General features: G+C 44.3%; 7 protein-coding genes and 1 long non-coding RNA gene across 18 annotated transcripts in view; 4 read left to right on the forward strand and 4 right to left on the reverse strand.

Moving 5' to 3' along the window:
* Window positions 1-4,901: 4,901 nt before the first annotated feature.
* Window positions 4,902-20,297, reverse strand: LOC308664630 (uncharacterized protein). Of its 4 annotated transcripts, XM_081322035.1 has the most exons (9): window positions 20,266-20,297; window positions 19,036-19,467; window positions 18,540-18,651; window positions 18,345-18,412; window positions 17,872-18,138; window positions 16,142-16,246; window positions 9,374-9,503; window positions 6,396-8,201; window positions 4,902-5,814 (listed from the first exon to the last, which is right to left on the reverse strand). In XM_081322035.1, exons 2-9 carry the CDS (start codon window positions 19,453-19,455, stop codon window positions 5,699-5,701), a joined length of 3,024 nt encoding a protein of 1,007 aa, XP_081178161.1. In that variant the 5' UTR covers window positions 19,456-19,467; window positions 20,266-20,297; the 3' UTR covers window positions 4,902-5,698. The 4 variants fall into 4 exon arrangements, with proteins under 4 accessions (XP_081178161.1, XP_081178160.1, XP_081178162.1 ...); XM_081322034.1 differs by lacking the exon at window positions 20,266-20,297 and having other exon boundaries at window positions 19,036-20,236; XM_081322036.1 differs by lacking the exons at window positions 16,142-16,246; window positions 20,266-20,297 and having other exon boundaries at window positions 19,036-20,236.
* Window positions 20,298-25,433: 5,136 nt separating this feature from the next.
* Window positions 25,434-38,564, reverse strand: LOC308663309 (uncharacterized protein). Its single transcript, XM_081319627.1, has 6 exons — window positions 38,520-38,564; window positions 37,296-37,773; window positions 36,737-36,851; window positions 36,547-36,614; window positions 31,949-32,078; window positions 25,434-29,929 (listed from the first exon to the last, which is right to left on the reverse strand). The coding sequence occupies exons 2-6, from the start codon at window positions 37,713-37,715 to the stop codon at window positions 27,882-27,884; spliced, it is 2,781 nt and encodes a 926-aa protein (XP_081175753.1). The 5' UTR covers window positions 37,716-37,773; window positions 38,520-38,564; the 3' UTR covers window positions 25,434-27,881.
* A 3,106-nt stretch (window positions 38,565-41,670) lies between these two features.
* LOC308664642 (zinc finger protein 213-like) lies at window positions 41,671-54,153 on the forward strand. 3 transcript variants are annotated; one of them, XM_081322070.1, is made up of 7 exons: window positions 41,671-41,721; window positions 43,357-43,988; window positions 44,645-44,759; window positions 44,874-44,941; window positions 46,902-47,031; window positions 50,821-52,539; window positions 53,651-54,153. In XM_081322070.1, the coding sequence occupies exons 2-7, from the start codon at window positions 43,494-43,496 to the stop codon at window positions 53,803-53,805; spliced, it is 2,682 nt and encodes an 893-aa protein (XP_081178196.1). In that variant the 5' UTR covers window positions 41,671-41,721; window positions 43,357-43,493; the 3' UTR covers window positions 53,806-54,153. The 3 variants fall into 3 exon arrangements, with proteins under 3 accessions (XP_081178196.1, XP_081178198.1, XP_081178197.1); XM_081322072.1 differs by having other exon boundaries at window positions 50,821-51,038; XM_081322071.1 differs by lacking the exon at window positions 41,671-41,721 and having other exon boundaries at window positions 43,019-43,988.
* LOC308664641 (zinc finger protein with KRAB and SCAN domains 7-like) lies at window positions 48,315-66,288 on the reverse strand. Of its 4 annotated transcripts, XM_081322066.1 has the most exons (6): window positions 66,235-66,288; window positions 64,852-65,407; window positions 64,438-64,552; window positions 64,228-64,295; window positions 60,038-60,167; window positions 55,844-59,278 (listed from the first exon to the last, which is right to left on the reverse strand). In XM_081322066.1, exons 2-6 carry the CDS (start codon window positions 65,305-65,307, stop codon window positions 57,090-57,092), a joined length of 2,958 nt encoding a protein of 985 aa, XP_081178192.1. In that variant the 5' UTR covers window positions 65,308-65,407; window positions 66,235-66,288; the 3' UTR covers window positions 55,844-57,089. The 4 variants fall into 4 exon arrangements, with proteins under 4 accessions (XP_081178195.1, XP_081178192.1, XP_081178193.1 ...); XM_081322069.1 differs by lacking the exons at window positions 55,844-59,278; window positions 66,235-66,288 and adding an exon at window positions 48,315-48,541 and having other exon boundaries at window positions 64,852-66,203; XM_081322067.1 differs by lacking the exon at window positions 66,235-66,288 and having other exon boundaries at window positions 64,864-66,203.
* Window positions 66,289-80,448: 14,160 nt separating this feature from the next.
* On the forward strand, window positions 80,449-99,220 carry LOC308664656 (zinc finger protein 18-like). Its single transcript, XM_081322092.1, has 6 exons — window positions 80,449-80,496; window positions 80,760-81,353; window positions 81,616-81,703; window positions 81,832-81,899; window positions 82,417-82,546; window positions 95,451-99,220. Exons 2-6 carry the CDS (start codon window positions 80,937-80,939, stop codon window positions 96,425-96,427), a joined length of 1,680 nt encoding a protein of 559 aa, XP_081178218.1. The 5' UTR covers window positions 80,449-80,496; window positions 80,760-80,936; the 3' UTR covers window positions 96,428-99,220.
* A 4,633-nt stretch (window positions 99,221-103,853) lies between these two features.
* Window positions 103,854-140,846, forward strand: part of LOC308664639 (zinc finger protein 213-like) — a 37,893-nt gene continuing 900 nt past the window's right edge. Inside the window, exons 1-6 of one of the 2 annotated variants that reach the window (XM_081322063.1) lie at window positions 103,854-103,955; window positions 107,223-107,745; window positions 108,046-108,163; window positions 108,278-108,345; window positions 108,931-109,060; window positions 112,292-115,001. In XM_081322063.1, the coding sequence (XP_081178189.1) occupies window positions 107,284-107,745; window positions 108,046-108,163; window positions 108,278-108,345; window positions 108,931-109,060; window positions 112,292-114,780 (3,267 nt within the window). In that variant the 5' untranslated portion in view covers window positions 103,854-103,955; window positions 107,223-107,283 and the 3' untranslated portion in view covers window positions 114,781-115,001. Of the gene's footprint in view, window positions 103,956-107,222; window positions 107,746-108,045; window positions 108,164-108,277; window positions 108,346-108,930; window positions 109,061-112,291; window positions 115,002-140,846 lie in introns of those variants that run through there. The other variant, XM_081322064.1, reaches the window with a different exon arrangement.
* Window positions 119,257-128,686, forward strand: LOC308664667. Its single transcript, XR_014025718.1, has 3 exons — window positions 119,257-119,352; window positions 119,554-122,310; window positions 128,466-128,686. It is a non-coding gene; the product is annotated as an uncharacterized lncRNA (long non-coding RNA).
* The window catches only part of LOC308664645 (uncharacterized protein), a 16,408-nt gene continuing 4,456 nt past the window's right edge, over window positions 128,895-140,846 (reverse strand). Inside the window, exons 3-6 of one of the 2 annotated variants that reach the window (XM_081322076.1) lie at window positions 140,817-140,846; window positions 140,630-140,694; window positions 131,020-131,149; window positions 128,895-130,385 (exon numbers count right to left, since the gene is read on the reverse strand). The exon at window positions 140,817-140,846 is cut by the window's right edge and continues 85 nt beyond it. In XM_081322076.1, the coding sequence (XP_081178202.1) occupies window positions 128,902-130,385; window positions 131,020-131,149; window positions 140,630-140,694; window positions 140,817-140,846 (1,709 nt within the window). In that variant the 3' untranslated portion in view covers window positions 128,895-128,901. Of the gene's footprint in view, window positions 130,386-131,019; window positions 131,150-131,911; window positions 132,048-140,629; window positions 140,695-140,816 lie in introns of those variants that run through there. The other variant, XM_081322077.1, reaches the window with a different exon arrangement.

A 140,846-nucleotide genomic window follows, 5' to 3' on the forward strand; every position in this document is an offset into this window, starting at 1 on the left:
ATGGATTTTTCAGTATCATTTGAACTTGCTATCAGTTGAACCAGATACAAATATGTGTTCAAGTTGATCTTCCTGAACTGGAAACCACATTTGAGATTCCTTCAGTATCAAAGACATTTTTTTTATTGATCTGGCCCAAACAATTGTTTCATTTTCAAATGTGAAGTTTGAGAGAACATCACTTCTTATTTTAATTTGACTTAGAAAGAAAAGGACTGTCCAACCAAATGGGTTCTCTATTTCAGTGTTTTTCAACCACTGTTCCGAGGCACACTAGTGTGCCGCGAGATGTTGCCTGGTGTGCCGTGGGAAAAATTGAAAAGTAATTATAAAATACTTTCTTTGTGTTTATTTGATTCCTATTCAAGAGAATTACTTTATATATAGTCAATATAGGCACAGAGTTAAATTTTTTAACATTTTCTAATGGTGGAGTGCCTCATGATTTTTTTCATGAAACAAGTGTGCCTTTGCCCAAAAAAGGTTGAAAAACACTGCTCTATTTTGTCATTGTGGCCCTAAACTGTATTATTAGACCCCAGTCCGATATTACATATAAGGAATATGTCAAAGAAGTCACTGTCAGAAATGTGAAAGCTTGTAATCATGTATATGTATCTTTGTTTATGTGCAAGCAACTTTGTAGGTGCTTTATATTGGGAAATTAGTTATATAAAAGCAAATGTTTCATGCTTTAGGTACAGGTGATTGCTTATATGAAAAGAGCATGACTTTGATAACAACAAAAGAGTGGGAAGAAAGAAACAATGTTGATAATGAAGGTAGGAAAACAAGGGTTGGGGAAAGAAGATTCAGAATACAATAATTAGCTTCCACACGAATTTAAAGAAAATTTAGGGAATGATGAATTCCTAAAATTGTAAAAGAATAATTCAGGTAGAAGAGAAAAAGGATGGAATTAAAGGAAAATAAGTAAAGGTTATTCTTTTATAAATTGTATAAAATGTAACACCAATGAATTGTATCAAATGTAACACTAAGATGTGGGGCTATCTATTTCCTGCTTAGACAGAGAACTCACAAATGGTAATCAACAAAGTTCTTTTGAAATGTTAAAAAGGATAGGAACATCTCAAGGTTGCGAGTAAAACAAGATAGTGTAGCGAGGGATGTAAGGAAGTTGCTACAATAAGTCTTTTGGATGTAAAAGTTCAAAGAAGATCTTTTAGAAATGTAAATGACTTCAAAGACTAACTTAAGTTTCTTAGGGGGGCATGTATCGAGAAAAAAAAAGTATAAATGCCTAGTTTGAAACTTGCTCAGTGCGCTCTTTGAACCCAATCCAATTTGGGAAGGGTCTAAGAGGCTGCGTTTGCAAACGCTTGCTTTATTATTTTCAATTTCTTTTCAATAAATCTTTGTTTTTGTTAACCAGACTTGTCTTCGAGTTGTGAGTATCAAATTTTGGGTTTTTAAATCTCACAACTGTAACTTGCAAACCGTTCCGTTTTGTGGCAAAGCAATCCAGGACAAGCTGATCAGCAGAGCTTAGAGAGGACTCATTAACACAATTTTTGGGAAGGAAAGAAACAGAAGGACAGTTTAACATATTTTGGGTTTCCTTGAATATTAAGGATGTTCCTTACTCGTGTGTAAGTAACTGGAGCCATAGGGAAGAGAAAAGGAGGAAGTTCCAAAAATGGCATATCCCAAGAAAGAAAAGTTTACTTTTTGTTAGGGGTCTTAATGATGAAAAGGAAGAAGAGCCCAACATGAAATAATACTGAGTGAAATGATCCTGGAAAGGAACATTTTAATTGTGTCCTAAAGGTTGAGTTCACATCAAATGAAATGCTAATGAAATGAACCTAGCCTAGGATGTTGACTTTCTGTTTTTCAAGGTTTGCTTTTGAGGAACAGGATAACACAAAGGCAGCTCCACACAATTTGCCCTGATGCCCAACCATACGGGCAAAGAATGCACCTTTAAGATGATGACCTGGTTAACTCACTTTCCTAAGGCAGGTTGAACTGGGGAGGATCTGACCCTAGTTTTGTCTTTGTCTCCAAAGGAAACACAAAAGATTTGCAACTTATATATCAAAAATAATAATTTAAAAAACCCAAAGAAAGATCCAGAAAAACAGAGTGACTAATTTAACTGAGAATCCATTCCGAAAGGAAAAAAAATATCAAGAAGAAAATCTCATGAAAACACTAAGGTCAGGGAAGAAAGTGGAGGATCTTATTAGGTAGGTTGACTTCTCTGCACCGGGGGATATTCAGGAGAAGCCTCAATGAACTTCTGTCAAGAACTCAAGCTGCCATCCAATCATATAGGGCTAACACCCTAATGAATTAACCTAATGATCTTCTGACCCAGGGGCAGGCAACCTCGGCTCTTGACTCATGGACTGCAACTGCTGCTTGGTGGAGCAGTGGGCTAATGCCTCCTTAAGTAACTTCAACATCAGAGAGGAACTCGATCTACTCTTTGCCTTCCCCCCATTCTCATATTTTTGCAGGTTCATAAGTCACCATGCCTGGACGAACAATGACCCCAGCTTCAACTACCCTGAATCCAGTGTGCCTGCTTCATTACCATCACCAAGGTATGTTTAACACAGCAGCTCAACACAAGGACTCACGTGGAGCTGTGTCTACAGGAAAGACGGACATCTCACCTCCTGTATCATCTCCTCCTCAATGGAGTGATTCAGGTGGTAGCATTAGGTGTAATGTACCATCCCCTCCTCAAGAGCCTTGGTGGAGCAGTGGGCTAATGCCTCCTTAAGTAACACCAGCTGCCTGCAATTAGTGCAGGTTCGTATCCCACCAGGCTCAAGGTTGACTCAGCCTTCCATCCTTCTGAGGTAGGTAAAATGAGGACCCAGATTGTTGGGGGCAATAAGCTGACTTTGTAATAATGCGGCTTGGGGGGGGGGCAAAAGCCCTAATAAGCAGGCATATACATAGAATGAAGGCTATTGCTAAGCACATTGATTTGTGATTTAAAAAAAAACTCCCATAATTCCTGAGTCTGCTGTGCTGTGCTATGCTATGCTATGCTATGCTACGCTAAGCTAGGCTATGCTATGCTGACTCAGGAATTATGGGAGGTTTTTTTTAAAAAATCCCATTTATATCCCGCCTTCTCCGAAGACTCAGGGCGGCTTACTGACTCAGGAATTCTGGAAGTTGAAGTCCATGAAGTCCATGTAACCCTAACATAACCTTGTGATTCATGCAACTCCTATAAACAAGTTCCCCACATCTTAGCTTAATCCACAATTTTTCAAACATAGACCAATAAAGAGGCTTGGACTTCAACTCCCAGACTTGAAGATAGCCAAGTTTGAGAAACACCGGCATAATCGGGCACAGGGTGCAAATGCTGCGAAATCAGCCCCATTTACACTTTCGTCCCTGCAGCCTCTCCCTCTTGTGTCTGCCGGCAGAGGCCCTTTGCGGTTGGGGGGAAAGGTTGGAAAGCAGCACCCCAGTCCCGGTCCTCGCATACGTGGTCCCGACCTTGCACCCAGAGCCGGCAGGAGGAGTTCTGGCCAGTCTCCCCCTCCCCCAATACGCAGAGGCTCCCCCAGGAAATGGGAGAAACGCACCCTCCCTTCGGGTGACCCCCATTTCTCTCCTTGGCTCCATTCCGCCCCCTTGCCTGGCCCCTGCATGGAAAAGGGCGGCAAGGGAACATGGGATCCGGTCTCCCACCCCGGGGGAAGACTTGGCCCGTCTCCAGGATCGGCTCCAGCGCGGGACCTCTTTGCACGCCGCCCGCCACTCACGGAACTCGGGAGTTTCGTCAGCGTCCGCATCGCCGCAAGGCTTCCTGCGCCTCTCGCAAAAGCTTCAGCGTGCCACAACGGGGGAAGAAGGGAGATGGGGGAGATTTCTCTGGAGGATTTGAACTTGTTTCGTTCAAGAACAGCCGCCCTGACAGCTCCGCAGATTGGAGGAAACCTCAAGAGGCTAAATCCTGTCAGAAACGGCCAGGCGGTCAGAAAACGAGGACCAGGAGCCTCTCTATGGACACACAATTTGTGCTTTACAGTTGTTGCAAACTCTGGCCTGAAGTGGAGGAAGATGGGACACCAGGAAAATGGGGAGATTTCTAGTGATTTTTCTTTCTTTATTTCAATATATATACAGCTGCCTTTCTCAAATTCTTGGCTCTGGGGACCTAAGAATAATTGGAAAGACCGAGTGGCAGGTTGTGACCAAGAAATTAATCCTGAAAAAAAAATAAAGAAAACCAGTTCCAAAAAGAGAAAAAGCTCAAACTGGTGGATGTTGCAGAAATTTTACCTTATATAACAAAGATCCTTGGAGGACAAATGAAGAGGGGTGGGGAATGGTGCCTCATCTGTGACAGCAGAAAAAGTGGAATCGCAAAATGAAGGAGGGGAAAAAAATGAAAAGGAACATAAAGCTCAAATACTGAGGGGGAAAAAAGAAATTGTTTTATTCATGGGCTGAGTAGGGAATTCACCTCAGGAAATGTGACAAAGAAGTGTAAGAATTTAAAGCAAGGGGAAAATATTTAGATCATGAGTAAGCAGGAAAAAAATTAAAAAACAAAAACTGATTTTAGGTATAAGACTTGAAGATACTAGTTGAAAAGATTTGTTTGCATTTGGAGCTCACAATGTGTGTGGCGAGGGAGATTAATCATAATGAGTGAAAAACTAAATGGAGGGGAAGTGTTTAAAAAGCAGTTTTGAAAGAATGGAGTTAATTTTTTTTAGTTAGTTAAATTATTTTATTATCTTTATTCTTTTGTTCTTCAGTTTGAGGTGGAACCATTAATGAGCAATATTTGAATAAACATTTTCAACCCAGCAGGAGCCTCTGAAAGTCTAAAGTATGCCTCCCAATCAAAACTTTCAAACATATTGTGTCAATTTTTAAGACAACCAAGAGAAAGATAAGGTTACCGGTATGTTTATTTACCCACAGCATCAAATGTAGACTTTTTCTTAGCCCTTGTCACACCACAGAAAGGAAAATGAGCCCCAACGCTTGAGAAAAAAAATTCTTTTGCACATCTATTTCAGGGGCTTCTCATCATTCTGGCTCCTTTTTTGAGAGAGGAATTTTCATCCTGAAACTTTTCACATACGACATTGACTTCCATTTGATTATTGTCTTAACTTCATGAGAGTCCTTTGACCAAGAAAGTTTCCCTGATTCTGCATTCATACTGGTTGACTCAGGTCTCAGTTCTTCACAGAAGCAAGTTGGACTAGTTTATTGTATCTTAGAATAGAATAACAAGAGTTGGGACTTTGTAGGTCAGCTAGTCCAGGAGTCCCCAACCCCTGGTCTGTGGACTGGCACCGGTCTGCTGCATGTAAGCAACTGGGGTATGCAAACAAGTGAAGCCCCATCCGTGGGATGCAAGCAGCACATGAAACCATGCCCCCTCCAGTCCGTGGAGAAAGTCTCTCCATGGAACCGATCCCTGGTGCCCAAAAGGTTGGGGGCCACTGATCTAGTTCAACCCCCGCCCAAGCAGGAGACTCTACACCATTTCTGACAGATGGCTGTCCAGTCTCTTCTTGGAATCTTCCAGTGATGAAGCTCCCACAACTTCTGTAGGCAATCTGTTCCACTGGTTGATTGTTCTGTCAGAACATTTCTTATTTCTAGGCTGAATCTCTTCTTGATCCATTTCCATCCATTATTCTTTGGTCAGGAAGGACTGAAGTAATTTTTATTATTTTCATACTGTTTTATCTTGGTCCCCACAGATTTCCAAAGATCTTTCTTCTTCCTTGATCACTTGTAATGTCAGCACACTGGAGTTGTTTTCATTCTCATCCTCTTGAGTATCCCTAACTTGGGAACAAAAGAAAAACAAAAAAGGAAAGAATTGTAAGATTATGAAAAAGAAGGAAAGTTTAAACCATGGGAAGTGTCTGTGGATCAGTTGAATTTCTACCTGCGTATCTGCTATAGTGGCAGAAGGACTAATTGAGCTTTGTCTTCAAGAGATGCATTCAAGAAATGCAGTTCCTTCTGCTGCCTGAGGAAGCAGCACCTATTATAAATCTATCTCTCAAGAACCTTGATCAACCGGAAACTAGGATAAATGTAAACTTTTAAAAAATTGATGTTCAATAGTAACAGCCACTTTCAAATGGCAGTACTTTCAAAAATCCACTGTTCATAATTAGGAAATCAACTCTTTCTTACAAAGACTAGCATAAAGAGGGTTGGATACACTCAATTAAGCATAATTATTTAAAAGTTAACATAATTAAAACAGACACACCCTTGCATTTTTCCCCATTTGTTAATTCATCTCCCTGGTACCATCAGCTGTGAAGGTCAGACTTAAAACCATAGCTTCATTAGTTCAGAATACACCAATTTGAAATGCAAATTTAATCAAATCAAAACTTTGCATAGATTCTCACCCAAATGGATCTGTGTATGGGAAATTAGGTCATTTCTTGACGTGAAACTCTTTCCACACGCTTCACATTTATATTGCTTGTCCTCCGTGTGAATCCTTTTATGTCTCATAAGAGATGACTTTTGACAGAAACCCTTTTCACACTCCATGCATTTATATGGCTTCTCTTCTGTATGGATCCTTTTATGTCTCATAAGAGGTGCATTTTCACAGAAGCCCTTTCCACACTCCATGCATTTATATGGTTTATCGGCTGTGTGGATTCTTTTATGGGAAGTAAGATTACTGCTTTGAGTAAAAGTCTTTCCACATTCCATGCATTTATATGGCTTCTCCCCTGCATGGATTCTTTTATGGGAATTAAGATTACTACTAGTACTAAAACCCTTTCCGCACTCCAGGCAGTTATATGGTTTTTCCCCAGTGTGGATCCTTATATGTTTTCTAAGAGATGCATTTTCGGAAAAGCTCTTTCCACAGTCTGGGCATTTATAAGGTCTCTCCCCACTGTGCATCCTTTCATGGGAGGTAAGATTACCCTGTTGACTGAAGGCCTTTCCACACTTCGCACATTTATATGGCTTCTCTCCCGTGTGGATCCAGTTATGGGAAGTAAGTTGGCTGCTATTAGTGAAGCTCTTTCCACACTCCATGCATTTATATGGCTTTTCCCCCGCATGGATTCTTTTATGGGAATTAAGATTACTACTAGTACCAAAGCCTTTTCCACACTCAAAACAATTATATGGTTTTTCTCCTGTGTGGGTCCTTTTGTGCTTCGTAAGCGATGCATTTTCAGAGAAGCTCTTTCCACACTCTCGACATTTGTAAGGCCTCTCCCCACTGTGCATCCTTTCATGAGAAGTAAGATTACCCTGTTGGCTGAAGGCCTTTCCACACTCCACACATTGATATGGCTTCTCTCCTGTATGAATCCTTTTATGGGAAATAAGTACACTCTTTTTAGTAAAGTTCTTTCCACACTCCATGCATTTATATGGCTTCTCCCCTGTGTGGATCCTTCTATGGAACGTAAGGGAACCACACCTACTGAAACTCACTCCACACACACTACATTTATATGGCTTCTCCCCTGTGTGGATTCTTTTATGGGAAGTAAGATGACTGCTCTGAATGAAGGTCTTTCCACACTCTCTGCATTTATATGGCTTTTCCCCTGTGTGGATCCTTTCATGTTTCAGAAGAGATGCATTTTCACAGAAGCCCTTTCCACACCCACTGCATTTATATGGCTTTTCCCCTGTATGGATCCACTTATGGGAAATAAATTGACTGCTTCTTCTGAAACTCTTCCCACATTCCATACATTTATATGGCTTCTCTCCTGTGTGGATCCTTTTATGGATAGTAAGAGACCCATTTTCACAGAAGCTTTTCCCACAGTCCATGCATTTATATGGCTTCTCTCCTGGGTAAATATTTTTTTGAGATGTACCAGATCTATTTTTATGACAAAAACTCCAAGTCCAAGTGATTTTTTTCCCATTGTCCCTATACATATGATCTTCTCCTTTGGTTTGGATAGGATAGTGTTCATTTACATCTAACTCGTTATTGAATTGTCGTATATGTTTCTCAAAATATTTTTTCTTAATTTTCCCTTGTTGGGCAAGAAAGTCTCTCATCAGAGTCTCAATCGAAGATAAGCTTTCGTGTTTCCAATTCTTTAGTTGTTTTTTCTCATGGCTTTCTAGTTGCATTTGCATCGCAGGCTTCTGTGTGCTGTCTCCAGAGCTCACCATTTGGAATGGTTCCCCAGAATCTTTATTCTCCTCCCCATTATTACCTTCAAAGGAAAAGAGAAATGGCAATGAAAGCAGAGAAAAATATCGAATTATAAAAAGTCACACAGAATATAGAATAGGGCTGGAAGGGACCTTGGAAGTCTTCTTATCCTGTGGCAGGAACCTTAAGCCATTCTGGATACTGGCCCATTTCGCCCTTAATCCCAAGGCTCAGGATAAATTGGAAGAGCCTAAACATTACCTATCTCCTGTTTACAACACAGTCCTTTCAGCAGTTCCAAAAGAACACCCATTTGCACCATTCAGGTGACCCTGGGGGCCCAGATAAACTTCCAAGAGGCTCAACAACTCTCAGAGAGAGTGCTAACGATCAGATGACTGCAAGGAATACAAATCTTTTTATTCCCCACCATTCAGTCAGAAGCTTCTTGGATGAGAAATGAAATGTCTTCAAGGAAAAACAAAGAAAGTCCAGTTCCCTCTTGAAAAAGAACCTTTGGGACAACCATTACCTGGATGACTGAGAATCTCTCTAGATACCAAGAGCCTAAAGAAATGATAATCCTTCATAATATAGGTGTGATTTTTATTTATAGATTCATTTGCTGCCCATTTGTCAAGTGATGGAGTGGAACATCATCTAAACCCAAAGGTTAGTTTCTTACTGACATGCTGAAATAGAAGTGAAAACAAATCACCAGATGGGAAATGGTACAGAATTCAGCTAAGCCAGAAGCCACTGACCTTTTCCCTTCCTCGGAGAAGAAGTTTAAGTTAAGTTTAAGTTTATTGAATTTATATACCGCCCTTTTCCCATAGGACTCAGGGCGGTTTACAAGGAATTTAAAAACGTCAATACAATACAAAAGTTAAAAACAATTAAAAATAATTAAATTTGATCCCTGAAAAATATAAAACCCCCAATTAAAAACTCTCAGCCTGGGCCGGAAAGCTCAAAGAGCCAGGTCTTCAGGTCCCGGCGGAATGACCGAAGGTCGGGGGCAGTCCTAAGGTCCAGTTGGTTCCAAAGGGCAGGCGCACCCACTGAGAAGGCCCTCCCCCTGGGTGTTATCCGCTGGCAGTCTTATACCAGATCTTTTTACTTCTCCCTCACAAGAGATAATATATGGTTGGAGAGTTTTAATAAACAATATCTGATGGGACTTCAAAATGTATTCTTAATCTCTATGATAGGAGAATAGCAAACCCATACACAGAGAGGCCACATTCCTTTGATTTTCCAGCATGACTTCCCAATGCAGAACTTTTTGGTGAGCATCCAGCCGAGACCACTCCTCCTCGGAGAAATACACAGCCACCTCTTCATAGGACACTAGACCCTCCTGAACAAAGACAAAAAGAACAAAAAAGACCCAGGAAGATTTACAAGACCTGCCCTATTTTGTAGAAATTCCTAAAGCAAAGGTAACAAAGATTTTATCAACATAATATAGATTCTGCAGGATTTTTAATACCAATCTATTGCCTAGTTTCCTTCTGTATCTGTCAATCTGTCTGTCTGTCATCTATCTATCAACAAAGATGATTGGGGGACTGGAGGCTAAAATATATAGGGAACGGTTGCTGGAATTGGGTATGTGTAGTTTAACGAAGAGAAGGGTGAGGGGTGACGTGATAGCAGTGTTTCAATATCTCAGGGGCTGCCACAAAGAAGAGGGAGCCAAGCTATTCTCCAGAGCACCTGAAAGCAGGACAAGAAGCAACGGATGGAAACTAACCAAGGAGAGAAGCAACCTAGAACTAAGGAGAAACTTCCTGACAGTTAGAACAATTAACCAGTGGAACAACCTGCCTCCAGAAGTGGTGAATGCTCCAACACTGGAAGTTTTTAAGAAGACTGGCCAGCCACTTGTCTGAAATGGTATAGGGTTTCCTGCCTGAGCAGGGGGTTGGACTAGATGACCTCCAAGGTCCCTTCCAACTTCTTCTTCTTCTTCTTCTTCTTCTTCTTCTTCTTCTTCTTCTTCTTCTTCTTCTTCTTCTTCTTCTTATTATTATTATTATTATTATTATTATTATTATTATTATTATTATTATTATTATTATTATTATTATTATATCTATGTATGAATCCTGCTTTTACCTACCAGGACATAATAAAAATCATCTGGTCCTAAGCAGTTCTTAAAAGTAGTTAAATAGTCTCAGATGAATATCACATGGCATATTACACCATGCCATCATTTATTTTACACACACAAAAAAGCCAAAACGGAGAAATCATGTGTGAAAAAAGTACATTCTATGATTCAATAGAATGTAGAACCACCTTTAGCAGCAATAACCTGAAGTAGTAGTAATAATAATAATAATAATAATAATAATAATAATAATAATAATAATAATAATAATATAAGTTGGAAGGGACCTTGGAGGTCATGTAGTCCAACCCCCTGCTAAGGCAGGAAACCCTATACCATTTCAGACAAATGGCTGTCCAGTCTCTTCTTAAAAACTTCCAGCGTTGGAGCATTCACCACTTCTGGAGGCAGGTTGTTCCACTGGTTAATTGTTCTAACTGTCAGGAAGTTTCTCCTTAGTTCTAGGTTGCTTCTCTCCTTGACTAGTTTCCATCCATTGCTTCTTGTCCTGCTTTCAGGTGCTTTGGAGAATAGCTTGACTTCCTCTTCTTTGTGGCGGCCCCTGAGATATTGGAACACTACTATCATGTCACCCCTCACCCTTCTCTTCATTAAAATACACATACCCAATTCCAGCAACCGTTTCCTATATGTTTTAGCCTCCAGTCCCCCAATCATCTTTGTTGCTCTTCTCTGTACTCTTTCTAGAATCTCAACATCTTTTTTACATCGTGGTGACCAAAACTGGATGCAGTATTCCAGGTGTGGCCTTACCAAGGCATTGTAAAGTGGTATTAGTACTTCACGTGATCTTGATTCTATTCCTCTGTTAATACAGCCTAGCACTGTGTTGGCTTTTTTGGCAGCTGCAGCACACTGCTGGCTCATATTTAAGTGAGTGTCCACTAGGACTCCGAGATCCCTCTCAGTTACTACTACCGAGCAAGGTACTACCTATGCTATACCTGTGCATTTGATTTTTCCTGCCTAAATGCAGAACCTTACTTTTTTCACAATCGAATTTCATTTTGTTAGATAGTGCCCAGTGTTCGAGTCTGTCCAGATCCTCCTGTATCTTAAGCCTATCTTCTGGAGTATTGGCTATTCCTGCCAGCTTGGTGTCATCTGCAAATTTGATGAGTTCCCCATCTATCCCCTCATCCAAATCGTTGATGAAGATGTTGAAGAGCACTGGGCCCAGAACAGAGCCCTGGGGCACCCCACTACACACTTCCTTCCATGTAGATGCAGTTCCATTGAGGACCACACGCTGAGTACGGCCTGTCAGCCAGCTACGAATCCATCTGGTGGTGATGCTATCTAACCCACATTTTTCTATCTTATCAAGTAGTAGGTTGTGATCTACTTTATCAAATGCCTTACTGAAATCCAAGTAAATTAAATCTACAGCATTCCTCTGATCCACTAGTTTTGTCACTTGGTCAAAGAATGCAATAAGGCTTGTCTGGCACGATCTGTTTTTGACAAACCCATGTTGGCTTTTAGTGATAACTTTGTTCTCATCAAGGTGTTCGCTGATTTGTTGTTTGATTATCTTTTCCAGAATCTTCCCAGGTATTGAGGTCAGGCTGATAGGTCTGTAGTTTCCTGGATGTTTTTTTCCCTTTTTTGAAGATGGGAACTACATCAGCTCTCTTCCAGTCCTGTGGTAGTTCCCCAGTGCTCCAGGATCTTTGAAAAATATAGTTCAGTGGTTCTGAGATCACGTCTGCCAGTTCCTTGAGAACCTTGGGGTGTAATCCATCTGGTCCTGGTGATTTGAACTCGTCTAGGCTGGGCAGGTGCTCACTTACCATTTTCTTGCCTATCTTAACTTGTGTTTCTATTCTGTTTTTTATGGCACTGGTTTTGGTAAGTTGGACTGTTTTTTCCCTTTGTGTAAAGACAGATGCAAAAAACGAGTTAAATAGTTCTGCTTTCTCCCTGTTGCTTGTCACCTTCTTGCCACTTTCCCCCACTAATGGACCAATCATTTCCTTAACTTTTTTCTTGTTTCTTATATGTTGAAAGAAGCTTTTTTTGTTATTTTTCACTTTGGTCGCAAGCCTTAGTTCATTTTGAGCCTTAGCTTCCCTCACTTCATCTTTGCAGGCATGGGCTGTTTGGTGATATTCTGCCTTAGTTATGTGCCCCTCTTTCCACTTCCTATACTTGTCCTTTTTATCTTTCAGTTTATCAGAGTTCTTTATGCAGCCATGCTGTTTTCCTTTGAAAGCTGTTATTTTTCTTCTTTGTTGGTATTGTGCTAGAATGGACCTTTATTATCTCACTTTTCAAAATTTCCCAAGCTTCTTGAGTTGTTTTCCCCTTTAGGATTCTTATCCATGGAATTCTTCCCAAGGTCTCTCTAAGTTTATTGAAATTAGCTCTTTTAAAGTCCAAGACTCTAGTTTGGCTGCATTCTATTGCTTGTGCTTCCATAATGTTGAATTCCAATTATGAGACAATGCAGAATCAGGGACTAACTCAGGTGTGACCTGTCAACCCAAGGGTGGGACCGAAGGTCTGATGGCCTGAAGGATTGTAACTTTGGTTCAGGCTGAGGCAGAGCTCTCAAAGCTAAGTCCTCTGACCTATGTCCTACTTCCCCTTAGCTCGCAAGCAAGCAATTAAACAGCTGTGGTAAGCCGTTAGTATTTTTATCTTGACCCAGACATATGCATCCTGTTGTGTTCTTCCAAGGCTGACATTTATCACATGTATACTCCCTTTTGCTGACAACTCCTTTTCTTCTGTTGCTAATCTGTACTAGGCATATTTCACTTCTCTATATGATGTTACTTACATTACCATATATTATTCCTCCCTTCAATATTGCATGATCACTTCCCCCCAAGGTTCCTGTGGCTTTGACACTTTCTATCATTTCATCTCTGTTAGTGAGAATTAAATCCAATATGGCTAATCCCCTAGTTCCCTTCTCTACTTTTTGGGAGAGAAAGTTGTCTGCTAGGTTTGTCAGGAATCTGTTAGCTCTTCCACTTGGTGCAGAATTTGTCTCCCAGTTGATATCAGGGTAATTAAAGTCCCCCATTACTATTGTGATGCGCTTCCTACATACCTTAGTTAACTGACTAGCAAAAAGTTCATCTATTTCCTCTGTTTGGTTGGGCGGCCTATAGTATACACCTATGGCAATGTCATTTTTCCCCTTTTATATTGACCCAAATACATTCAAGTTTATAGTTTTCATCATTGTTGTGCTCTATTTCTGTAGAGATAAAGTTATTTCTTATATATAGAGCAACTCCACCTCCTCTTTTGTTTAGTCTATTTCTTTTAAATAATTTAAATCCCTCTAGCTGTGTGTTCCATTTGTGGGTTTCGTCCCACCATGTTTCTGTAATGGCAACAATATCATATCCGCCCTCATTTACCTGAATTTCTAGTTCACCCTGCTTACTGTTCATACTCTGCGCATTGGTGTACAGACATTTGAGTCCTTTATGACTGACCCTGTGTTTACTTGCTACATAACTTGTGTGGTGCCTAAGTTCCCCTATCTTCTTAGATTGCCAGATACAGTGATGTTCTGTATCAATTAACTCACTTTCCCCGTTGTTTAGTTTAAATATTCCTTCAGAAAAGCTGTGAATTTATTGCTAAGTAACTCAGTCCCTTTCTTGGATGGATGCAGACCATCTCTTTTGTACATTTTTTCATTGGACCAGCTACAGACATCGTGACTAATATAACCAAAGCCTTCTCCTTTACACCACTCCTTTAGCCACATATTAAATTCGGCTATACACTGGCCTTTTCCATTTTGCTCCTTATACACTGGTAAGACCTCTGAAAAAGTGAGCCTACAGCCTATTCTGCTGAGTTCTTGCCCCAAGTAATCATTTTCTGTATGACTTTATCAGTCTCTCACACCACAGTGGAGGAATTTTGGCCCACTCTTCTTTACAATACTGTTACAGTTCATTGAGGTTTATGAGCATCTGTTTCTGCACAGCTCTCTTGAGGTTCTGCCACAGCATTTCAATTTAGTTGAGGTCTGGACTTTAACTGGGCCATTGCAACACCTTGATTCTTTTTCAGCCATTCTGCTGTAGATTTGCTGGTGGACTTGCGATCGTTGTCCTGTTGCATGACCCAATGTCAACCAAGCTTTAGCTGTCAAATAGATGGCCTCCCATTTGACTCTAGAATACTTTGGCATACAGAGGAGTTCATAGGCAAGTCAATGACTGCAAGGCTGCAAAACAAGCCCAAATTTCTCTGAGCATTGCACGGTCTGACCTTGGGGTGAATTTGCTGAGATGTCCACTCCTGGGAAGATTGGCAAATGTCTTGAAAGTTTTATATTGATGAATAACCTCCCTCACTGTAGTATGATGGACTTTAAATTGTTTGGAAATAGCCTTACAACCCTTCCCAGATTGATGGGCAGCAACAATTTCTCTTCTAAGATAACTGCTGTTTTTGCTCTTTGGCATTTCGTTAACACATACCACAACACTGGAGACCAGCAAATTCATAAAGAGATAGTCAAGTGGGCAGTGTGACTATATGCCAAAGCACATAGAACACTGTTACCTTCCCACTAAAGTGGTATCTATTTATCTACTTGCATTTGCATGCTTTCAAACTGATATATTAGCAAGATACTTTCTAGAATTTCAGAAAAAGGCTTATGGTGTCTCCAGAAGGAACAATCTTGTCCATGCTCAACACCTTCATGAAAGTGCTGGGAAAACTTAGCCAGTTTTTTAAGTAGGGTTTCTTCAATATTTAGAGCCACACAATTCTATATTCTTCTCCTCGTTTATTATAAGGAAGCCATTACTACTAGTCTAAGCCATCACAGCTGAATGGGAGATAAGATAGTGGGGAAAATTTTGTGGAAAGGATAATTTTCAGGCTTTGCAAAGCTGGATTGTTTGGCCTTCAAATCCAGGCAACCCAAGGGTGGCACCGAAGGTCTGATGGCCTGAAGGATTGTAACTTTGGTTCAGGCTGAGGCAGAGCTCTCAAAGCTAAGGCCTCTGACCTATGTCCTACTTCCCCTTAGCTCGCAAGTAAGCAATTAAACAGCTGTGCTAAGCCGTTAGTATTTTTATCTTGACCCAGACATATGCATCCTGTTGTGTTCTTCCAAGGCTGACATTTATCACATGTATACTCCCTTTTGCTGACAACTCCTTTTCTTCTGTTGCTAATCTGTACTAGGCATATTTCACTTCTCTATATGATGTTACTTACATTACCATATTTTATTCCTCCCTTTGTGACACCTATAATATGACGAATGAATACCAGATGAATGTAACTGTATAAATGTATGTTGATTTGGACCTTTCGGGGTTCAGACTCTTTCATGCTAAGTGCACTTTGAACCTGCGCAAATAAACTTCCTACATTGAAGAGCTTGGCCTGGTCTCTGTTAATTTTTCTACTTCAATTCCACCTGGCCACCTTTATAGATTTTTAATAGTCTGCTTTATTTTTCAGTTTGATGCACTTATTTTTGTTCTCACTGGTGATAAAAAAGGCTTTTTAAAAATTGTAGTTATTTCTCAGCAATCTTGACCAATTTCAAACTAAAGAACAAAAAGGACTCTATTCAGTAGATGTACGGCTATAATAAAGTTATATATTAAATTATTATAAATTTTAATAGTAGAAAGAGTAACTAGAAAAATGATATTTAACAGCTAGCCTTTAAAAATATTTCCTAGTAATAATCTAAGAATAGAAATTTCGAACCACCAGATCCAAACAAACAACTTCAAAGAAAACTAAGCTGACTGATAGCAACTTAAATCTTCTATTCCCCTTTCCATTTGCTCAGGAAAACAAAAATAATCCAGACCGAACAAGAGGGACAACTGTAAGGAGAAAATGCTTTGTACATCACTTTCACTTCCTGAAAAAAAGGGAAGGCTCTCGACCGTGTTGTGCCTTTGCGGCTTCTGACCCGACGCAGATCCCGGCTCGCTCCTTGGTTCTCTGCGGACCTGCGGGAGATGAAGCGCTGGAGAAGGGGCCTAGAGAGCATTTGGAGGTCCAGTCGGTCCGAGTCTGACCGAACACAGTTAAGATCTTTTTCTAGATCTTATCTTGTGGCAATGGAGGTGGCGAAGCGTGCTCACTTCGCCACCCTCATTGCATCCGCAGATAACCGCCCAGCCGCCCTGTTTAGGGTGACCCGTTCCCTTTTAAATCAGGGGACGGGAGAGGACCCCTTGCAGGGACGGACCAAGGAGTTTAGTGAGTATCTGGTGGATAAAATCGCTCAGATTGAGGCTGGCTTGGACTCCGACTGGGCAATATCTGAAGAAGGGGAAACGATGGGTTTGGCCGATAATATTTGGGAAGAGTTTGATCCTGTGACTCCGGATGAAGTGGACAGGATCATGGGGAAATTAAGTGCCGCCACGTGTTTGTTGGACCCGTGTCCCTCCTGGCTGGTTTATGCGGCTCGGGAGGTTACACGAGGCTGGCTCCTGGCAGTTATCAATGCTTCCTTGAGTGAGGGGTGCTTCCCTGCCGCCTTGAAAGAGGCGGTGGTAAGGCCCCTCCTCAAGAAACCTGCCTTGGATCCAGCTATTTTAAATAACTTTCGTCCTGTCTCCAACCTTCGCTTCCTTGCGAAGGTTGTTGAGAGCGTGGTGGCACGGCAGCTCCCTTTGGTCCTGGAGGAAACTGAGTATCTGGATCCATACCAATCGGGTTTCAGGCTCGGGTACAGCACGGAGACGGCATTGGTCGCGCTGGTAGATGATCTCTGGCGGGCCCGAGACAGGGGTTATTCCTCTGTCCTGGTCCTTTTAGACCTCTCAGTGGCTTTTGATACCATCGACCATGGTATCTTGCTGCGACGTCTTGAGGGGCTGGGAGTGGGAGGCACCGTTTTATGGTGGTTCTCCTCCTACCTCTCGGGCCGTTCACAGACGGTGTTGGCAGGAGGGCAGGCCCCTTAGTTGTGGGGTGCCTCAGGGGTCGGTACTCTCTCCCCTCCTGTTCAACATCTATATGAAGCCGCTGGTTTCGGGGTGAGGTATCATCAATATGCTGATGATACCCAGCTTTTCATCTCCACCCCAACCAACCCAGCGATGCCCTCAATGTGATGTCCCGTTGCCTGGAAGCGGTACAGATTTGGATGGGGAAGAACAGGCTCTAGCTCAACCCGGCCAAGACTGAGTGGCTTTACGTACCGGCATCTCGACTTGTCCAAGAGGTTCCATCTTTGGTTATGGGAGGAGAGGTGTTACCTCCCGTAGATAGGGCACGCAATTTAGGCGTCCTCCTGGACTCACGACTGTTTTGAAGATCATATTGGAGTCGTGGCCAGGGGGGCATTTGCCCAGGTTCGCCTGGTGCGCCAGTTGCGCCCCTATCTGGACCGAGATGCCCTACGTACGGTCACTCATGCACTCGTTACCTCTCGGATAGATTACTGCAATGCTCTCTACATGGGGCTGCCCTTGAAGACCACCCGGAGGCTCCAGCTGGTGCAGAATGCGGCTGCACAGGTAGTGATGGGAGCATCCCGATACTCCCATATTACACCCCTCCTGCGTGAGCTGCATTGGTTACCGGTTGTCTTCCGGGTGAGATTTAAGGTGCTGGTACTTACCTTTAAAGCCCTACATGGCTTAGGCCCGGGATATTTGCAGGACCGTCTGCTGCCGGGGACGACTTCCCATCGCCCAGTGCACTCACACAGAGAGGGCCTCCTCAGGGTGCCGTCGGCTAGACAATGTCGGCTGGCAACCCCCAGGGGAGAGCCTTCTCTGTGGGAGCGCCAGCCCTGTGGAACCAACTCCCCCTTGAGCTCCGGATGGCCCCGGATCTCCGGTCCTTTCGCCGCGACCTCAAAACTTTCCTTTTTCATCAGGCTGACCTGGATTGACAACAGGTTTTTAAAATGTTTTAATTTTTAATTGTTTAGTTAATTTATTTTGGGGCTGTTTATTTAATTTCTTTTAACTTTTGTATTGTTGTTTTTATTGTTGTTAGTCGCCCTGAGTCGTTCGGGAGATACGGCGGCATATAAGTCCCAAAAATAAATAAATAAATAAATCTAAAAAAATAATTTTCCCCTCTTACTTGATTTGGAGGTTCAACCACTGTTTCATCTCCATCATAAAAAGCAGACAACTTCATTTGACTCTTCCCTGTAAGAGATACAGAATTTTAAAATATTTAACTAAAGGAATAGGATGAGATCTTCTATATGATAGAAGACATAAAGAAGATGAGACAGCTGGAATGTCTCTGGGTAACGGGAAGACCTTGGATTACCTCCTGAGATGTCCTGACTTGGATTTTCCTTAGGGATCCGGCTGAAAAGCACCTCCTGAGAAGGAGTTGATGGATTCCTTCTCTCACGATCTCTGATCTCCACCGCAAAGGACTTGAAATAGGAGGTAAGAGAAAAGAAGCAGAATTAATGGACATGCCACACCATGAAGTGGATTATTGTTCTCTGAACACAACAAGTCCCCAACATCAACAAGGAGGCAGTAAAGAAAGGAACTGCTATCCCAATTGATATCTAGTTTGTGTAATGAAACAACAGCAAGAAAACAAGCAAGCTCAGGAAGCACAAATGACTCATTTCAACCCTGAGCTACAAATATTCTTCTTTATTGGTAATTTATCTACTACAACAGATAATGGAACTATGTCCTTCATGAATTAGTGTGATATATCCACATTTTATGAGTGCAAGAGATGTCTGGAATGGAAAGAGAAATCAAACAATTTTTTATTCATTCCCAAGATGAAGTTCTCTCACCTGCAACTCATCCTGCTCCTTCTGCTCTTCCACCTGGCTCAAGAGGAAGCCTTCAGCCAGGGCCACCGCCTGGGAGCTGGTCTCTGCTCCACACTCTCGCACCCAGTTCTCCATCTCTGGGGAAAGAAGGACCAGCATCTGCTCCAAAACTAGCAGGTCCAGCATCTGCGCTTTCGTGTGTCTTTCTGGTCTCAGCCATTGTCTACAAAACTTGTAGAGTCGGCTGCAAAGTCCTCGGGGACCCTCAGCCTCCTGGTATTGGAGGCTCCTGAAGTTCCAGGGCTGAAATTCTGAACAGATTATGGCTTCCTTCTCCAAGATCTTCTGCCCAGTTCTTGCCCAGATCTTCTCACAGCACCTAGGCTGAGCAGCTGAAAGACCTTTTCCAGTTCTCTCACTTCCTAAAGGTTGTGTCTCCATTCTTTCTCTGTCCTGTAACACAACAACAAATGTGCCCAAGGAATCTTGTAGATCTGCAAATGCCTTTTCATTCATAGGACCATTTCTATAGCCACTGAAATAACCATAGAAGGAAATTCAGCTATCTTTTCTCAAGGGATAATTTTACATGCCAAGAAGTTCAAATGGCTTTCAGTTTCTATATGAGATGGAAAAGAAAATAAGCAAATAAACTCCAAGAATAAGAAAGCCGAGACTTTAACCATTGAACAAGTCATCTCTGCGGAAGGAAGTATTTTTCTAAACTGGAATAGGATTGCAATGGCGTTGAGCAAATAGATCCTTTTTTGGGCATGTACGTGTGTATTTGTGTATCTACATTTACTTCCGAAGAGTATTCATACAACCTGCCGAACACTAAACAGGTGAACAAACTGAGGAAATGACTGAAGTTGCCCCCTTTCCCTTTTTCAGAGTGGCCTTTAGAGATCCGAGTCTCCCTCTGAGAGGCAGGCAGATTCACACAATGTTGCCTCCTCCTCGCCCGGCCTTTCTCCTCTCCTGCTGGGCCTGCCCAAGGCGGACTCTCCCCTCCTCTCACTTGGGTTCTTCTTCCCCGGACACGGGGCGGGAAGAAACTCCCAGATCCTAGCTGTCTTTCTGGGATCCCCGGTTCTTCTTTTGCAGCTATTGCTGCTCTGGAGCTCCGCTTCCCCCGCTTTATGGAAGGGGCGGCTGGGGAACATGGGGCCCGGGATCGGATCCGGAGGAGGGCCAGACCCAGATCTACCCTCCTCCGCCTCCCTTTGCTCGGGAAGAGCCCCCGCCCACCTAAGACACGTGTGGCTCTCTTCCCCCGCGAGACTGTCTCGTAGCCTCTTCGCCTTCCGTGGAGCTCCAGGGATTGAGGAGAGCGAGTGCGGAGTCCTAGAGAGGCAAGCGTTTGTGGGGCCACGCCTCCTCTGTCAGGGTACCTGTGACATTTGCCCTCCAGTGGACCAATGGGAAACCCATTTAAAATTGCTTGCCCAATGGGGAAGCACCTGGTGTTGCCTTTCTTTGGCAGAGGAAGCCGCCTGTCGGATTCTGCGCAAGGTTCCAAGATTCCCCGAAAGGGCGGGAAAGGGGAGAGCGTCTGAGGGGAAGGGACAGGGCAGGGATGATGAGAGTGGGAAGAAAGAGATTTCTCAATGGTTGCCTGTCTGAGAAAGGTTGCGGTGTCTCATGAGGGAGGAAAAATTTCCGATCAGAAAAATTAAGGTTTCTGACGGTTTTTATTTCTTCAATATATACAACTGTTGTTAGCTGCGAAGTCGTGTCCGGCCCATCGCGACCCTATGGACGACGTTCCTCCAGTACTTCCTCTCCTCTACTATCTTCTGGAGTCCATTTAGGCTCATGCCTACTGCTTCAGTGACTCCATCCAGCCACCTCATTCTCTGTCGTCCCTTTCTTCTCTTGCCCTAAACCTTTCCCAACATTAGGCTCTTCTCCAGTGAGTCCCTCTTTCTCATTAGGTGGCCAAAGTATTTGAGTTTCAACTTCAGGATCTGGCCTTCTAAAGAGCAGTCAGGGTTGATCTCTAGGACTGACCGGTTTGATCGCCTTGCAGTCCAAGAGACTCACAGGAGTCTTCTCCAGCACCATAGTTCAAAGGCCTCAATTCTTTGGCACTCAGCCTTTCTTATGGTCCAACTTTCACAGCTATACATTGCAAATGGGAAGACCATAGCCTTGATTATACAGCTGCCGTTGTCCAATTCTCAGCTCTGTGCCTAAGAAGAATTGGAAAGACCGAATGGCAGCTTGTGACGAAATAATGCTGAAGGAAAATAAATAACAAAAGAAAATCAGTTCCAAAATGGGGGAAAAGCTGGAACTGGTGAATGTTCCAGAAGTTTTACCTCACAAAGAGGCTCCTTGGAGAAATGAAGAGAAGGCAAATGGCGTCTGGTCTGTGACTGGAGAAAAGGTGGAAATTCAAAATGAAGGAGGTCAAGTAGTGAAAAAGGAATATAAACATCAAATCCATGAGGGGAAAAAAGAACAAAAATTATTTTACTTTTGAGTATGGAATTTACCTCATAGGGAAATATGAATTGGAAACTTAAGATCATTATAGAATTTTAAGGCAACTGGAAGCATCTCGTCTTCCCTTTTCTTCACCCAGGTGGATGCTGTGCAGTGTGCAGAGAAGAGCAACAAAGATGATCAAGGGACTGGAGGCTAAAATATACGAAGAACAGTTGCAGGAACTGGGCATTGCTAGTATAGTGAAGACAAGTGCCAGGGGAGTCATGTTAGCAATCTTCCAGTATTTCAGGGGCTGTCACAGAGGAAGGGATCAGCCTATTTTCCAAAGCACCTGAAGGCCAGACAAGGAACAATGGATGGAAACTGATCAAGGAAAGATTCAACCTAGAAATAATGAGAAAGTTTCTGACAAAACAACCCATGGAACAGATTGCCTTCAGATGTTGGGGTTTCATCACTGGAAGTTTTCAAGAAGAGACTGGACTGCCATCTGTCAGAAATGTAGGGTCTCCTGCTTGGGCGGGATGCATGTGTTGGACTAGATGACCTACAAGGTCCCTTCCAACTCTTGTTATTCGAGTTCTGTGTGCAATGCAGGTGTTTATGCAGAGAAAGGGAGCATTTAAATGGGGCACAGCAAGGAGGAGCCCCCCCAGTTCAGGAAACTTTATCAATATAACTGCTTTTTTCAACTTTAAACCCATCTTCACCATTCTCTTTCTAAGAATGTTTCTGGAGGTTATATCCCTGCTTAGAGCGAGGGAGGGAAGAACCAGGAAATGGTATTCAGCAGTGTTTTGTAAAAGATACTTTTTCTAAACTGGTATTAGGATTGCCGTGGCATTGAACTGTCAAGTCCTTTGTGTGTTTCTGTTATACAGAATTTTAGGCTTTATTATCAGCTTTTTTCCAGTAATTTTATTGAAGATTATATTATAGAAAGTATATTGTACAGAAGTATGTTATAAACAAAACTGCAAAAAATTTCCTTCTTTTAGTCCCCAGCATGTATAATCAATTCTAATGACTTACCACTTTTAAAATTCAGCTCAACACTTCTTCATTCCATACCTCACCTTATTCCCCATAAGTACATCTCTAAATACTTATCTCTTCATGTTAATCAGTAAAAGTCCAATAAGAGTTATCTGAAATAATAACAGGTATTACAAACTATATCTATTACAGGTAGTCCATCTGCAACAGCAATTAGGACCAAAATTTCCATCTTTATGTGGTCTAGACATTATTGCATCTTTTAGCAACAACAGTTCCAGCAGTCCTGGTTGCCATTGTTAGCTGAATCTAATGGTCCTGAAATGTGGCAACTTCATGCCAGATTCCCACAACCAAAGTCAGCGGAGAATCCTGCAGGAAGTTGTGAGTCACAGGCAACTCATGAGCAAGCCAACCAGCATATCCTTCCCTCAGTGTGGTGCCATTTGTGCACCCTTGCACTCCCTGAACAGAACATTTCTTGCATATCCCTACACACCCACATCACATTTCCCATGCATACAGTTTGACTCTTCCCTACACTCCCACTCAGGCCCTTGCTCTTTCCCCCACTTATTTTGCTCATAAGACTTGGGGGATTTCACTGGAGAAAGAAATTATGTTTGGAAGAGTTAGCAGTAAAAGAAAACCAGGCCACTAAAGATGACAGAGGCTGAACATCAATACTGACGTCACCCAGAGCATAAAACAACTAAAAAAAGAGTGCAAGATTGGAAAATGTGGAGACCTGGCCCATAGAATGCCAACAATTGAACAGATATCATCACCATCAACCAATGAGGGTGGAAAAGCAGATGGTAAGATTAAGCAGAGGAAGAAAAGATGAATCTACAGAGCAGGGGTATCAAACTGCCGGCCTGCGGGCCGGATGTGTCATGCCGAAATTACGCCCACTCCAGCAATGGGGAAAAAGTTGCCATATGTTGCGACACAATAAAGGACTGAATGGGATAAGAGGAGAATGAATCTCTGCCTGCAAATTCCTGCTGTAGACGGAATGATGATCAAGTTTTGTATATCACCAGGTATACATTATCAGATAGAGCTCCTTCAATTGATTGGGGAATCTGCTCGTTAATTATTGGCCCAGTTACATCACTGTGAGGCCAATTCATGTCTTTATCCCCACAGAACCTCATTTTTGCTTTAGAATCTCTTAGCAAAAAACAAAATCTCATTTTCACAAGGGAGGAAGGAAAGTCAAACCGCAAATCTTAGTTGTCACTTTTAATATACTTTCACCATTATTCAATGGGCAGTTCAGTACAGGTAATCCTAGACTTAGGATTGGTTGTTTAGTGAACTTTGGAACCCCCCAAAGCTACTCACAATCCAGTTACAACAGCTGCTTCCCCAAAATCATGTGATCTCATTCTGGGAACTTGGCAATCAGCTCACCTTATGGTCTTTTGCAGCATTCCATGGTCACATAATAGCGATTTTTGATGTTTTTTGTTGGTTTCTACCAGTTTACTGGGTAAAATGGATTCACTTAATGATCACTCTTTGCTTAACGACAAGTGCCCCCCCCAAAAAAATAAAACAACACTAAAATGTAATGATATACAACCATAATTCCAGGCTCAATTGCAATCAATGAATTGAGGACTACCTTTTCACATTCCATTTCTCTGTATAGTTTGATGGAACTTGAGTTCCCTTTGGACTGTAATATTCCTACAGACCACAGAAACCTTCTCCTGTACCTTTGCCAAATTGTGAGAACAAAGAAATATGGTCGTTTGATAAACTGAATGTATTGAGGAATGGGAAAACAATTATAAGATGACTAGGCAAAAGAAGGAAAATTTAAATTATGGTGTCAGTTGAATTTCTATCTGCCTGTCTACAATAGTGGAATAAACATAGTAAAGCTTTGTCTAGAACAGCTGCATCAGGGAGATGCAGCTCCTTCTATTGCCTGGGGAGGCAGCACCTGTTCAATGACTACCTGTTCGTACCCCTCTTAGAACCAGGATCAAGTGGGAAGAGCAAATAATTAACAGTAAATATTGTAGTGAGTCTTGTTAAGGAACAAGGAAATTCACATGTAAAAACTCAATAAAGACAACTTCTTCATAAAATTGCATGGCTCTCAATCTAAGATACTTAAAGTGGCCATTTTCTTGGAAGTGACCTCCAACTAGAACCTGCAATAAACATGAATTGAAGAAGAAATAATTTAGTTACTGATGTGGAATTGATACATAGGACTCAAAACAAATAATCAAGAGTCACTGTCATAATTACTGATAATAATGTACACTGGAGGAATTCCTTCTGGAAAATTGTGGCATACCTGCAGGCAAAAGGATGCACTCATATTTATAAATTTCAGAAGGGATGAGAAAATGATAGAGTCATGCATATCCATAATAGTAGATGATGGAAGCATAAATATTCATAATAGAGAAACCTCAAGTCTTTGCTCTACTGTACTTTCTTCAATAAATAATTGTCTTAATGAAAGAAACATCAGTTATGCTGCCGTAGAAAGGCTGATAAGACTTATTGAGAACCAGCTTTCTATGTTTCATTTTGCTAACAAGTCCCACTCATAAGAATTTGTTTTCCTCACAATGTGCAATAGTATTGACAACCTTCAGATGGCAATACCTTATGACCATTTTTCACAATTACAACCAATGCAGCATCTCCCTGGTCATGTGATCAAAATTCAGATGCTTGGCAACTGACTCATATTTATGACAGTTGCAGGATCCTGGGGTCATCCTTTGGCAACCTTCTGATAAACATCAATAGTAAACCAGTTTCACTTAACAACGGTGCTTGTAATTTAACAACTGCAGCAATTCACTTAACAAATGTGGCAAGAAAGGTCATAAAACGTGGTGAAATTCACTTAAGGGTCACACTTAGCAACAAAAATTTTGGGCTCAATTGTGGTCGTAAGTTGAAGACTACCTGTATGCATAATTAAAACAACATGTGCCCATTCCTTTTATTTTCATTTGTAAATTCATCTTTCTGTGGCTGCCATGTTTGAAGATCAGACTCAAAAATATCTTCATTTCCTAGTTTAGTATATGTTAATAGAAAATGCATAGCTATTCCTCTATTTATGAACAGGTTATGTTCTGAGAAGCTGTTCTTAAGTCTGCTTTTTTTATAAGTCCAAACAAACAAAAACATATACAGACCAGTTCTTCCCTTACCTAAGCAGATTATGGTGAAACCTTACAATGAGGTAAGATCCTCCATCAGAGTCAAAATGGCACATTTATCCACCTTGAAGAAATGGTCCAGTCAACTTCTGACGCCTTTATCTTTTTTTCCCCTCATAGACACTGTAGTACCACACTGTACCATTGGATTAGCTACAGATGCCCTGGTGAAATGCTCAAAAGACCTGCATCACAAAAACATGACAGTGCTTTCTTGGTCAAGCTGCATTTCTCTGCCATCAGCTTGGTCTGGAATCTCCAGTGATTTTGATCATTTTGTCGTTTTCACTGGTTTTACAATTCCATGAGTTTGTTGCTGAAGAGATTCTTCATTTGTGTAGCTAACAATTTGTTAAAGACCTTCTCCAAGTCAAGATGAAGCTCCTTATTGAAGGCAACCAAGTTGCTGTGACTCCCTGTCCACCATTCAAACCTTCAGTCATGAACAAACTGAAGGCACAGACATTTCCACATCCCATTCATATTTTCATGAGTAACCTGATGCCAGGCTGCATCAATATACTTGATAATAATAATAAAATTGGAAGGGACCTTGGAAATCATCTACTTCAACCCTCTGCTCAGGCAGGAAACCCTATACCATTTCAGACAAATGGCTGGCCAGTCTCTTCTTAAAAACTTCCAGTATTGGAGCATTCACTGCTTCTGGAGCCAGGTTGTTCCACTGATTAATTGTTCTGTCAGGAAATTTCTCCTTAGTTCCAGGTTGCTTCTCTCTCTTTCCATCTGTTGCTTCTTGTCCTGCCTACAGGTACTTTGGACAATAGCTTGACTCCCTCTTCTTTGTAGCAGCCCTTGAGATATTGGAAGACTGCTATCATGTCACCCCTAGTCCTTCTCTTCATTAAACTAGACATACTCAATTCCAGCAACCATTCTGAATATGTTTTAGCCTCCAGTCCGCTAATCATCTTTGTTGCTCTTCTCTGTACACTTTCTAGAGTCTCAACATCTTTTTTACATCGTGATGACCAAAACTGTATTCCAAGTGTGGCCTTGTATGTGTCATAGGATATCCAAAAACTGGCATACGGTCATCTGAACATGTGGTGAAGATAGATAATTTTTGAAGGTTATTATCACCCACAATCCATAGTGGTAGGAGGAAAGCGGTATTTGGAGGCAGATACACAACCTTCATGTTCAGATGTAAATTGTCCAAGTAAGGTGGATGAGCCAAAACATTATCCAAAATGATAATCTTGAAGACAATGTTTTTCTCACAGCAATTATCTCCGTATTTCGGGGATGAAATGGTGAAAAAAAAGGCTTCAAGATGAGAAGGGTGACCCACGGTTTATTTTTAGCTTCCCACACAATAAGTGAGATATTGCAACTTTGCAACATCGTCTATTCTTCCTTTCTGATGTAAGTTCTGTCTGGCATTTTTTTTTCTAATAAAGTCCCATTTCATCCACATTGAATATTCATTGAGGCAAATAACAATCTTCCTCAATTTCCTTGAGGGATTTCTGGAGCTCCTTGGCTACATTCTCATCCACACCTGCCCCCTTGCCACTCGCTTTCACATTATGCACAAGCCTTAAAATGCAGGAACCATCCATGACTTGTAACAAACCTGTTTTCAGCAGAACTTTTACCAGCCTTCTGTTGCAAGTCATGGAATAAGTTCTAAGCCTTCTCCTTGATCAGCATTAAGCTCAGAGGCACAAATCACTGATGCTACCTTTGCTCCACATGCTTAGCAGTTTCTTGATCTCTTCTGTCACTTTTCCACTCCTCTTGGTTACCATGGATTGCACAGGCATATGAATCTTTTACATGTTCTATGATCTTCCCTTTGTTCTTAATGCTCATTACAGTAATTCACAGAGAAAGAACATATTGCATTCCTTATCTTCTCCCCCAACTCTATTTTCTTCAACATTTCCATCTTAGTTGGATTGTCATGGATTGGAGCTGTTTGCATTACTCCCTTCCCTATTATCACTCTTAATTCCAAACATTCAGCCACACCAGTCACTAAACCTCTAAACAATGAACAGTAAGCAATCAAAAGGAGGCAGGAAAGGATTAGTTTAAAACACCCCGCATACCTATGTAATGCATCATAAACTAACCCTTTCTCATCTTCTCCAGCCATCTGGAACCTTTTAGGTTGGAGTTGCAGGTTTGTATCACAAAAAAATTTGTAATTCAAAGTTCATAAGTAGAGGAATGTCCATAGATTTAACACTTAATCCGAAATTTCTCATTCAAATGGATCTGTGTATGGCAAATTAGGTCATTGCTCCGCCTGAAGCTCTTTCCACATTCAGAACATTTATATGGTTTCTCCCCAGTATGGATCCTTTTATGAAAAGTAAGGGAACCACTATGACGGAAGCTCTTTCCACAATCTCTGCATTTATATGGTTTCTCCCCTGTGTGAATCCTTTTATGCCTCAATAGGGACCCATTTTCACAGAAGCCCTTTCCACACTCCACACATTTAAATGGCTTCTCCCCAGTGTGGATCCTTTTATGTTTCATAAGGGATGCATTTTCACAGAAGCCTTTACCGCACTCTCCACATTTATACGGCTTTTCCCCCAAATGGATCCTTTTATGGAATGTAAGAGAACCACTATGAATAAAACTCTTTCCACATTCCCTGCATTTATATGGTTTCTCCCCTGTGTGGATCCTTTTATGGGAAGCAAGGTGACTGCTCTGAATAAAAATTTTTCCACACTCCAAGCATTTATATGGTTTCTCCCCTGTGTGGATTCTTTTATGGGAAATAAGTTTACTCTGTTGGCTGAACCCCTTTTCACATTCCACACATTTATATGGTTTTTCCCCTGTGTGGATCCTTCTATGTCTCATAAGGGACCCATTTTCACAGAAACCCTTTCCGCACTCTATGCATTTATACGGCTTCTCTCCTGTGTGGATCCTTTTATGTCTCATAAGAGACCCATTTTCACAGAAACCCTTTCCACACTCCATACATTTATACGGCTTCTCCCCTGTATGGATTCTTTTATGTCTCATAAGAGACCCATTTTCGCAGAAGCTCTTTCCACACTCCATACATTTATACGGCTTCTCCCCTGTATGGATCCTTTTATGGGAAGTAAGATGACTGCTATTAGTAAAGCCCTTTCCACACTCTCTGCACGTATATGGCTTCTCCCCTGTGTGGATCCTTTTATGAGAAGTAAAGGAACTCCTTCGACAGAAGCCTTTTCCACATTCAAGACACTTATATGGCTTCTCCCCTGTGTGGATCCAGTTATGGGAAGTTAGTTGACTGCTATTAGTAAAAGATTTTCCACACTTCACGCATTTATATGGCTTCTCTCCTGTGTGGATCTTTTTATGAGAAGTATGTTGACTTCTATTAGTAAAGCTCTTTCCACACTCCACACATTTATATGGCTTCTCCCCTGTGTGGATCCAGCTGTGGGAAATAAGTTGACTGCTATTTGTAAAGTTCTTTCCACACTCTCTGCATTCGTATGGCTTCTCTCCTGTGTGGATCCTTTTATGAGAAGTAAGATGACTGCTATTCGTAAAACCCTTTCCACACTCTCTGCATTTGTATGGCTTCTCCCCTGTGTGGATCCTTTTATGGGAAGAAAGATGACTGCTCTGAATAAAGCTCTTTCCACATTCCGTGCATTTATATGGCTTCTCCCCCGTGTGAATCCTTTTATGTTTCACAAGGGATGCATTTTCACCAAACCCCTTTCCACACTGTCTGCATTTATATGGCTTCTCCCCTGTATGGATCCATTTATGAGATGTAAGTGAACGGCTCTCACTGAAACTTTTTCCACATTCCATGCACTTATATGGCTTTTCCCCAGTGTGGATCCAGTTATGGGAAGTAACTTGACTGCTTCTTCTGAAGCTCTTTCCACATTTCAAGCATTTATATCGCTTCTCTTCTGTATGTGATCCATTTTCATGATGAAGGGTGAAAGTCCAATTGTCTCTGGATGTATAATCTTCTCTTTTGGTTTCTGTTGAATAGTGTTCGTTTACACCTAACTTGTCTTTCAATAGGTTTACATTTTTTCCAGTATATATTTTTTTTATTTTTCCAGGTTGAACAAAAAAGTCTTGCATCTGAGCATCAATGGAAGACAAGCTTTCCAAATTCCAATCATTTTTCTGGTTTATTTCATGACTTTGTATTTTCATTTCAATTTGAGACTTCTGTGTTTCATCTCCAGCATTGAATACTTGAAATGGCTCCTTGGTATCTTTATTCTCTTTTCCATTATTACCTTCAAAGGAAAAGAGAAAAGAAAAATGCTCAGTTAGCGGAAAAGATCAAACTGTAGAAGTCTTAAGAATTTCCTAATGTTATTTTGGCAGATTCCAATATATTATAGTATTTGTTTATAATTATCCATACATATTTAAATTTCACCCAGAGTCAGCTTTGAGTTAAGAATCACAGTACACATCTGAGGAGGTATTAGGAAAAAAAAATCTAATAATTATTGGATGGGTCAATTCCAGCAGAGATCTGTAAGAACTAAATCAATTTTGAAACAAGTCTTTTTCTTCCCACCCAAAATACCTTCCTTTTACTATTAAATTAAAAATAATTAAAATTTAATTAAAATTAATTTAATTACCAAATTAAAAAACTTATATTTTAGTGAGTTTTACCTTTAACAATGAAAAGAAGATACTAATCAAAAACATGAAACAGAAAATCAAAATTGATGGGGAAAAACTGGTATTAAGATTGAGAACAAGCTAAAATATTTGACTGTTACTATAACCGAAAGGAACTCTATGTTATTTCAAAATAATTGTGTTAAGACTTGGAAAGAAATAAAGCATAAATTAAGATAGGAGAAATTAAAATTGTCCTTGTTGGAAAATATTCATGTGACAAAAATAAATTTGTGGCTTAGAATGATGCTTGTGTTTCAAGAAATACCTTTTTTGACAAGTGATGTAGCGTTTCAGTAATGGCAGAACATTGGTCTAGGTTTGTATGGGAAGGGAAAAACTGCATACTGAATGGCAAATTCTCCAAGATGTAGATGAAACAGGAGAATTGGTAAACCCAATTTGAAACTGTACTTTGCAGCCTGCTGTTTGGTTTGGGTGAAAGATTGGGAGTTGCTGAGACATAAGATAATTTTAGAACTAGCAGTGCATGACCTGAGGTTTGGATGTCATGGATATCTGTGTTATGATAAAGTTAGGATTAATCTAATTTCAAAAACCACAATGTTGGAAATGCCATATTGAGAATATGGAAGAGATGCAAACCCAGACTCTGTCCGAAAACACTTTAATGGTTCTTGGCACAAGAAACATTTTACAGAAGAGAAGTAAAGATTAATGGATAATATGTTGAGAGCCATTTGAACCTGAACAAGGAGAATACAAAATGAAATCAAGAGAGCAATTAACGGCAGAAGGATATTCGCTTTCATATTGCTATCAGAAAAATTCAAGGTAGATAAAAGCATATATGGAATTCAGCGTCGGAGAGAATTTGAATTAAAATTGTGAAGAAAGGATGAACATATAATCACTAAAACCTGTAAACAGGTTAAAAATGTATGATAAAGTGGGCAAAGAATTTTTGACATAACATGTAAGTGTAACAATGGAAAAATATGTGGTTGAAAGGAGTGAACTTTACATTATATAATAATCCGGAAAGCTAGAAATTTTTGGATTGAAATACAGTGATGCAGAGCATTTTAAAGATCAATATCGAACTGAAATTAGAACATTTTCTGTTAGTACTAATAAAGAGTGTTAACTATGATAACTGGAGCAACACTATTATATTCATAAAGATGGAAGGACTCTGAAAAAACTACAATGGAGGAAGGGTTGGTGAAGATGACATAATTAACAGGGATGGCTAAATCGAATTCTTTGATCTGAGAAAGGACAATATCTACATTTATTAGTGACTGAAAACCCCTACTGGACATTTTGCTGAAAAAAGAAAAAAAAACAGTTTGAAGATTACAAAGGATAAATTTTGGAAAGTAAATGATGATGTAACCTTAAGAGACAAAGGCTATAATTGCAGTTATAACCACTATTAAGAAGATTGGAAGCCACTTTATTACTTTTCCATATATATATTTTTCCTTTTCCTTTCTTTTTTTCCTTATTCACTTATTACTTTATCTTCTTTATTTCTGCTTCAGTATTTGCACTGTTTTTATTGTGATATTTTTTAATAAAAATAAAGTAGCTGCTGGCATCTAACTACAGAATGTCCTTCTAAACACTCTATTCGGGAAAAGTAAACCCCTTACCCAGAGAGGCCACGTTCCTATGATTTTCCAGCATGACTTCAGCGTGGAGCGCTTTTTGGTCAGGATCCAGCTGAGACCACTCCTCCTTGGAGAAATACACAGCTACCTCCTCAAAGGACACAAGACCCTCCTGAACAAGGAAAAAAACAGAATAGGCCAAGGAGGATGTGCACGATCTGTCTCATTGTTCACAAATCCCCACAGCAAAGATATGCACTAGGTTAATTGGCTGTGCTTGGTAGGATTCTAAAGTAGTGTTGGTAAAGAGGGTAGAGCCAAAAGGCAGTGACTGAAGAAATATATTTTGCAGGTTTTATCAACTGAATTTATTCTGGCACACAATGAAAGTAATGCCACTTGCCTTCTGGATCTCTGTCTGTCTGTCTGTCTGTCTGTCTGTCTGTCTGTCTGTCTATCCATCCATCCCAGAAGCAAGCTAGAACTAAGAAGAAATTTCCTGACAGTTAGAACGATTAATCAGTGGAACAACTTGCCTCCAGAAGTTGTGAATGCTGGAAACACTGGAAGCTTTAAAGTTTTTAAAGAGATTGGACCACCATTTGTCTGAAATGGTATAGGGTTTCCTGCCTAAGCAGGGGGTAGGACTAGATTAGACCTCCAAGGTCCTTCCAACTCTGTTGTTCTGTTCTCTCTCTCTCTCTCTCTCTCTCTCTCTCTCTCTCTCTCTCTCTCTCTCTCTCTCTCTCTCTCTCTCTCTCTCTCTCTCTCTCTCTCTCTCTCTCTCTCTCTCTCTCTTCCATGTCTATATCTATATCATCTATCTATCATCTATCTATCATCTATCTATTGACTGATCAATCAATCACTCTAATGTGACTGATCAATCAATCACTCTAAGAGCCTTGGTGGAGCAGTGGGCTAATGCCTCCTTAAGTAACACCAGCTGCCTGCAATTAGTGCAGGTTCGCATCCCACCAGGCTCAAGGTTGACTCAGCCTTCCATCCTTCTGAGATAGGTAAAATGAGGACCCAGATTGTTGGGGGCAATAAGCTGACTTTGTAATAATGCCGCTTGGGGGGGGGGCGAAAGCCCTAATAAGCAGGCATATACATAGAATGAAGGCTATTGCTAAGCACATTGGTTTGTGCTTAAATTGTAAGCCGCCCTGAGTCTTCGGAGAAGGGCGGGATATAAATGGGGATTAAAATAAATAAATAAAAAATAATAATAAAAAAATAAAAATTACACAGAGGGCCATATCAACACCTGGGATCGCGCCCCCGCTGTCTTCAAGCGGTAGCGTGCTCCGACCCTCCGGTTGGTACCCATTTATCCGGGGGTGAGGGGGATCAGGCCCCTGAGCTCAAGCTGGTGTACTTTAATGCCAGATCCGTTGTGAACAAGGCTCCCCTCGTCCACGATTTGATCGAGGAGGAACGTGCGGACCTGGCATGCATTACAGAAACCTGGTTGGGCTCAGAGGGAGGTGTCCCTCTGACTGAGCTTTGCCCTCCAGGTTTCTGTGTGTTACATCGGCCGCGGGCTCAGGGCAGGGGCAGTGGGTTGGCGGTAGTTATATGGGAGACCTTATGTCCGCGGGAGACCACTGTTGTACAGATAGGCAGGAGTGAGTCCCTCCTCCTAAGGTGTGGCCCTGGGGCTCAGTTGCGCTTGTTACTAACATACCTGGCGCCCAGCTGTGTGGCAACGGCCCTGCCCAACCTTCTCGACACCCTCTCAGGGTTGACAGTTGAGTTTCCCAGACTTATAGTTCTGGGCAACTTTAACCTGTCTTCTCTGGGAGGGTCATCTGAGTTAGCCCGGGAGTTCTTGGCCTCCATGACGGCCATGGACCTGACCCAAGTAATTCAGGGTCCGACTCATGGGGGGGACACACTCTCGACCTAGTTTTCTTGACCTAGTTTTCTGATCTGGGAAGTGGTTTGATGATCTGGGAGGGGGCTCGCCAACTGTTGTCCCCCTGTCATGATCCGATCATCACCTCCTGCGGTTGGTCTTCTGCTATGCCACCCCCCGCTGCTTGGCTGCAGAACCAACCAGGTGGTTCCGCCCCAGGCACCTAATGGATCCGGAACAGTTCCAGACGGCGCTTGGGTCTATACCTATCCCCCTCACTCACAGCCCGGCCGACGCCTTGGTGGATGCTTGGGAAAGGGCTGCCACCAAGGCGCTCAACCGTGTTGTACTCTTGCGACGACCCGGCGCAGATCCCGGTGGGCTCCATGGTTTTCTGTGGAGCTCCGGGAGATGAAGCGCCGGAGACTGGGTCTAGAGAGCTGTTGGAGATCCATCCGGTCTGAATCTGACCGATTGCGGTTAAGAACCTTTACGAGGTCTTATCTTGCGGCGATGAGGACAGCGAAGTCTAATTACTTCGCTGCCCTTATCACGTCCGCAGATAATCGCCCGGCCGCCCTGTTTAGGGTGACTCGCTCCCTCCTTAATCAGGAGGTGAGGGAGGAGCCCTTGCAGGGGCGGGCCAAGAAGTTTAGCTATCATCTGGCGGACAAAATCGCTCAGATTCGGGCCGGTTTGGATTCTGACTGGGCAGAGAATGACGGGGAGGAATCGAGTGGTCTTGAGAATGTTACCTGGAGTGAATTCGATCCTGTGACCCCAGATGAGGTGGACAGGATCATGAGGAGACTGATTTCCACGTGTTTATTGGACCCGTGCCCCTCCTGGCTGGTATATGTAGCCCAGGAGGAGACATGAGGCTGGTTCCAGGCAGTAATAACTGCTTCTTTGAGGGAGGGCACCTTCCCTGCCACCTTGAAGGAGGCGGTGGTGAGGCCCCTCCTCAAGAAGCCTGCCCTGGACCCGGCTATTTTGAACAACTATCGTCCGGTCTCCAACCTTCGCTTTCTTGCGAAGGTTGTTGAGAGCATGGTGGCGCATCAGCTCCCTCTGTTCCTGGAGGAAACTGATTATCTGGACCTGTACCAATCGGGCTTCAGGCCCGGGTACAGCACGGAGATGGCATTGGTCGCGCTGGTGAATGATCTCTGGCGGGCTCGGGACAGGGGTTGTTCCTCTGTCCTAGTCCTGTTAGACCTCTCAGCAGCTTTTGATACCATCGACCATGGTATCCTACTGCAGCGTCTCAGGGGATTGGGAGTGGGGGGCACTGTTTTACATTGGTTCTCCTCCTACCTCCTGGGCCGCTCGCAGTCGGTGTTGATGGGAGGGCAGAGGTCCGCCCCGAGGTCTCTCGTTTGTGGAGTTCCTCAGGGGTCGGTCCTCTCTCCCCTCTTGTTCAACATCTATATGAAGCCGCTGGGTGAGCTCATTCGTGGTTTCAGGGTGGGGTATCATCAGTACACTGATGATACCCAGCTTTTTCTTTCCACCCCGAACCAACCCAGTGATGCCCTCGACGTGATGTCCCATTGCCTGGAGGCAGTCCGGGTTTGGATGGGGAGAAACAGGCTTCGTCTCAATCCTGCCAAGACTGAGTGGCTGTGCATACCGGCATCTCGGATTAACCAACCTTTTCCATCATTAACTATGGGGGGGTGAGGTGTTACCCCCCGTTGAAAAGGCCTGTTACATGGGTGTCCTCCTGGATTCATGGCTCAGTTTGGAAGATCATATAGGAGCCGTGGCCAGGGGGGCTTTTGCCCAGGTTCGCCTGGTGCGGCCCTATCTGGACCGAGATGCCCTACGCACAGTCACCCATGCGCTCGTGACCACCCGGCTAGACTACTGCAATGCTCTCTACATGGGGCTGCCCTTGAGGACCACTCGGAGGCTTCAGCTGGTGCAGAATGCAGCCACGCGAGTTGTGATGGCAGTCTCCCGATACTCCCATGTAACACCTCTTCTCCGCGAGCTGCATTGGCTTCCAGTTGCCCTCCGGGTGAGATTCAAGGTGCTGGTGATGACCTATAAAGCCCTAAATGGCATGGGCCCGCATTATCTGAGGGAGCACCTGCTGCCAGTGTCAATTTCCCATCGTCCTGTGCGCTCCCACACGGAGGTCCTCCTCAGGGTACCGCCGGTCAAGGATTGCTGGTGGGTGATCCCCAGGGGGAGGGCGTTCTCTGTGGGCACGCCTGTCCTATGGAATCAACTGCCAACGGAACTCTGGACTGCCCCCGACCTTCGTTCGTTTTGCCGGGACCTAAAAACCTGGCTCTTTGAGCTATCTGGCCTGGACTGAGGGGTTTTAATGATTTTAAATTGTGATTTTGACTTTTTGGGGCTATACTTAATTTAATTTAATTTTAATTATATATTGTATTGTTTTTAAATTCTGCCCTGTAAACCGCCCTGAGTTCTTCGGGAATAGGGCGGTATATAAACCGAATAAATAAATAAATAAATAATAATAATTATCCACCCATCCATCCCATCTACCCGACTTCAATCCTTCCTGTTTTTCTAGAAAGAAATGGCGGGGGGGGGGAGGAGAGGTGAAGTCTTTCTAGCATTTCAGCAAAAGGCTTATGGTGTCAAAATGAATCTTCTATTCTCCTTTCCATGTTCAAGAACAAGAAAATATCCAAGCCAAAACAAAAGGAAATAATGGAAGGAGAGAATGCTGTGTACATCAGTGTGACTTCCTAAATGAAAGGGAGAATACAAATTTCATAAATTATTTTCCTGCTCTTACTTCAGTTGGAGGTTCAACCACTGTTTCAGCTCCACCAGAAAAATCAGAAAATTTCATTTTATGTGTTTCTGTGAGGAAGACAGAATATTAAAATGCACAGTTAATAAAATAGTAGTAGGTATTCTACAGAACAGAAGACAAAAAGAAGATAAAATAGCAGGGATCTCTCTGAGGAATGGGGGACCATTACCTTTGGAGGTATCCTGATTTGGATCTTCCTCAGGGTTCCTCCTGAAAAGCAGCTCCTGATGGGGATTTGATGAATTACTCCTTCCCTCAGGATCTCCAGTCTCCACAGCGATGGACTTCAAATAGGAGGAAGGAGAAAAGAAGAATAATTAATTGACATCAAACAACATGAAGTGGATTCTTGTCTTTGAACACAATATCAAAGCTCCAATATCCATCAGTCAGCCTGAGGGAGAAATAAATGGAACAATATCCTACTAGAATTAATGAAATATCAGTATCAATATTGTTATAATATATTAATCAGCATTCAACTAGGGAGGACAATACGTGTATAAGTGTTAGTCTTTTTAATGCATTTTTTTCTTTTTTAAGGTCTTGTTTTTTCTTTCAAAAAAAATTGGTGATTTGTATTTTGTATTTTTTGAATAAAATAAAATAAAAATTAAAAGAATTAGTAAAATGCCTCCAAGTAGTCTGAATGCCAGAGAAGTCTGGGAGGGAGGGGTGAACAATTCAAACCCATTCTTTATTCCCTTCTGGAGACAAAGGTCTCCCACCTGCAACTTGACCTGCTCCTTCTGCTCCTCCGCCTGGCTCAGGAGGAAGCCTTCAGCCAGGGCCACCACCTGGGAGCTGGTCTCTGCTCCACACTCCCGCACCCAGCTCTCCATCTCTGGGGGCAGAAGGGCCAGGAGCTGCTCTAGAACAACCAGGTCCAGCATCTGGGCTTTGGTGTGCTTTTCTGGTCTCAGCCATCGCCTACAAAAGTCATGGAGTCGGCGGCAAAGTCCTCGGGGACCCTCAGCGTCCTGGTATTGGAAGCTTCTGAAGTTCCAGAGCTGAACTTCTGAACAGATGATGGTTTCCTCCTCCAGGATCTTCTGCCCAGTTCTTGCCCAGATCTCCCCACAGTTCCCAGGCTGAATAGCTGAAGGGCCTTTTCTAGTTATTTCACTTGCTAAAAGTTGTGTCTCCATTCTGTCTGTGTAACGTAACTCTAAATCTGTCCAAGGGTTGTTGTGGATCTCCAAATGCCTTTTCAATTATAGGACTGATCCAATAGCGACTGGAATAGTCGCATCAGCTCTTTTCCCCCAAGAGATCATTTTACACGCCAAGAGGGTCAAATGGCTTCCAGTTTCTTCTGTATCTGAGATGGAAAAGAAAATAATTTCCTAGAATTAGAAAGTGGAGAATTTAACCACTGAGCAACAATCATCCCCTTGGAAGAAAATATTTTTCTAAACTGGAATAGGATTGCAGGCATTGCTTTGTTCATATATTGCGCTATTTTTCCTTACAAGAAAGCACTTTCTTTTAAAAGCCTAGATTTGTACTTACCTCCAAGTAAGATTCACACAATCTGCTAAACCCCCAAAAGGTGAACAAACCATGAAAGCTCGGTTCCCATCCAATGAAATGCCAGGAAATGACCCTGGCTGAAGATGCCCCCTTTCCCTTCTTCTGGGTGGCCTTTGGACCGCCGACTCTCTCTCTGACACGCAGGCAGGTTCACACAAGTCTGCTTCGCCCAGCTTCTCTCCTCTCCTGAAGTGCCTCTCCCCACTCGGGCTCTTCCCAGGACACGGGACGGGAAAACCCCCACCCCCGCCCCATACCCACCGCCTTCCCGGGATCCCCGATTCTTCTGGAGCTCCGCTTCCCTCCTACATGGAGAGGGCGGCTGGGGAACATGGGATCCGGGATTGGACCGGGAAGAGGGCCGGACCCGAGTCTCCCCCTCCCCCGCTTCCTTGCACGGGAAGAGCCCCCACCCTCACCCGGGGCACGTCTGGATCTCTTCCCCGCGATACGCTCCGGCATCCTCTTCGCCTCCTTCGGAGCTCCAAGGGTTAACGCAAGCAAGTGCGGCTTCCTAGAGCGGCAAGCGTTTGTGATATCACTCCCTTCCCAACCTCCTCTGGAAAGTGATTTTCGCCCAATGAGGAAGTGCCTGATGTTCCCTTCTCTTGGCAGCTGGTGCCCCCTGGTGGATAATAATAATAATAATAATAATAATAATAATAATAATAATAATAATAATAATAATAATAATAATAATAATAATAATAATAATAATAATAATGATGATGATGATGATGATGATGATGATGATGATGATGGGAACGGTTGCTGGAATTGGGTATGTGTAGTTTAATGAAGAGAAGGGTGAGGGGTGACATGATAGCAGTGTTCCAATATCTCAGGGGCTACCACAAAGAAGAGGGAGCCAATCTATTCTCCAAAGCACCTGAAAGCAGGACAAGAAGCAATGGATGGAAACTAATGAAGGAGAGAAGCAACCTAGAACTAAGGAGAAACTTCCTGACAGTTAGAACAATTAACCAGTGGAACAACCTGCCTCCAGAGGTGGTGAATGCTCCAACACTGGAGGTTTTTAAGAAGAAACTGGACAGCCATTTGCCTGAAATGGTATAAGGTTTCCTGCCTGAGCAGGGGGTTGGACTAGATGACCTCCAAGGTCCCTTCCAACTTTATGATGATGATGATGATGATGATGTTGGAAGGCACCTTATAGTCCAACCCCTGCTCAGGCAGGAAACCCTATACCATTTCAAATGGCTGTCCAGTCTTTTCTTAAAAACTTCCAGTGTTGGAGCATTCACAGCTTCTGGAGGCAGGTTGTTCCACTGGTTAATTGTTCTAACTGTCAGGAAGTTTCTCCTTAGTTTTAGGTTGCTTCTCTCCTTGATTAGTTTCCATCCGTTGCTTCTTGTCCTGCCTTCAGGGGCTTTGGAGAATGGCTTGACTCCCCCTTCTTTGTGGCAGCCCCTGAGATATTGGAAGACTGCTATCATGTCACCACTCGACCTTCTCTTCATTAAACTAGACGTACCCAATTCCAGCAACCGTTCCTTGTATGTTTTAGCCTCCAGCCCCCTAATCATCTTTGCTGCTCTTCTCTGTACTCTTTCTAGAGCAGAAATGTCAAACTGGCAACGTCACGTGATGTTGCACAACGTATTGGAGCTTTTTCCCCATTACCGGCAATGGGGTGGGCACGGTTTCATCGTGAACATGTCTGGCCTGTGGACTGACAGTTTTACACCCCTGTTCTAGAGTCTCAACATCTTTTTTACATCGTGGCGACTAAAACTGGATGCAGTATTCCAAGTGTGGCCTTATCCAAGGCATTGTAAAGTGGTATTAACACTTCACATGATCTTGATTCTATACCTGTTAATGCAGCCAGGCCCTAGCACAGGGGTCTTCAAACTTGGCCCTTTTATGACTTGTAGACTTCAACTCCCAGAATTCCTCAGCCAGGCACACTGGCTGAGGAATTCTGGGAGTTGAAGTCCACAAATCATAAAAGGGTCAAGTTTGAAGACCCCTGCCCTAGCACTATGTTGGCTTTTTTTGGCAGCTGCAGCACACAGCTGGCTCATATTTGATTGACCACTAGGACTCTTGAGATCTCTCTCACAGTTACTACCATTGAGCAAAGTACTACCTATACCAGGGGTAGGCAACCTTGGCTCTTTTATGACTCATGGACTTCAACTCCCAGAATTCCTGAGTCACCATAGCTGACTCAGGAATTCTGGGTGTTGAAGTCCATGAGTCATAAAAGAGCCGAGGTTGCCTATCCCTGACCTATACTGTAGCGGTGCATTTGGCTTTTCTTGCCTAAATGTAGAACCTTGCTTTTTTCACCATTGAATTTCATTTTGTTAGATAGCGCCCAGTGTTCAAGTCTGCCCAGATCCTCCTCCTCTTTCTTTCTTTCTTTCTTTCTTTCTTTCTTTCTTTCTTTCTTTCTTTCTTTCTTTCTTTCGTTGGTTGGTTGGTTGGTTGGTTGGTTGGTTTATATACTGCCCTACTCCTGAAGGACTCAGGGCGCTTTACAAGGCAAAATTTAAAAACAATACAATATAAAATTAAAATAAAATAAAATTAAGTCTAGCCCCCCAAAATTAAAATCTTAAGCCTATCTTCTGGAGTGTTGGCTATTCCTCCCAGCTTGGCGTCGTCTGCAAATTTGATGAGTTATAATAATAATAATAATAATTTGGAAGGGACCTTGGAGGTCATCTAGTCCAATCCCCTGCTCAGGCAGGAAACCCTATACCATTTCAGGCAAATGGTTGTCCAGTCTCTTCTTAAAAACCTCCAGTGTTGGAGCATTCACCACTTCTGGAGGCAGGTGGTTCCACTGGTTAGTTGTTCTGTCAGGAAGTTTCTCCTTAGTTCTAGGTTGCTTCTCTCCTTGACTAGTTTCCATCCGTTGCTTCTTGTCCTGCCTTCGGGTGCTTTGGAGAACAGCCTGGCTCCCTCTTCTTTGTGGCAGCCCCTGAGATACTGGAACACTGCTATCATGTCAACCATCACCCTTCTCTTCGTTAAACTACACATACCCAATTCCAGCAATGAGTTCCCCATCTATCCCCTCATCCAAATCATTAATGAAGATATTGAAGAGCACTGGGCCCAGAACAGAGCCCTGAGGCACCCCACTACACACTTCCTTCCATGTAGATGCAGTTTAACTAGACGTTGAACTAAAGAAATAAAGACCGACAGAAATCTCTGCATTTTCCTAATATGGAAACTTTTTCCTCCCTCAGGAGAAGCCGCTATCTTTCTCAGACGAGCAACCTATGAGAAGCCCCTTTCTTCCTACTCTCCTGCCCATCATCCCTGGCCTCTCCCTCCCCCCTCACGGTGCGCTCCTCTTTCCCGCCCTTTCCGGGAATCCTGGCACTTCGCCCAGAATCCACCAGGGGACGCTCTCAGCCACTGGAGGGAACTCTGAGCATGCGCCGGAAAGGGGAGAAAAAAAAAGGAAGAGAAGGAAACACCAGGAGCTTCTTCCCCCAGCTGGAGGGTGAATCTTTGTAGAGGAGGCCGGAAGGAAGTGGCGTCACGAACGGTTGCCGCTCTAGGACGCCACACTCGCTCGCCTTAACCCTTCGAGCTCCGCGGGAGGCGAAGAGGCGGCGGCAGCCAGACGTGCCCCGGGTGAGTTGGGGGAGGGGCTCTTGCCGTGCAAAGGGAGGCGGGGGAAGGGGAGATCCCGGGTCCCATGTTCCCCAGCCGCCCCCTCCATGAAGGGAGGGGCTCTTGCCGTGCAAAGGGAGGCGGGGGAAGGGGAGATCCCGGGTCCCATGTTCCCCAGCCGCCCCCTCCATGAAGGGAGGGGCTCTTCCCGTGCAAAGGGAGGCGGGGGAAGGGGAGATCCCGGGTCCCATGTTCCCCAGCCGCCCCCTCCATGAAGGGAGGGGCTCTTCCCGTGCAAAGGGAGGCGGGGGAAGGGGAGATCCCGGGTCCCATGTTCCCCAGCCGCCCCCTCCATGAAGGGAGGGGCTCTTCCCGTGCAAAGGGAGGCGGGGGAAGGGGAGATCCCGGGTCCCATGTTCCCCAGTCGCCCCCTCCATGAAGGGAGGGGCTCTTCCCGTGCAAAGAGAGGCGGGGGAAGGGGAGATCCCGGGTCCCATGTTCCCCAGCCGCCCCCTCCATGAAGGGAGGGGCTCTTCCCGTGCAAAGGGAGGCGGGGGAAGGGGAGATCCCGGGTCCCATGTTCCCCAGCCGCCCCCTCCATGAAGGGAGGGGCTCTTCCCGTGCAAAGAGAGGCGGGGGAAGGGGAGATCCCGGGTCCCATGTTCCCCAGCCGCCCCCTCCATGAAGGGAGGGGCTCTTCCCGTGCAAAGGGAGGCGGGGGAAGGGGAGATCCCGGGTCCCATGTTCCCCAGCCGCCCCCTCCATGAAGGGAGGGGCTCTTCCCGTGCAAAGGGAGGCGGGGGAAGGGGAGATCCCGGGTCCCATGTTCCCCAGCCGCCCCCTCCATGAAGGGAGGGGCTCTTCCCGTGCAAAGGGAGGCGGGGGAAGGGGAGATCCCGGGTCCCATGTTCCCCAGCCGCCCCCTCCATGAAGGGAGGGGCTCTTCCCGTGCAAAGGGAGGCGGGGGAAGGGGAGATCCCGGGTCCCATGTTCCCCAGCCGCCCCCTCCATGAACGGAGGGGCTCTTCCCGTGCAAAGAGAGGCGGGGGAAGAGGAGATCCCGTGTCCCATGTTCCCCAGCCGCCCCCTCCATGAAGGAGGGAAGCAGAGCTCCAGAGCAGCAGCAGTAGCAGCAGAAGAACCGGGGATCCCAGGAAGGCGGCGGGGTTCCGGGGGTCCCTTCTCGCCCCGCGTCCGGGGAAGAAGAGCCGAGTGTGGGGAGGGGAGGATCGGCCTGGCGGAGGCCCATCAGGAGAGGAGAGAGGCCGGGCGAGGAGACAGGATTGTGTGAATGCGTGTCAAAGGGAGACACGGATCACCAAAGGCCACCCAGGAGAAGGGAAAGGGGGCATCTTCAGCCAGGGTGGTCGTTTCCTGGCACTTCATTGGATGGGAGCCGAGCTTTCAGGCTATGTTCACCTTCTTGGGGGTTTGGCAGGTTGTGTGAACCCTGCTTGGAGGTAAATATAGATCTGTGATTCTTGTAAGGAAAAACAGTGCATCACGCGCACACAAATGCATACATACAGTAGTATATGGCCAAAACAGGACCTATCGGCTTACTGCCACTGCAATCCTGTAACAGTTTAGAAAAATACTTTCTTCCAAGGGAATGACTGTTGCTCAATGGTTAAATTCTCCACTTTCTAATTCTAGGAAATTATTTTCTTTTCCAACTCAAGATACAGAAACTGGAAGCCATTGGAGCCTCTTGGCGTGTGTAAAAATGATCTCTTTGGGGGAGGGGGGAAAGAGCTGATTGCAACCGTTCCGGTGGCTATAGGATCGGTCCTATGAACGGAAAGGCATTTGGAGATCCGCAAGAACCCTTGGACCGATTTGGAGTTACGTTAGAGGACAGAGAAAGCATGGAGACGCAACTTTTAGCAAGTGAAAGAACTGGAAAAAGCTCTTCTGCTGTACGGTCTGGGAGCTGTGGGGAGGCTTGGGCAAGAACTGGGCAGAAGATCCTGGAGGAGGACACCCTCATCCGTTCAGAGGTTCAGCCCTGCAACTTCAGGAGCATCCAATACCAGGAGGCTGAGGGTCCCCGAGGACTTTGCAGCCGACTCCATGACTTTTGTAGGCGATGGTTGAGACCAGAAATGCACACCAAAGCTCAGATGCTGGACCTGGTTGTTCTGGAGCAGCTCCTGGCCCTTCTGCCCTTGCAGATGGAGAGCTGGGTGCGGGAGTGTGGAGCAGAGACCAGCTCCCAGGCGGTGGCCCTGGCGGAAGGCCTCCTCCTGAGCCAGGCGGAGGAGCAGAAGGAGCAGGTCAAGTTGCAGGTGAGGGACCTTCATCTAGGGAGGCCAGAAGAGGTTTGAAGGTACTAAAGCAGGGGTGTCAAACTCAGTTTCATTGAGGGCCGCATCAGCATTGCGGTTGCCCTCGGGGCCTGGTGGGTATGGCCTCGGTGGGCGTGGCCTACTGGGTGGGCATGGCTAGAGTGAGTATGGCCTACTGGGTGGGTGTGGCCAGCTCTACATCGTTCGCATCAAGGGTGCCTATGGGGGCCTGGGCAGGAGTGGGACAGATCTGAGGGTCCCTGGCAGAAGGAGGGTCTCTGGGCCAGGGCCAAGGCAGTGGGGGCCATTCCCTCACTGTTTCCAGGATGGCTTCGCGGGCCGCATGAAACCACTTTGCGGGCCGGATCCGGCCTTGTGTTTGACATGTCTGTACTAAAGTGTGTGTTTGAATTTTTCAGCTCTCCTTAACCCCCCTTTCTTGGCTTTCATAACATATGATTTGTTTCGTTAATTCTTGTAGACACGGTTCCATTATCCATTTTGGAAATTATGTTTGCCACAGCTGTTCCTTTCTTTCCAGCATCGCTGATGTCATTGAGGGCTTTGAAGTGATGTTTGGAGAAGAAGAATCTTAATTCGTGTTGTTGGAAGTCAATTAATTCCTTTCTGTTTTTTCTCCTGCCTCCTATTTCAAGTCCTTCAATGTGGAGATCAGGGATCCTGAGGGAAGGAGGAATCCATCAAATCCCTTTCGGGAGCTGTTTTTCAGGAGGATCCCTCAGGAAGATCCAAATCAGCACATCTCCGAAGGTAAACTAATTCCCCAGAGAAATTCTTTTTCTCATCTTCTTTATGTTTCTGTCCTATAGAATACTTCTTCCTATTCCTTCAATTATGCACTTTAAAATTCTGTCTTCCTTGCAGTGAAACATAGAATAACGTCTGGGCTTGATGGTAGTGCTGTAACAGCGGATGAAACAGCTGAAACTCAAGTAAGAGCGGGAAATTTATTTTATTAGATTTGCATTCTCCTTTTTTCTTTGGCAAGTCAACCTAGAGTACAATCTCTTCCTATTTTTTTCCACGTCTTTTGGCTTCGATGTTTTCTTTTTTCCTTAGCAAGATTGAAAGGGGACTACAAGATTTAAGTTGCTTTCAGCCAGGTTGGCTTCCTGTAAAGTCGGTGTCTGAGATACATCATCATCATCATCATCATAATGTTGGAAGGGACCTTGGAGGTCTTCTAGTCCAACCCCCTGATCAGGCAGGAAACCCTATACCATTTCAGACAAGCGGCTGTCCAGTCTCTTCTTAAAAACCTCCAGTGTTGGAGCATTTACCACCTCTGGAGGCAGGTTGTTCCACTGGTTAATTGTTCTAACTGTCAGGAAGTTTCTCCTTAGTTCTAGGTTGCTTCTCTCCTTGACTAGTTTCCATCCGTTGCTTCTTGTCCTGCCTTGAGGTGCTTTGGAGAATAGCTTGACTCCCTCTTCTTTGTGGCAGCCCCTGAGATATTGGAACACTGCTGTCATGTCACCCCTCACCCTTCTCTTCATTGAACTACACATACCCAATTCCAGCAACTGTTCCCTATATGTTTTAGCCTCCAGTCCCCCAATCATCTTTGTTGCTCTTCTCTGTACTCTTTCTACGGTCTCGACATCTTTTTTACATCGTGGTGACCAAAACTGGATGCAGTATTCCAGGTGTGGCCTTACCAAGGCATTGTAAAGTGGTATTAGTACTTCACGTGATCTTGATTCTATTCCTCTGTTAATGCAGCCTAGCACTGTGTTGGCTTTTTTGGCAGCTGCCAAAACAATAACATTGTTTTGTTATTTCAACTCTGAGATTCTTAATAGGGATTTTTTAAGACTGGTTTTCAACTCTCTTTGCACTAGCTGCCCTCCCTACCTTCTGACATTTAAATTTTTAAAAATGCTTCAATGGATCAGAGCGGCATGATCATAAATGTAGCAACTGCTCGACAGAGACCCATTCTTTTGCTAATTCTTTAACTTGAAATTGAAGGATGTTCTTCAAAAATAACAAAATATTCACAAGGGCACCTTTTTAAAAAGCCTTGATCACAGTCAGTGATAAGAAATGTAAGCCCATCTGATTAAAGGATTATGCAGACTACTAAAATCCAAAGAAGGTGGCCAGATCAGGCTTGCAAACTAATTTGTCATCCACTGATTTGCGCCCGGATTTGAAGGCCAGGCCCAAGATCTTCCAGTACTTTCGTGAAGGTGATGAACATGAACAGAACTTACACCCTAAGCCAGCTGTTTGCTGGAATGCTGGAAAGAATTCCCCCCTCCCCCAATTTCCTTCTGCAAAGGAAGGGCTGGTGTTTCTGAGCGGCCTGTCTGCAAGTTGATTTTCTCCAGATCCTGAGAGAGTATGATAATTGATCGATGGGGGATGGTTGGATGGAGGCACATAGATAATTATACAGACCGACAGGCAGATAGATAGACAAACTGATCAATCCAGAAGGAAACTGAGGTTCCTTTCACTGAACGGCTTTGAAAGTCCTGCAGAATCAATCAATGAGGGGTGGCCTCTGAGCTTGGTTGTTTTCTTGCACATGTTTCATTACCAAACTAAGTAACATCTTTACTAGCACTGATGAGGTTACCTAGTTGGTGTAATGAAACGTCCACAAGAAAAAAGCCAAGCTCAGAGACCATCCAGGATCCCTCGTTTCAACTCTGAGCTACAACTATTCTCCTTTATTAGAATCAATCAGGTTGATAAAACCTGCCTGAAATATTTCTTCAGTAAAAGGCTTTAGGCTCTGTCCATTTTCTTACTTAACGCTTGGAATTCAGCCAAGCACAGACGTTTAACTTGGCCCATATCTTTCCTTTGGGGATTTCTAGACAATGGGACAGCTCTTGCAAATCCTCCTGAGCCTGTTTTTTTTTGTTCTTTTTCTTTGTTCAGAAGGGTCCTGTGTCCTTCGAGGAGGTGGCTGTGTATTTCTCCAAGGATGAGTGGTCTCAGCTGGATGCTCACCAAAAAACATTGCATTGGGAAGTCATGCTGGAAAATTATAGGAACATGGCCTCTCTGGGTAAGGGTTTGAAGAGATAACTCCATCAGGGTGAACATTATTTGGATAGGAAGAAAAGGACTTGTTTCAGAAACAATTTAGTTCTTGTAAGTTTCTTCTGGAATTGGGTCCCCTCTGATAAATATTAGCTTTTCATCTAATACCTCCTTGGATAGTCTTAAATCATGAATTAGATGCTCACTAAAACTAGTTTGTGGCATCAGCTGACAGATTTTAAGTACTGCTACATAGAACCTAAGGGACGCGGTGGCTCAGTGGGTTAGGATGCTGAGCCTGTCGATCAGAAGGTTGGCAGTTTGGTGGGTCGAATCCCGAGTGCCGCGTAACAGAGTGAGCACCTGTTACTCGTCCCAGCTTCTGCCAACCTAGCAGTTCGAAAGCATGTAAAAAATGCAAGTAGAAAAATAGGGACCACTACGGTGGGAAGGTAACAGCGTTCTGTGCGCCTTTGGCGTCCAGTCATGCCAGCCACATGACCACAGAGACGTCCTCGGACAAGCGCTGGCTCTTCGGCTTTGAAACGGAGATGAGCACCGGCCCCTAGAGTCGGAAACGACTAGCAAGCATGTGCGGGGGAACCTTTACCTTTACATAGAACCTGGCAACATATGTTTTAGCAGGATTAGTTTATGAAGGCAGCAGGGTTCCTTCTCCAATTTTTCAGCTTTAGGACATAATCCAAGTTTCTAAGATCGTCCTTCAAGCCCTAAAATGTGTCATTAATGCCACCCCAAGATGGGAGACAGGCATCACGAAAGTGCAGGCTAGATTGTTGGTGGCTCAACTGCCGGCACATCTTTTTTTCTCTTTGGCCTTGTCCCATTAACTATGGGGGATGATTTTTCAATCCATATTGAAAAAAGCAATGGTAACTAATATCTCAACCTTGGACTTCTCTCCAATCTTTTCCTCAGCATTGGATACGATTAAGACAAGGCATCCATTAAATGGGTGTAGCAGACACAAAGTGCAATTGTCAATGAACTTAACAGATACTCTGCCTCCACTATGGCATACTGAAACCAGCCTTGCAGTACTGTTTCTCCCAAAATAAGCCCTAATGGGTCTTATATTTAGTTTTGGTCCAAAAGACCCACTAGGGCTTATTTTCAGGAATGTCTTATTTTTTTCACCACAAGGCATAGCCCCCCAGGTGACTCAGGTTTCCCTCGGTGGGGGAGGAAGGCTCTGGAAACTGCCTTTTTATTTACATTCATAAATATTGTAATCCGTCTCTCTGTTTTTCCAAAAACATGATTTGTATTTACTACGATTAGCCTCCTTGAACGCCAGTGGCAAGGCGTGGTGTGATTTCTGTGCACGAGCCATGGAAATACAAACAGTCGTCTCCTCAAAGCTTATGCCACTTCCTCATTCGGGGCACACCACTGCTTTGCAGGGCACTTGGGGATCCCTGCAGCTCCTGGAGACTCCGAGCGCTGTTTTTGGCGCCATATCTGTGTGCACATCTGCCTCATTGTTTGCGGCACTTCGGATCAGTTGCAGCACGCTATGGAGAGAATGGCTAAGGTTTAGGGGATGGTCTATCTATCCCGATTCATAGCGTGGCCACTGTCCAATCGCCATGCCACTTCTCAGGAGGGCAGCATTAGCTGCCAAACCAGCGACTGGGAAGGCAGAAGGCAATTCCGCCAACCAGATCAGTCTTGCAGGGGTAGGGTGGAAACCAAGCACCGCCAAAAACAGCGAGGCAGGCGCATACACAGACACGGCACCAAAAACAATGGTGGTGCCTGCCAGGCCTGCTGACCTTGGCAACAAGTCCAAGCCATTGGCGCACCTCCCGTCGCCGTTTGTGCAAGGACCCGGAGGCGTCCCCACCCCCGTATGGGGATCCGCAAGCCTCCGCCTCCCCCTTCTCTCTGCTGCCTGGCCCGAATGAAGAACAGCTGAAGGCAGCAGCTCTGCAATCCTCTGCCACCCCCTTCTCTCCGCTGCCTGGTTCGAACGTAGAACAGCCGAAGGCAGCAGCTGCGCAAGCCTCCACCGCTCCTCTTCATTCGGGCCAGGTAGCAGAGAGAAGGGGGAGGCGGAGGCTGGTGGAGCTGCTGCCTTCGGCTGTTCTTCATTCGGGGCAGGCAGCAGAGGGAAGTGGGCGGGGAAGCTTGTGGAGCTGCTGCCTTCGGCTGTTCTTCGTTCAGGCCAGTCAGTGGAGAGAAGGCGCTCTTCCCTGCCTGGCGTGTCTCCCATCGCCCTGCTCCACCGCCGCCTCTGCTAGCCTGGGGGGGGGGGTGTCGTTGGGGGTCTTGGAAGCTTCTTCTCTTGGCCCCTGCCTTTCGGACATCCTGCGGGTGGCGGATCTCCGGGGCCTCTTCCGAGAGATTCCCCTGCGGTGGCTGCAACCGAGGGCAGGGGAGAAGGGTAGTAGTGTGGGGGAGGAAAGGGTTGCTTCCACCCAGCAGGCAGACGGTGTTGCTCCTGTTGCCAAAGTCGCCAAAGACAGCGAGTGCGGTGGCTACCACGCCAGGCGTGGAGCACCTCCAGCATCTCGGCGAGTGCGCTAGGCTGCTGCAATAGCAGCCACCGCCATTGCTTTCCTGCTGCTTCTGCCCGGCAGGCAGGCGGTGATTTGTTTCTGCGGGGGAGGCAGAGGCTGGCAGAGATGTGGCAGACCTCCAGTGTCTCACCGCCGCCTCAACCGCTACTGTCATCAGCTTCCGCTACAGCTGAACCCAGGCAGCCTCCTCCACCCCCAGCAGTATCATCCGGGGGTTCTCCGATTTCATCGAAATCGGAACCAAGCAGCAAGAGGAAAAATTAGCAGTAGCAGCACTACCGGGAGCAGTTTCAATCATCCCCTTCATTGCTAAGTGTCCACATGGAAGTCAATGGAGGCGCCGTGGCTGGCCTTTTGAGTGAATGAGAGCGAGAGAGAAGCCTTTTCAAGCAAAGTGTGAGTGAATAGAGGGAGAGAGAAGCTTTTTTGAGCAAAGTGTGAGTGAGAGAGCAAGAGAAAAGCTTTTGCAAACAAAACGTGAGTGAATGAGAGCGAGAGAGAAGCTTTTCCAAGCAAAGATGAGTGAATGATAGCGGAGGGGGCAGGTCTCGCCTTAGGCTCCACTCTTCAGTTAAGCTCCGTTGTGCGCGTGCGCACATGCGCACACGTTTTTTCCTTTTGTGAGGGAACTGGTTCCAAGTGGCTCACCGTTTCAGGTTGCTGACCCCTGGTCTAGAGCCTTCTGGCTTTTGAGCCTATCTTCTAAATTGTTAGCTATTTCTCTTAGCTTGGTGTTGTCTACAAATTTGATACATTCACCTTCTATGCCCTCATCTAAATAGTTTATATAATCATAATCATTAGTAGATAATTAAATTAATAATTTAATATTTAATACAGTATTTTTGTTTTTATGTAAAAATTTTATATCTTTTAGCATTTTAAAGAAATTACTAATTGGTTGTATCTCACTCTTATGCTGGTCAGTGATTGTAATAAAAGTTTGATCTGATTCCTTGGATGTTTCCCCATGATTCTTCCTTAATTCAAGCTGACTGAACTAGATTTGAATATGTACGAATAATTATCAAGAAAAAGGATCCTATAGCATCTTTTCAGGATGCTTTAGGTGTTTTCAGAATGTTTTAGATCTTTACAATTTTTTTCTGAGTCGTAAATACGGAAATTATACCATGCCACTGCCAGCATGAACTTAAAGATATTGGAATGATGGAATTTGGAAGAGTTCCATAAGGAAATTCATAGGAGTTCACACAGTTTGATCTTCTTTCTAACCTTATTGTCATTTTCATTTCTCTTTTCCTTTGAAGGTAATAATGGGCAGGAAAATGAGGATTCTGGGGAACCATTCCTAATGAACACTTCTGGAGACAAAACAAAGAAGCCTGCAATGCAGACAGAACTAGAAAGCCATGAGAGAATCCAGTCATGTAATTGGAACAATGCAAGTTCATCTTCTAATGATGCTCCAATGCAAGACTTTCCAGCTGAATATGGAGAAATAAAGAAACACGATTTTGGGGAAAGTGTAAGACTATTAAGTGCTAATTTAGATGTAAATGAACATTACCCAATCAAAACAAAAGATGATTATATATGTAGAGACAATCGAAAAAAATACAATTGGACTTTCACTCTTTCTCATGGAACTGGATCCCTTACCTCGCATAAAATGATTCATACAACAAAGAAGCCATATAAATGCATGGAGTGTGGAAGCAGCTTCAGTCGAAAGAGTTACTTTACTTCCCATAAAAGAATCCACACAGGGGAGAAGCCATATAAATGTGTGGAGTGTGGAAAGACCTTCATTCAGAGCAGCCATCTTACTTCCCATAAAAGGATCCACACAGGGGAGAAGCCATATAAATGCATGGAGTGTGGAAAGTGCTTTACAAATAGCAGCCATCTTACTTCCCATAAAAAGATCCACGTAGGGGAAAAGCCATATAAATGCCCAGAGTGTGGAAAGGGGTTCGGTGAAAATTCATCGCTTATAAGACATAAAAGGATCCACACAGGGGAAAAGCCGTATAAATGTGTGGAGTGTGGAAAAGTCTTCAGTCAAAATAGTTCTTTTACTTTCCATAAAATGATCCATGCTGGGAAAAGACCATATAAATGCATGGAGTGTGGAAAGACTTTTATTCAGAGCAGTAATCTCACTTGTCATAAAAGGATTCACACAGGGGAGAAGCCATATAAATGTAGAGTGTGTGGAAGGGCTTTTACTAACAGCAGTGATCTTATTTCCCATAACTGGATCCATTCAGAGGAGAAGCCATATAAATGCATGGAGTGTGGAAAGACCTTCATTCAGAGCAGTCATTTTAATTCCCACAAAAGGATCCATGCAGGAGAGAAGCCGTATAAATGCATGGAGTGTGGAAAGGGCTTCAGCTACCATAGCACTCTTACTTCTCATAAAAGGACCCACACTGGAGAGAAACCTTATAAATGTACGGAGTGCGGAAAGAGCTTCTGTGAAAGCGGCTCTCTTACTGTCCATAAAAGGATCCATACAGGAGAGAAGCCGTATAAATGTATGGAGTGTGGGAAGAGCTTCTGTGAAAGTGGGTCTCTTACTGTTCATAAAAGGATCCACACAGGGGAAAAGCCATATGAATGTGTAGACTGTGGAAAGGGGTTCTGTCAAAAGGCTTCGCTTATGAGACATACAAGGATTCACACGGGAGAGAGACCATATGTATGCATGGAGTGTGGAAAGAGCTTTACTAATAGCAGTCATCTTAATTCCCATAAAAGGACTCACACAGGAGAGAAGCCATATAAATGCCTGGAGTGTGGAAAGGGCTTTATTAATAGCAGTCATCTTAATTCCCACAAAAGAACTCACACAGGGGAAAAGCCATATAAATGCCTGGAGTGTGGAAAGGGCTTTACTCAGAGGGGTAATCTTAATTCCCATAAAAGGATCCACACAGGAGAGAAGCCATACAAATACGCAGAGCTTGGAAAGAGCTTCAGGATGAGCAATGACCTAATTTCTCATGCACAGATCCATTTGGGTAAGAATGTCAATTCCAGAATTTGTTGGTAGATTCTATGTATTCCCTTCTTTATATACTGAACCTCTAGGGCATGGGTGTCAAACTTGCCACGTTACGTGACGTGTCGCAACGAATCGTGACTTTTTTCATATTGCCGGAGCTCTAGGGGTTTTCAAGTTTGACCCAGCGAAATTTATTTACAAATAAAACAAAAGCAATGAGGATGTGCCGTTTTAAGGGAGCTACTCTGGCACATCCATGCATTTTTTCCCCTTAAATCTGTATATTCCGGTTTCCAATTGGAAATCACAAGACAATGAGCATTTTAATCTTTTCAGATCTGGTCTATGCAATTTTATGAAGATGTTTTTATTGTTTTTTTTACAAGTGTGTTTCCTGCTCCCCAGTTGTTTGTTCTTCCCATCATGGCCTTGGGAATGATCCAACTATCATTTCTCATAGTTTAAGCTTTGCTTCTTTTCCTTAGTCCTCTTACATTTATTTGTTTTCCCCTCCTTTTCTCATTCTTTAAAATGTTCACAGTTTATCAGAGGACCCTATGCTTCTGTGTCCTCAGAAAATATTAGAAATGTTGTAGCAGAGATTCTGGGAACTGAAGCAATATTATAATTCAAAGGGAATTCAAATTCTATTGCTATACAGCGTGGGATGGAATGTGATATTGCATTTTATTTATTTATTTTATTATTTATTTATTTTATTTCCATTTATATCCCGCCCTTCTCCGAAGACTCAGGGCGGCTTACAAGCTTAGCAGTAGCCTTCATTCTATGTATATGCCTGCTTATTAGGGCTTTCACACACACACCAAGCGGCATTATTACAAAGTCAGCTTAATTGCCCCCAACAATCTGGGTCCTCATTTTACCTACCTCGGAAGGATGGAAGGCTGAGTCAACCTTGAGCCTGGTGGGATGCGAACCTGCACTAATTGCAGGCAGCTGCAATTACTTGAATAATTAATAATTAATAATTAATAATATAATAATATAATAATAATAATAATAATGTAATAATAATAATAATTAATAATTATTTTAATAACTAAAAGGATATTTGTGCTTTGACTTTTTCATAATTTTCTGTGTTTTCTGTCTCTCATCCCAAGTTAGGGATGCTCAGTGGAATGAGAATGAAAGTGATTCCAGTGTGCTGACATTGCAAATGATCAAGCAAGAAGGAGCACCTTTGAAAATCAGTGAGGACCCAAACAGCATGAAATCAAGAAACATTATTACAAAAAACTATTTCAGTTCTTCCTGACCAAGTAGACAGAAATGAGAATGGGAACTTCCTCTGGGATGTGAAGATACCAAAAAACAAATCCAATTCGCATCCACGGTATAAAATTGAAACCTGAAACAACCAGTATGAATGGAAACTTTTTCAGTCAAAAATCTCTCATGATACAGGAATATTGTCACATACATTTCAATATACAGTGTGAAGGATTTCAGGATGAAGAATTCTTTTCACAAAAGATGTCAGAATGAGAAGCCCCTGAAATACAAACACAAAGAACTTTTTCAAACATTAGGGCCTTATTTCCTTTGTATATTGTGACGTGGGCTAAGATGTCTAGTTAATTTCAATAAAGTTAATTAAACTTCAGTGACATGGTTACTTTCCTGGCATGTAATAAATTCTTTTTGGCTGTATTAATTAGCATCCAGTCAGTAAGAAGTAGGATTTTAAATTTGTACACTAAACAGTTTTTTGTGGGAAAAAGAAATGCTGTCTATGTTTGGATTATGTAGATAATAAGAATAACCCTAACAATTACACATGAAATTTTTGCTGCAAGACAAATTTTAGGGTTTCGAGGGCTATTTATTCAAATATTGCTCATGGATGGCTCTGGATCAAACAAAAGAAAAAGTCATTAACTGGAAAAACCACAGAGATCGTTGTCAATTTCAGATAAGGCAGGCACAGCCACACTTCTCTGAGCATTAATGATTCACATGTGGAGATGGTTACCAGCATCAAATTCCTGGGTGGGAAGTTAACAAGTAGGCTGGCTTGGTCTCTCAACAGTGAGAAACTGGTGAAACAGGCACAGCAGCGCTTGCATTTTCTGCGTCGCATGAGAAAAGCACTTCTACCTTCCCCTGTCCTGACCACTTTCAAGATGGACAGTGATTAATATTCGTATGTTACTTATATATAAGGGTGTAGGTCTATACATACTGTATGTTGTATAAAAGGTAAAGGTTCCCCTGCACATGCGTGCTAGTTGTTTCCGACTCTAGGGGCCAGTGCTCATCTCCGTTTCAAAGCCGAAGAGCCAGTGCTTGTCCGAGGACGTCTCCGTGGTCATGTGGCCGGCATGACTAGACGCCAAAGGCACACGGAGCACTGTAACAGAGTGAGCGCCTGTTACTCATCCCAGCTTCTGCCAACCTAGCAGTTCGAAAGCACGTAAAAATGCAAGTAGAAAAATAGGGACCACTACAGTGGGAAGGTAATATGTTGTATATAGTATGTTTAAATATGTATGTGTACAGCATCTTCTGTTCTGAAGAAGCATCTTCGGATACTTCTTGGATAAGGAGCAAAACATTAGAACTCTTTTTTCCCTTCCTATGATATGACAAGGGTTAAGGAAGTCTACATTTGATTTAAATAAAATTAAATATCCATGGTGTGTTTACTTGCTAGACATGTATAAAATTCTCATGCTTGTATTAAGAAACAAAAATGTTTGGAAGGATTTTGGAGAGGGGAGGAAAAAGCCTCAGGTTTTCAGTTTCATGATGGTTTGAAACTTAATTCAAAAACTGATGGGTGATTCTGAGTGAAACTGAAGAATAATAAATGGGCTCAAAAAGCAAAAGGGTTAACTCCATTCTTTTTAAATTGATTTTTAACCACTATGTTTCCTTCAGCTAAAGTCTGTGTTTTGGTAATTATAGCTAAACTTCTTTCTCTCTTGCATTAATACCCACTAATGCAGACAAATCTCTTCTGTGGTGAAGTTTTAACTCTTAACTATAACAAAATTTGTGCTTTCCATTTCTCTGTTTATTAATGATCTAAAGGTATCCCTGTTGCCTTAAATTCTCCAAGGTTCTTACGTTTCCTAGTGATACTCCCTGATGAATATTCCTTATTCATTTTCTAAGTCAAACATGTTGTTAGCTGCGAAGTTGTTGCTTCTTGGCCCACATATAGGTTTCTCAAGAGACAAATAAGATGGTCTGGTACGCCCATCTGTTTAAGAACTTGCCACAGTTTGTTATGATCCACACAATCAAAGGCTTTAGCATAGTCAATGAAGCAAAAGTAGATGTTAGTTTTTCTTACTGTCAGATTATTTTATTTTGGTCCCAACAGATTTCCAAAAAACTTCCTTCATTGTTTGCAATGTCAGCACAATGGAGTCGTTTTCATTCACATTCTCCTGAATATTCCTAACTTGAGATGGATGGATGGATGGAAGGAAGGAAGGAAGGAAGGAAGGAAGGAAGGAAGGAAGGAAGGAAGGAAGGAAGGAAGGAAGGAAAAATTCAAAGCACAAGTCCTCTTAGTTGTCTTTTTTAATTCAATATTGGACAATTCAATATCACTTTCCATTTCTCTCTGTATACAACGATGGAACTTGCACTCCCTTTGGATTGTAATATTCCTTCAGACCCCAGAATCCCTCTGCTGCACCATTTCCAAGTCTTCGGGAGAACATAGAACAGTAGGTTCCTCTGACGAACTGATATATTAAGAAATGAGAAAGGGAGTGGGAAACAACTGTAAGAAGACTAGGCAAAAGAAGGAAAATTTAAACTATGGGAATTTTTACACGCAGGTCCACTTTAGCAGAAGAAAGACTAATCAAGTTTTGTCTTGAAGAGCTGCATAAGGAAGATGCACTTCCGTCTCCTGAGGAAGAAGCACCTGTTAAATGTCTGCCTATTGACACCCCACCCAGAACCAAAATCAATTAGTAACTGAGATAAATGTAAACTTAAGAAAAAAACATTTGTCTTATTGATATTAAACTGTTAGAACTCTTAACTTTTAAGAAGAGATTGGACAACCATTTGGCTGAAATGATATAGGGTTTCCTGCCTTAGCAGAGGGTTGGACTCCCTTCTATCACTCCTGTTCTGTTCTAATGTGGCAGTTGCCAAAAGGAACACCATAGTTTGGTAATGAAACATCTGCAAGCCAACAACCAAGCTTGGAGAGTACCAAGAACCCATACACTACAACTGTTAAGCAAGTCAATGGATTCCTATGTAGTGTTTGCATCCCTCATGTGACCACAGAATGTGCAGTCTCCCTCCTATCATCATGAATGCTGCATCTGACTCATCTTAATGCAAAATATAACATAAATCACATCATTTGATTGTAGGGGTACGTGCCACTACTGGAATTCATGGACTGGGTTGTAAGTAGCTTTTGGAGGCTCCTCAATAACTTTGAACAATTTTTAAGTGAATAGTTGTGAGAACTACCTTTATATCTAAATAGGAAATGCATAAATTTAACCAACTAAATATAAAGTTTACATGAATTCACAGCCAAATGGGTCTTTCTTTTACATATTAGATCATTCCTCTGCCTGAAGCTCCTTCCACACACACTTTTATATAGTTTTTCTTCTGTGTGGATCTTTTATGGGAAGTAAGATCACTGCTAGTAGTGAAGCTCTTTCCACACTCCATACACTTATAAGGTTTTTCCCCTCTGTGGATCCTTTTATGGGAAGTGAGATGACTGCTATTAGTAAAGCTCTTTCCACACTCCACACATCTATATGGCTTCTCTCCTGTGTGGATCCTTTTGTGGGAAGTAAGATCGCTACTAGTGGCAAAGCTCTTTCCACATTCCATACATTTATAAGGTTTCTCCCCTGTGTGGATTCTTTTATGTGAAGTAAGGGAACCACTATGACTGAAGCTCTTTCCACACTCCACACAGTTATATGGCTTCTCCCCTGTGTGGATCCTTTTATGTCTCATAAGGGATGCATTTTCACTGAAGCTCTTTCCACATTGTCTGCAGTTATATGGTTTCTCCCCTGTGTGGATCCTTTTATGAGAAGTAAGGTGGCTGCTAACAGTAAAACCCATTCCACACACCAAGCATTTATATGGTTTCTCCCCTGTATGGATCCTGTTATGATAAGTAAGGGAACCACTATGACTGAAGCTCTTTCCACACACACTGCATTTATATGGCTTTTCCCCTCTGTGCATCCTTTCATGGGAACTAAGGTTGCCCTGTTGGGTGAAGCCCTTCCCACACTCTCTACATTTATATGGCTTCTCCCCTGTGTGGATCCTTTTATGTCTCATAAGAGATACATTGTCATACAAGCCCTTTCCACATTCCATGCATTGATACGGCTTTTCTCCTGTGTGGATCCTTTTATGGGAAGCAAGTTGGCTACTTTGAGTAAAAGTCTTTCCACAGTCCAAACATTTATAAGGTTTCTCCCCCGCGTGGATCCTGTTGTGGTACGTAAGGGACACACTGTGGCTGTAGCACTTTCCACACTCTCTGCATTTGTATGGCTTCTCCCCTGTATGAATCCTTTTATGGGACGTTAGATGACTGCTTTGAGTAAAAGATTTTCCACACTCCATGCATTTATATGGCTTCTCTCCTGCATGGATCCTTTCATGTTTCATAAGGGATGCATTTTCACAAAAGCTCTTCCCACATTCTTTGCACTTATATGGCCTCTCTCCCGTGTGGGTCCTTTTATGGGAAATAAGTTGACTGCTATGAATAAAGGTCTTATCACACTCCTTGCATTTATATGGTTTCTCTCCTGTGTGAGTCCTTTTATGAGGAGTAAGTTGACTGCAATGAGTAAAGGTCTTTCCACACTCAAGGCATTTATATAGCTTCTCTCCCGTATGGATCCTTTTATGAGATGTAAGGGAACAGCTATCACTCAAACTATTTCCACACTTCATACATTTACATCGTTTCTTCCCTGTGTGGACCCTTTTATGAGAAGTAAGATGACTGCTATTAGCAAAACTCTTTCCACATTCCATGCATTTATATGGTTTCTCCCCTGTATGAATCCTGTTATGGTAAGTAAGAGAAACATTATGTCTAAAGCTCTTTCCACATTCCTTGCATTTATGTGGTTTCTCTCCTGTATGAATCCTTTTATGGGAAGTAAGTTGACTGTTATTAGTAAAGCCCTTCCCACATTCCAGACATTTGTATGGTTTCTCCCCTGTATGAATCCTTTTATGTCTCATAAGGGATGCATTTTCACAGAAGCTCTTTCCACACTCCACACAGTTATATGGCTTCTCCCCTGTGTGGATCCTTTTATGGATAGTAAGCTTTCTGTGTTTACTGAATGCCTTTCCACACTCCATGGATTTGTATGGTTTCACTTCTGGGTGGGTCTTTTCATGAGATGTAAAGGACCCATTTTCATAAGAAAAAGTGAAAGTCCAACTGCCATTTTTCCCATGGTCTCCAGATACATGATCTCTTTTGGCTTGGGTTGGATAATGTTGATTTACATGAACTTTATCTTGGTTTGGCTTCACACTTTTCCCAATATAACTTTTCTTTATTTTTCCTTGTTGGGCAACAAAGTCTTGTATTGGGACCTCAATGGAAGAAGGGCTTTCTTGACTCCAATCGTTTGACTGCTTTCTCTGATGTCTTTCTTTTTCCATTTTAATTGGAAACATTCTGCCTCCAGCATTGATCACTTTAAACAGTTCGCAGGAATCTTTATTCTCCTGCCCACTATTACCTGCAGAAGAAAAGAGAAATGAAAATGATAACAAGGTTAGGGAAAGAGATCAATCTGTAGGAAGTCATAAGAATTTCCTTCTGAAATTTTGCCCAGTTTCACTATTTTATATATGTTCAAATGTCATCTTGCTCTCAATTAAGGAAGAATCAGGGGAAGCATCCATGGAAGTACCAGGAGAAACCCATAACATTTATTGGACTGGATAAATTCCAGCACAGACTGAATAATAAAACAAATCTGACAAAAGTCCTTTTCTTCCTACCCAAACTACATTCCCTGTGCTATTCTATTTTTCTCTTGCCAAAAATCACATAGTTGCAGAGAAAACATCTAGAGCTCTTTTACTAACCCTAAATAGCTTGTCTGTAATGGAAAAATGGCACCATTTCACCTTTAATCCCAAAGCTCAGAATATAAATGAAACAGAAGGAAAGTCAGTAACCCAGGAGCTGAAGAAATGAGTTTTTCATACACAGATACAGAAGCATCTAGGTCAAAAAAGCCGAAATTGGATGGGGTTGAGAATCTCATCATAGCAAGCAGTTTGTTTCTCACTGATACATTGAAATAGAAATGAAAAAAAAAATCAGGCAAATGCATCAAAGCAGGGAACCACCAACCATTTTTCTTCCTCAGAGCCGTACGGTTTTTTCCTTCTCCCTCCCAGGAGATGACGTCTGCATGGGGATTTTTAATTAAAAAATTGCTGATGGCATTCACCTATATGGAATGTCTTCCCAAATTCTCTGCCCTTACCCAGCAAAGCCACGTTCCTATGATTTTCCAGCATGACTTCCCGATGCAGGGCTTTTTGGTCAGCATCCAGCCGAAACCACTCCTCCTCAGAGAAATACACAGCCACCTCCTCAAAGGATACAAGATCTTCCTGAACAATGAAAAGAAGAAGAAAACAGGCCCAGCCGAATTGGCAAAATAATATTTAAATAATCCTGAGCAAAGATATGGATTAAGTTAAACGTTTGTTTTGTTGAATGCCAAACTTTAGGTGAGAAAATGGACAGAACCCAAACTTTTAATTAAACAAATACTGATTCTGCAGGACTTTTATTTATTAATTATGAAGTTCATTTGCTGCCCGTCTTGTGTCAAACAACTCAGGGCAGCTTACAGGATAAATGCAGCATAAATAAACACAGTAAGGTAAAGGTAAAGGTTCCCCCACACATGCGTGCTAGTCGTTTCTGACTCTAGGGGCCGGTGTTCATCTCTGTTTCAAAGCCGAAGAGCCAGCGCTTGTCCGAGGATGTCTCCGTGGTCATGTGGCCGGCATGACTAGATGCCACGCTGTTACCTTCCCACCGTAGTGGTCTATTTTTCTACTTGCGTTTTTACGTGCTTTCGAACTGCTAGGTTGGCAGAAGCTGGGTCGAGTAACAGGCGCTCACTCTGTTACGTGGCACTCGGGATTCGACCCGCCAAACTGCTGACCTTCTGATCGACAAGCTCAGCGTCCTAACCCACTGAGCCACCGCGTCCCTCAGGGCAGCTTACTCAGGACAGCTTACAGGATAAATGCAGCATAAATAAACACAGTATCACATGCTAATTCTGCCGACTGGCAGCAGTTTGATTTTCACCAGCTCAAAGTTGACTCAGCCTTCCATTCATTCAGTCGGTAAAATGAGGACCCAGATTGTTAGGAGAAAGAGGCTGACTCTGTAAACCACTTAGAGAGGGCTGTAAAGCACTATAAAGTGGTATGTAAGTCTAAATGCTATTGCTATAAAAACATTCAAAAACATTAAAATCATCAGATATAAAGTGACAAAGCAAGTAAGATAAAATCATCAACACAAGATGGAGAAGGAGGGTGCCAAATTGGGGGAGGGGTGTTATTTTTTAATTAAGTCAACCACCTCCTATGTGAAGCTCCCCCACTGGGACTTCACACTGTCTGGCAGAGACAGGTTGAGACATGTTTGAATATTAGTAGCTCGGGTTGGTAATAGAGCTGTTGTGTCAACGTGGTGACAACTGATGCCAGCGCTTTGATCACTGAAAAAATCAGCAGCCATTTTCTCTTGCTCTCAGTATGCTTTTTCTGCTCCTTAGAGTTTAGGTGTAGAAGAGGGAGGGATGGGGTGAATGCTTTAACTAGTTAACCGTAACAATGCTATGCCTGGGAACTCAAGGTCATAGATTGATGAGGTTTTGGCTGACAAAGAAGCTGGGGAAGGAGCCCGTGTTTGTACACTAATTGGGAAATGTGATTTATGACAGCTTTTGGGGGTGGGAATTATCACTTGTTATCTGGGGGAAGGGAACTCAGTTTTGGGTTTGACTAAGTAAGCACCGATACTTTGTTTCCTAATTAAATGTTCTTTAAGGAAGAAATTCTTGCCTTGAAGTTCTTTTGACTGGTTTCATCTATCGGAACCATGACATCTTTGACCGTCGAGCTTGGCGATTTGGCTGCACACATTTCGTCTCCATTTGGGGAGACATCTTCAGTGTGCCTTGAATTTGAATTGAAAAAGACAGGTCTTAAGGCTCTTATGAAAAGTTAGGAGGAGGGGAGGCAACCTCACTTCAGGGGAGGGTAACATATTACAAAGGTCTTCAATGCCATTCAACGAAAAGCATCTCAGTTTTCTTCTGGATTGCTCGATCTATGTCTGTCTGCCCATCCCTCCCTATCTCTTTCCCTCTCTCCCTACATCAATCATCCAGACTCTCAGCAACTAGAGATTCAACTGGCAGATGGGCCTTAGAATCCACATCTATCACAGACTCCAATCCTTCCTGTCTATGCAGAAGGAAATTGATGGAGGGGATTTTTTCTAACATTTCAGGAAAAGGCTTATGGTAACTCAAAAGGAATAGTCCTGTTCATTCTCAATACAAGTGAAAGTGCTGGGAGAGACAGCTAGAGATTTGGGTGGATGCTATCCATATCTAGAGAAACACTGTTTCTGCTTCTACTCACAATATAAGGAACCAATTGCTGGTAATACAAGCCATTGGCTGAACCCGGGGTGGGGGGGGGGGAGAAATTCCCTAGGAATGAATTTGCGACTTTATTTAGTGATAATATCCAGGCACAAATCAGAGGATTACAAATTACTTTGTAGGCCAAAATGCTTTGACTATAGTTAGGCCACCATGATACAAAAAAGATGTTGAGCTCTAGAAAGAGTGCAGAGGGAGCAACAAAGATGCTGGAGGTTAAAACATGCAATGAACGGTTGCAGGAACTGAGTATGTCTAGTCCAGGGGTCAGCAACCTGAAACAGTGAAAGAGCCACTCGGAACCAGTTGCCTCACAAAAGGAAAAACTGGGAGCCGCAAAAAATGTGTGCACATGCGCGTACATGCGCGCATGCGCAGAACAGGGTTTGACTGAAGAGTGGAGCCAAGGCGAGATATGCACCTACCCTGCATATTTGAATTGATTGGTTGAACTTTTTTAGTCCCACTTTTTTTTGGGGACTGCACATGGCAGAGGACTGGGAGCCGCAGGAGACGGCTGAAAGAGACGCATGCGGCTCCGGAGTCGCGGGTTGCAGACCTGTGGTCTAGTCTAACAAAGAGAAGAACCAGGGGACGACATGATAGCAGTATTCCAATATTTGAAGAACTGCCACAAAGAAGAGGGGGTCAACCTATTCTCCAAAGCACCTGAAGGCAAAACAAGAGCCAATGGATGGAAACTAATCAAGGAGAGAATCAACTTGGAATTAAGGAGAAATTTCCTGACAATTAGAACAATTAATCAGTGAAACTTCTTGCCTCCAGAAGTTGTGGGTGCTCCATCAGCAGAGGTTTTTAAGAAGAGACTGGACAGTCATTTATCTGAAATGGTATAGGGTCTCCTCCTGGTGTGTGTGTGTGTGTGTGTGGATTAGAAGAGTACCTTCCAGGTCTATTATTGTTAACCTTTTACTTACAGACTTCTCCATTTGGTCAACTTCGTTGTGTTTTAATAGTCTGCCTTATCTTTTAATCTGGTGCACTTATTTTTTAATCACTGGTTATAAATGTTTTTTTAAAAAAATGGAAATGTGTGAAATAATATTTAATTACATTTCAGTAGCCTTGCACAATTAAATCAAGAATTATAAAAAGAATGGTTCTCTTTGAAAGTCTATGGAGATTCTCAAGTCATCCAGGTCATAGTTATCCCAAATATGCTTTTTCACGAGGCAAAGGGACTTTCTTGTTTTTCTTTGAAGACGTTTTGCTTCTCATCCAAGCAGCTTCTTCAGCTCTGAAACTCCACACCATCCAGTCAGAGCTGAAGAAGCTCCTTGGATGAGAAGCGAAATGTCTTCAAAGAAGAGATTGCCGGCGGACGACACCCAGGGATAGGGCCTTCTCAGTGGGTGCGCCTGCCCTTTGGAACCAGCTGCCAGTGGAGCTGAGGACTGCCCCCGACCTCCGTTCATTCCGCCGCGACCTGAAGACCTGGCTCTTCGAGCTCTCTGGCCCAGGCTGAGAATTTTAATTTTAGTTTTAATTTTAATTTTAACTGGGGTTTTACTTATGCAGGGACGAATATAATTTTTTTAATCTGTTTTTAACTTTTGTATTTTTGTATTTAATCACCCTGTAAACCGCCCTGAGTCCTTCGGGAAAGGGCGGTATATAAATGTAATAAAATAAATAAAATAAAATAAAAACAAGGAAGTCCAGTTGCCTCGTGAAAAAAGCATCTTTGGGATCTCTTTGATTCTGTAAGAAATCAGTTTTTGAAAATGTGAGTGAATAAATAACTAGCAAAAGGCGAGTTAAGTATTGCTCTTAAAAAAACCGATTTCCCAATAAGGATCCCAATTCAATTTTTCTATGTTGGTCAGGAACATGAAAATAACGCAGCCCCAAAAGAGGAAGAAATGGAAGGAGAGACTGCAGCAGCATCCTCAGCTTCAGTTGCTGAAGGAAAGGGAGAATATAAATTTATTTATTTTTATTTTTATTTTTCTTACTTGATTTGCTGGTTCAATCTCTATTTCAGCTCCACCATAAAGACCAGAAAACTCCATGCTTTGTTTCCCTGTAAGGGATACCGAATTTTAAAATACATAATTAAGGGAATAGGAATAGAATACATACATAATTAAGGGAATAGGAATAGAATACATAGAAAAGATGAGGCAGCTGGGATCCCTCTGGGGAATGGGAGGACCTTCAATTACCTCCTGAGGTGTCCTGACTTGGATCTTCCTGAGGGATTCTCCTGAAAAACAGCTCCTGAGAGGGATTTGATAGAGTCGTCCTTCCCTCAGGATCTCTGATCCCCATAACGAAGGACTTGAAATAGAAGGAAGGAGAAAAGAAGAATTATTAATGGACATCACACAACATGAAGTGGATTCTTGTTCCCTGAACACAATTCCAAAGCCCGCCCAGTACTGTCATTGAAACTGAGTAAGAAAACAACAATTGTCTTAAATCTATCTTCTAGAAAGAATAACAGAAGAATGTCCTACATGAATTAGTGAGACACCTTCACAAAGGTGGAGGACTCTGGGGGAAGAGGGGTGAAGAAATCAAACACATTCTTTATTCCCTTTAAATCCCTTCTGGGCTCCCAATCAAAGGTCTTGCACCTGCAACTCAACCTTCTTTTTCTGCTCCTCCGCCTGACTCAGGAGGAAGCCTTCCGCTAGGGCCACCGCCTGGGAGCTGGTCTCTGCTCCACACTCCCGCACCCAGCTCGCCATCTGCCTGGGCAGAAGGGCCAGGAGCTGCTCCAGAACAACCAGGTCCAGCATCTGGGCTTTGGTGTGCTTTTCTGGTCTCAACCATCGCCTACAAAAGTTGTGGAGTCGGCTGCAAAGTCCTCGGGGACCCTCAGCCTCCTGATATTGGAGGCTCCTGAAGTTCCAGGGCGGAACTTCTGAACGGATGATGGATTCCTCCTCCAGGATCTTCGGCCTTGCTAAAAGGCCTTTTCCAGTCACTTCACTTGCTAAAAGTTCTGTCTCCATTCTTTCTCTGTCCTGAAATGCAACTCCAAATGGGTCCAAAGAATCTTGTGGGTCTCCAAATGCCTTTTCATTCATAGGGCCGTTCCTGCAGCTGCCGGACTGGTCGCAGAAGGTGATTCAGTCCTCTTTGCCCAAGAGAGAATGCTTGGATGACTTCGCCATCCACTTTATGTATCTGAGATGAAAAAGGAAATAAATCCCAAGGATTAGAAAATGGAGCATTTTAAACCATTGAACAACCCTCAACACAACATGGGAAGATATATTTTTCTGATATAGGATTGAAGTGGCTTTGAAGAAATGAGTTGTCTGATTACTGCTAAGCTTGTAAGCCACCCTGAGTCTTCGGAGAAGGGCAGGATATAAATGGAATCAAAATAAAAAAAATAAAATAAATGTGTCTGTGTGTGTTTGAGGTGCAAAACACGGGCCTGATTTCCATCAAGGGCTTGCAAAAGCCAATAAATACAGTTTTTATTTCTATTCTCAAATGCCAAGAAAAGACCCTTGCTAAAGACACACCCCCTTTTTCCCCCTTCTTCAAGGTGGCCTTTGGGGAGCCGGATCTCCCTCTGACACGCAGGCAGGTTCACAAAACCTGTCAAACCCCAAACAGGTGAACAAACCATGAAAGATCACTTCCCATCCAATGAAAATGCCAGGAAATGACCCTGGCTGGGGATGACCCTTTTCCTTTCTTCTGGGTGGCCTTCGGGGAGCCAAGTCTCCCTCTGGCATGCAAGCAGGTTCACACGACCTATCCGGAGCCCCCAAAGGGTCAGCCAAGGGCAGGGCGGAGGTCCCCCGCAAGCAGGGCCGGGAAGGAACCCCCGGATCCCCGCCGGATCCCCTGGAATCCCCGGTTCTTCAGCTGCTGCTCTAGAGCTCCGCTTCCCCCTTGCGTGGAGAGGGCGGCTGGGGAATACGGGACCCGGGATCGGGCCGGGCAGGGGTCTCTGCCTCCTCCGCCTCCCTTTGTACAGGGAGAGCCCCGCTCCCCACCTAAGACACGTGTGAATCTCTTACTCCGCGAGACGCTCCCGCAGCGTTTTCGCCTCCCGCGGAGCTCCAGGGGTTAAGGAGAGCGAGGGCCGCGTCCTAGAGCGCCAAAATCCAGTTACGCCTCTCCCTTTCTGGCCTCTGCAAAGGCAGCCGTGACTTTCGCCCTCCAGCGGCGAAGCGCCTGGTGTTCCCTTCTCTTGCTGGAGCGAGCCCCCTGGAGGAGTCTGTGTGCATTGCAGGTGGTTATGCAAAGAGGGACGTTCTCCAGGGGGGCTAGGAGGAAGGAGACTGTTATATACCTCAGGATCAGGAATGTCTATGGAGATTCTCAGTCATCCAAGTCATGGTTGTCCCAAGGTTTTTTTTTCTCTCTCTCTCTGTCAGGAGGCATCTGGAAATGGAAGAATTTATACTCCTTGCAGACAGCTGATCATTTGCATTCTTTTAGAGAAGACGGGAAAGAGAAGAAACTGCTTCCACGAGTTTTGCTTTCTTAGGATGAGGTATTGAAGTGGGCCCTGACAGACAAGCAATTTCCATTTTCAACTTTTCTGTCAGGTGCAAGAAATCAGGAACCAGAGCAGAGTTCAAAAGTACTACAAGTTTATTTCATGCTACCTATACCTATACACCTGCTACCTGAACTACTAAGGGTCAAAGGAAATTGGCGGTAGATAAGAGTCAAGGGAGGCTGGATTTAGATCTCTTACAACAGGGGTGTCAAACTGCCGGCCCACGTGCTGGACACATCACAACAAAACCGCACCCACCCCATTGCTGGCAATGGGGAAAAAGCTCCAATATGTCGTGCAACGTCACGTGACGTCGCGGGTTTGACACCCCTGTCTTACAAGGACATAAAGAGACTGAATTGATGATGCATTTGACCCCACCCCCTGGCTCAGCCTGCTCATCTCCCACATCTTTCTAGCTATGTTCACAAAATCCAAATTATCCCACTCTCCAAGATGGCTCCCTACATTGAACAGGGATGGAAGACCTAAATGTGTCTTCCAACCAGTTTAATGAAAGGGGGGAGTAGAAAGAAGTACAGAGTGGGTAGTGTTGTAGATTGTGATACTAAAGAAATCAATTTGATGTTCAACTTGATAACAGCAGCACAGTTACCGTATTTTCTGGCGTATAAGACGACCCGGCGTATAAGACGACCCCCTACTTTTAAGAAGTTTTTCAAGGTTTTTTTGTCTTATACGCCGAAAAATACTTACATGCCCTGCCCTCCCTGTACGTAGCAGAGGAGGCGAAGGCCCGACTGGCCCCGCCGGCCCTCCTGCTGCTCCCGCGCTTCTGCCGGCCCCCGAGGCGCAGCGTTTCCCGGGCGGCAGGCAGCGCCGGAGGGCAGCCGCCACCCCGCCATGGCCGGCGCCCCTCCTGCTTCCCCCCCCCAGGCCTTGAACTTCTCCCATTCGGCGCAGGGCGGGGCAGCTCCGCCCGCAGCCTCTTTTTCATGTGCTGCTTCCCTCTCACCGTCGGCCGAGGCGCGCTCGGCCCGGGCTCCCGGTCCCTCTTTCCGGCTGACTTCCCACCCTGCCCCTCATGGAGCTGGACTGGGCGTGCAGCCTCTCGGTGTGGCTGCTTTTCCTGGGCAGCCTGGCGGTGCGGCTCCTGCGCTCGGACCTGTTGCTGAGCCAGCGACTGCTGCTGCGCGTGGGGCTGCTGGCCGTCCTGCCGCTGCCCCTCAGCGCCACGCTCACGGTGGCTGCCTGCTGGCTCATCTCGGCCAGCACCGCCCGGCAGAAGCGCAGCATCGGACGGGAGCAGGACTTCCCTGCAGGCTCCCGTCCGACGCTCTTCCCTCTGAGGCAGCTGCTGCCTCAAGAGGGAAGAGCGTTGGACGGGAGCCGGCTCTTCCCTCTTGAGGCAGCAGCTGCCTCCAGAGGGAACAGCGTCGGACGGGAGCCGGCAGGGAAGTCCTGCGTGCGCGCGCATGTGCAGGACTTCCCTGCCGGCTCCCGTCCGACGCTGTTCCCTCTTGAGGCAGCTGCTGCCTCAAGAGGGAACAGCGTCGGACGGGAGCCGGCTCTTCCCTCTTGAGGCAGCAGCTGCCTCAAGAGGGAACAGCGTCGGACGGGAGCCGGCAGGGAAGTCCTGCGTGCGCGCGCGTGTGCAGGACTTCCCTGCCGGCTCCCGTCCGACGCTCTGCCTCAAGAGGGAACAGCGTCAGGCGGGAGCTGGCAGGGCAGTCCTGCACACGCGCGCACTCCCCAGCTGCTAAGGAGCAGCCGGGGAGTGCGCGCGTGCGCAGGACTGCCCTGCCTGCTCCCACCAGACGCCACCCACTGATTTTCCGGCGTATAAGACGACTGGGCGTATAAGACGACCCCCCCCAACTTTTGAGGTGATTTTCATGTACTGGAGAGCAGTACAAACCCAGCTCAGCCTGAAGGTCACCTCCACCTAACCTCATCAGGAAAGCAGTGAAATGTCTTTCTTTTGCAGTGAAATTAGAAGGAGCTTTCCCAGTTTTCTCTCAGGGCACAAATGACAAGAAGAATGCTTAAAGCTTCTCCCTCCCTCCCTCCCTCCCTCCCTCCTTCCTTCCTTCCTTCCTTCCTTCCTTCCTTCCTTCCTTCCCTTCCTCCTTCCCTTCTGGCAGACGTGTCGGGCTGAGCTCCGTGAGCTCCGGCTGTGGGGCGTCCCTTCGGAGTCCCTCAGGGGTCTTTTGGGGCCCGCTGGGTAGGGGATGTGGATTGTTAATCCACGAAGCTGAATTACGAGGCAAATAAGGAGGCAGTTTTGCTGTTTGCCTGTTCCATCTGCGTGTCGCCTTTCCCTCGCCTGTTTGCCTCCCGCGGTGTTGCTGGGTTTGGCTTCTTCGGCCTGCCGGTTTCTGCTGCCCTGGTGTCTCCGGACCACTCCTAGGAGGCTGCGGTCGGCAGCGGGGGTGTTCCCATCTGTTTTGGGCTGCCATGGGTTGTCGGGTCGGCGCTGCTGTTTTGGACGATTTTCGGCCGTTTTCGGCGGTGTTCTCGGCGTCCCTGGAGCTTTCGGCGTCCTCAGAGCCCCAGCTGATCGGCGCTTCCGTGAGAGGGGAGGAGAGCCTGTGCGAGATGCCTGCAGACTATTCTGGCGGCGGCGGCAGCAGCAGCGGCGGCAATGGCGGCAGCGGCGGCGGAGACACTTTGTTGTTGGACCTGCCTGTGCTGTTTTGTTGGCGGCTGCGGCGTCTTCGGGCCGTTTGGCGGCGGAGAAGACAGCCGCTTGTTACTTTATTGATAAGGCTGCCCTTTGTGCTGGTTCTGAGCTACTGCCGGCGATGGAGGTGGTTATGGCGACGGCGTCCTCGGGCTGCTCTGGGCGGTGGAGAGGACGATCATGGCGACAGCGATTCGTTGGGTTCCGGCTGCTTGAGGTGATGGCGGCGACGGTGATGGCGATGGTGGCGTCTCCGAGGCCCATTGGACTGTTTTACCGGCAGCAACGATATCTGCGGCAACGGTGGCGATATAGCGGACTGCCAACTTATTCATTAACTTATTTATTAACTTATTTATTAACTTTCCATCTGCCTCCTTCTTTCCCCTTTGGACTGGGACGGACCTGGGCACAGGCCACAGTGGGAGAGTGGCCTGTTTTACATCGGCAGCCCCATAGAGGTGGGAGCTCTGTGGGTGCTGCCTCACCCAGGGTGGGCATTTTGGACCATCCCCGGGGGCAGACTCGCGCCCCGTTGTGAGAGGACGGGTTGTGGTGTGCCCCTGGGAGCATCCAACCAAGTGGCAGTTGGTTGGTGGATGGCCCAAATGTCCCACTCCTTTCCTTCGATCCTCCTGTTGATTTTAATCATTGGACTGCCCTCTCTGGACTTGCTGACTGTATGCATCGATATTCCGATACGGACTTACTCGCCCTCAGGGGTGCCCCCCTCTCCTGGGTACGTCCCGCCTTCTTTTCTACCCCTAGTCTCGATGAGGGGCCCAATTGTTGGGACCCTGAGAGATGGCCGGGTAAGGCCAGGGGTTCTCGATATAAATTTAATAAGAGGCCCCTGGTTAATTTTTTAGTCAAATTTTTTAGGGGGTTGGGGAGGGGGGTGGGGGGTAGTGGTTGTCTGGCGGTGGGGGGTAGCCAAACAACTGTGTTGCAGGCCAGGCCTGGGTCTGACGGCGTTCGGGGGGAGGGGGTTGTGGTTACATCTGGGGCTCATGAGCGGGTCGTGGGATTACCAATTCCCACAACGGGGAAAGGCAGCAGGCGGATAGACAGGGGGCCATATCGTTACCGGGAGGGCCGTCTCCGCTGTCTACAAGCGGTGAGGCGCTCCGACCCTCTGGTTTTTCCCCGAGGTGCCGGGAGCGAGGATGTGCAGCCTCCTGAGCTCCGGCTGGTGTACCTGAATGCCAGGTCCGTGGTTAATAAAGCTCCCCTCGTTAGGGATTTAGTTGAGGGTGAGCATGCGGACCTGGCTTGCATCACGGAGACTTGGTTGGGCCCAGAGGGTGGGGTCCCTTTGGTTGACCTCTGCCCACCAGGCGTCCGGGTGCTACATCGGCCACGAGCTCAAGGTAGGGGTGGGGGAGTGGCGGTTACTATTAGGGAGACCTTATGTCCGCGGGAGACCACCGTTCCTCAGATAGTCGGGTGTGAGTCTCTCTTTATGAGATTTGGTCCTGGGGCGCAGTTGGGCTTGCTGCTGGTGTACATTTCGCCTAGTCGCACAGCGGCAGCCCTGCCCGAGCTGCTCGATATCCTCTCGGGTTTGGTGGTTGAGTTTCCCAAACTTATAGTTTTGGGAGACTTCAATCTACCATCCCTGGGAGGTTCATCTGAGCTAGCTCGGGAGTTCATGGCTTCCATGGCGGCCATGGACCTGACGCAAGTAATTTCAGAGCCAACTCATGAGGGAGGCCACACCCTTGACCTGATTTTTTTATCTAGACGGTGGTTGGATGATCTAGGTGGGGGCTCTCCATTTATTATGCCCCTGTCATGGACCGATCATCATCTCCTGCGGCTGGTCTTCCGTTTTGCCACCCCCCGCCGTGGGGGTACGGAGCCAATTAGATGGTACCGCCCCAGACGCTTAATGGATCCTGATAGATTCCAAGCGGCGCTGGGGTCCCCACCTGCCTCCACTGCTCACAGCTCGGCTGATGCCTTAGTGGAAGCCTGGGAAAGGGCAGCCACTGAGGCACTCGACCGGGTTGTACCCTTGCGGCCCCTGACCCGGCGCAGATCCCAGCGAGCTCCATGGTTTTCTGCGGAGCTCCGGGAGATGAAGCGTCGGAAACGGGGCCTAGAGAGCTGCTGGAGGTCTAGCCGATCCGAACCCGACCGGTTGCGGTTAAGAACCTATATTAGGTCTTATCTCGCAGCGATGAGGGTGGCGAGGTGTAATTACTTCTCCACCCTCATCGCGTCCGCAGATAATCGCCCGGCCGCCTTGTTTAGGGTGACTCGCTCACTTCTTAATCAGGAGGTGAGGGAGGATCCCTTGCAGGGTCGTGCCGAGGAATTTAGTCAACATCTGTCGGATAAAATCGCTCGGATTCGGACCGGTTTGGACTCCAGCTGGGCAGAGTCAGGCGATCAGGACACGGGCGGTCTTGTCAATGTTATCTGGGAAGAGTTTGATTCTGTGACCCCTGATGAAGTGGACAGGATTATGGGGAGGCTGAGCTCCTCCACATGTTTGTTGGACCCGTGCCCTTCCTGGCTGGTTTATGCAGCTAGGGAGAGGACACGAGGCTGGCTCCAGGCGGTTATATCTGCTTCTTTGAGTGAGGGTTATTTCCCCACCGTCTTGAAGGAGGCGGTGGTGAGACCTCTCCTCAAGAAGCCTGCCCTGGACCCAGCTGTTTTGAACAACTTTCGTCCAGTCTCCAACCTTCGCTTTCTTGCGAAGGTTGTTGAGAGTGTGGTGGCGCATCAGCTTCCTCTGGTCCTGGATGAAGCGGATTATCTGGACCCCTACCAATCGGGTTTCAGGCCCGGGTACAGCACGGAGACGGCATTGGTCGCTCTGGTGAATGATCTCTGGAGGGCGCGGGATAGGGGATATTCCTCTGTCCTAGTCCTATTAGACCTCTCAGCGGCTTTCGATACCATCGACCATGGTATCTTGCTGCGGCGTCTCAGGGGATTGGGAGTGGGAGGCACAGTTCTTCAGTGGTTCTCCTCCTATCTCCTGGGACGCTCGCAGTCGGTGTTGGCAGGGGGGCAGAGATCAGCCCCTAGGTCTCTCGTTTGTGGAGTTCCTCAGGGGTCGGTTCTCTCGCCTCTCCTGTTCAACATCTATATGAAACCGCTGGGTGAGATCATTCGTGGTTTTGGAGTTGGGTATCATCAGTATGCCGATGATACCCAACTTTTCTTTTCGACCCCAAACCACCCCAGTGATGCCCTCGCCGTGATGTCCCGTTGCCTGGAGGCGGTTCGGGTCTGGATGGGGAGGAACAGACTTCAGCTCAACCCTGACAAGACTGAGTGGCTGTGCATTCCGGCATCCCGGGACATTCAAAATGTTCCATCTCTTTCTATGGGGGGTGAGCTCTTACCCCCCGTGGATAGGGCTCGCAACTTGGGAGTCCTCCTAGATTCACGGCTTACCCTGGAAGATCATATAGTGGCCGTGACTAGGGGGGCTTTCGCCCAGGTTCGCCTGGTGCGCCAGTTGCGGCCCTATCTGAACCGGGATGCCCTGTGTACGGTCACTCATGCGCTCGTGACCTCTCGCCTTGACTACTGTAATGCTCTCTACATGGGGCTTCCCTTGAAGACCACTCGGAGGCTCCAACTGGTACAGAATGCGGCCGCGAGAGTTGTCTTGGGAGTTTCCCGGTACTCCCATGTTACACCTTTGCTCCGCGAGCTGCATTGGTTACCAGTTGTCTTTCGGGTGAGGTTCAAGGTGTTGGTTACGATCTTTAAGTCCCTACATGGCATGGGTCCGGGATACCTCAGGGACCACCTGCTGCCGGCATCGATTCCCCTCCGCCCTGTGCGTTCCCACAGAGAGGGCCTCCTCAGGGTGCCGCCAGTCAGGGAATGCCGACTGGTGGCCCCCAGGGGGAGGGCCTTCTCTGTGGGCGCTCCGGCATTATGGAACCAACTGCCGGTGGAGCTCCGGATGGCACCAGACCTCCGAACTTTCCGTCGGGGCCTGAAGACCCACCTGTTTGAAATAGCTGGTCTGGCCTGATGGGGGATTATGGGTTTTTAATTGTTTTTAAATTTGTATTACTGTTTTAATTGGGCATGGGTTTAATCTTTTTTAATTTTTGTATCGTCTTTTTTATATATGCCCTGTGAACCACCCTGAGTCCCTACCAAGGAGAAGGGCGGTATATAAATCAAATAAAACTCTAAACTCTAAACTCTAAACTCCCTTCCCATTTCCAGCAGTTTCTTCCCTTCTATTGCTGGAACTCATCAGTCCTCCTAAGATTTGCCCAAGGAAATTCCCAAACTCCAATCCAAATTAAAGCAACGTTAAGAGATGACATTACTGTGTCTACTTGAACCCTGAAAGGGAGCCCCCAACTCTTTGGGTCCACCTTTGTACTATACACTGATTTCTTCTCCACACAGTACCACCACCCATTTCACCAGCTTCATCACTGGAATTGAAGCAATGCTGTATGGGAAAATTTATTATACCTCTTTTTCAGATGCAGAAAAATGCAGCAAATGTCCAGAAGATCAGCATCCAAACATCCAGCAAAATAATTGTGTCTCCAAGATTAAAACCTTCCTATCCTAACAAGAAAATCTGGGAATCATCCTGGGTTCTCTTGCTTTGCTCCTTTCTTTAATCACAGGCTTTATCTTGAGAATCTTAATTAAATTCCAGGAAACTTCAATCGTCAAAGCCAACAATCGGGACCTCTCCTACATCCTCCTAGTTTCCCTTCTGCTTTCCTTCTTGACCTCCTTCGTGTTCATTGGCCAGCCAACAAGAGCTACCTGCCTTCTCCGTCAAACAGCCTTCAGCATTGTTTTCTCACTTGCTGTCTCTTCGGTCTTGGCCAAAACAACCACCATGGTGCTAGCCTTCTTGGCCACAAAACCAGGAAATAAATTGCAGAGATGGCTGGGAAAGAGCTTGGCCAATTCCATTGTCCTTTCTTGCACTGGCCTCCAAGTTATCTTCTGCAGCATCTATCTGGGCACTTCTCCTCCGTTCCCTGATTCTGACCTGCACTCCCAGCCTGGAGAGATCATCCTGCAATGCAACGAAGGCTCAGTCAACATGTTTTATGGAGTTCTGGGCTACGTGGGCCTACTGGCCGCCATTTGCTTCCTGATGGCTTTTCTGGCCAGGAACCTCCCTGGGGTCTTCAATGAAGCCAAGATGGTCACCTTTAGCATGCTGGTCTTCTGCAGCGTCTGCGTGACTTTTGTGCCTACCTACTTGAGCACCAGGGGGAAATACATGGTGGCTGTGCACGTTTTTTCCATTTTGGCCTCCAGTGCTGGGCTGCTGGGCTGCATCTTTTTCCCCAAGTGCTACATCATTCTGCTAAGGCCAAATCTCAATAGGAAAGAACATTTGATGTTGAAATAACACTGAAAAGTGGATTCAGGCTTAAGTAATCCCCAAACTTGTCAAATACCGGTAATAGTTCTGGTAAAGAGCAATAGAAATAGCATTTAGACTTTATATACCACTTTATAGTGCTTTACAGCCCTCTATAAACCAGGGGTCGCCAACTTCTGGGCTATGGCCCACTACCAGGCCGCAGCCTGTTCGAAACTGGGCCATGGGAGAGATGGACAGGTGCACATGCATGAAGGTCCACTCATGTGAGTGGCAGGCAAGCGTATGCACACCTGAAGCTCCATTTGTACGAGCAGAGGACGGTTGTGCGCAAAGCTTCATTCCCGCATGCAAGTGCAAGCAGCCTGTGCTTGTGCAAACGGAGCTATGCATGTGCAAGTGTGCCTGCCACTCACACCATCACCATCCTCTGCTGGGCCAGGCCACCAAGCTGAAAGGTTGAAGACCACTGTTCTAACTAGTTTACAGAGTCAGCATATTGCCCCCAACCATCTGGGTCCTCATTTTACCAACCTCAGAAGGATGGAAGGCTGAGTCAACCTTGAGCCAGTCAGGATCGAACTCCTGGTTGTGGATAGTTATTTATTTATTTATTTATTAGTTGAATTTATATACCGCCCTATTCCCAAAGAACTCAGGGCGGTTCACAGGGCAAGTTAAAAACAATACAAAAGAGAGAATAAAATAAAATAAAATTAATACAGCCCACAATTAAGATAACATTAAAAATTAAAATTAAAATTAAAATTAAAATTAAAATTAAAATTAAAATTAAAATTAAAATTAAAATTAAAATTAATTAAAATTAAAATTAAAATTAAAATTAAAATTTATTTATTCATTTTATTGCATTTATATACCGCCCTTTAATTTAATTTAATTTAATTTAATTAATATAATTTAAAATCCCTCAGTCCAGGCCAGACAATTCAAACAACCAGGTTTTTAAGTCTCGGCGAAACAAGCGAAGGTCGGGGGCAGTCCTAAGCTCCGTCGGCAATTTGTTCCAAAGGGCAGGCGCACTCACAGAGTGCAGTATTGCATTCTAACCACTACGACATCACAGCTCCTAATAGCCTTTGACTTTGAAAAAAGCAGAAGAAAACAACAAGTCTTTTGTCATTGTGATAGAAATAAATAATCATTTCTTAATAAACATGACTTTTGTCTTTTCCGTTTGATCTTCAACCTGTACAAAACTGTGAATATTTATGAATGCTTTAGGTGAGTGAAGCAGAATTTTCTCAAGGATAGATTGGAATCAGAGACCTGGACACAATTTTGTTGGAGCACAAATGGGTGTATTGACAGTGCTCTTGTGGGTTCATCAAGCTCTCCCTGGTTCCCAGAATTTGGGCTTACCTCCTTGGAGCTTCTTCCAGTCTCTCAGCATCGTTTGGCTTTCTGGAAGTTTTATGAATGAGAGCAGAGTTTTGTTCCCCAGGAAAATGCCTTTGGGGAGGGGGAAGTTGCCTCAATGGATACCCTGTAGTTGACTCAATGCTTTGTTTTCCCTGTGACTATGCCTTTGGGCGAAAGGCTTTAGGCTATATCCACAAATTCCCCCTCAGAAGATGTCAGGCCCCAAGAACAAAGAACAAGTTACTTATGAGTAATTTCTTTATTGTTGTTCACTTATAGACAGAATCTTGCCAGACTAAAGCAATTATTTCTACAACTATAGATATACTGTGTGAACTGGGGGGGGGCATCTTAACACTTTTCCTCCCACCAGCTTTTCTGAACTCTACCACCTCTTTTCACTCTAGGGAAAAGCAAACCCTCCCTCCTGGGACTCTAGATAAGGGCTTTTCAACCTTTTCACTTATTGTACCACTTTTAGGTTATGGCAACATCCGAGTACCAGCAGTCGACCAGGAAAAAAAAAGGAAAAAAGTGATGAAGTACAGGTAGTCCTCGACTTACAACAGTTCACTTAGTGACTGTTCGAAGTTACAATGGCACTGAAAAAAGTGCCTCCCAAGCCACAGCCAAGCAAGACCCCTGCCTGCCTGCCCAGCGGCGCTCTTCCTCCTGTGCGAGGAGCAATTCTGTTGAGGATTGGCAGCGGGGGTGGGGTGGGGGGGTGTTTGATTTTTATTCCCCCATCTGCTTGCTGGTTGTGGCAGGTTTTGGTCGCTTCACATGATCCTGGGACACTGTGACCATCATAAATATGAATCAGTTGCCAAGCATCTGAATGTAAATCACAAGTTCCTGGAGATGCTGCAACATTCCAGCTGATCGGCGCTTCTTCTGGGCTCACCGGAAGCACCAGGAACAGCACCAAGCTCCAGCTGGAGCCTAGCACTGATCCTGGCACTTCTGCTGAGCCCTGACAGCCCTGCGGCTCCAGCCATCTCTCATTCAGGCTTGTGCGGTGTTGCCACCAGTTCAGCTCATTCCCCTCCCCCGCTACCAATTTCCTAGGATGGTCTCATACCACCTGCCAGGTGCCAATGTACCACAGGTGGCACCTGTACCACTGGTTGAAAAGCCCTGTTCTAGATACTTTCCACCACAGTAGTATTCTTTGAACACCTGAACAAATGTAACTCAAAGAGGCAGGATCTGAGGCTATATTTAACAAGCAGTTTGTATTTATAAAGCACGTAAAAAAAATGCAAGTAGAAAAATAGGGACCACTACGGTGGGAAGGTAACAGTGTTCCATGCGCCTTTAGCATCTAGTCATGCCAGCCACATGACCACGGAGACGTCCTCGGACAAGCACTGGCTCTTTGGCTTTGAAACGGAGATGAGCACTGGGCCCTAGAGTCGGAAATAACTAGCACGCATGTGCGGGGGAACCTTTACCTTTACCTTGTATTTATAAAGTGTTGTGAGAGATTTCCATGAGTTACATCCTTGTAGGGTCCTGTGACCACAACATGCCCCTTCTTTTTGCTAAGCTTGTCTGCCTCGGTCACTGTATTTTTACCAGTTGTCAGACGACACATTGATCAGCTCAGAAAACGGTTTCCAGAACGGCCACTAAGTGAGGACTACATCATAAGTCCCTCCCAAGGTCCTCAAACTTGCGGCCAAGCCAGCCCTCACATGGACTCTCTGGACTTTTCCTTCATAACTGAGGTGGAACCAGAGGGAGAAGTGGGGAGTCCTGGAATGCAACATGGATCCCCTGAAGGAGCAAGCCATCCGAACTTCAGCAATTGCTGCGCCTACTCTGCTGATCAGTCTGACTCTGGGGTGGGTCATCCTGGAGAGGCCAGCCAGAGAACATCTAATCCCCTTGACTCAGGAGCACAGAGGGACACAAGTCTACCCAGCCCACTGGGTAAGCTGGTAGACCACAAAGTGAATGGACCTCTGAGATGTTCCACTAGGGCACACAAGCCTCCTTCATATCTCGCTGATTACATTGTAAAATAAAGAGCTATAATATTGTTGTATTGCTGTTTACCACTATACTACAGAAACTAGTGCTATGTTATAACTGGCTAAATGGCTATCCTTGAAGCCTATTCATTCAGACGTTGTAACCTATATGGTTTGTTTTTTTTCTATTACTTTATTTTAGTGTGTTTTGATAATGGGTCTTGATAATTGCTTTGAGGCTAATTTGTGTTACTATTGTCTGGTCTAAGAGGGGAGGGGTGTTATGTACTGGGCTCATAGTAATACCACGTGGGTTGCTGGAGCAGCTAATGGCTCTCCAACAATCCAGACTACAGGTCTCCAGCGCTATAATTGGCTATCCCTAGGCGGCAATGGTTGCTTCAAACCTGCTGGCTGCCGCCTAGGGGCTAGACTATATATTGCGGCTAGTTGCAGCCATTTACCAGTAATAATAATAATAATAATAATAATAATAATAATAATAATAATAATAATAATAATAATAATAATAATAATAATAATAATAATAATAATAATTTTATTTATATACCGCCCTTCTCCCGAAGGACTCAGGGCGGTGAACAGGGCAAACATATAAAAATACAAAGATACAAAAGTTAAAAAAAGAATTAAACACAATTATTTATTTATTTATTTTTATTTTAATTCCATTTATATCCCGCCCTTCTCCGAAGACTCAGGGCGGCTTACAAGCTTAGCAGTAGCCTTCATTCTATGTATATGCCTGCTTGTTAGGGTTTTCACACACACCCCAAGCGGCATTATTACAAAGTCAGCTTAATTGCCCCCAACAATCTGGGTCCTCATTTTACCTACCTCGGAAGGATGGAAGGCTGAGTCAACCTTGAGCCTGGTGGGATGCGAACCTGCACTAATTGCAGGCAGCTGGTGTTACTTAAGGAGGCATTAGCCCACTGCTCCACCAAGGAGCAATGCCCAAGCTAAAACAATAAATAGATATATTAAAAACAACAGTAAAATCCCAACCCATCCCCCATCAGGCCAGGCTGGCTTGTTCAAATAAGTGAGTCTTCAGATCGCGTCAGAAGGAGCGAAGGTCGGGCGCCATCCGGAGCTCGACCGGCAACCGATTCCATAAATCCGGGGTGCCCACAGAGAAGGACCTCCCCCTGGGGGCCACCAGACGACATTCTCTGACCGGTGGCACCCTGAGGAGGCCCTCTTTGTGGGAACGCACAGGGCGGAGGGAAGTTGATGCCGTCAGCAGGTGATCCCTGAGGTACTCCAGACCCATGCCATGTAGGGCCTTGAACACCATTACCAGTACCTTGAATCTCACCCGGAAGACAACTGGGAGCCAATGCAGCTCACGGAGCAGAGGTGTAACATGGGAGTATCGGGAGACTCCCAACACAACTCAGTATAGATTCTGCATGAAATAAAATATGAGTTTCCTTGTACTCAGTTACCTCATCTTCATTCCTGCACCAAAGAACCCGCTATTTAACATCAACTATTAGCATGCTTGTCTGCAAAGCCCTCAGTGAGCAGAAAGGGAAAAAAGCTTTTAAAGAAAAAGCTGTTTAAGAATTTAATAGTAAATGTTTCTTCTCAGAATTCATCTTCCTCACTCCCATGTCCACCACAACCACACCTGGGTCCTATCTCGTCGTATGACCCTTCCTCTGATCTCCAGGGCTTCATCTGCACATATATTCTTTCACCTGATCCTTCAGTTTTCAGCTTTTATTTCGCTTTTTCATTCCCCCCCTCTTTATTCATGACCTAATGAGATCCCCCTTCCCTTCGCCAAAGGTCTTAAGCTTCCTAGTCTCATTTCCTGAGGTGAATTCTCAACTCCATCCTTGTTTAAAAATGTCTTTATTTCCCCATTCATGATATCTTAGATTCACATTCCTTTTCTCGTATTTTCTTTTCTTCCTTTTTGCAATTCCACTTTTTTCCAGTCACAGAGGAGACCCATTTGCCCCCTCTTTCTCCACCAAGCAGCCTCGTTGTGAGGTAAAATTTCTGAAATATCAGTTTGAGCTTTTTCTCCATTTGGGGACTGGTTTTTAGATACTTCTTTTTTTTTCAGCGAGCCCAAGAGGGGCCTTTCTCCTACTCCCAAGCCCATCATGCCTACCCTTTCGCTCAGAAGCATTTTCTCTTTCCCGCCCTTTCGGGGAATCCTGGCACATCGCGCAGAGTCCACCAGGGGGCTCCCTGAGCATGCGCAGGGCTCCTCCTCTGGCACAAGGAAACTTTCTCACAAGAGGTTTCTCTTTCTGTTCTTCCCCCTCCCTTCGCTGAGAGGCTGGGGCGTGGCCTTTGCTGGAAGCCCAGGGGTTGCCGGGAAGCCTTTTCGGGATGCGCATCTCGACGAGACTCTCGAGTTCCGTGAGTGGCGGCGGGCCAACTCTTCCCTCGGGGTGGGAGTCCGGGATCCCATGTTCCCCTGCTGCCCTTTCCCATGCAGGGGCCAGGCGGTGGGGGAGGAGCAAAGCGGGAAACGACCTCTGGAGACCAAAGATTAAACTAGGGTCAGATTTTCCACAGTTCAGCCTGTTTTAGGAGGAGAATTGGACGGGACAGCATCTTCACGTGTTGTTTCACTGGTAAAGTCCACACTTTCTAATTCTTGGAATTTCTTTCCATCTCAGAAATGGAACCTGCAAGCCATTTGTATATCTTCAAAGTTGTCTTTTGGCTAAAGAGGGCTGAATGACGTACTATGGTCAGTCCTGAGGCTAGAGGAAGAATCCTATGAATAAAAAGCATTTGGAGATCCACAAGATTCCTTGAACCCATTTGGAGTTGCGTTACAGAACAGAAAAAGAATGGAGATACAACTTTTAGCAAGTGAGGGAATTGGAAAAGGCCCTTCTGCCATTCAGCTTGGAAGCTGTGGGGAAGACTGTTTAAGAACTGGGCAGAAGATCGTACAGAGGGAAACCATCCATTCAGACATTCAGCTCTGGAACTTCAGGAGCATCCAATACCAGAAGGCTGAGGGTCCCAGAGGACTTTGCAACCAAATCCACAACTTCTGTAGGCGATGGCTGAGACCAGAAAAACACACCAAAGCCCAGATGCTGGACCTGGTTGTTCTGGAGCAGCTCCTGGCTATCCTGCCCCCAGAGATGGAGAGCTGGGTGCGGGAGTGTGGAGCAGAGACTAGCTCCCAGGCCATTGCCCTGGCTGAAGGTTTCCTCTTGAGCCAGGTGGAGGAGAAGAAAGAACAGGTCGAGTTGCAGGTGAGAGACCATCTAGAGAACCCAGAATGGAATAAAGATTTTCTTTGAATTCTTTATTGCTCCTTCCCAGACTTCTCTGGTGTTCATAGTATGTGGAGATGTCCCACCAGTTTTGTAGGACATTATTCCATTCATTTTTCCCTCAGTCTCATTGATGTATATTGGCGGGACTTTCAGGTTGTGTTCAGAGAACAAGAATCCACTTTGTGTTGTGCGATGTCGATTAATTATTCTTTCTCCTTCCTCCTATTTCATTGTGGAGATCAGAGATCCTGAGGGAAAGAGGAATCCATCAAATCCCCCTCAGGAGCTGGTTCTCAGGAGGATATCTCAGGAAGAAGACACCTCAGGTAAAGCGAAGGTCCTCCCATAATCCAGAGAGGTCCCAGCTACCTTACCTTTTCTATCTCTTCCCTTCTGTAGAATACCTCCTATTTTGTTAATTATGATGCATTTTAAAATTCTGTATCCCTCACAGAGAAGCAAAGGATGGGTTTTTCATGTGTTTATGATGGAACTGAAACAGTGGTTGAACCTCCAAATCAAGTAAGTTATGGACATTAATTTGTTAGATTTGTATTCTCCCTTTCCTTCAAGAAGAGAAACTGGTGTACAGACCACACTCTCCTTCCATTCCCCCTGCCCCATTTTTGAAGACGTTTTGCTTCTCATTCAACAATCTTCTTCAGTTCTGAAGAAGCTTCTTGGATGAAAAGCAAAATGTCTTCAAACAAAAACAAGAAAGTTGAGTTACCTCTTGAAAAACCACTTTTGGGACTCAGGCTATTAGATTGATAGATTATAGACAATCAGACAGTTCCATTGAGCCAGTAGTAGAATTAGTTTACTGAAAAGCATTGAAAGTTCTGCAGAATCAATCAACTTGATAAAACTTTCCCAAATAGTTCTTCAGTCAAGGTTTTTTATTTTCTCACATAAACCTTGGAATCCTCCCTTTACTGCCATTTAATTTGGTACATAACTTTACTTTGGGATTTTGTGAACAATGGACCAGATCTTGAGAATCTTCCTTGGGATGTTCTGTTCCTTATTCCTTGTTCAGGGTGACCTTGTATCCTTTGAGGAGGTGGCTGTGTATTTCTCCAAGGAAGAATGGTCTCAGCTGGATCCTGACCAAAAAGTACTACATAATGAAGTCATGCTGGAAAATCATACAAACGTGGCCTCTCTGGGTAAGGATTTGCTACTCATTAATTAGAGTGTTTCAGAAAGTTTGTAGTTAGTTACCATTAGCTATTTCTTATTAATAATCCCCAACTCCTCTCCTGGGAAGGAGAAGGAAAAATATCTGGCTTTCTCCTACTCCAGGGAAGGAATAGCAATAGCACTTAAGACTTACACTCCACAGTGCTTTACCATACTCTGTGAGTTGTGGAGAATGTCAGCATATTGCCCCCAACAATCTGGGTCCTCGTTTTACCAAACTCAGAAGAATGGAATGCTGAGTCAAGCCGGTCAGGATTGAACTCCTGGCACGGCGCCACCAGAGCTCCTCTTATAAGATCTTTGGGACAGCTAAAAGGAAAGAGGTCTATGGTTCTTTAGATGCTTCCTCTGCCACTTCTCATGTGCTGAATTTTTCCATTTCTATTTCAATCTATCAGTGATTAACTTCTTGGCTTGAGGAGATGCTCAGCTACATAACACCAATATCAGCTTTTTGAGTCCAGATGCTTTTTCTTACCTGTCCTAGAAAGGGTTGTCATTTCTTCAGGTTCTTGGGTTAATAACTTTTGTTCCTTTTCGTTTCTATCCTGAGTCTTGGGATTAGGGGCTAACCAGTACAGGTAGTCCTCCAGTTACAAATGTAATGGAGCCGGCCTGTTACACTCGTAACTCGAAAACTCATGGGAATCTCATACCTCGAACAAGATCACTCCCTTGCTCATTAAGATGCATGTGGCTTGTTAAGTGAACATAACGTATCTCAAGGTGGGGAAGGCCATGGAGGGCCTAGTGACAGAACAGGTCCCCAAGGCCTCCTCAACACTCCTCAACACAAGCATACCTCATGCTTCCTGCTCCCTGGCTCTGAGGCCGGGGGATGCTTCCATGTCTCTCCAGTAGCCTAATGTGGGCACCAGAGGCCTTCTCCAGATCCAGGCAGCAGTGGCCTGGAAAAGGCCTCTGGCACCCAGATTGGGCCACTGGAGGGCCACAGAAGCATTCCCCTGGCCTGAGATCTGGGCGACAGCAGCTTGGAAAAGGCCTCCGATGCCCTGATCCAGCCTCCAGAGGCAGGGGTAAGTGTCCCCTGGCTCAGAACCGGGTGGCAGTGGCCTGAAAAATGCCTCCGACATCCCGACTTCCGGTGGCGGCGCGGCGCCGGAGACAGCCTTTTCGGGCTGCCCGCGGCTCAGCTGTGTTGTTTTCACCCGAAACAGCGCCGATCAGCTGTTCGGGTGGATTGGAAGCCCCCTCCTCGGGAGAAGAGAAGGGGGTGAGGCCCCAGGTAGGGGTTGAGTTCTCCGGGGCCGCCTGAGCTTAAAGCTTGGGCGGCTGAAGGATTGAACTCCCCCGTAGCCTGGGTTGCTCCCAGCTGTTCAGCGTCTCTGCTCCGTGATCTCTGGAGCGGAGCCAGGCGTTTGCGACCACCCCTGCCAGAAGGAAAGACCATGGAATAAAAGGAGCAGGCAGAGCGGTACAGGAGGATAAGGTGAAGAGGACTTTTATTTTTGCTCTCTAGCTTAATGGACTTTATAAACTTAAAGTGAAAGTGTGTAACAAGTGAAAGTAAAAGATGGCGGCTAAACCTCCCCCAAAAACTCTTCGGAGTGCTGGAACTTCTCCGGTGCAACAGACATCATTGCAAGCTTTGCTTCCTCCTGCTGCACTGACATCGAAGGACTTACAAGATGCTCTTGAAAAACATGCCCAGGTAATTTTGGAATCAATGGGTGATAAATTGGCAAAGAAGGAGGAGAAATTGGAGGAGAGGATGGAAGAGAAGTTCAGTGCGATGAGGGTAGACATTTTGTCTACAGTGCGTAGTGTGGCTGAATGTGTGCAAGATCTGGATGAAAAAGTGGAGAACCTGACTCAAAAGAATGCCATATTAGAAGCAAAGGTATTGGAGAATGAAGATTTAAGAGACAAAATGGACAGAGAACTGAGTCTTGTTCAATATTACCAGATGCAATATGCTGTTAGAATCAGAGGCTTAAAAGAAAATATTAAGGAAGACCTAAAGCAGCTGATTTCTGAAGCTCTGGAAGCAGTATTGGGTCAGCCAGCATCTGAAATAAAGGGAGGCATGGATAAAGTGTTTCGTGTTAATTCATGGATTGCTAGACAGAGAAAGTTACCTAGAGATGTGGTGGTTTATTTTGCAAAGAGGGAAACTAGAGATGAAGTTATTCAAGCTGCCTATGATACTAAAGTTGTGTTTGCTGACCAAGAAGTTTTGGTTTTAAAAGAAATTCCTCCAAAGATCTTAAGGAGAAGGAAGGATTACGCATTTCTTGTGCAGGAGCTCAAACAACGTGATATAAGGTTCAGATGGGAGATTCCAGTTGGATTGGTGGCGATGCATGAAGGCAAAAGGTACCGTCTGGTCACTGACACAGGCGCGTGATTTTTATAATAATGTTTTAAAAGCAACCCCACTACCACTTCTGGAAGCTGCAAAGGGATCTGGAGAAGGAAAACTTCAAGAGGCTGAAGCTGGACAGACAGAGGAGAATGGTGCTGGAGGAGATCAAGCTACAACTTCTTTGGCTGATCCTGGAGAGCAGAGGGTGACGCGTGCTGCTTTAAAACGAGCAAAAAAAATAAAAGAACAAGATCAGCAGAAGTCTATGGAACTTCCAAAACGTACTTACAGCCAAGCAGTGGGAGGAGCACGGCCTAAAGGAGAGCCTATTAAAGATGTGCTCCAACAGCTTTGGGATGACATGCATGGCGACTAAATTTTTAACTTGGAACGTTAACGGACTAAATTCACCACAGAAGAGGAAGAAAGTTTTTCAATATTTAAAACAATTCAAGATAGATGTTATATGTTTGCAAGAAACGCATATTAGGGCTATGGACCAAAAGTATTTATCGAACTTAAGGTTGGGCACGCAATTTGTTGCTTCTGCAATGAATAAGAAAAATGGAGTGGTTGTTTATGTTAAAAGTGCCTTAACAGCGGACTTAATTGAAGCAGATAAGCATGGAAGATACGTTATGATAGAGTTGCTGTTAGAAGGTAAAAAGACGGTTTTAGTTGGATTATATGCTCCTAATCAACAACAAGCTGATTTTTTTAGTTTACTTCACACAAAGCTTACTCAGTTGGATTATAAATCGTTTATTTTTATGGGGGACTGGAATGGTGTTTTGGATGTACAGATGGATAAGGCTGGTTCTTTTAAGCGCGTTCCAAGTCATGCTAGACTGCCTAAATCTTTTTTTGAAATGAAGGATGACTTGGAACTGCGAGATATTTGGCGTGAAATACATTTGCATGAAAAGGATTATACTTTTTTTTCTGACAGACATCAATCTTTTTCCAGGATCGATTTTATTTTGCTGACTAATGACTTTTTTCAAGGATTAAGAAGGTGAAGATATGTGCAAGAACTATTTCTGATCACAGCCCAGTCTGGCTAGAGATTAATAAGGAGAATAGAGATAGGCGCTCGTGGCGCGTAAATGAGAATTTGTTTAGAAATCAGAGAAATGTGGAAGAATGTAAACAGCGGATGAAGGATTTTTTTGAAATTAATATGAATAAGGACACTTCTATGGACATGGTTTGGGATGCTAGCAAGGCCTATATGAGAGGGGTGTTGATATATATGAACAATAAACATAGACGTATCTTGGAAGCCAGGAGGAAAGAATTGGAGAATGAAATTAAGGAAAAAGAAAAGGCTTTGATTTTGAATCCAGCGGATGTGAAGACTAAGGAGGTTATTAAGCTATTAAAAGGACAATTTGATAAATTAATGGCTGACCAAGTGGCAACCAATTTGCGGTTTGCCAGGCACAACACCTTTTGCAATGCTAATAAACCAGGTAGATGGTTAGCTTATAGACTGAGGAAAAAGCAAAGGGCTTCTAATATAGATAAAATTGAGCATAAGGGAAGGGTTGTGTTTCAACAGGATCTTATTAAGGATGCTTTTGTGGATTTTTATTCTAAATTATATGCTAAGGAGAAGATTAATGAAAAAGACATTGATATATATTTGGAGAATGCTAGCATCCCGGTTCTTACGCAAGCACAAAAAGAGGGGATTAATCAATTGATAACAGAAGAAGAAATTCTTATAGCAATTAAGGAATTGAAGGTGGACAAAGCGCCAGGTACGGATGGTTTGACTGCGGCTTATTACAAAAATCTACAATTAGAGATGATAAAACCGTTAAAGGAACTGTTCCAGACAATTCAGAGGGGGGGAAAGGTGCCTCCGTCTTGGAGAACTGCTTTTATTTCTTTGATTCCGAAGGAAGACCAAGATGCTACTCAAGTTAAAAATTATAGACCGATATCGCTTTTAAATACAGACTACAAGATATTTGCTAAGGTGTTGGCTAATAGACTGATGAGGGTTCTGCAACAGACGATTCATGGGGACCAAACGGGGTTTATTAGTGGTAGGCAAATGAAAAATAATGTGAGGCATATAGTTGATGTGTTAGAGTTTTTGGAAAGGAATAACCAGATCCCTGCGGCGCTAATTTTTTTAGATGCTGAAAAAGCTTTTGATCAATTGAATTGGCAATTTTTGATGAAAGTTTTGGATAAAATGAATTTTGGGGATAATTTTTTGCAACCAATTAGGGCATTATATCAAAAACAAACTGCCCGAATAATAGTTAATAATAGCCTGACAGAAGCATGTAATATTGAGAAGGGCACAAGGCAAGGGTGTCCGTTATCGCCCTTGTTATTTGTACTAACATTGGAGATATTGTTGGTTAAAATACGGAATTCGGGAAAAATTAAGGGTATACAAATTAGAGATCAGGATTATAGATTGAGAGCGTTTGCAGACGATCTGGTTGTTACAGTGACCCAGCCGGAGAACTCTGTTGTGGACCTGATGGAGATAATAATACAATATGGGAAGGTTTCTGGATTTAAAGTTAATACACAAAAAACTAAAATTCTGGCCAAAAATATGACAGCTTCGCAAAAGGCTCTCTTAGAAGGATTAACTGGATTTGAGATTGTTAAAAGGGTTAAATATTTGGGGGTGCTTTTGTCGCCCTCTAATACAAAGTTATATAAAAATAACTATGAAAAATTATGGGGGAAAATTCAAAAAGAAATGGAGAGTTGGGAAAAATTGCAATTGTCTTTGTTGGGGCGAATCGCAGCAGTGAAAATGAATGTCCTGCCTAAATTCTTATTTTTATTTCAAATGATACCGGTTCTTAAGAAAGATTCTAATTTGGAGGAATGGCAGCGAGGTATCAATAAATTTGTATGGGCAGGGAAAAGGCCACGAGTTAAACTAAAGATAATACAGGATACTCGTGAAAGAGGTGGTCTTAAAATGCCTAATTTTAAATTATATTATGAAGCTGCTGCTTTAGCAGGAATAAGTGATTGGATCAATTTGACACAAGAGAGATTATTAAATCTGGAGGGCCATGACTTGTTGTTTGGCTGGCATGCATATTTGTTGTATGATAAGAAGGTAGATAATGTCTTTAGAGTGCATATTTTAAGACAGGCATTGTTGAGGGTTTGGAAGAAGTACAGACATAAATTAGATTGTAAGATACCATTGTGGGCAATCCCAAAACACGCAATAGAAAATATAAATGTTGGTTTTAAACATGATGTGACTACGTACAAGGAGATTTTAATCTTGGAAAGAAATGTCTGGTGTTTGAAACCATATAGTCTCTTGCAAGATGAGAAGATTGTTCAGACTTGGTTTCAATATACTCAGCTACGGGCCAGGTGGAAAGAAGATCAGAAAAATGGTTTTACAATGACTGATGAAAATCTGATAAAGCAAATCAGAAATCAGGGTCCAGCACATATTAAACGGATATATCTTGCCTTGATAGAAATTGACTCAGAAACAGAACTTGTTAAGGATTGTATGATTAAATGGGCCCAAAATATCCAAGAAGTTATCACAATGGACACATGGGAAAGGATTTGGGTGAGGAACGTAAAATTCACACAAGCTCAAAATCTAAGAGAAAATTTTTATAAAATGTTTTACAGATGGCATTTAGATCCTAAAAAGCTGGCAAGTATGTATCCGAACTATCAGCCTAAATGCTGGAGGTGTGGTGAAGAAGATGCAACATATTTTCATATATGGTGGACTTGTAAAAAGGTTAAGGCTTTTTGGATAAAAATTTGGTGGAATATGCAGAAGATTTTTAAGCAAAGGATAAAGTTTTGTCCGCAATTTTTTTTGTTGGGAATAATTACAGACGTTACGGTTGTGGACATTAAGCTGATGTTGAATTTAATTACGGCAGCAAGACTCTTAGTAGGTCAATACTGGAAGAAGGAGGAACTGCCGACTATAGAAGAATGGACTTTAAAGGTTTCTGACCTGGCAGAGATGGCAAAGATTTCGGCTTATTTGAAAGATCACTCGCAAGAACGTTATGTTATGGAGTGGAGAAAATGGATTGAGTATATCCAGAACAAATATGGGACTAAGAAGTTTCATGTAGCATTTGAATGTCTTCCTTTTTTTTCTCCTCTTTTTTTTCTTTTCTTTTTTTTATATATTTTATATTAATAGTGTTTGTAGTTATCCTATATGAGCTAGAGAGAGATGGATCTCAGAGTTTATGGTTGTTAGCATATGAATGTTTATGATTGGTTTTTTTTTAATTTTTTATACCTTGTACTTAGCTCTGGGAAGTCGAGGGGGGGAGGGGTAGGGAGGGAGGGATAGGGGAGGGCTAGGGGGGATTGTTAAAGATAAAATGTATGATAAAACTTTTCAATAATAAAAAAAAATGCCTCCGACATCCCAATCCAACTTCCGGAGGCAAGTGGAAGTGTCCCTGGCTTCGGTTCCATTCTCTGTTGCAGAGAACAGAGGCCTAAAGTAATATGAGATCACAAGATCAGTAGCATGAGATGTCACTCCAGTGATCTCGCGTGATCTTGCATTAATTTAGCCCTTCATTCTCTGAACGGACCGAAAACCTATAGCAGCCAAGAAAGTGAAGAATTTCAATCTTCACGGGGTGAGTATTGAAGGCCTGGTGCCTAGGGAGACCTGGCGTAGAGGTGGGGAGGGAGGGAATAACCAGCGTGAATGTTGCAGAGCCTCTGCGGTCGCTCATACAGGCAAACGACTGCCGTGGTGCTGCAATATTCGTAATTTTGGGGCTTGCTTGTAAGCACTAATAGCAGGACCACTGTATTTTACTCTACAACTATGTGATTTTGGCAAGAGAAAATGAATAGTAAAGGGAAAATACTTTGGATAGAAAAAAAGGATTTATTACAAAATTGTTTCAGTTCTCACAGGTCTATGCTGAAATTAACCCACTCCAATAAATCTTATGTTATCTCCTAATATCTCCTTGACTGTTTCCCCTGATTATTCCTTAACTCAGGCATATCAAACTCGCGACGTCACATGACGTCTTGTGACTTTTTCCCCATTGCTGGCAACGGAGGGGGCGCAGTTTCATCGTGATGTATTTGGCCCACAGGCCGGCAGTTTCACATGCCTGCCTTAACTGAAAAGTGACTTTGAGTGAGATTTGCATACTGTGTTTCCCCAAAAATAAGCATTAGCTTGATTTTATCCATGCGCCGAATATAAACTCTATGCCAAAATAAGCCCTAGTTAAGACCCCACCCACTCTGCCCTACCATCTGGTTGTTCACAGCTGCAGTGGGACAGTAGAGTGCATGGCAGCATCATGAGATGAGGTGAGGCAGGTGGTGGGAGAGGTGCCCCATGCGTCCTATATCTGCGTACCTCAGGGCCCCCACAACCAGGCCACTCCCCACTGGTGATCTCTCCCTGTCCATTCAATGACCCAGCTGCCCACCTGCCTCTTCCCTTTCACTCCTCCCTGAGGTGGAGTGCCATACTACAGAGTATGGGTGGGAGAGAGGCTCGGTCCCCTCACCCAGTCCCCTTCCGCTGTTTCAAAGCCAGGAGGGAGTTATGGCAAAATTATTCTGCCTCTGCTGAGAATCAGCTATGTCCGCTGCTGGAGATGCTTTTTTGGATTCCTGCTGCCCTGCCCCTCAGATCATGTGTCTGCTGGAGGCTGTCTCCATCTGCTGCTTTGGTCCTGCACAGCGCCTCCTCACGCTTCCTGGTCCCCGTTTGCCGTTTCATTTGCAGCAGCTCTGAAGGCCTGCAGCTCTGCATTGTCCCTGGGGTGCCAGTTTCGACTACCTGTCCCCCTTCAGAACTCTATCCACACAGCCACCCAAGCAGCAGGCAGAGCCCTGGAGGGTTGGGGAGGGTGCTGAAGCTACCAGGTATCCTGCCTGCAGCACCTGTGCCTGGCTGCCCTTTCCACATCAAAGCTGGAATGGCACCCCATTTCAGTAGATGGCAGCTTTGCCCTCCAGTGGCCCTGGGCAATTAGTGGAGAGAGACGGGCCCGTTTCAACACCTGGAGCAGTTGGGGGTTTACTTGCCACAGCTCTGTTGTATTTCTTTGCCGCCATGGAGCTGGAGAGCTTGGTGTGCCAATGCCCAGCTCCCCTTGCTTCTCCAAAGCATTCGCTAGCCTGCTTTTCAGTTTCGTTGTGTTTCTCTACCGCCGCAGAGCTGGAGAGCTTGGCGCACCACCAGCCAGCTCCCATCTCTTCCCCAAAGCATTCCTTCACTAACCTGCTTTGCAGCTTAGTTGCATTTCTCCGTTGCCACATGCAGGGAAACAAAAGTTTGTGGGGTTAAAAAAAAAGTTCAATCAGACCTTCCAACTTTGCGAGTTTTTTTTTAAATAAGATTTTATTGATTTTTTTTCTTACATACATATAATTGTTTTTCAACCATCCTGCTGTCTGGGTTTAAAAACGCTAATACATATTTAATTCCTAATCCCTCAATCTTTCCTCTAGCCATTGATAAAATAAGTTCCAGGTTTGGTAATATTCTGTTTCTTCTTTTTGTTTCAAACTCTTAGTCAATCTGTCCATCTCTGCGCATTCTAGTATTTTTTAATCATTTCTTCCTCTGGTGGTATTCCTTCATTTTTTCAATATTGTGCAAATATTATTCTTGCTGCTGTTATGATGTGTAAAATCAAATATAGGCTTTGTTTGTTAATCTTTTCTGGCATTATACCTAGTAAGAAAAAATCAGGTTTAATGTCTACATATGTATCTTTTTCCAATAGTTCTTTGCTTTGTCACATGTCCACCAGACATGATAATATATGCCTGAATTTTGTTTACATTTCCAACATTTATCTGACATATTTTTAAACATTTTTGCTAATCTTCCTGGTGGCAAGTGCCATCTATAAAACATTTTATATAGATTTTCTTTGTACACAGTTGACATTGTCAATTTATAATTTCTCTCCCATAACTTTTGCCATTTTTCTAATTCTATATTATACCCATTTTTTGCCCATTCTTATCATTGTTTCTTTAACTTGTTTCCAAAATTAGCAAAAAATTATACAATTTTTCTTTTAAAAAAATATTTTATTGGTTTTTCAGTTTTACATTTGAGTATTTAAAAAGCAACATGGTGACTGAGTTAATCAGTAGTTCAGTAACAGAATCTTTAATACAGCTCTTATGTATTATGTCATCAAATATTTCTTCTCTTTTTCCCTTAACATTTACTATGTCATATTTAAACTAGTACATTTCTAGGTGGTACCTTGCTCAATAGTAGTAACTGTGAGAGGGATCTTGGAGTCCTAGTGGACAATCACTTTAATATGAGCCAGTAGTGTGCTGCAGCTGCCAAAAAAAGCCAACACAGTGTTAGGCTGCATTAACAGGGATAGAATCAAATCACATGAAGTATTAATACCACTTTACAATGCCTTGGTAAGGCCACACTTGGAGTACTGCATCCAGTTTTGGTTATCACGATGTAAAAAACATGTTGAGACTCTAGAAAGACTACAGAGAAGAGCAACAAAGATGATTAGGGGATTGGAGGCTAAAACATATAAGGAACTGTTGTTACAACTGGGTATGTCTAGTTTAATGAGAAGGATGAGGGGTGACATGATAGCAGTGTTCCAATATCTCAGGGGCTCACAAAGAGGAGGGACTCAAGCTATTCTCCAAAGTGCCCAAAGGGAGGACAATGGATGGAAACTAATCAAGGAGAGAAGCAACCTAGAACTAAGGCAAAACTTCCTGACAGTTAGAACAATTAACCAGTGGAACAACTTGCCTCCAGAAGCTGTGAATGCTCCAACACTGGAAGTTTTTAAGAAGAGACTGGACAGCCATTTCTCCGAAATGGTATTGGGTTTCCTGCCTGAGCAGGGGGTTAGACTAGATGACCTCCAAGGTCCCTTCCAACTTTATTATTATTGTTGTTTTTATGTTGTTACTATTGTTATGTTACGATGATGCATGATGAAGTTTCCCAATTTTGGGGTATTCCAAAACCTTATAAAATTGTTTTTTTTAATGTGTCTCTTGCAAACAAACTGTGTATATTTAATTTCTGCAGTTTCCTTAAAAAATTACTTCTTTTTGATGGGGAGTTTAGTCCATTTATATTCACTGAAAAAAATCTGTTTTCTTCATTTCAGTTATTTATATTTAGGTATAGTGGATCTCATGATCCTCTGTTCTCTAGCCACTCCTTCATTCTCTTGCTCAAATTTCTCTTTCTGTTCTCCTGATTATGTAGTTGCTTCTTCAGATGTCTCTTCCACTTGTTTCTGTTTTTTTTTCTCCTCTTGTCAATGTTGCACTCCTTCATCTAGGAATGCTCTGATTTTTTTCCTCAAAATCTTCTGCTTTCCAGATTGAATCCAATCGGTATCTTGTACTATTCCAGTTGATTAAAATCCCTTCTGGCATTAACCATCTAAAGTTTATGCCTTTTGGAATCAGCTTTGTCATCAGTGGTAATATCTTCGAGCATCTCTTACTCTCTTAGGTATCTGCTTTAAAACCACAATTTCTTCATTCTTATATTGTAATGGTTCCTCTCGAATTTTCCTCAATATTTCATCTCATGTTGTTTTCTTTATGAATCTCACGTGCACTTCTCTGGATAGTTTAAGTCTCCTTGCATAGCTTGAATTCATTTGGAATACTTTATCTATCTCCTTTCAATCTCTGCTCTGTCAGCTTTCAAAGCCTTTCCCAAGAGTTTGATGATCACAACTGCTATATTTTCTTCTCTATCTTCAGAGATATTTGGAAATCTTAAGTAGTATTCTGCTTTTTCCATTTCAAGGATCGCCACCGCTCCTTCAAGGTTTTGATTTGCTTGTTCTAATTTCTCATTTTCTTGCTGTAGTATTTCCATTTTTTATCAATATCTTCTGATTTGTTTTCCATTTTCTGAATTCTTTGTTCATTTTTAAGCAACATTTGATGATGAACTTCAAATTGTGTTTTTACATCCAAAATTTCTTCACTTAAGTTTATCAGATTTACTTTTTGCCTCTTCATGATTTTTTTGCATTAATTCCTGAATCGATTTTAATGTAGTTTGCATCTCATTTTGAGTGGTGCTTATTTTTTCATGCTGCAACATTGTTTCAATTGATCCCTGGGTTGTTGGATTAGGTCAGGGATAGGCAACTCGACTTCAACTCCCAGAAAGAATTCTGGAAATTGAAGTCCATGAGTCATAAAAGAACCAAGGTTGCCTACCCATGGACTAGGTGTTCCCACAGATGGTGCAGAGGAGGTCTTTTTCATAAGTCTAATAAGGTTTGGTGCACTCATTCTTCCAGCCAACTATCTTAGGCTTAAATCCAAACTGTAAAAGCAGCCAACTATAGGCTAAATCCAGTATCTCGCAGAGAGAAGACAGAGTAATGCAAGCAACAAGAAAAAAAAGAAGAAAAATAAATAAATGAAAAAGAAAGCTTTGGGGCTTCTAAACTTGTAAGAGAAGCTGTGTGTTGCCCTTCCCAACTTGCTGCTCCAGAAACACCCCTCCCAGCCCTTTGTTTAGCCAGAAAAGTATTTTATTAAGGCCAAAGTGGTTACAAGAGCAGCGAAGCTGGATCTGGTATTTTCGCATGCAAAAGATGCATTTAACTTTCCCTTTTTCCCGGCCATTTCCTTGTTATAAGTTAATATCCAATTAGGTGTTTAGGTTTTGTTTGGGGAACGGACCTCCAGTTCGCAGGATTTCTAGTTCTGCATTCAGATGGTTGGATTGGCTGATGCTTCTAATGCCTCATAATCAGAATGGTAAAGTTGGAAGGGACCTTGGAGGTCATCTAGTCCAACTGCAGCTGCAGTACACTGCTGGCTCATATTTAAGTGATTGTCCACTAGGACTCCGAGATCCCTCTCACAGTTACTACTATTGAGCAAGGTACCCCCTGTACTATACCTGTACATTGGGTTTTTCTTGCCTAAATGTAGAACCTTACTTTTTCCACCATTGAATTTCCCCTGCTTCCTCCTTACATTTTAATCCTCTCTTCCCTTCCCCAATTGATAATGTCAGGCTTTCAGCTTGCAATACTTGGCTTGCAGAATGTCAGCCATGACACTATGTGTTTTAGACTGTGTGCCCTTTAATTGTCAGGATGAACGAGGGAAAAGAAATAGTCGAGGTTTTAGCAGCTTGTCTCATTGCATCTTCCTAAAGCCTCATTGGCCAAAATGAAAGAGCACCATTCTTCCTGCTCTTGTTGCAAGCATTCTTGCTGCTCTTCACTTTAGCAGTAATTACCCACTGAGCAAAGAGAAGCAACCTGCTCCTTAGAAAACTGAAGGCATTTTACGAATGTATGGGTGGAGTAGGCATAGGGGCTCACTCATAAAACGGGATCCACTTAACAAATCCTTGAGGTACAGATGTAACCGGCAGGCTCTATTACATTCATAGCTCGAGGATTATCTGTATATTGCAGTTTCGCAAAAATTTAGAAGGTAATTCACTTGACTTTCTACAGTTTGATCTTTTCCCCTAACCTTGTTATCATTTTCATTTCTCTTTTCATTTGGAGGCAATAATGGGCAGGAGAATAAAGATTCTGAGGAGCCATTCCAAGTGATCCACCATGAAGAAAGAATAAAGAAACGTACATTACAAATGGAAGAACAACATTATGAGAGAAACCAGTTGAATAATTGGAATCAAGAGAATTCATCAACCATTCATGCTTCAATACAAGATCTTCTCCATCAAGAGACAATACGGAAGAAATGCATTGGGAAAAGCGTAAAGTTAATCAAAGCTAAATTGCATATAAATGAACATTGTCCAATCCAAAACAAAGGCGAAGATGCTGTAAGTAGACACAATGGGGAAAAATACAATGGGACTTTCACTCTTTTTCTTGGAAATAATTCCCTTACATCTCAAAAGGGGATTAACACAGAAGAGAAGCGTTATAAATGCTTTGAATGGGGAAATAGTTTTAGAAAAAAGAGGCAACTTATTATCCATAAAAGGATTCACACAGGGGAGAGGCCATACAAATGTGTTGACTGTGGAAAACTCTTCTGTCGAAAGTCTTCCCTTACTTACCATCAAATGATCCACACAGGGGAGAAACCGTATAGGTGCATTGAGTGTGGAAAGACCTTTATTTTGAACAGTCAACTTACTATCCATCAAAGAATTCACACAGGAGAGAAGCCATTTAAATGCATGGAGTGTGGGAAGACCTTTGCTGGTAGCAGTCAACTTACTGTGCACAAAAGAATCCACACAGGGGAGAAGCCATTTAAATGCAAGGCATGTGGAAAGACTTTTGCACAAAGTGCTCATCTTTCTTCCCATAATAAGATCCACACAGGGGAGAAGCCATTTAAATGCATCAAGTGTGGAAAGACCTTTATTCTGAACAGTCATCTTACTGCCCATTCAAGAGTCCACACAGGGGAGAGGCCATTTAAATGCATGGAGTGTGGAAAAACCTTTGCCCAGAGTACTCATTTTTCTTCCCACAAGAAGATCCACACGGGAGAAGCCATTTAAATGCATGGAGTGTGGAAAGGCTTTTATTTGGAACAGTCATCTTACTACCCATAAAAGGATCCACACAGGGGAAAAGCAATTTAAATGCATGGAGTGTGGAAAGACATTTGCTGATAGCAGTCGACTTACTGCCCATCAAAGGATCCACACAGGGGAGAAGCCATTTAAATGCATGGAGTGTGGAAAGACATTTCGTCGGAACAATTATCTTACTATCCATCAAAGAATCCACACAGGGGAGAAGCCATTTAAATGCATGGAGTGTGGAAAGACGTTTGCTGATACCAGTCAACTTACTGTGCACAAAAGGATCCACACAGGGGAGAAGCCATTTAAATGCATGGTGTGTGGAAAGACCTTTGTGCAAAGCGCTCATCTTTATTCCCATAATAAGATCCACACAGGGGAGAAGCCATTTAAATGCATGGAGTGTGGAAAGACCTTTATTTCAAACAGTCATCTTACTGCCCATAAAAGGATCCACACGGGAAAAGCCATTTAAATGCATGGTGTGTGGAAAGACATTTGCACAAAGCATTCATCTTTATTCACATAATAAGATCCACACGGGATAAGCCACTTAAATGCATGGAGTGTGGAATGACCTTTGCTCGGAGCACTCATATTTCTTCCCATAACAAGATCCACACAAGGTGGAAGCCATTTAAATGCATCGAGTGTGGAAAGACCTTTAGTTGGAATGATCTTACTATCCATCAGGATTCACACAGGAGAGAAACCATATAAATGTATGGAATTTGGGAAGACCTTTACTCAAAGAACACATCTTATTTCCCATAAGATGAGGCACACATGGTAGAAGAACTTTTCCAAGAGGGGTCAACTTGCAATCCATAAAAAGATCCAAACAGAGGAAATTCTTTTAAAGGCATGAATTGCATTTATAACAGTAGTCCTTTTCCCCATAAGGCCCACACAGGAGAGAAACTATACAGGTGCATGGAATGTGGGAAGTTCTTTGGTTACACCAGTCCACTTACTTTGCACAAAAGGATCCACACAGGGGAGAAGCCATTTAAATGCATGGAGTGTGTAAAGACCTTTAGTTGGAACAGTGATCTTACTGCCCATCAAAGGAGTCACACGAGAGAAGCCATTTAAATGCATGGAGTGTTGGAGGATCTTTAGTCAAAGAAGTCATCTTATTTCCCATGAGACACACGAGAGAAGCCGCATAAATGCATGGAGTGTGGAAAGACCTTTAACCTAAGAGGTCAATTTACTTCCCATAAGATGTTAATGCATGGAGTGAGAAAAGACCTTTACTCAAAGATTTCATCTTATTTCCTATAAGATGACCCATATAGAGGAGAAACCACACGAATGTATGGAGTGTGGAAATATCTTTCTTGATAAAAGTGAACTTACTTTGCACAAAAGGATCCACATGGGAGAAGCCATTTAAATGCATGGAGTGTGGAAAAACCTTTACTTGGAACGGTTACCTTAGTCCCTATAGTAAGATCCACAAAGGGGAGTAGCCACATAAATGCATGGAGTGTAGAAAGACCTTTAATCTCAGAGATCAACTTACTTCCCATAAGATAGTCTACTTGGGATAAACCACATAAATGCCTTGGAGTGTGCAAAGTGTTTCAGTGATAATGTTTCCCTTACTTCCTATAGAAGGATCCACCCTTGGGAAAAACCTTACAACTGCATGGAATTTGGAAACAGCTTCAGCTATAGTGTTTTCTTTAGTAAGTAGCCTTATCAATTCAGGGTGGGAGGAGCCTGAACAGGAATAATAATCTAAAATCTCATGCAAGGGTCTACTTGGATAATAATCTTTATAAATACTAGACATACTTCGATATGATCCAAATAAGAAAGTGAAGGCTTGGTCCTTATTCTTTTAGATAAGTAGGAGGTTCTATGGCAAAAATGAGAACAAGTGGAGATGAAGTGCATTAATGGGCCTGAAAGTGATATAGATGTCAATAGTTAAGTGATGCAGGTTCCCAAATCATTTCAAGTAATGATGAATATATCCACTAGACCAGTAAAAGTAAAGGTAAAGGTTCCCCCGCACATGTGTGCTAGTCGTTTCCGACTCTAGGGGCCAGTGCTCATCTCCGTTTCAAAGCCGAAGAGCCAGCACTTGTCCAAGGACGTCTCCGTGGTCATGTAGCCGGCATGACTAGATGCCAAAGGCGCACGGAACGCTGTTACCTTCCCACCGTAGTGGTCAGTTCGAAAGCACGTAAAAATGCAAGTGGAAAAATAGGGCAGTCACCTTAATTCACACAAAAGGAGCCACACAAGAGAGAAGCCCTATAAATGTATGGAGTGTGGAAAGAGTTTCACTTATAGTAATTCTCTTACTTCCCATTACTGGATCCATACAGGGCAGAAGCCTTATGAGTGCACAGAGTGTGGAAAGAGCTTCTGTGAAAATTCGTCTCTGACTGTCCATAAACGGATCCACACGGGAAAAGACTTATAAATGCATGGAATGTGGAAAAAGGTTCTCTAAGAGCAGTGATCTTGTTTTCCATAAAAAGATCCATACAGGGGAGAAGCCACATAAATGTATAGAATGTGGAAAGAGCTTTATTAAGAACTGTCAACTTATTTACCATAGTAGGATCCATACAGGGGAGAAGCTTTATAAATGCATGGATTGTGATAAGGCTTTTATTAGAAACAGTTCTCTTAACATCCATAAAAGAACCCACACAGGAGAGAAGCCTTATAAATGCATAGAATGTGGAAAGGGCTTTATTAGCAGCAATTATTTGAATTCCCATAAAATGATCCACAGAGGAGAGAAGCCACATAAATGCATGGAATGTGGAAAGAGCTTCACTAATCAGAGAACTCTTACTATCCATAAAATGATCCACACAGGGGAGAAGCCACATAAATGCTTACAGTGTAGAAAGAGCTTTACTAAGAACTGTCAACTTATTTACCGTAGTAGGATCCATACAGGGGAGAAGCCTTATAAATGCATGGAGTGTGGAAAGAGCTGTGAAAATTCTTCTCTTACTGTTCATAAACGAATCCACAGAGGAGAGAAGCCCTATAAATGCATGGAATGTGGTAAGAGCTTCACTGATCGGAGAACTCTTACCATCCATAAAATGATCACACAGGGGAGAAGCCACATAAATGCATAGAGTGTGGAAAGAGCTTCACTAATCAGAGAACTCTTACTATCCATAAAATGATCCACACAGGGGAGAAGCCACATAAATGCTTACAGTGTAGAAAGAGCTTTACTAAGAACTGTCAACTTATTTACCGTAGTAGGATCCATACAGGGGAGAAGCCTTATAAATGCATGGAGTGTGGAAAGAGCTGTGAAAATTCTTCTCTTACTGTTCATAAACGAATCCACAGAGGAGAGAAGCCCTATAAATGCATGGAATGTGGTAAGAGCTTCACTGATCGGAGAACTCTTACCATCCATAAAATGATCACACAGGGGAGAAGCCACATAAATGCATAGAGTGTGGAAAGAGCTTTACTAAGAACTGTCAACTTATTTACCATAGTAGGATCCATACAGGGGAGAAGCTTTATAAATGCATGGATTGTGATAAGGCTTTTATTAGAAACAGTTCTCTTAACATCCATAAAAGAACCCACACAGGAGAGAAGCCTTATAAATGCATAGAATGTGGAAAGGGCTTTATTAGCAGCAATTATTTGAATTCCCATAAAATGATCCACAGAGGAGAGAAGCCACATAAATGCATGGAATGTGGAAAGAGCTTCACTAATCAGAGAACTCTTACTATCCATAAAATGATCCACACAGGGGAGAAGCCACATAAATGCTTACAGTGTAGAAAGAGCTTTACTAAGAACTGTCAACTTATTTACCGTAGTAGGATCCATACAGGGGAGAAGCCCTATAAATGCATGGAATGTGGTAAGAGCTTCACTGATCGGAGAACTCTTACCATCCATAAAATGATCACACAGGGGAGAAGCCACATAAATGCATAGAGTGTGGAAAGAGCTTTACTAAGAACTGTCAACTTATTTACCATAGTAGGATCCACACAGGGGAGAAGCCTTATAAATGCATGGAGTGTGGTAAGGCTTTTATTAGAAACGGTTCTCTTAACATCCATAAAAGAACTCACAAAGGGGAGAAGCCTTATAAATGCATAGAATGTGGAAAGGGCTTTATTAGCAGTAATTATCTGAATTCCCATAAAATGATCCACACAGCAGAGCAGCCACATAAATGCATAGAATGTGGAAAGAGCTTTACTAAGAACTGTCAACTTATTTACCATAGTAGGATCCACACAGGAGAAGCCTTATAAATGTGTGGAGTGTGGTAAGGCTTTTACTACAAACAGTTCTCTTAACTTCCATAAAAAAACCCACAGGGGAAAAGCCTTATAAATGCGTGGAATGTGGAAAGGGCTTTATTAATAGCAGTCATCTTAATAGCAGTCATCTTAATTTCTCGGGGCCATTATCTTAATTCTGATAATATCCACACAGGAGAAGCCATATAAATCTCTGAAATATGGGAGGAAAACCCTCAGGAGGAGCAAAGATGCTTTTTCACGACAGATGCAAAAAACCAATTAAATAGTTCTGCTTTCTCCCTGTTGCTTGTCACCTTGTCAACTTTTTTCTTGTTTTTGACATGTTGGAAGAAGCTTTTTTAATGTTATTTTTGACTTTGGTCGCAAGCCTTAGTTCATTTTGAGCTTTAGCTTTCCTCACTTCCATCTTTGCAGGCTCAGGCTGATATTCTGCCTTAGTTATGTGCCCCTCTTCACTTTTTATACTTGACCTTTTTATCTTTTAATTTGTAATCTTTTTTGTAATGTGGTGACCAGAACAGAATGCAGTGTTCCAGGTGTGGCCTTACTAAGACTTTATAAAGTAATATTTAGAATAGAATAGATTAGAGCTGAAAGGGACCTTGGAAGTCTTCTAGTCCAGCCCCCTGCTCAAGCAGGAGAGCCTATACCATTTCAGACAAGTGACTGTCCAGTGTCTTCTTAAAAACGTCCAGTGATGGAGCGCCCATGATTTCTGAAGGCAAGCTGTTCCACTGGTTGTCTTCACTGTTAGGAAGTTTCTCCTTAATTCCAGGTTGCTTCTCTGTTTGGTCAGTTTCCAACCATTGTTTCTTGTCATGCCCTCTGGTGCTTTGGAGAATAGTTTGACCCCACTCTTCTTTCTGGCAGCCCCTCAAATACTGGAATACTGCTATCATGTCACCCCTTCTTTTCTTTAGATTACTCAAACCCAAGTCCTGCAGACATTCTTGTTTTAGTCTCCAGGTCTTTGATCATCTTAGTTGCTCTTCTCTGAATTTTTTCCAAGGTCTCAACATCTTTTTTGTAATATGGTGACTAAAATTGGTTGCAGTATTCCAGGTGTGGTCTTACTGGGGTTTTATAAAGCAGTACTAATACTATGCACGATCTTGATTCTATGTCTCTCTTTATACAATCCAGGATTGTATTAGCTTTTTTAGCTGCTGCTGCACGCTGCTGGCTCATAGTCAAGTGATTGTCCACTAGGACTCCAAGGTCCCCTCACAGTTACTGTTTTTGAGCCAGGTCTCATCTAATCTGTACTTATACCTTTGGTTTTTCCTGCCTAAATGTAAAACTTTGCTTTTCTCCACATTAAATTTCACTTTGTTGGATAGGGCTCATTGTTCAACATTGTCAAGATCTTTTTGGATCCTGAGCTTGTCTTTTGGGTTTTTGGCTATTCCTACCAGCTTAGTGTGATGTGCAAATTTGACAATTTCCCCTTCTATTCCTTCATCTCATTGATGAAAATATTGAAGAGTACTGGGCCTAAGATGAAACTGTGATACCCCACTGCTTACTTCCCTCCATGTAGATGTGGTACCATTAAGGACTACTCATTGAGTGTGGTTTGTCAGCCAGTAAACAAATCCATCTAGTGGTGATGCTGTCTATCCACATTTTTCTAGCTTACCAAGAAGTAGGTTGTGGTCTACTTTGTCAAATTCTTTGCTGAAATCTAAATATACTATGCCCACAGCATTTCACTGGCCTACTATTTTAGTCACTTGTCAAAGAATGAAATATTTTTTTGGTATGATCCGTTTTTAACAAACCTGCGCTGGCTACCAGATAAAACTTTGTTTCTAGACGTTCGTAGATCTGGTTTTTTTATTATCTTTTCCAGGATCTTCCCAGATATTGATGTTAGACTGATTGGTCTGTAGTTTCCTGGGTCTGTTTTTTTACCCCTTTCTTGAAGATGGGAACCACATCAGCCCTTTGCTAATCCTTAGGTACATTTTTTGGTGCTCCAGGATTTTTGAAACATATGGTACAATGGTTCTGAGATGACATCTGCCAGCTCCTTCCGAACTTTATATTCATCAAGGTCGAATAAGGTGTTCACTTACCATTTTCTTGCTTATTTTAATTTTTATTTCTAGTCTGCCTTACAGTTATGTTTTTGATAAGTTGGGCTATAGTTTGTTTTTGTCGGATAGTGAAACACCTGCAAGAAAACAAACGAGCTGAGAGCACCCTTCATGTCAACCGTGAGCTACAAATATTCTCCTGGTATTTGTGGTATCTGAAGCAGAACATCCAGATTCAGTCAGTTTTGTTACATACAGTATTAACCTTGTGAACTCTCAAGCTTCCTCTTTCCGCTATGTATTCGAGATGGACAGCGATTAATATTTATACGTAAGGGTAAGGGTATAGGTATGTACATGTGTACGTATATAGAAATAAATAAATAAACCTTTATTGTCAAAGTACAACATGTGTACATTGAGATTAACTGAGCCTCCCCCCCTGTGCTCTCTCCCCCCCAACACACAGTGACAACAAACCCTCCATCCTACCACACCATGTGAACCGACATATAGCATATCTATATGTGTGTTATGTATGTGTACACCTCAGAGAGCAAGCAACCAACTTCCATTTGTACTGTGTGCCGATGTGCCCACAATAAAAAAATGACAACAAAGGTTATCTTATCTCTATTAGCCTCCTCCAGTCTCTGCGGAGCCTTCAGGGCGGCTGTGCTTCAGGGAAGAGAGTTCAAATCCTCCAGAGAGATTTTTCTCCATCTCCACAGGCGGTTCCCGGAGAGGAAGATGGCGAAACTGCCGCCGCCTGAGAGGATGAAGCCATTCTCGGACAGAGAACTCTTCCTCCTGCTCCCATGCCCATCATCCCTACCTTTCCCCTCAAGAGACGCTCTTTTCTCTTTCCCGCCCTTTCGGGGAGTCCTAGCAGTTCGCGCAGGGCCCACCAGGGGGCGCTCTCAGCCGCAGGAGGGAACTGAGCATGCGCGGGGCTTTTCAGCGAGTATAAGTCGCGTGTTGTTCGGGGCGTTCGCTACAAGAGGCCGCTCATTCTGTTCCTCCCCTTCCCCCCCTCCCCCAATCTGGGGGGCGGGGCCTTGGGAGGGAGGCGCAGGGGTTGCCGGTAAGACTTGCGGAGCCTCGGAGCCCGACGGCGACTCCCGAGTTCCCTGAGTGGCGGCTCTGCCCGTGCAAAGGGGTCCCTCGCTGGAGGTGAGCACAGAGGCGGGCCAAGTCTTCCCCCGGGGTGGGAGTCCGGGTCCCATGTTCCCCTCCCGCCCTTTACCAGGCTGGGAGGAAGAGGGGGGGAAGCAAAGGAGAGAAATGGGGGTCGCCAGAGGGGAGGGGCCGTTTCTCGCATTTCCTGGGGGAGCCTCTGCATGGAGGGGGAGGGGGGGGCTGGCCCGAAGCCCCCTCTGCCGCCTCCGGGTGCAAGGCTGGGAAGTCTGAATTTCTGGAACTGGCAAGCTTTGACCAAGGCTGGGTTAGGTTAAGAAGCGGGGAAACGTGTTCGTAGGAGTTGCATGATTCAGAATAAACCACGTACAGCTTACCCATGTTAATCATGCACCTGGTTTATTCATTCAGGTATTAGTCCCAATTTGCAACGCATGATGGTTTGTTAATTTGGGCTTCTGGAGTTCCCGCAGGGAACTCGGAAGATAATGGGGCTCCGCTGGGTTAAGGCTAAGAAGCGGAACATGTGTTTGTAAGAGTTGCATAAATCAAATGATCATGTTAATTCATAGTTGCATTATTAATTCGAGTATTAGTTCTGATTCTATCTAGATGTCTATGTATATATCTATCTAGGCTGGGGGGTTGTTAATTTGTGCTTCTGGAGTTCCCACAGGTGGTTAGGAAGATAATGGGGTTCAGCTGGGTTAAGGCTAAGAAGCGGAACACGTGTTTGTAAGAGTTGCAGGAATCAAAAGATCATGTTAAGTCATAGTTGCATTATTAATTTGGATATTAGTTCTATATCTATTGGGTAGTGGTGTGGGAGGACAGCACCCACCCACCCCCAGAGAAAGAGATACTTTGGGGGATATTAAAAAGGCAGGATGTTATATTTCCCCAAAGGGATACAGTAATGGTGAAAGAAAAGTCTTAGACAAAAAACAGCCCCTAGAAACCAACCCCCTCTCCCTGCCCCAAGCAGAAACCAGGTCTGTAAAAATGCAGATTTGGTGAGTCATTCAGGAAGATTAGGGCCAGGAAGCTTGGAGTTGATGAGATTAGAAAGACTGTGGAAAGAAAAATCTTCATCAGGGTCCAGTCTAAGCTGAGAATAAACAAGCTGGAGACTGCTTTAGAAAGAAGGTTGCAGTTTATCGAAGAGGAGAGCCAGACAGAAAGATGGCTCTGGAAAAACTGACCACATGTAGTAGGGAGTAGTGGGTTTTTTTTATCTTCTTGAGCTTTTTATTTGGAGTTGTTCTTGTGGTGTGAACTTTGACTTGAGTCTGGGTGTGCCTTTCTGGTATTCTGATGGTGGTGGGTTAATCCTATTGTGTCCCAAAGGTCATATCCTGCTTCCCTGGGGCTGGAGCTGATGACTGTTGGATTTTTTGGTTTAAGGGATTGTTGATTCTAGAGATCTTTGTCTTTCTGATCCAAGCTTCCTGGCTCCAAGCTTCCTGACAAAATGATCACATCTGCATTTCTGCAGACCTAGTTTCTATCTGGGGCAGAGAGACTTGTGGGGGGAGGGGTTGGTTTCTGCCTTCAAGATACTTTGGGGAAATATAATATTCTGCCTTTTAATATTCCCAAAAATATTTCTTTCTCTGGAGGGGGGGTGACTTCCCACAAGACAAAGACCCCTGAAATTGCTAAGCACATTGGTTTGTGCTTAAATTGTAAGCCGCGCTGAGTCTCCGGAGAAGGGCGGGATATAAATGGGATTAAAATAAAAATAAATAAATAAATCTACATCCCCCACCAAACCTCTAAGGAGAGGAAACATGACTTTTAGGGCATAATAGAATTAACCCACCAATACCAAAAAGGAAGCACTCAAAAGCTCAGGTCAAAGTTCATGCCACAGGAACAGGAAACAACTCCAAACAAAAAAGCCCAAGAAGGTATAAAAACTGACCACTCCCAGGTACATGTGGTCAGCTTTCCCAGAGCCTCATTTCTGTCTGGCTCTGCTCTTCAATAAACTGCAACCTTCTTTCTAAAGCAGTCTCCATTTTGTTTATTCCTGGCTTGGACTGGACCCTGCTGAAGATTTTTCTTTCAACAGTGGTTTGTTAATTTGGAATTCTGGAGTTCCTACAGGGGATTCAGGCCAGGAGAATAATGGGGTTCTGGTGGCTAGCTCTCATCTTGATTGCTGTTTGTACAAATGTTTTATTTTCCTATGAAATTGATTTCTATAGTACTCATCTTGATTACTGTTTGTGACCTCAGACATCTATTTTTTAAAGCGATTGTTGTTCACTCTCTGCGTCCATAGAGATTAGAAAAAATAAGTAGGAAATAGAAATGCAAAAGGTGTTTTAAATGTATTTCTCCAGTATTTTGAATCCTTGGTAGGAAGTTGATCGAGAGGAGTTCTCCTGATTTCCCCCCAGAGGCAGAGAATTCATTTTACCTAATAAGATTCTCTTTCTTCCCTGACATCAGTTGCTTCATAAGATTCTCTTTGTTTCATTTTTTATTTGGGGAAGGATGATTGGGAGCTAAATTAAAGGTAAAGGTTCCCCCGCACATGCATGCTAGTCGTTTCCAACTCTAGAGGCCGGTGCTCATCTCCGTTTCAAAGCCGAAGAGCCAGCGCTTGTCCGAGGACATCTCCGTGGTCATGTGGCCAGCATGACTAGGCACACGGAACGCTGTTACCTTCCCACCGTAGTGGTCCCTATTTTTCTACTTGCATTTTGATGTGCTTTCGAACTGCTAGGTTGGCAGAAGCTGGGACGAATAACAGGTGCTCACTCTGTTATGCGGCACTTGGGATTCGACCCGCCAAACTACCGACCTTCTGATTGGCAAGCTCAGCGTCCTAACCCACTGAGCCACCACGTCCCTTTAGGAGCTAAATTGGTTACTGTGTAACTACTGTGTTTTCGATGTTTGTTAGATTTTCTGTTTTAGGTACATAAACTGAAAAAAAAATTGTATGCCCTCTAGAGACTAAACACTAAACTAGGGTTAAATCCTCCAGAGTTCACCATCCTATCTTAGGAAGAGGAGGAGTGAAGCAGGACCGTATCTTCACTCATCTCTTTCCAAACCCTGTTTGATGTGAATTTGATTGGCTGACCTGTTTGGGCACAGGGTTGCCTGCCTGCATGTAAAAACGTGACTTGGCTCTCCGAAAGCCAATCCTGAAAAAGGAAATGGAGCATCCTAAGACAGGGTTATTGCATTGCATTTCATTACACACACACACACACACACACACAGAGAGGGGGGGGTTCAATGGTTAAGTCCACACTTTCTAATTCTTGGAATTTCTTTCCATTACAGAAAGAAAAATTGGGAGCTATTTGTACATCTTCAAAGTTACATCTCTGCTAAAGAGTGTTGAATGGCATTTGGAGATCCACAAGACCCCTTGAACAGAGATAGAATGGAGACACCACCTTTAGCAAATGAGGGAACTGGAAAAGACCTTTCAGCTGTTCAGCCTGGGAGCTGTGGGGGGATCTGGGCAAGACTTGGGCAGAAGATCCTGGAGGAGGAAACTATCATCCATCCAGAAGTTCAGCCCTGGAACTTCAGAAGCCTCCAATACCAGGAGGCTGAAGGTCCCCGAGGACTTTGCAGCCGACTCCACGACACTTGTAGGCGATGGCTGAGACCAGAAAAGCACACCAAAGCCCAGATGCTGGACCTGGTTGTTCTGGAGCAGCTCCTGGCTATCCTGCCCCCAGAGATGGAGAGCTGGGTGCGGGAATGTGGAGCAGAGACCAGCTCCCAGGTGGTGGCCCTGGCTGAAGGCTTCCTTCTGAGCCGGGCAGAGGAGCAGAAAGAGCAGATCAAGTTCCAGGTGAGAGACCTTTGAATTGGGAGCCTAGGAATTTGAAGGGAATAAAGAATATGTTTTGATTTCTTCCCCCCTCTCTACCAAAATCCTTTACATTTCATAATATGTGAAGATGTTTCACTAATTCATTTAGGATGTTCTTCTGTTATTTCTTCTAAAAGATAGATTGGGGACAGTTGTTTTTTTTAACCCAATTTCAATGAGATACTGGGAGGGCTTTGAAGTTGTATTCAGAGAATAAGAATCTAATTCATGTTGTGTGATGTCCGTTAATTTTTCTTTTCTCCTTTCACCTATTTCAAGTCCTTCACTGTGGGGATCAAGGATCCTGAGGGAAAGAGAATTCCATCAAATCCCACTCAGAAGGATGTGTTTTTCAGAAGGATCCCTCAAGAAAATCCAAGTCACAAGACCTTTGGAGGTAGTTGAAAGTCTTTCATTCCCCAGAGAGATCCCAGCTATCTCACCTTCTGTGCGTATTCCATTGTTCCTATTAATTTAATTATGTATTTTTAAAATTCTGTGTCCCTTACAGAGAAACAAAGGATGGCGTTTCCTGATCTTTATGGTGGAGCTGAAAGAATGGTTGAACCTCCCAATCAAGTAAGAGGGGGAAATTAATTTATTAGATTTGTATTCTCCCTTCAGGAAGGCAAGCTGATGTACGGAACACACTCTCCTTCCATTTCTCTTCTTGTTTGCTGGTTTATTATTGCGTTCCTGAACACCATACAGATTCACTTCAATCCCTGACTGCAGCACATTCATGCACGTGTTGAGCATTTGACCAGACTGATCTTTCAGGGGACACCATGATAGATAAAACCCTTCTCATTTCCATCTGCAAATGCAGGAAGGATTGGACTCATTGTGAAGAGGGGATTCCAAGGCCCAATTGCAAGTTGATTCTCCCCAAATGCTGAGAATCTTGGGTGGGTGGATAGATGGATGGATGGATTGAATAAATTGATCCAGAATGAAACAGGTTACTTTCATTGGAAGGCAGTGAAGGTCCTGCAGAATCGTTGAAGTTGATAAAACCTGCCCAGAATATTTCTTCAGTCAAAGACTTTGGGCTTTGTCCATTTTCCCAGTGAAACTTCAGAGTCCTGTGGAGCTCAACCATTCGGGAATTTGTGGACAATGGAACATAATCCTCCTTGGCCTTTTCTGTTTTTCCTTGTTCAGGAGGGTCTCGTGTCCTTCGAGGAGGTGGCTTTGTATTTCTCCGAGGAGGAGTGGTCTGAGCTGGACCCCGACCAAAAAGCGCTGCATTGGGAAGTTATGCGGGAAAATCACAGGAATGTGGCCTCTCTGGGTAAGGATTTGCTAATCCCCAGTCAAAGAGTTTGGGATAATTGGTATAGTTAGGGACCTATAGCTATTTCTTTTTCTTTGTTACAGTGTTATTAAAGGAATTTTATCAGAGTAAAAGCAGCACTAGTTTTGAAGAGAAAACAAAGAAGATCAAGTAGTAAATGGATAAGAAAAAACATACGAAGAAAGAGAAATGGAAAAGGGGGAGGGGAGTAATATAAAGTGACTTGGAATCTTCTTAACAGCAGTTATAATTGCAGTGATAGTTTAGCTTCTCTCTAAGGTTACATCATTTCCTTCTTCCCCAAATTTATTCTTTCTAATTTTCCAACCCTGAAGTTCTTTTGTTTTCACAAGTTCATTTTCCCCCACAAAAAGTCCATAGTGACTTTCCAATCCCTAATAAATGTAGTAGTGGTCTGTGGAGGTTCTCAGTCATCCAGGTCATGGTCACCACGATGTAAAAAAGATGTTTAAGTTTTATTAAATTTTTATACCGCCCTTCTCCCGAAGGACTCAGGGCGGTGAACAGGGCATATCATAAAACTACAAAAATACAAAAGTTAAAAAAAGAATTAAATTATTGCCCACAGTAAAAACAATAGAAAATATACCGGTATATAAATATTAAAACCCTAAGTAACTCCACATCAGGCCAGGCCAGCTTGTTCAAATAAATGGGTCTTTAACCCACGCCGGAAGGAGCGGAGATCCGGTGCCATCCGGAGCTCAACCGGCAGCTGATTCCACAAAGCCGGAGCACCCACAGAGAAGGCCCTCCCCCTGGGGGCCACCAGCCGACATTCTCTGACTGGAGGCACCCTGAGGAGGCCCTCTCTGTGGGAACGCACAGGGCGGAGGGGAGTCGACGCCGGCAGCAGGTGGTCCCCGAGGTATTCCGGACCCATGCCATGTAAGGACTTAAAAACCATCACTAAGACCTTGAACCTCACCCGGAAGACAACTGGTAACCAATGCAGCTCGCGGAGCAAAGGTGTAACATGGGAGTACCGGGAAACTCCCAAGACAACTCTCGCGGCCGCATTCTGTACCAGTTGGAGCCTCCGAGTGGTCTTCAAGGGAAGCCCCATGTAGAGAGCATTGCAATAGTCAAGACGAGAGGTCACGAGCGCATGAGTGACCGTACACAGGGCATCCCGGTCTAGATAGGGCCGCAACTGACGCACCAGGCGAACCTGTGCGAAAGCCCCCCTAGTCACGGCTACTACATGATCTTCTAAGGTAAGCCGTGCATCTAGGAGGACTCCCAAGTTGCGAGCCCTATCTACGGGGGGTAAAGACTCACCCCCCATAGAAAGTGATGGAACATTTTGAATGTCCCGGAATGCCGGAATGTACAGCCACTCAGTCTTGTCAGGGTTGAGTTGAAGTCTGTTCCTCCCCATCCAGACCCGAACCGCCTCCAGGCAACGGGACATCACAGCGAGGGCATCACTGGGGTGGTTTGGGGTCGAAATGAAAAGTTGGGTATCATCAGCATATTGATGATACCCAACTCCAAAACCACGAATGATCTCACCCAGCGGTTTCATGTAGATGTTGAACAGGAGAGGCGAGAGAACCGAACCCTGAGGAACTCCACAAACGAGAGACCTAGGGGCCGATCTCTGTCCCCCTGCCAACACCGACTGCGAACGTCCCAGGAGATAGGAGGAGAACCACCGAAGAACTGTGCCTCCCACTCCCAATCCCCTGAGACGCCGCAGCAGGATACCATGGTCGATGGTATTGAAAGCCGCCGAGAGGTCTAATAGGACTAGGACAGAGGAATATCCCCTATCCCGGGCCCTCCAGAGATCATTCACCAGAGCGACCAATGTTGAGACTCAGTACAGAGAAGAGCAACAAAGATGATTAGGGGATGGGAGACTAAAACATATAAGGAACAGCTGGTGGAATTGGGTATGTCTAGTTTAATGAAGAGAAGGACGAGGGGGGACATGATAGCAGTCTTCCAATATCTAGCTGTGAATGCTCCAACACTGGAAGTTTTTAAGAAGAGACTGGACAGCCATTTGTCTGAAATGGTATAGGGTTTCCTGCCTGAGCAGGGGGTTGGACTAGATCAGGGATGTCAAACTCAATTTCATTGAGGGCCACATCAGCATTGTGGTTGCCCTCGGGGGGGGGGGGTAGGTAGGTATGGCCTGGGTGGGTGTGGCCTACTGGGTGGGCGTGGCTGGAGTGCGTATGGCCTACTGGGTGGGCGTGGCCAGCTCTACATCATTGGCATCAAGGGTGCCTATGGGGGCCTGGGCAGGAGTGGGACAGATCTGGGGATCTCTGGCAGAAGGAGGGTCTCTGGGCCAGGGCCAAGGCAGCGGGGACCGTTCCCTCACTGTTTCCAGGATGGCTTCGGGGGCCACATGAAACCACTTTGCAGGCTGGATTTGGCCCCCGGGCCTTGTGTTTGACATGTCTGGACTAGATGACCTCAAAGGTCCCTTCCAACTTTACTATTATGATTATCTCAGAGGTACTTTTTTCAAAAGGCAAGTGGACTATTTATTTTTTTTACTTTGAGGATGACGTTTTGCAAAACTTTACAACACTCTTTTTCAGCAGTTCCGAGAAGATCCTACATCCATTTGCACTCTGATTTCGGGGGATGCTGAGGATACTAGAGAAACCACCCCAAGTGGCCTCAGCAGGGAGAGTACTAAGACCAGATGAAGCTTTAGATATTTTTTTATAGTTCAGGAATATAGAAGTTAGCGTTTCTATACTATGTATAACCAAGCAAAACTGCAAGATACTGGAATTTGTCCCAAAGATGCTTTTTCACAAGGCAACTGGACTTTCTTATTTTGAAGATGTTTCACTTCTGCTAGGGAGCTGAAGAAGCTTCTTGGATGGGAAGCGAAACGTCTTCAAACGAAAAAGAAGAAAGTCCAGTTGCCTCGTGAAAAAGCATCTTTTGGACAATTATGATCTGGATGACTGAGAATCACCATAGACATACTGGAATTTAGAAAATTAGAGAAGGAAATTCATAGGACTTCCTATTGTCTGTTTCTCCCCCCCCCTAACCTTGCTAGCAATCATAGGCATTCCATCACTGGAAGTTTTTAAGAGACTAGACAGTCACTTGTCTGAAATGGTATAGGTTCTCCTGCTTGAACAGGGGGCTGGACCTCCAAGGTCCCATCCAGCTCTGTTCTGCTCTACTCTACTGTACTCTAAGCATTTTAATTTGTCTTTTCCTTTGAAGGTAATAATGGGCAGGCGAATAAAGATTCTGGGGAACCATTACAAGTGATCAGTCCTGGAGATAGAATGGAGAAGCCTGTGATTCAAATAGAACTAGAAAGCCATGAGAGAACCCAGTCAAATAATTGGAATCAGGAAAGCTCATCTTCCATTGATGCTCCGATGCAAGACTTTGTTGCCCAAAAAGGAAAACTAAAGGGAAAAAATATTGAGAAAAATGTAAAACTCTTCAAAGACAAATTACATCCCCAAGAGCATTATTCAAACCAACACAAAGGAGAAGATGCTATAAGCGGAGAGAATGGAAAAAATTACAGTTGTACTTTAACTTTGTCTTGTGATAATGACTCCCTTCTATCCCGTAAAAAGATACACACGGGAGAGAAGCCATTTAACTGCATGGAGTGTGGAAAGGGATTCCGTAAGAAATCATACCTTAGGAGACATAAAAGGATCCATGCAGCAGAGAAACCATATAAATGTGATGAATGTGGGAAGTGTTTCAGACAAAATGATTCCCTAACTTTACATAAAATGGTCCACACAGGAGAGACGCCATATAAATGCATGGACTGTGGAAAGGGATTCCGTAAAAATTCATACCTTAGCAAACATAAAGTGATCCATGCAGCGGACAACCCATATAAATGTGCTGAATGTGGGAAGTGTTTCAGACAAAAAGATTCCCTTACATTCCATAAAATGATCCACACAGGAGAGACACCGTTTAAATGCATGGAGTGTGGAAAAGGCTTCTATCTAATGAGTTCACTCATTAGCCATAAAAGGATCCATACAGGGGAGAACCCATATACATGCAGTGTGTGTGGGAAAAACTTTACTCGAACCAGTAGTCTTATTTCCCATGAAAGGATCCACACAGGAGACAAACCATACAAATGCACCGAATGTGGAAAGGGCTTCTCTGAAAACTCCTCCCTTCGAAAACACAAAAGGATTCACACAGAGAAGCTATATAAATGCACAGAGTGTGGAAAGGGCTTTACTAATAGAAGTCAACTTATTTACCACAACACGATCCACACAGAGGAGAAGCCATATAAATGTATGGAATGTGGAAAGGGCTTCTGTGAAAATGCATTACTTATGACACATAAAAGGATCCACACAGGAGAGAAGCCATACAAATGCATGATGTGTGGAAAGGGCTTCTCTGAAAATTCCATCCTTCTAAAACATAAAAGGATCCACACAAGAGAGAAGTCATACAAATGTGGAGAGTGTGGAAAGGGATTTACTAATAGAAGTCAACTTATTTATCACAACAGGATCCACACAGGAGAGAAGCCATACAAATGCAGAGAATGTGGAAAGGAATTTGCTAATAGTAGTCAACTTACTTACCATAACAAGATCCACAAAGGAGAGAAGCCATTTAAATGTGTGGAATGTGGAAAGGCCTTTATTAATAGAAGTCAGCTTGGTTACCATAACAGGATCCACACAGGGGAGAAGCCATATAAATGCACGGAATGTGGAAAGGGCTTCACTAACAAAAGTCAACTTATTTACCACAACAAGATCCACACGGGGGAGAAGCCATATAAATGTGTGGAATGTGGAAAGGGCTTTATTGCTAGAAAGAAACTCATTTCCCACAACCGGATCCACACAGGGGAGAAGCCGTATAAATGTGTGGAATGTGGAAAGGGTTTCTGTGAAAATGCATCACTTAAGAGACATCAAAGGATCCACACAGGAGAGAAGCCGTACAAATGCATGGAATGTGGAAAAGGCTTTAGTCAAAAGGGTGGTCTTACTTCCCATAGCTGGATCCACACCGGGGAGAAGCCATATAAATGTGTGAAGTGTGGAAAGGGCTTCACTAGTAAATTTCAACTTATTTCCCATAGCTGGATCCACACAGGGGAGAAGCCATATAAATGTATGGAGTGTGGAGACAGCTTTACTAGTAAATATCAACTTATTTCCCATAGCTGGATCCACACAGGGGAGAAGCCATATAAATGTGTGGAGTGTGGAGACAGCTTTACTAGTAAATATCAACTTATGTCCCATAGCTGGATCCACACAGGGGAGAAGCCATATAAATGTGTGGAGTGTGGGAAGGGCTTTATGAGTAGAAGTCAACTTACTTACCATAACAGGATCCACACAGGCGAGAATCCATATAAATGTGGGGAGTGTGGAAAGGGTTTTCCTGCTAGACGTCAACTTATTTCCCATAGCTGGATCCACACAGGGGAGAAGCCCTATAAATGTAGTGAATGCGGAAAGAGTTTTGCATTCAATAGTTCCCTTATTAACCATAAAAGGATCCATACAGGGGAGAAACCCTATAAATGTATGGAGTGTGGCAAGTGTTTCAGCCAAAAGAGTAATCTTAATGCCCATAAAAGGATACACACAAAGGAGAACCCATTTAATTGCCAAGAGTATGGAAAGTCCTTCGCATATTGCAGTCAACTTAATTCCCATAACTGGATCCACACGGGAGAAGCCGTATAAGCGCATTAAGTGTGGGAAGAGCTTCATTAATAGTAGTGATCTTTATTTGTGTAAAAGAAGTCACACGGAAAAGTCATATGAGTGGAGTGTGGAAAGAGCTGTCAATGGTTCCCCTACATCTCAAAAAAGGATTGATACAGAAGAGAAATCATAAATCTGAGGAGGCTGGAGAGAGCTTCAGGAGTAATGACCTAATTTTTCAATAAAGATGAGAATCCCTATAGACTTTCTTGGTTAAATCTATGCATTTTGTATTTGTGTGTGCTAATCTAAGAAGGGAGAAAATAATGAGCCTGACCATCACAACTGGCAGTCCCATAGAGATGAAATTACTAATGATAAAAGCAATTTGGATGTGATGTTTTATTTATGGACCGTTGATTTTTGAAGATACTATCATTTGAAGATGGACATTGCAGTTCCCATTTGAGGGTCAATTCCAAGAAAGTGGCCATTTCACAAAACTCAGATTCTGGGTATCTAGTATCCACTGTGTTTTTGCAAGTGAGTTTGTTCTCACAAATTGTTTCTTGATTCTGATTTCAGGAAGTATTTCAGCCAGCAAATGTTACATAGATGCTGATTCTCTAGCCCAGTGATGGCGAACCTTTTAGAGACCCGAGCGCCCAAACTGCAACCCACAACCCACTTATGTATTGCTGGGTGGGCATGGCTATGGTGGCCACGGCAGACTGGAGGTGGCCACCTCGATGTTGCTCCTGGGGAGGGATGCCTATGGGGGCCAGGCAGGGTTGGGGGAGATCCAGGGGATCTTTGGTGGGTGGGCAGGAGGCTCATCCTGCAGGGTGAGGCAAGGCGAGGGAGGGAACAAGGCAGGGGTTAGGCCGCCGCTGCTTTCCTCCCCAGGACGGAGTGCCTTGCCACTGCTCTCACCCAGTGGCGAAGGTGGAGTTTGGGAGGCAGCGGCAGGGTGTGGCCCAGCAGCAGCAGCAAAGCTCATCCTCCCTACTCAAGCGGCCACCAGCAGCTCCTCAGCTCCATCCAAGTTGAAAAAAGCAGAGGCACAGCAGCAGGATTGCCCTCAATAAAGCGGCCATGCAAGAGTGAGCAACGCACCTGACTTATTGTTTGAGAGCAATCCTGCTGCTGCACCTCAGCTTTCAACTTGGATGGAGCCAAGGTATCCAAGCCACTGCCTGCCTTCCCTTCCCCCCCCTCCCGTGCCTCAGGCCGGTGCTGCCAGCAGCTTGCTCAGGTCCATTAGGTTGCTGCTGCCGAGGAGAAGAGTGGTGAAGTTTTGTGCCAGTCGGCTGGTCAGGCAAGGAGTAGTCAGGGGATGCTGGCTGGCTGGCTGGGGAGGGGGAATCATGGCTGCTTGGGGGGTGAGATCTGCCAAGCCTCAGGGCAGCGGCATTAGCGGCTGCCCCTACCCGGCCTATTTCCCCGGCTCCATTACCGGTAGCAGCTTCCTCAGCAAGTGCCGCACAGCCCTCACCGTCAAGTTTCCATTGCACAAGCTTCCTGGAGCTGAGAAGTGCAGTTACTGAGCCACCAGGTGAGTTTGGTGGGCGGCGTTGCCTTCTGCTTTTCCTGCTGCGGCATTGGCTAGTGGTGTTGGGGATCTGGCTTTCCCCGCTCTGGGTGGCCTTTTGCCTGCTGGGTGTGCACCTGTACGCAGGGCTTGCTAGCCGCCTGCTTTGCCTCTGTGCTGGGTGGCACTGCTGCTCTGGGCAGTGGTAGCCTAATGGACCTGCGGAAGCTGCTAGCAGCAGTAGCTGCGCACGTGCCCACAGAAATGGCTCTATGTGCTGCCTGTTGCACGTGTGCCATAAGTTTACCACCACAGCTCTAGCCAGTAGAAAGAGCTGTCTCTCCCTGGTGCATCTGTTCAAGATGAAGCTGTATTTGTTTTGCTTCTGCTATAGCAGACATGCAGATACAAATTCAACTTATTCATGGTCCGTCCCCATTACCCTTCTTTTCCCTATTCGTACTATAATTGTTTTCCCTTCCCTTCCTCATCGCTTAATATACTCATAGTTTATCACAAAACCCTACTCTTTTCTCTCCACAAAAGTTGGAGCTTTTGCAACAGAGAGGTGGTGGATCTGAAACTATATTCACCAGAATTGTTATGCAAATGGTGCGATTAAGTGAACCCATTTTTCCAAACAGCAGTTTTAGTATTTTAAAAAAAGGCTAAAAGTATCACAAATTGCAGTTACATGACTGGGACACTAACTGTTTGTAAATGCGAGTCATTTGCCAGGTCACTGAAATGTAGCCACAGGATCATAAGAGTAGTGGTTGGTGCTGCATGTTAACAGGCTATAAAACACCCATTCCAAGGGTGTTGTAAATTCAAACAATCATGAAACGACCAGTCGTAAGTTGAGCCCTATCTGTGATCTAAAGGAGACTTGAGTCTCATCGAAGTATCTAGAGAGATGGAATGTGATATTGAATAATAGAAGTAATTGTTGCATTGATTGAAAGTGATTCAGTTTGTGCTTTGAATCCCTCCCTCCCTCCCTGTCCCCAGTTGTCCATACTTTGGATAATGAGAATAACAGCTCTCCTGCTGAAATTGTAAATCAGGGGTGTCAAACTGCCTGCCCAAGGGCTGGACGCGTCATCCAGAAGCTGCACCCACCCCATTGCTGGCAATGGCGAAACTGTCCCGATACGTTGCGTGACGTCATGTGACGTCGCAAGTTTGACATGTCTGTTGTAAATGATCAAGCAACAAGCTGGACCTCAGCTAATCAGAGGAAAAATAAAATCACATGAAATTAAGAAACACTTTCAGTTCCTATTGAATACATTTGAGTAAAATTAAACACCAGTGGTGCGGTTCTCTTTGTATTAAAACATATGCATCAACTATCACTATCCTCTCCATCTCAGATACACCAACAATAGCTAAGTCTCCTAGGCCCAGACAGAGTAACTTACTTCTTTGAAAGTATATGCTGGCCAACTGGTCCCATCTTCACCCGCATCTTTTATAAATCACTAGAGATGTGTTATGCTCCTTGCTTCAAAAACTCATCCAGTGCCCAAGAAACCCTCCATCAAAGAGCTGAATGACCACAGACCAGTTGCTCTGACATCTGTACTTATGAAAACCTTTGAAAGGTTAGTGCTGGCCTACCTGAAAACCTATCACGGATCTCAATCAGAATAGAGCTGGAAGGAATCTTGGAGGTCTTCTAGTCCAGGGGTCCCCAACCTGTGGGCCACAGCACAGTACCAGGTCACGGCCTGTTGGCCAGCAGGCTGCAGGAATGGCTGGTTAGCGCATGCACATGTGGGCATTCCCCACTTGCACTAGTGGCCCCCGTTTGTGCATGCATGGCAGTGCTAGGGCCACCGCCAGCATCACACAGTTGCTAGCAGCCTGTTTGTGCATGCACATGGTCGCTAGCAGTCCACTTGTGCAGGTGTGCAGGCACCAGCACTGCCACCAAAACTGCCGCAGTTGCGCACGGCCCACTTGCGCATGTGCATGGATGCTGCCGCCACCACTGTACATACTTGTTTGCGTGCATGTACGCGCACATTGTTCTGCTCCTCCCTTTCCCTCTGGGCCACCAATCCAGAAACATTGAGGAACTTTGTTCTAGTCCAACCCGCTGCTCAAGCAGGAGACCCATTTCAGACAAGTGGCTGTCCAGTCTTTTCTTAAAAACCTCCAGTGATGAAGTGACCACAACTTCTGAAGGCAAGCTGTTCCACTGGTTAATTGTCCAGTTAGGAAGTTTCTCCTTAATTCCATGTTGCTTCTCTCCTTGATTAATAATAAAAAAAACTAATAATAACTTCATTGTCACTTTGAATGTACAATAATCGGCATAAATTAAAATGAAATTTCAGTGCATTCAGCTGTCAAAGGGTCACCACCTCCAATATTCTCTACATAAATATGACAAAAACAAATAAATGCAGAATTATGCATATACCCACATATATGACACAGAGAAACAACAGTTTTGGAATCATCTCCAAGGGATCTTCCAAAATAAATACCAAATCATCAGCAAATGCTTGTAATTCTCTCTATGGACTTTCTATCTGAGGCTCTGCTGCCACCAAACCAGACAGTGATGCAGTTTGTTAAAATGCTTTCAATCGTGCCTCTGTAAAAAGTAGCAAGGACAGGAGAAAAATGTGCCCTCATCTGATGCAGGAAATGCAGACGTGTGGAGAGACCAATTCAGATAGTTATCTGCACCCCCCAGATACTTAATACTGTTGAACACCTCTACAGCTGCATCCTTGATACTCAGTGGAGTATGACTATGCCAGCTCTTTCTGAAATCTACAATGATCTCCTTTGTTTTTATCAACAGGTTACTTTTATTGCACCAGTCCACCTCTTCCCTATAAGCATCTTCACTGTCATCCGGGATAAAACCCACCATTAGTTTAATATCTCATGGTCCTGTCCCAGTCAAGTGGCGATTTTCAGACTACATGGAAAAAGATAGTGCCAACTAAAATCTCATCTTTGGTTTCTCTCCAGGTCTTTTATTCAGCATGGAATTTGATCCTGCCAAGGCACCCATTAAACACCAAGTAATGGACAACACACCAATTGGAACTAGCTAGGTCTGCTACTTCCTTCCTGAAGCTGTGTGTATCCCCCTGTGGACTTTACACAAAGTGCCAAGAGACCCTGCAATGGCGGGAAAGAGTGCACGGGGGTGGGGGTGCAGGGATCATAGGCGTGGGAGTAGAAGAAAAGGCCCCTCTCATTGGTTGGTTGTCCAGAGGTGGCAGTTTCTCCATCTTGCTTTTTTTCCTATCCAGGAATTGTGTGAGGATGGAGAAAACCTCTGAGGATCAGACTCACTTCCTTCAAGAATAGCCACCATGAAGTCTCCACAGAGATTGGAGGCCTCAAAATGGGCCAAATCCTGTCAGAAATGGCAAGGCAGTCAGACGATGAGGACCAGGAGCCTCTCCTGGAAACACAACTTGTATCTTGTGGCTTTTGGAAACTCTGGCCAGAAGTGAAGGAAGATGGGGCTGGCAGGACACAGGTGGAGAAGCCACCCTTGGGAAAATGGAGATCTATGTCATCTTTTATTTCTTTAGTATACATAACTGCTCTTCTCCTATTTTTGGCTCTGGGTGCCTAAGCATAATGGGAAATGCCAAGCACCAGCTCGTGATAAAGAAAATATTCCAAAAGAAAAAGCAAAATCAGTTCTTAAAATGGAAAAACAGCTGAAACTGTGGATGTTCCAGAAATTATTTCCAGAAATAACCAGGCTCCTTAAGTTGAGAAATGAAGAGAAAGGTAGTGTCTTATCTGTGACTGCAGAAAAGTTGGAATTACCAAATGAAGGATGGAAGAATTTGAAAGGGAATATAAAGCTCAAATACCGTGAAAGAAAAAAAACCAATCTGTTTTATTTGGCGGTTGAACAGGAAATTCATCACAGGAAATAAGACCAGGGAGCTTAAACCTTTGAAGAATGTAAGGGAAGGGGGATATCATTAGATCATGAATAAACAAAAAACATGAAAAAGCAAAATAAGAAGAGCTGAAAGACTCCATTGGTATGAAAGACTGAACCTCATTTGCAGTTGACAATGACAAACATAAAGAGATTTGCTACACTGGGCAAAACAAAGAATTTAAATGGAGGAAAAGCGATTAAAAATCAGTTAACAAGAATCAAGTTAACCTGTGTTTTTTTCTTTATATATCTAGTTTTTTTTATTCTGCAGTTTGACCAGAGAATAATTAATGAGCAATATTTTTTTTGGGGGGGGGGAAACTTTAACCCAGCAGCAGCCTCTGAAAACCTGTCATATGCCCCCCCACCAAAGGTCTTCCAAATATTTTCATGTGTAATTTTTAATGCAGCTAAATAGAAATACATTTGATATATCCCTGGAAAGCAACCACGCCATTAATATTTGATTTTATTTCAGTCAAACTTATACTTTTTCCTAGACCTCCTAACACCATAGAAAGGCAAAATTTGGCCCCGACGTCTGAATAAAGTCTTTTGCACATGCATTTAAGGGGCTCCTCAACAATGAATCTGGCTTCTGCCAACTTGCTTGTTTTAGGTTGCCACAAGAAGGGGAGGGGGTGTGGAGGGTGTGACATGATAGCAGTGTTCCAATATCTCAGGGGCTACCACAAAGAAGAGGGAGTCAAGCTATTCTCCAAAGCACCTGAAAGCAGGACAAGAAGCAACGGATGGAAACTAGTCAAGGAGAGAAGCAACCTAGAACTAAGGAGAAACTTCCTGACAGTTAGAACAATTAACCAGTGGAACAACCTGCCTCCAGAGGTGGTGAATGCTCCAACACTGGAGGTTTTTAAGAAGAGACTGGACAGCCATTTATTATTATTATTTTTATTTTTATTTATTATTATTATTATTATTATTATTATTATTATTATTATTATTATTATTATTATTATTATTATTATTATTATTATTATTCTAAACATTTTACTGTCCCATGGGAACTATGGTCATTTGTTAGGTGAGTGGAGGTGTGAGAATTTCGTTAGAAAGCCTGCCAAACCATTCTATTGGAGAATGTAGCTTTTTGCATAGGTGTCTGTGTGTGTGTGTGTGTGTGTGTGTGTGTGTGTGTGTGTGTGTGTGAGAGAGAGAGAGAGAGAGAGAGAGAGATATTTAACTTTGCAATAGTGTATCTCTTTATAGGAGGTTTCAGACTTGGTTTCACTTTTGACCACGCCAATACTATGTAACCAATAAACATGTTTTTTGAAGAAACCTCTAGCCTCAGAGTTCTGCTTTAATTGGTCTCATTTATCAGAACCATGACAGCAAGTTGACTTATTTTTGAATATCTTCACATATCAGAGAAAGTTCCCATTCTATTTGGGTATGCTGGGTCAGGAGGAGGAATAGAATAGAAATACAAATACAAATAGTGCTGGAAGGGATGTTGGAGGTCTTCTAGTCCAGCTCCCTGCTGAAGCAGGAGAACCTATACCATCTCAGACAAGAAACTGTCTAGCCTCTTTTTAAAAAACTCCAGTGATGGAGTGCCCATGATTTTGGAGGCAAGCTGTTCCACTGGTTAATTGTTCTGTCAGGAAATTTCTCCTTAATTCCAGATTGCTTCTCTCTTTAATCAGTTTCCAACTATTGTTTCTTGTCTTGCCCTCTGGTGCTTTGGAGAAAAGTTTGACCCCCTCTTCTTTGTGGCAGTCCCTCAAATACTGGAATACTGCTATCATATCACCCCTATTTCTTCCTTTCTTTAGACTAGCCAAACCCAAATCCTGCAGCCATTCTTCGTATCTTTTAATGTCCAGGCCTTTGATCATTATAGTTGCTCTTTTCTGAACTTTTCCCAAGGTCTCAACATCTTTTTTGTAGCATGGTGACCAAAATTGATTGCAGTACTCCAGGTGTGGTCTTACTAGGGTTTTATAAAGTGGTACACTCATCCTGAAGCTCTGTAATGAAAATCTCTTCTTAAAAGTACGTTTATCAGTTTTCAGTTGATCTTGATTTTGGGATGGATGTAAACAGGCATTTAACAGGTGCTGCTTCCCCAAAGAATGTCACTGCACGTTTTTTTTTGTTCGTCAGAAAGTTCATTTCTAACTGTATATTTTTCCCCTGCTCTCTGCACCTGTTGTGATAACTTATCTGGTAACCATAGTGAATCCCATATGACTAGCTATGTTATGGTTTCAGTCTGTTTAGTGCGCATGTCTAGAGAAAGTTCTGAGTTGTTATCTGTATTGTTTTCTTCACTTTGCTGTTACTGACTGTTACGTTAGGATGTAGCCCAGCTAGCTCTGTATAATATATATTTAGTTTTTATTTTTTTGTAAGTAAAAGGTATTTAGTAAGATTATGCGTCGTGTTTTTATTGCCTTCCTGCAAGCATATCATGCATTCTCTGAAGCACGGTCCGTCGCCCTCTACAAAGGTGTTTTTTACCTTGACATTTTGGTATCGAGGATGGTTTGATTTATGTTTTTGGAGATGCATGTTTCTGCGGCTGTTATCAGTTAGTTAGTGCTAGTGAGGCAGCAGTGATTAACTGCTGAAACATGTCAGGAAGGAAGCCACGGCTGAAACGGGAGGCCAGGAGCTTGTCTGTTGGGCATCTCCCTTCGACCTTAAGAACTCCGATAGCTTCGGCCACACGCCTTGGAGAAGACGCACCTGCTCCTGTCTACGATGCAAGGTCAGTCACTCCTTTTTCTACTTTTCCAAGCTCCCTGGCAGCTGTTTTTGGAAATGTTCACACTCCAGGGGCTCAAGATGAGTTTCAAAGGCTTGGAGTGAAACCTAAAGTTCAGCCAAAGAAAATTCCTTCTGCTCCTTCAAGCCCCAAGCAAACTATGCGAGATAGGGCTATGCAAGGCTACTGTGAACAAATTGGGGTTTTTGAAAGGCGTTTGCAGCAGGCAAAGGAATATGTGTCAATGGTTCAGCAATATGAGAGGAATTATGAGCATGAACCGGCCATATTGCCACACCCACAAGGAGAAGCCATATTGCCTCCTTCTTCCCCAAAGCCAAAGTCACGCCCATCATTGAGTGTCATGCAAGACGAATGGGAACCGGAGGCTCCTATGTCACATGCTCATGGGCTGTCTCAAAGGCCATACAGAGCCACAGTGATGCCTGAAGCAAATGTTATAGCACCATCTACTGGTGAAGCTGCATTAAGACATAAATTGGAGCTCTCACTCTCGCAATTGTCTATGGAGGAGTCTTTGCTCAGAGATACAAGATTTCTGCCGTTATCTGAGGCTCCAGTCCCTGATGGTGCTAGGATTCCTGTTACTATTGCTTCTCCTGTTAATATTGCTTCTATGCAAGCCCCTCTACCTGGCAGAACACAGCCATATTTAACCCACATGCAATTGCCACTGGGTTCTTATATGCGAAGGCCAGTGTCATCTGCTGATTATGCTAATGCACCAGCCCCAGCGCCAGCGCCTCCTGCTGGCCAGGGTGGAATAGCAGCTCAAAGACAGTCACAGCCAGCACCAAGACTACCGGCAGCTTCAATGCAACTGCCGCATGTCCAGGCACAGACGCCACTGGTGCCCCCTGCAGGTTATGGTCGGATTGCACAACCTGCACAGCCAGTACCTCAGTTGTATATTCCTCATCAAACACCTTCCATTGTACCACTGGCTGGTGATTCAAAATTAAAGAAGTCAGGACAGAATTACAGGGCATGGGTCAGTGAGGTTGGACTTTTGTTACGCAGAGAAGGTACTCACATGATGGTGTTTAATCCTCCTGCCCAGCCATGGACTCCTGACATATGGGACTTGGATAATAGAGCATGCACAACATTATTGATGTCAATGGACATTGAATTGCAGCTCACGTTTTCACAAGATGCAACTGCCCAACAAATTTGGACTCAGTTAGAGGCATGTTATCGGCCTACATCAATTGAGTCTACATGTTTGCTTTTGTCTGAGTTCCATGGTTCCAAATTAAAACCTGGTGAACATATTGGAGCACATTTGACTAAAATGAAAGGTATTAGAAAAGAACTGGGTGAAAAAGGCTATCCTATTGATGATTTTCAAATGATCAGCATTATCATCAATTCTTTGAATCATGAGTGGAAAGATGCTATTTCCAAGATCAATCAAGTGCCTATTGCTCAACGCACAGTGGATCATGTATGCAGGATCTTAGCCGAAGAAGAGGCACTTATGCAAGCTGCGCCACATTTAAGGGAACCACCTGCATCAAGAGCTTCAGTGAGGCGTGCCTTCCGTGGAAGGACCTACGTTACAAGAATGCCAAGATGCTACATCTGCAATCGTGTGGGACATGCCACCCGGGATTGTCCCCAACGAGTTCCAGCGCCCGTCACATACCAGCCCAGAGGAACAGATTCCAGAGGAGGCAGTGGTAGAGGCGGACGACAAGGTCGTGGTCGTGGTTCCAGGCGTGATTCACAAGCTCCACTTGTCACATTGGTTGTGACCAACGATCCACAGCCTCAACTAGAGTACGACAGACGACTTCTTTGGACTTTGGACAGTGGAGCAGCATTACATGTTACCTACAGAAAAGAGCTTTACACTGAGATGCACGAGCCTGAACCTGAACTTCGTGAACTTTACTCTTTTTCCAATCATCCTGTTCAGGTCATGGGAAAAGGAACTGTCTACATTGAAGAGCTCGGTGCTCTCATTCCAAACGTTTACTATGTTCCGTCTGCCAGTAGTAATTTGCTTAGTCAGAGTCATTTGTCTAGGTTTTCTCATTTTCAGGTCCACCATCTTGAAAAAGCAAGTTATATAGTCAAAGATGGAGATATTGTTGCTGAAACCATGTTGATTGGTGGTGTTTATTACTTAAAACCAAAGTCTAAGCAGCAAGAGCAGGCAAGTATACAAGCTCCAAAAAGGGAAAGCACAGGCCCAGAGAGAGACGTCCCAGAGAGAGATCCTGTTGCTATTCCAAAGGTTCCTAATAATGATAAAAATACAAAAAAGACACAGGTTGCTCACAGCAAGCCTGGGGTTCCTAACAAAAATGCTAATGTTGAGAATTCACTAACAGGTAAACCTTTGCATTCCAGGTGTATCCATAAGTGGCACAGAAGATTGGGTCATGCCAGTTTCCGTGTTCTGAAGAAGATGCCAGAGTTCGCAAGAGGTTTGGATCTAAAGGGGTGTAAGGTGTTTTTGGACTGTGCTGTCTGCAAGAAAGCCAAATCCAAGGCAGCAGCAATTCCAAAACGCGCTACACGCCTGTCAACACGCATTTTTGATTTGGTACACACTGACATAGTTGGTCCTTTTGCACCCACACTTGGTGGTAAAAGATATTTCTTGACAATCGTTGATAATTATTCTAGATATGGATATGTATATCCTATGAAAGAAAAATCTGAGACCTTTCAGATCTTTAAAGACTTTGCTAGTCTTGTCTATACCCAATTCGACGTCAACATTGCCAGAATCCAGAGTGATCGCGGTGCTGAATTCATGTCTCAGCGTTTCCAGGACTGGATGCGTGAGAATGGGATAGTACATCAGACATCCGCTCCTTATACTCCAGCTGAAAATGGGGTGGCAGAACGCAGAAATGGGGTTTTGCAAACCATGATGCGTTGCCTTCTTGAAGATGCTAACCTCAGTCTTCCATACTGGGGTGAAGCTATCAAATATGCTAACCATATCATCAACCGCACTTGGAGTAGTGTGATAAATCAGACCCCTTATTTCATGTTGTATGGACACAAGCCTGATCTCTCACATCTCCATATTTTTGGTTCCTATGCTATGGTGAATATTCCTTTAGCCCAAAGAAAGAAAGGGGGTCCTGCAGCAAAAAGGATGAGATTTATGGGCATTGATGATAATTCAAAATGGAGCAAATACATTGACTCTCATCATGTTATTGTGGTTTCACAATCTGCTACTTTTGAGGAAGATGCTGACTGGTCCAGGATTCATTCTAACGATCCTGGAGTTTATTTTCCTAGAGATGATGTTGCTGATGCCACACAACCTGATGATCAAGATTCACAGGATAATGTTCCTTCCACAAGTTCTTCTCAACCTACTGTTCCGTCTTCGCAAGCCGCTGATGCTGCCGCTGGCGACGATGATGAAGACGAGGACGACACGGAAGAAGAATGGACGGTTGACCCAAGACGTTCCAAGAGGTCCACAAAGGGAATCCCTCCAAAACGGTATTCGTGGCAAGTAACAAAAACACCTGTACCTTTGATTTGTAATGTTACACTTCCACCTGAGAAGTTCACACAGATCAAACATCTTCCTGAATCAGAACAAGATAAATGGTTCGAGGCAATGCAGGCTGAAATGGACAGTCTAAAGAAACTTCAAGTGTTTACGCCTGCAAGCCCTCCAGCAAACAAGAAAGTTATTGGTACTCGATGGGTCTACAGGATCAAAAAGAAGCCGAATGGTGAGTCGTTGTACAAGGCCAGACTCGTAGCCCAGGGTTTCGCTCAACGTTATCCTGAGGACTATACAAATACATACTCACCCACGGTGCGAACTGAAGGTGTGAAAATTGCTTTAGCCACTGCAACTATCCTTGGCCTGGAAGTTTTCCAGTTCGACGTTGAAACGGCTTATCTACACGCTGATCTTGATGAAGAAATTTATGTCAAAGGTCCTCCAGGTTTCAGACAGCAAGAAGGGGATACCTGGTTTCTACACAAAAGTCTTTATGGTCTGAAACAGTCTGGTTTAATGTGGTACTTATGTCTTTCTGACAAACTAAATTCAATGGGCTTTATTAAGTCCGAAACAGATGAATGCGTGTTTACTAAAAGATCCGGTAATAGGTATGAGATAATTCTTGTTTATGTCGATGATATTGTTTATATTGGTCCAAATAAGCAGATGAGTGAGGTTTTTGCTAAAGCTTTACAAAGGTTCTTCACACTGAAGTGTTTAGGATGTATTAACACTTATTTAGGTGTTCAAATTGCCAAAACTCAGAAGGGGTTTAGTCTCACACAAGAAGAGAAGATTGAACAACTGTTACATCACTGTAACATGGAGGACGCTAAGCCTGTGAGTATACCCATGCAAACTGACTTTCACATTTTGGCACATGAACCAAGTCCTGAGTTCGAAGATCAAACACTATATCGCTCAGTCATTGGGTCGCTGCTGTATATTAGTAGTTGGACTAGACCCGACATTGCACTTAGTGTTAATCTCTTATCACGACACGTAGGCAAGGCAAAACAGTTTCATTGGTCATGTGTTAAAAAGTTATTGAGGTATCTAAAACACACCAAAGACATGAAGTTGTTGTTGGAACCCACACATACTGACTATGCAGAGTTATGTTGTTTTTCAGATTCAGATTGGGCGAGTGATAAGAAGTCACGGAAAAGTACATCAGGTTACATGATGTTCTTAAATGGATGTCCTGTTTACTGGCATGTGCGTAAACAGAATCTTGTTTCTTGTTCCTCTACAGAAGCTGAGTATGCTTGTGTGTCTGATGCATGCAATTCTTTAACCTGGTTTGATGCTTTAATCACAGATATCTGGACACATCCGATTCGACCGATCACAGTAATGGAAGATAATGAATCTGTGGTTTATATTTCTGAAACACGTTTTACAGGTTCAAGGTCCAGACACATTGACATCCGATATCAAAACATAAGGCAACTGGTTAAACAAGGTTTTGTGTCATTACAGTATGTGCCTACACGTGATCAAATTGCTGACATGCTGAACAAACCACTTCCTACAGCTCAGCATGAGTATCTGCGTGAGAAGATGTGCCTTACTTGAGTCTTCACTTTGCTGACGAAAGAAGGGGAATGTCACTGCACGTTTTTTTTTGTTCGTCAGAAAGTTCATTTCTAACTGTATATTTTTCCCCTGCTCTCTGCACCTGTTGTGATAACTTATCTGGTAACCATAGTGAATCCCATATGACTAGCTATGTTATGGTTTCAGTCTGTTTAGTGCGCATGTCTAGAGAAAGTTCTGAGTTGTTATCTGTATTGTTTTCTTCACTTTGCTGTTACTGACTGTTACGTTAGGATGTAGCCCAGCTAGCTCTGTATAATATATATTTAGTTTTTATTTTTTTGTAAGTAAAAGGTATTTAGTAAGATTATGCGTCGTGTTTTTATTGCCTTCCTGCAAGCATATCATGCATTCTCTGAAGCACGGTCCGTCGCCCTCTACAAAGGTGTTTTTTACCTTGACAAAGAAGGTATATCTGTTCATGACAAAATTTGATCAATCTTCCTTCCGCTAGAGCAGAGATGTAGAAATTCAACTCATCCAGTTACTTCCCATAGTTTACTCATATTTACATGATTTTCTTTTCTGTATGAATTCTTTTATGAGACACAAGGGAACTATTATGACTGAAGCTCTTTCCACACTATGTACATTTATATAGCTTTTCCCCTGTATGGATTCTTTTATGTGAATTTAGTTGACTGCTATTAGTAAAGCCCTTTCTGCACTCCACACATTTATATGGCTTCTCTCCTGTGTGGATTCTTTTGTGGCAAGTAAGCGGATTGCTGTGAGTAAATGTCTTTCCACATTCTTGACATTTGTATGGCCTCTCTCCTGTGTGGATCCTTTTATGGGAAGTGAGATGACTGCTACTAATAAAGGTCTTTCCACACTGCTCACATTTATATGGCCTCTCCCGTGTGGATCCTTTTGTGGCATGTAAGTTGACTGCTATGAGTAAAGGTCTTTCCGCACTCTCTACATTTATATGGCTTCTCCCCTGTGTGGATCCTTCTATGTTTTATAAGGGATGCATTTTCACCAAAGCTCTTTCCACACTCTGTACATTTATATGGCCTCTCTCCTGTGTGGATCCTTTTATGGGAAGTGAGATGACTGCTACTAATATAACTCTTTCCACACTTCTCACATTTATATGGCCTCTCCCCTGTGTGGATTCTTTTGTGGTAAGTAAGCAGATTGCTGTGAGTAAATGTCTTTCCACATTCTTGACATTTGTATGGCCTCTCTCCTGTGTGGATCCTTTTATGGGAAGTGAGATGACTGCTACTAATAAAGCTCTTTCCACACTGCTCACATTTATATGGCCTCTCCCCTGTGTGGATCCTTTTGTGGCATGTAAGTTGACTGCTATGAGTAAAGGTCTTTCCGCACTCTCTACATTTATATGGCTTCTCCCCTGTGTGGATCCTTTTATGTTTTATAAGGGATGCATTTTCACCAAAGCTCTTTCCACATTCCGTGCATTTATATGGTTTCTCCCCCGTGTGGATCCTTTTATGAACAGTAAGAGGTCCATTTTCGCAGAAACTCTTTCCACACTCTTGGCATTTATATGGCCTCTCTCCTGTGTGGATCCTTTTATGGGAAGTAAGGTGACTGCTGCTAGTAAATCCCTTCCCACACTGCTCACATTTATATGGCCTCTCTCCTGTGTGGATCCTTTTATGACAAGTAAGCTGATTGCTGTGAGTAAATGTCTTTCCACACTCTTTGCATATATACGGCCTCTCCCCTGTGTGGATCCTTTTATGTTTTATAAGCCATGCATTTTCACAGAAGCCTCTTCCACAGTCCATGCATTTATATGGCTTCTCCCCTGTGTGGATCATCTTATGCGAATTAAGATTACCCTTCTCAGTAAAGGTCTTTCCACACTCAGTGCACCTATATGGCTTCTTCCCTGTGTGGATCCATTTATGGGAAGTAACTTGGCTGCTTCTTCTGAAGCTCTTTCCACATTCCAAGCATTTGTAAGGCTTCTCTTCTGTCTGGATCATTTTATGAGATGTAAGGGATACATTTTCAGAAGTAACAGAGAAAGTTGAATTGTAATGTTTCCAACTGTCAGCGCATATATAATCTTCTTTTTGACTTGGGACTGGATAGTGTTTCTTTGCATCTAATTTGATTTGGAACAGTTTTACACAATTCCCAATATATTTTTTCTCTATTTCTTCTTGCTGGGCAAAAAAACCTTGCATTGGGGCATCAATGGAGGACAAACCTTCTTGTTTCCAATTGTTTGACTGGTTTCTCTCATGATTTTCAAGTTCCATTTGAACTGAAGATTTCTCTGTTCCATCTCCAGCATCGATCAATTGCAACAGTTTTCTGGAATATTTATTCTCCTGCCCATAATTACCTTCAGAGGAAAAGAGAAATGAAAATGATAACAAGGTTAGGGAAAAAGTTCAAATTGTAGGAACTTCCTTCAGGAATTTTTCAAATGCTAGTATGTTCGAGTTTTGCCTGCTTACACTGGTATGGTACAGAAAAGAGAATTTCTAAATTTATGAGCCATAAATCTTTGAAAATATCTAAAACATCCTTTGTGTGTGCAATTTGTCAATATTCAAATCTCACTATCAATTCTCAGTTAAGGAAGACTCAGGCGAAACATACAAGGAGGTATCAGAAGATGCAATGAAAGAAAAGTCATTAATCCAATTGCTGAAGAACTCACAGTTCTTCATTGCACAGATAGGAAAGTATCTGTTCTCAAAAAGCTGAAATTGCTGGAGCTGGGCATTTACTCATAACAAGGATTCATTTCTCATTAGTTGGTTAAAAAACAAATGGAAATATTCAGAGGAGAAATCGTACAGGATGCATCTAAGCAAAATGTCATTGACCTCTTTGCTTACTTGGAGCACAAGGCCAGAGCTTCTCTCTTCCAGGAGATGACACCTGGATGGGGATTTTTTTTTAAATAACAAACAGCTGATGGCATCTAAGTACAAATTGTCTTCCCGAACACTCTGATGGCAAATTCTTACCCAGAGAAGCCACATTCCTATGATTTTCCATCATGACTTCCGAATGCAACGCTTTTTGGTCACGATCCAAGTCAGACCACTCCACCTTGGAGAAATACACAGCCACTTCCTCAAAGGACACAGGACCTTCCTGAATAAGAAATGAAAGAAAATAGGATTGGGAGGATTTGGAAGACCTGTCTTATTGTTTAGAAATTCCCAAAACAAAAAGGGCAAAGGTTTTATCAACATTTCTTCCTCACATTTTTTAACTACCCGTAGACACAGTAGGTACTGTACTCTTTCAGTACCATCCAATGAAAGTAATCCCAGTTTCCTTCTATTATCCGGTCTAGGATTTTTCCGCCTCCCACCCTTGGCCTCGCCTCCTTCTCCTCAAGCCTCCTGCTTCCAACCATTTGCAGCCAGCTTTCCTCCTTTGCTGGCCCTCCCCCAGCCAACGGGTTCCTTGCCCCTCTGCCCCGGGCCATTCAACCCAGGCCATTCACTGAGACCCTCTTTGTCCCGGGCCTTTGGCTGCAGGGCACAAATAGCCGCCAGCCAATCAGATGGCAGGCAGCAGCCATGGTGCTCCAGCAGTAGTGTGCGATTGCCGACAGGCGATTGCAGGGGCTTTGGGGGGGGAGCACGGCTTCTGGCATTGAAGTGGGGGCATGGGGGAGTGTCGGGGAGTTAGCTGGTTATCCCCCAAAGATTCCCTAACTTTAAAAGAGCTCTTGGGTGGCAAGAGTTACCCAGCACAAGGGGCTCAGGAGAAAGAGGTGCCGGCCATGCTAACTCCCAACCAGGAAGGAGGGGCTCAGAGGTAGCTAAAAGCATGGGAGGGAAGGAGGGAGGGCAAAGAAAGGAAGTGAAACCTTGACAGGGAGCAGAGGGTAGGTCTTCATCATCTCCAGCCCAGCAGGGGGCTTCCTGCCACACCATTGCAGACAAAATGAAGAGAAGGGTGAGGGGTGACATGGTAGCAGTGTTCCAATATCTCAGGGGCTGCCACAAAGAAGAGGGAGTCAAGCTATTCTCCAAAGCACCTGAAAGCAGGACAAGAAGCAATGGATGGAAACTAATGAAGGAGGGAAGCAACCTGGAACTAAGGAGAAACTTCCTGACAGTGAGGACAATTAACCAGTGGAACAACCTGCCTCCTGAAGCTGTGAATGCTCCAACACTGGAAGTTTTTAAGAAGAGACTGAACGGCCATTTGTCTGAAATGGTATAGGGTTTCCTGCCTGAGCAGGGGGTTGGACTAGATGACCTCCAAGGTCCCTTCCAACTTTATTATTATTATTATTATTATTATTATTATTATTATTATTATTATTATTATTATTATTATTATTATTATTATTATTATTATTATTAAAAGGGGCCTCCAGAGAGAAGGAGGTGGAGGAGGAAGGTTTAAGCAAGTTCAGCAACCGGAATGGGGATTTCCCTGCCCACCCAATCAAACATGCTTCGTGGGTAACTTCCCAGCATGACAGAAGTGACCAAAACCTGCTGCAACCACCCAGCAGACAAGTGGTGGTGGTGGGAAGAACTGTAGGAAGTCAGCGCACACACCCCAGAGGATATATTTTGGGGAATATTAAAAAGGCAGAATATTATATTTCCCCAAAGGAATAATATTGCAAATCTTAAGACAGAAACCAGCCCCCAGTCTCTCCCCCAAGCAGAAACTCAGCAGGCCAACTCTGTAGAAATGCAGATTTGATAATCCTATTCAGAAAGACTCAGGCTACTTATTCATAAGCACAATGCCTTCAGCCTCCAGCTCCAGAGAAGCAGTACATGACCTTTAGGACATAATAGGATTAACCCACCACCATTAGAATATCAAAAGGCCATACTGACCCTCAGGTCAAAGTTCATGACACAGGAACAGCAACAACCTCAAACAGGACTGTCATAAATACGAGTCACCTGACCAAAATTCAGAGCCTTGGCAACCGACTCGTAGTTATGATGGTCGCTGTATCCTGGGGCACATGATTACATTTCAGGTGCTTGGCAACCGACTCGTATTTATGACGGTCACAGTGTCCCGGGGTCATCCAATAATAACAATTTTCATTTTTTTAAGTGCAAATTTTCTCAGTTTCTCTTTGCCAGAGAAGCGTGAATAGCACCCAAGAGAGGAGGAGGGGGGGGCGATAAAAACAAGGGGGAAAAAATGATTCTATCCGCATCCAGCTCTTGTGTGTGTGTGTGTGTGTGTGTGTGTGTGTGCAGTGGGTATTTTTATTTTTGCCTCGTTTTGCTCTTTTAAAAAGACTGCGCCCCCAACACCACCCCTCTGCAAAGCCAGAACCCTGGCACCCTCACGGTTTGACTGTCATGCCCCCCCCTGGCAGCTCCATAGCCCCCCCTCTTTCCCCTCCTTTGAAACAAACAATCCCTTCCCTCGAATCCTTTTGTTCCTCCCTTCTGAATTAAAATGAAAGAAAGCCAGGTTTTTTTTGTGTGGTCTTTACGTATTTAAACTGCTAGAAGGAAGTGGGAAAGAAAATCAGCGTGAGACACGCTTCTGTTTTAACCCTTTTTCCTTGTCCTTGTGAGAGGACAGCATTTTTGGGGGATGAAGCGGCTCCCTTTCACACACACACCCCACAATCCAGCAGCCGAACAAGACGTCTACCTGCCCGCCCAGCCCCGCCCTTCCCGTCCAAGATTTTTGTTGTCATGAGCATTTCTGTTCAGGATTGGCAGCAGGGGGTGGTGGTTGATTTTTATTTCCCCCCCCATCTGTCTGCTGGGTGGTTGCAGCAGGTTTTGGTCACTTCTGTTGTGCTGGGAGGTGTTCTGAACCAGCCCTCTTCTGGCCTTGTAGTAAGGCAAACCCCTATTCAGAAAGAAGAGACTGGAGAGCGTCCAAGGCTAAAAGGCATCTGCCAAGATTTAATTACGCAGTTAACAAAAACACTAGAGCTTGTCTTCTCAAGCGGAAAAGTTGCTTTCAGCAACCAGCCCCTCCCCAAACACTCCTTTTATAGAGAGCTCAGGGCGTGGTCTCCCTGTGCCTCCTCCCGAGGAGTCCCACAGCCTTTCTTTGTTTGTTCCTGCTCGACTGCCTCCTGCGTCGGGCGTCCTTGAACAGGGCCAGCTGTGGGTCATCTTCCTCCGCACTCTCGGGCTCACGCAGCTGAGAAGAGGTCCCCGGCTGAGGGCTCTGCAAAGCCTCCAAACCATCATCAGCCGGTTCGTTTCCCTCCCCCTCATCTGAGTCATCCGATACATCGGAGCCGGCTGTCAGACCCACAGGCTGGCCCTGAGTCACAACAGGAGGTTACCCACAAAGCACATTTGTTTTTTTGGGGAGGAAATCCCCACTCCAGTTACTGAGCTTGCTTAAACCCTCTTCCTCCACTTCCTCGTCCTCACTGAAGCCCACTGTGTCTGCAACGGTGGAGCAGAAAGCCCCCTGCCGGGGCGGGGATAATGGGGATCTGTCCTCTGCAGAATAGGAGCAAGGTTACTATGCTCCCTGTCAATCTGGTTTGATTTCTATTCTTGGCCCCCCTCCCTCCCTCTGCACCCCTCCTTCTTGGCAGTTAGCATTGCTGGCACCTCTTTTTCCTGAACCCCTCATGCTGGGTAACTGTTATTGTTGTTGTTATTATTATTATTATTATTATTATTATTATTATTATTATTATTATTATTATTATTATTAATTCGGTTTATATACCGCCCTACTCCCAAAGGACTCAGGGCGGTTTACAAGGCAAAATTTAAAAACAATACAATATAAAATTAAAATAAAATTAAATTAAGTCTAGCCCCAAAAAATTAAAATCACAATTTAAAAACATTAAAACCTCTCAGTCCAGACCAGATAGCTCAAAGAGCCAGGTTTTTAGGTCCCGGCGAAATGAACAAAGGTCGGGGGCAGTCCGGAGTTCCGTTGGCAGTTGATTCCATAGGGCAGGCGCACCCACAGAGAACGCCCTCCCCCTGGGGATCGCCCGTCGGCAATCCTTGACTGGCGGAGCCTGAGGAGGCCCTCCCTGTGGGAGCGCACAGGACGATGGGAAATTGACGCTGGCAGCAGGTGCTCCCTCAGATAATCCGGGCACATGCCATTTAGGGCTTTATAGGTCATCACCAGCACCTTGAATCTCACCTGGAGGGCAACTGGAAGCCAATGCAGCTCGCGGAGAAGAGGTGTTACATGGGAGTATCGGGAGACTCCCATCACAACCCGTGCGGCTGCATTCTGCACCAGCTGAAGCCTCCGAGTGGTCCTCAGGGGCAGCCCCATGTAGAGAGCATTGCAGTAGTCTAGCCGGGAGGTCACGAGCGCATGGGTGACTGTGTGTAGGGCATCTCGGTCCAAAAAGGGCCGTAACTGGCGCACCAGGCGAACCTGGACAAAAGCCCCCCTGATCTTCCAAACTGAGCCATGAATCCAGGAGGACGCCCAAGTTGCGGGCCCTATCAACAGGGGGTAACACCTCACCCCCCATAGTTAACGATGGAAAAGATTGGTTAGTCTGGGATGCCGGTATGCACAGCCACTCAGTCTTGGCAGGATTGAGATGAAGCCTGTTTCTCCCCATCCAAACCCGGACCGCTTCCAGGCAACGGGACATCACGTCGAGGGCATCACTGGGTTGGTTCGGGGTGGAAAGAAAAAGCTGGGTATCATCAGCATACTGATGATACCCCACCCCGAAACCACGAATGAGCTCACCCAGCGGCTTCATATAGATGTTGAACAAGAGGGGAGAGAGAACCGACCCCTGAGGAACTCCACAAACGCGAGGCCTCGGGGTGGACCTCTGCCCTCCCGTCAACACCGACTGCGAGCGGCCCAGGAGGTAGGAGAACCACTGTAAAACAGTGCCCCCCACTCCCAACCCCGAGACGCCGCAGTAGGATACCATGGTCGATGGTATCAAAAGCCTCTGAGAGGTCTAATAGGACTAGGACAGAGGAACAACCCCTGTCCCGAGCCCGGCAGAGATCATTCACCAGCGCGACCAATGCCGTCTCCGTGCTGTACCCGGGCCTGAAGCCCGATTGGTACGGGTCCAGATAATCAGTTTCCTCCAGGAACAGAGGGAGCTGAAGTGCCACCATGCTCTCAACCACCTTTGCAAGAAAGCGAAGGTTGGAGACCGGACGATAGTTGTTCAAAATAGCCGGGTCCAGGGCAGGCTTCTTGAGGAGGGGCCTCACCACCGCCTCCTTCAAGGTGGCAGGGAAGGTACCCTCCCTCAAAGAAGCAGTTATTACTGCCTGGAACCAGCCTCGTGTCTCCTCCTGGGCTGCATAAACCAGCCAGGAGGGGCACGGGTCCAATAAACATGTGGCGGAACTCAGTCTCCTCATGATCCTGTCCACCTCATCTGGGTCACAGGATCGAATTCACTCCAGGTAACATTCTCTAGACTGCTCGATTCCTCCCCGTCAGTCTCTGCCCAGTCAGAATCCAAACAAGCTCAAATCTGAGCGATTTTGTCCGTCAGTTGATAGCTAAACTCCTCGGCCAGCCCCTGCAAGGGCTCCTCCCTCACCTCCTGATTAAGGAGGGAGAGAGTCACCCTAAACAGGGCGGCCGGGCAATTATCTGCGGACGCGATGAGGGCAGCGAAGTAATTAGACTTCGCTGTCCTCATTGCCGCGAGATAAGACCTCGTAAAGGTTCTTAACCGCAATCGGTCAGACTCAGACCAGCTGGATCTCCAACAGCTCTCTAGACCTCATCTCCGATGCTTCATCTCCCGGAGCTCCACAGAAAACCATGGAGCCCACTGGGATCTGCGCCGGGTCAGGGGTCGCAAGGGTACAACACGGTCAAGCGGTGGCAGCCCTTTCCCAGGCATCCACCAAGGCGTCGGCCGGGCTGTGAGCAAGGGGGATAGGTATAGACCCAAGCACCGTCTGGAACCGTTCCGGATCCATTAGGCCCCTGGGGCAGAACCACCTGGTCGGTTCCACAGCCCAGCAGCGGGGGGTGGCATAGCGGAAGACCAACCGCAGGAGGTGATGATCAGACCATGACAGGGGGACAATAGTTGGCGAGCCCCCTCCCAGATCATCAAACCACTGCCCAGATAAGAAAACTAGGTCAAGAGTGTGTCCTCCCCCATGAGTCGGACCCTGAATTACTTGGGTCAGGTCCATGGCTGTCATGGAGGCCATGAACTCCCGGGCCAACTCAGACGACCCTCCCAGAGAAGGCAGGTTAAAGTCGCCCAGAACTATAAGTCTGGGAAACTCAACCGTCAACCCTGAGAGGGTGTCGAGAAGCTCGGGCAGGGCCGTTGCTACACAGCTGGGCGCCACGTATGTTAGCAACAAGCCCAACTGAGCCCCAGGGCCACACCTCAGGAGGAGGGATTCACTCCCGCCTATCTGTACAATATTGGTCTCCCGCGGACATAAGATCTCCCGTATAACTACCGCCACCCCACCACCCCTGCCCTGAGCCCGCGGCCGATGTAACACACAGAAACCTGGAGGGCAAAGCTCAGTCAGAGGGACACCTCCCTCTGAGCCCAACCAGGTTTCTGTAATGCATGCCAGATCCATGTGTTCCTCCTCGATCAAATCATGGACGAGGGAAGCCTTGTTCACAACGGATCTGGCATTAAAGTACACCAGCCTGAGCTCAGGGGCCTGATCCATCTCATCCCCGGATAAACGGGTACCAACCGGAGGGTCGGAGCACGCCACCGCTTGAAGACAGCGGGGGCGCGATCCCAGGTGTTGATATGGCCCTCCGTGTAACCAGCTGCTGCTGTTCCCAATCGTCGTGAGGATTTGAAACCCCACCCCAATGCCAGGGAAACCAGGAGACCCCAACCCCAACCCCATCTCACCAGGAACCATTTCAGGCCTGGACTGATGACCGGTTGGTGGGGTACACCCCAATTCCCTCCCAACCCTACCATTCCCCCCCTAACCCTTTAAAACAGCCAGCTAGAAAACATATTAGGGGCCTCTTAATCTCCACCAGAGGCCCCTATCTATGCCCAACCACCTCTCGTGGTCCCAACAATTGGGCCCGTCCTTAAGGGGATTGGAGGAAAAGGCAGCAGGTCATAACCAGGAGGGAGGTGCCCTCCTGACGGCATACAGGTCAGCACTGGAGTAGCGCAAACGAGCCATATAATAATAAAAAATATCCACATAGGGCAGTTGTTAACAAATGGGTAGTCAGATGGTATTAAAATAATATCAAGATGACATTGATATTGAGTCCGGAAAGTACCTCAGGTCCTCCAATCCGGCTCCGCTCTCACCTGAGCCAGAACCAGGCAAAGAAAGCCCAACCACCCTCTCACTACAGCTGGGCATCCAACCTGCAGTGGACAGAGTACGGGCTACTGGGATAAACCTACCCCAACTGGTCTCTCACACCAGTGGGGTGGTTGATGACCAATCCAGAACCGCCCTCTAACCGCGGTCAGGTCCCAGGTCCATTCCAGACTATCAGTCGGGAAGTCACAGGAGCAGGGGCATAAACCATATCCAAATAATCAGCATAAAATTAAAGTTGAGCAGATGAGCAGAAAGGACCCGGGTCAAAACACCACAGCTATAGTTCCGAGACCACATCCACAGCCGAACTCCAGGACGCTGTTGTCACCTCGCTGCTTCTGCTGTGGAAAGGGGAGGCCACCGTGCCAAAAAAACACAAAACAAACAAACAAACACACAAGCCAGCTGATTTAAGGCACTGGACCGGGCCGCGGCCGATCTTCGGGCCACCAGGCCGCTGCTGCCATTCCAGGGGGGGTGTGGAGGCCTCCGCGCCGCAAAAAGCGGCACCCACCAGCTGTTCCCTAATCCGACCCCCCGTTAGGCTGCCGAGCCTCAGTTGGGCTTCCCAGACTGCCCCATTTTTAAAAGCCCGTTACGGAACTCACAGAGCTCAACAGACGACTGCCGCCATCTTGGGCAAAAAAAACAAAACACTGTTGCCACCCAAGAGCTCTTTTAAAGTTAGGGAATCTTTGGGGGGATGACCAACTAGCACCCCAACACGCCCCCCCATTCCCCCACTTCAATGCCAGAAGCCACACACCCCCAAAACCCCTGCAATCACCTATCAGCAATCGCACGCTGCTCCCGCAGCACCATAGCTGCTGCCTGCCATCTGATTGGCTGGGGGCTATTTGTCCTGTGCATCCAAAGGCAGGGACAAAGGGAGCCTTGGTGAATGGGCCAGGCTGAATGGCACGGGGCAGAGGGCAAGGAGAATGGCTGGGTGAGAGCCAGCAAAGGAGGAAGGCTGGCTGCAAATGGGTGGAGGAAAGAGGCCTGAGGAGAAGGAGGCGAGGCCAAGGGAGGGAGGCGAAAGATCCCTGACCCCATAACAGAAGGAAACTCTGACTGGATGTTGGGGAATGGAAGAATTTCTACGAGGAGTATAAATCCTTCTGAAGACGTTTCACTTCTCATTCAAGAAGCTTCTTCAGCTCTGACTGGATGGTGGGGAATGGAAGAATTTCTACGAGGAGTATAAATCCTTCCATTCCCCACCATCCAGTCAGAGCTGAAGAAGCTTCTTGAATGAGAAGCGAAACGTCTTCAGAGGAAAACAAGAAAATCCAGTCACCTCATGAAAAAATATCTAAAAAAACAACTAAGATCTGGATGACTAAGAAACTGCTGGTAGTCTGAGTGGTTGGCTGACCAGGAGAGAAGAAAGAGGATAAAATGTTCTGGGTTTCTCAGCTTTTGGAAAGCTACATAGTTTGGCCTCCAAATCCAGGCAGAATTCAGAAAATTAGAAATTACTTTACAAACCACAAGGGCTTGGATTATGTGCTTTTCCAGGACAATTTTTTACTTAGAGACTTTTCTATCTGGCTACCTTCATTAAATTTAATAGTCTGCCTTATCTTTTAATCCGATAAGCTTATTTTTTCTTATTACTGGTTGTTAACAAGGCTTTTTAAAAATGATGATGTACACAGAATTTTATTCTTCCATTTTTCCCTCTTGTTTGGACTGGGTTATTATCGTGTTCCTGAGCAATATACCAGATGTAGTCAAGATTCTTATTAGGAAATAGTTTTTGAAGACCAGTACTTAACTCTCCTTGTGCTAATTACTCTGTCTAAAGGTAAAGGTAAAGGTTCCCCCGCACATGCATGCTAGTCGTTTCCGACTCTAGGGGCCGGTGCTCATCTCCGTTACAAAGCCGAAGAGCCAGCGCTTGTCCAAGGACGTCTCCGTGGTCATGTGGCCGGCATGACTAGACGCTAAAGGCGCACAGAACGCTGTTACCTTCCCTCCGTAGTGGTCCCTATTTTTCTACTTGCATTTTTACATGCTTTCGAACTGCTAGGTTGGCAGAAGCTGGGACGAGTAACAGGCGCTCACTCTGTTACGCAGCACTCGGGATTCGACCCGCCAAACTGCCAATCTTCTGATCGACAAGCTCAGTGTCCTAACCCACTGAGCCACCGCGTCCCTAATTACTCTGTCTAGTTTACAAGAAAAAATCCTTCAAAAGAGGCTTTCTTTTCATAATTCTTTGATTTAGAATGGGACAACACTGCTCAAACATAAGAAAATACGCTGGCACATCAACTTGATTCCTGAGCAAAAGGAAGCTTACAAGTCTAATGAATTAAATCTCCCCCCCCCCACTTACTTGATTTGGAATTTCAACCACTGTTTCAGCTCCGTCAAAAGGAGGAGATTTCATTTGACTCATCCCTGTGAGGGGTCAAGAATTTTAAAACACAGTATTAAAGCAATAGAAAGGTGTAATCTATAGAATAATGGTCATAGATAAAACACCTGGGACCCTTCTGGATAATGGAAGGACCCTTGATCACCTCCTGAGTAGTCCTGACTTGGATGTTTTT

The sequence above is a fragment of the Vipera berus genome (genome assembly GCF_964194415.1).
Source record: "Vipera berus genome assembly, chromosome: 2".
Classification (NCBI taxonomy): Eukaryota; Metazoa; Chordata; class Lepidosauria; order Squamata; family Viperidae; genus Vipera; species Vipera berus.

Excerpts from the sequence above, each read along its gene's own strand:
- LOC308664642 (XM_081322070.1), top strand. The coding sequence starts at position 43,494 with ATGAACGGAAAGGCATTTGGAGATCCGCAAGAACCCTTGGACCGATTT. Across the intron at positions 43,989-44,644 it reads AGGAGCAGGTCAAGTTGCAG|TCCTTCAATGTGGAGATCAG; the intron begins GTGAGGGACCTT and ends TCCTATTTCAAG. Across the intron at positions 52,540-53,650 it reads TCATGCACAGATCCATTTGG|TTAGGGATGCTCAGTGGAAT; the intron begins GTAAGAATGTCA and ends TCTCATCCCAAG.
- LOC308663309 (XM_081319627.1), bottom strand. The coding sequence starts at position 37,715 with ATGGAGACACAACTTTTAGCAAGTGAAATAACTAGAAAAGGCCCTTCA. Across the intron at positions 36,615-36,736 it reads AAATCAGGATACCTCCAAAG|AAACACATAAAATGAAATTT; the intron begins GTAATGGTCCCC and ends TCTTCCTCACAG. Across the intron at positions 32,079-36,546 it reads TGGTTGAACCTCCAACTGAA|GAGGGTCTTGTGTCCTTTGA; the intron begins GTAAGAGCAGGA and ends TTCCTTGTTCAG.
- LOC308664630 (XM_081322034.1), bottom strand. The coding sequence starts at position 19,530 with ATGAATGAAAAGGCATTTGCAGATCTACAAGATTCCTTGGGCACATTT. Across the intron at positions 18,139-18,344 it reads TGGTTGAACCTCCAAATCAA|GTCAGCCTGATGAAAAAGGA; the intron begins GTAAGAGGGGAA and ends TTGTCAATCCAG. Across the intron at positions 8,202-9,373 it reads AAGGAATGTGGCCTCTCTGT|GTAATAATGGGGAGGAGAAT; the intron begins GTATGGGTTTGC and ends TTTCCTTTGAAG.
- LOC308664656 (XM_081322092.1), top strand. The coding sequence starts at position 80,937 with ATGGAGATACAACTTTTAGCAAGTGAGGGAATTGGAAAAGGCCCTTCT. Across the intron at positions 81,354-81,615 it reads AAGAACAGGTCGAGTTGCAG|ATCAGAGATCCTGAGGGAAA; the intron begins GTGAGAGACCAT and ends TTCATTGTGGAG. Across the intron at positions 81,704-81,831 it reads TCAGGAAGAAGACACCTCAG|AGAAGCAAAGGATGGGTTTT; the intron begins GTAAAGCGAAGG and ends TATCCCTCACAG.
- LOC308664641 (XM_081322066.1), bottom strand. The coding sequence starts at position 65,307 with ATGAATGAAAAGGCATTTGGAGACCCACAAGATTCTTTGGACCCATTT. Across the intron at positions 60,168-64,227 it reads AGATTGAACCAGCAAATCAA|GAAGATCTTGTATCCTTTGA; the intron begins GTAAGAAAAATA and ends TTCATTGTTCAG. Across the intron at positions 59,279-60,037 it reads TAGGAACGTGGCTTTGCTGG|GTAATAGTGGGCAGGAGAAT; the intron begins GTAAGGGCAGAG and ends TTTCTTCTGCAG.